The 144,179-nt window shown below is 40.8% G+C and overlaps 6 protein-coding genes and 1 long non-coding RNA gene across 17 annotated transcripts in view; 2 read left to right on the forward strand and 5 right to left on the reverse strand.

The window, feature by feature from the left end:
• Nucleotides 1-4,230: 4,230 nt before the first annotated feature.
• On the reverse strand, nt 4,231-88,651 carry pex5la (peroxisomal biogenesis factor 5-like a). 5 transcript variants are annotated; one of them, XM_086225332.1, is made up of 15 exons: nt 88,247-88,651; nt 52,421-52,525; nt 38,957-39,068; nt 33,875-34,084; nt 32,821-32,944; nt 32,408-32,501; nt 32,166-32,195; nt 29,812-29,907; nt 20,244-20,360; nt 18,612-18,755; nt 16,078-16,148; nt 13,466-13,684; nt 10,886-11,051; nt 7,893-8,050; nt 4,231-7,392 (listed from the first exon to the last, which is right to left on the reverse strand). In XM_086225332.1, exons 1-15 carry the CDS (start codon nt 88,265-88,267, stop codon nt 7,191-7,193), a joined length of 1,869 nt encoding a protein of 622 aa, XP_086081458.1. In that variant the 5' UTR covers nt 88,268-88,651; the 3' UTR covers nt 4,231-7,190. The 5 variants fall into 5 exon arrangements, with proteins under 5 accessions (XP_086081458.1, XP_086081459.1, XP_086081461.1 ...); XM_086225333.1 differs by lacking the exon at nt 88,247-88,651 and adding an exon at nt 57,116-57,152; XM_086225335.1 differs by lacking the exon at nt 88,247-88,651 and adding an exon at nt 57,022-57,130.
• On the forward strand, nt 14,567-44,736 carry LOC147249782 (uncharacterized). 3 transcript variants are annotated; one of them, XR_015119362.1, is made up of 4 exons: nt 14,567-14,649; nt 15,027-15,251; nt 15,716-15,790; nt 42,471-44,736. It is a non-coding gene; the product is annotated as an uncharacterized LOC147249782 (long non-coding RNA). The 3 variants fall into 3 exon arrangements; XR_015119361.1 differs by lacking the exon at nt 14,567-14,649 and adding an exon at nt 14,839-14,898; XR_015119360.1 differs by lacking the exon at nt 14,567-14,649 and having other exon boundaries at nt 14,907-15,251.
• A 24,814-nt stretch (nt 88,652-113,465) lies between the features above and the next one.
• On the reverse strand, nt 113,466-125,083 carry LOC147249783 (uncharacterized). 5 transcript variants are annotated; one of them, XR_015119358.1, is made up of 3 exons: nt 124,943-125,083; nt 121,825-124,378; nt 113,466-118,157 (listed from the first exon to the last, which is right to left on the reverse strand). XR_015119358.1 is itself a non-coding variant. In XM_086225330.1 (3 exons), exons 2-3 carry the CDS (start codon nt 124,367-124,369, stop codon nt 121,904-121,906), a joined length of 2,334 nt encoding a protein of 777 aa, XP_086081456.1. In that variant the 5' UTR covers nt 124,370-124,378; nt 124,943-125,083; the 3' UTR covers nt 119,431-121,903. The 5 variants fall into 5 exon arrangements, 2 of the variants coding, with proteins under 2 accessions (XP_086081456.1, XP_086081455.1); XM_086225330.1 differs by lacking the exon at nt 113,466-118,157 and having other exon boundaries at nt 119,431-122,640; nt 122,773-124,378; XR_015119359.1 differs by lacking the exon at nt 113,466-118,157 and adding an exon at nt 119,434-121,645 and having other exon boundaries at nt 121,794-124,378.
• Nucleotides 125,084-125,914: 831 nt separating this feature from the next.
• lrrc15 (leucine rich repeat containing 15) lies at nt 125,915-130,598 on the reverse strand. The gene is made up of 2 exons (XM_086225337.1): nt 130,360-130,598; nt 125,915-128,167 (listed from the first exon to the last, which is right to left on the reverse strand). The coding sequence occupies exon 2, from the start codon at nt 128,159-128,161 to the stop codon at nt 126,449-126,451; it is 1,713 nt and encodes a 570-aa protein (XP_086081463.1). The 5' UTR covers nt 128,162-128,167; nt 130,360-130,598; the 3' UTR covers nt 125,915-126,448.
• A 3,075-nt stretch (nt 130,599-133,673) lies between these two features.
• LOC147249785 (uncharacterized) lies at nt 133,674-136,361 on the reverse strand. Its single transcript, XM_086225331.1, has 2 exons — nt 136,156-136,361; nt 133,674-135,943 (listed from the first exon to the last, which is right to left on the reverse strand). The coding sequence occupies exons 1-2, from the start codon at nt 136,175-136,177 to the stop codon at nt 134,004-134,006; spliced, it is 1,962 nt and encodes a 653-aa protein (XP_086081457.1). The 5' UTR covers nt 136,178-136,361; the 3' UTR covers nt 133,674-134,003.
• Nucleotides 136,362-138,784: 2,423 nt separating this feature from the next.
• Nucleotides 138,785-142,802, reverse strand: uts2d (urotensin 2 domain containing). The gene is given in 6 exon segments (XM_086224235.1): nt 138,785-139,422; nt 139,895-139,985; nt 140,073-140,110; nt 140,189-140,356; nt 140,416-140,782; nt 142,769-142,802. Coding segments are annotated over 5 exon segments (423 nt in total). The 5' UTR covers nt 140,516-140,782; nt 142,769-142,802; the 3' UTR covers nt 138,785-139,396.
• A 1,178-nt stretch (nt 142,803-143,980) lies between these two features.
• Nucleotides 143,981-144,179, forward strand: part of ccdc50a (coiled-coil domain containing 50a) — a 17,136-nt gene continuing 16,937 nt past the window's right edge. Inside the window, exon 1 of the mRNA XM_086223745.1 lies at nt 143,981-144,179. This exon is cut by the window's right edge and continues 141 nt beyond it. The gene's annotated coding sequence lies outside the window, so the exon portion shown is untranslated.

The raw sequence follows: 144,179 nt of genomic DNA on the forward strand, positions 1-144,179 counted from the left end.
CCATTACAAACATTTATAAATGCTTTTTATATGAATAGAATTGTTATTGCAAGAATACAGTGTTGAATATGGATGTTACAAAACAATAAAATGCTTTTATATGAAAGTGTATAAACCCAAAATCCAAAATTTAGTAGCTTACCACGTGGGCGAACAAACAGCATGCATGCAAAACCTATGTTATTATTTCATCTTGCTCTTCATTCGAACAGTTTATATTTCAAAATATGGATTGTTCCACTCAACCCAATGTAGTTGTTTATTTAGTCATGTTATCGTTTCATGATGTGATATTTGTTTCTATTGTATAATTTGGTGGACTGTGTCTACATGTAGAGAGAAATAAGTGCTCTCTGTCTGTTTGACACTATGGCTGTCAAACATTAAATCAGTGAGTGTATGTCATGTGCTGCACCGTTAGCCTCCACCGTTGGCCTCCACTGTTAGCCTCGAATGTGATTGATTTGGCTGTTAAATGGTGGATAAACTGTCTTGGGTGTCACACACACACACACACACACACCCAGCACAATGACTCAGAATCTGATCCATTTGGTACGATAACATTTGGAAAGTTTTGAAGAGCCATGCTATTATGTTATTTATCTGCACGTAAGCTAGCAGAGGGCTAAACAAGAGGCAGCTAGCTCAGTTTTGAGAGCTTGTTTGACAAGCTTTTCAGACGAAGGGACATTCATCCATCGATTTCATCCATCAATTTTCTATACTGCTTATCCGTCAAGGGTCTAGGGGGGGCAGCTGGAGCCTATCCCAGCTGACATTGGGTGAGAGGCGGGGTTCACTCTGGACAGGATGCCAGTCTGTCACAGAGCCATCATGAGCAATTAGGGGTTCAGAATCTTGCTCAAGGATACTTTAAGATGGTTGCCAGGGGGAGTGAGGATCGAACCAGCGACCCTTTGGTTGCCAGACGGCCACTCTACCTCTGAGCCATGCCGCCCTTAAGGGAGATTCATTTATGTGTGAATAAGATTCAACACAGCTTTAACATTTGAATCACTAATGCTTGAAATGGATTGATATGATAAGGATAGAAAGCATTTGTTGACAGTATTAACTTTATTGGTTGGGGTTATGTTAAATGTGGTATCAATAACTTTGTAGAAGTCATAATTACAAAATTTCTACTAAATATCACGATGATTAGCTAGCCGTAGCAATGTGCTAGTATTCAAGCTCCAGTGAATGTGTGTGATGCTCATTTCTTTGTTCAAGCTTCGCACACTCGCTTGTTCTATGCAAGAAAAAGGTTTATGCGTCAGATATATACTGAATATTTACAGTATACATCAAATTTGTCAAGGTTGCAGACGTTAATAGTGCATTGTAGAAATATTGCAAGGAAACTTCAATGATATATTTCAAATTTATACATTAGTGGGAGTGAAAGAAAGCAAATCATGCATACAAATTAAAATAGCATTCAAAAAAATAATGAAGATCTAGCATGCGATCATCTCCAATCTGTTCCTCAGGAGCATGCGTAACAGTTCACCTGAGAGGGTAAAGTCGTATAGGTTCTACAAAAAGAAAATAGTCAATCCTATCCCACTGAAGTATGCAATTAAAATAAGTTTCTTTCTGTTTTTCTTCACCTTCTGTTTTTTTTTTCTTTAGAAAAATAAGTTCTTCATTTCCACCACGACTACAATATCTTGAATGCAAAAAAATGCAAAGGCCTACAACCTCATAAGAAAAAATTAGAGTTGTTTTTGTAAATCACAATAGAGACATCATGTTTTCAGATTTGATCTACAGTTCAACGTTGACACAGACGGTAGCTGGGAGGACAAAATACTGGCCTGAAGATGGATTGTGCATCTCGTAGGGAACTATTACAAGAAAGAGAATAGCTGATAGGGGCTTGATACACAAAATACTCCCAGTGTGCCATGAGCTGGCAGCGTGAGCACGCACACCAGAAAGGAGTGAGGGGGATGCCGTTGGAAATGATCACTCGGCTGAACCAGACGTGCAACTGCAGGCAAACGAGATGAATCTACGGCCGTGCTAAAGTCTCTGCCGGGCTACACTGGGGGCTTGGAGCTACAGGATAATAATGGAATGCTTATGAACGTTCTCATTTTACTGAGACAAGATCTTCTATTTTGTCTGCATGAATTCAAAATGAGATGACCAAAGATGCACACTTTCTTACAGCTACACTGCAGACGTCACTAGGATTCATCCTTAGAGGACCATGAACATCAGCAGCAAAATTTAATGAAAATCTTATTAGCAGTGGTTGCTTGTCACGCTATGATCTGAGTCAACCAAAAACACTGAAGTACAAATGTGTGAGAGATGGTCTGACATCTTGCAAAGTTACTCTTTATTTCCCCTTCATATTAAAATATAATTGATCTTTAAAGTCTCATGGGGAAAAAATAAAACACCTAAAGCCCAAGATACATAGAAACATTTGTGATGGGTTTGAAAAACATGTAGACAAAAAGTATTGCTGACTTAAGGGCATGGAAGCTTTACTCTGGACCCAGTTGGGGGAGAACTCCAAACGTTTTTTGAGACATAGCTTAAGAACAATAGGGGCCCATTGACACTGGTTATGTACTGTAGGGGGCCCATTGACACTTGTTATGTAGTGTAGGGGCCCATTGAGCCTGGTTATGTAGTGTCGGGGGCCCATTGACACTGGTTATGTACTGTAGGGGGCCCATTGACACTGGTTATGTACTGTAGGGGGCCCATTGACACTGGTTATGTAGTGTAGGGGCCCATTGAGCCTGGTTATGTAGTGTCGGGGGCCCATTGACACTGGTTATGTACTGCAGGGGCCCATTGACACTGGTTATGCACTGTAGGGGCCCATTGAGCCTGGTTATGTAGTGTAGGGGCCCATTGACACTGGTTATGTACTGCAGGGGCCCACTGACGACTGGTTATGTAATGTAGGGGCCCATTGACACTGGTTATGTAGTGTAGGGGCCCATTGACACTGGTTATGTAATGCAGGGGCCCACTGACACTGGTTATGTAGTGTAGGGGCCCACTGACGACTGGTTATGTAGTGTAGGGGCCCATTGACACTGGTTATGTAGTGTAGGGGCCCATTGACACTGGTTATGTACTGCAGGTTCCACTGACACTGGTTATGTAGTGTAGGGGCCCATTGACACTGGTTATGTACTGCAGGTTCCACTGACACTGGTTATGTAGTGTAGGGGCCCACTGACGACTGGTTATGTAGTGTAGGGGCCCATTGATGACTGGTTATGTACTGGTAGGGGCCCATTGATGACTGGTTATGTAGTATAGGGGTCCATTGACACTGGTTATGTACTGCAGGGGCCCACTGACACTGGTTATGTAGTGTAGGGGCCCATTGACACTGGTTATGTACTGCAGGGGCCCACTGACGACTGGTTATGTAGTGTAGGGGCCCATTGATGACTGGTTATGTAGTATAGGGGTCCATTGACACTGGTTATGTACTGCAGGGGCCCATTGATGACTGGTTATGTAGTATAGGGGTCCATTGACACTGGTTATGTACTGCAGGGGCCCACTGACGACTGGTTATGTAGTGTAGGGGCCCATTGATGACTGGTTATGTAGTATAGGGGTCCATTGACACTGGTTATGTACTGCAGGGGCCCATTGATGACTGGTTATGTAGTATAGGGGTCCATTGACACTGGTTATGTACTGCAGGGGCCCACTGACACTGGTTATGTAGTGTAGGGGCCCATTGACACTGGTTATGTACTGCAGGGGCCCACTGACGACTGGTTATGTAGTGTAGGGGCCCATTGACACTGGTTATGTACTGCAGGGGCCCACTGACACTGGTTATGTAGTGTAGGGGCCCATTAATGACTGGTTATGTACTGGTTGGGACCTCGGAACTTTGTGAATTGTGAAATCTACTTCAGTTAGCAGTGATTCTGGCATGGGAAACGGGAAGTAGCAGTCCAAGATGAGGGATCTTCTCTTATTCATTTTGTGGTCTTAGGTTGACTCGGATGGTGGCGTTAAAGTTCAAATCAAATTTACGTCATGTGATCAGATAGTCAGCAGGGTGGCACCCCTGAGTGTTGGCTTTATTATACGTGTAAACAAATATACAAAGCCAAATATTTTCGTGTGAATTCATTTAGTCATCCATCTGTGTTGACTTTGCTGTCATGCAGTCCGCTGCCACCCCCCCCCCCCCCCCCCCCCCCCGCAGCCATGAAGCAGATTGTTACTGGCATGCACATATGTGCTACGTCTCACTGGGCCCCTCAACCTCCTTGATCTATTAAACATCAGTGTTGGCTAAAGACACTCTGCCGACATGTTTTGTATGTATCGGCCCGCAGTAGCTACTCATCTGTTTCAGCCCTGAATGTTACTGGTTATACTGGTACCAGTGAAGTTCAATAAATAACATCTTAAAGTTCTCTTGCTGGACATGGTAGAGTTCTTATCAAAAGGTAGAAGTGCATCTAAGGTGAGTTTGAAAGAGGACAAGTGTCATAAATCAGAGAGCAGCACCGGTGTACAGACGTGAATTCAGAGGTTGCGACTGAGGCCAAAGACAGAGCTCCATTACGGGGTTGTAAAACATTGTTTGGATTGTATCGGGGGTGTATCAGTAATTTTTTCCCCCTTTAATTATCAGGTTAATCTCTTGAAAATAACTCTTGTTTTTGTTCTCCGCCAGTTTCCTAATGAAACACCGACACAAACCCTGACAACAGTGCTGGAAGATAAATGGCTCTGGTGTTGGTCTCTGGCTCCCCCTGATAGCATTCTTTAAAAGTACAGAAACACCACTTTCTTTAGGTCCTCTGAGGCAGACGGGGACAGACTGACAATTCAGGATGGCAACATAAAACATGACCTTTTGCATAGGATCTGAAAATAAAACCAGCTCTCTTCAACCCACCCAGGCTGCAGACACGCCTGTTAAAAAGCAAGGTGCTGAGCTATACGGCGCAGCAGATTATCTGTCATTATTACTTTTGCACCGCTAAGAACGCCATGTTCACTTCCCAGAGTGACTTTCAAAGTGGCGACAGTAACACGAAAGAGTCTGAAAGCTTATTGAAAGGAAAGGTTTCTGACATGGTGCCGAGGAATTGTTTGCAGCTGCACGAGAACGTCACGTTTTGTTTGTTTTTTAATGTTACGATGTGAATTTAAATTTGTGGATTGTACAGTAAAAAGGTTCAAGCTTCGGACGTGTGACACTCTTCCCAACCACACCTAGGAATTAAACAACAGAAATAAAATAGCAGCTTTAAAATCATTTTGTTGTTATTGGCAGAGAAGTTCCATAATTTTGACTCGCAAGAGCAAAAATCAAAATTTCACCTTATCTGACAATATAGTTTCTGTTGTGTCGTCTGGCTAGAATAACAAAGCTATTTGGTGCCCATAAAACTAAATTTCCACACGAAAGTAAAATGAATTAATTTCAGAATCAATTCATATTTAATCATAATCTGATGGACACTAAAGTTTAATTTTTTTTTTTTTTTGCAGAGACAAATCTAAGTGTGAATGCTTGAATTTGAAAAAAAAAATGCACTTGGGGGAAGTGTTTTTAAAAAAAAAAAAATCTTATTTGAAAAAGAGTTAATGTGCTTTATGGGAGACGGAAACACTGTTTCAAGACAACTGGGCATGGAGCAAAATGTAACTCTTAAAAATAAAGACGAATCAAAACTTGCAGTTGTGAGTGCCTGCAGAGATTTGATTCTGAACTGGGCTGTAATCTTTGAACGAGACGTCCAAAAAAGCAGTTAGCAATCGGAAAAAAAAAATTATCACATTTTCAGAATTTCAGCATCAATTTGACTCATCGCAACAGTTCTTGTGACAACTCCAAGTAGCGCCCCACCAGGGTGTTATGCACCAGTGTCCTGTGGTTTCCACTACGAACAGCAGAGGTCGCTGTTATCTGCATAAGTTCCACAGTGTCGCTTCAATTACGTGCTTGAGCCTCACTTCCTGTGACGTCGCGGTAAAGATTCAAATCACTGCATCAGGAAACATTTCAAGCCTTTTTTTCCCCCCTTGTGTTTCAGCTACACAACTTTACCTGTAAAATTATTTACACGCAGTTGGGAAAATGACACCATGATACTAAATCTAATTTAATTAAGGTGGATGTTGATGAGGGAGCAGGTTTTGTTTTGTTTTATGTTTTTTTTTTAAATGTATAACAGCTTTGGAAAGTTTTAGATTTCTGTAGCAAAGCTTTTTGTGTATAATTCTTCTACCAGTCAGTGTAAAGGGAAAAAAAGAGGAGAAGGTGTGAGCCAAGACCAAAGACGAAGAAAAAGAAATCAGAAATGAATGGCTCAGAAAGCTTTCAAGTTCAGAAGTCAGCAGTTATTTAAAGAAATTAAAACCAGTTTCAAAATGGCTTCGCGTTTTTGTGTTGCCATAAAAATTGTATAAATAAATAAATATTGTTTGCATGCATTTGAGTAAGGCTTTACAACCTGGCTTGCACATTCCACTTGGGTTGAGGAAGTTATCTGTATGTCTGAAGTGCAAAGGGAAAAAACTATGTTAATTTTGAACAAGAATCCGTTTTATGAAAATGCTTATTCATGCAGTACCATTATTCTCCATTGAAAGAGGATGGCAACAAGCAAGGAGCAGAGTTCCAGGTCATTCGTTGCAGTCTTTATCATAAATCCATCCCTTGACCATTGTTGGTTCTTTGAAAGTATTTTAATAATAAAATGTTATTTTTCCTCAAAAATCTCATCTCTCCTCTGCAAACAGCGTGTGAGTTTTCCTCTGTTACATTCTCCCAGTGTCTGTCTGTCTCTCCTGGTTCAGCTCGGTTCCACTGGATGAGTCAGTTTTTAATTGATGTGTTCTCTAAGGCATTGCTCATACAATCTTTGCCCGTCCTTGTGCTCCTCAGAGAAATCACAAATTGCAGTGCAAATCCATCACAAAGCAGTCGCTTCAAGCACTTGGAAGAACCTGTCCTCAGAACTGCTCCAAGGTACTTGGGCTCGCAAAAATACAACCACTTTGACAAGTGTAGTTAATTTGGACGTGATTAAAAAAAACAAACAAAAAAAAATCGCTCTGTTGTCTCTTACATTACATCCAATGCATTCTGGTGTGTGCACTTTGGACTTTTGGCTATTGGGTAGAAGGTGAAAGGGGGAGATGCTATTGCCACTACCTCCCATTCCTCATATGTCTAGGTTGAAGGCTCTCATGAGAAGATCCAGGTCGCCAATATTTGCAGCCTGGAAGAGTTCGGGCTGGTCCATCATGGATAAAGCTATCCTCAGAGCAGCCCAGATGTTTCCAGACATTACCTGGTGGGACTGTTGGCGACTGCGGCTTTTTCTCTGAAGGCTTAGGGCAGTCAGGAAGTTACTGGCCGCCTCTCTGGGGAAGCAACGACAAACGCAAACGTCACCTCGGGTACAGAATGCACAAACAGTTGGAGCTTCAACCCAGTGTGGTGTTCTAGTCACATACAAACAAGCTCCATAACTGTCGTTGTGAAATGTTTGCAAATGGTGGGTAACTAAGAGAATACAGATAAAACGTTTTTTTATGTGACCATATGTTTTGCACCAGGTAAACATTTCAGCAAGTGGAAAAGATTGCAGATGGTGGGTGTTTTGATGATTTTTTAGAAAATAGAATTGAGAGGTGTTCAGAGGGAAAAGGAGACTTTAATATAATTGGTTTGGACTCTTATTATCATGACTCTACAGTCTCTTCAGGCTGCAACTGCAGATTTGTTTTTCTATTACTTGTCACATACCACTTTTTAACTCTTTGTTACAGATGCTACCCGAAGCAGTTCTACTCCCATTGCAAAAAACAACAACAACAACAACCACAAAAAAAACACTCATGGGATCTTTCAGGTCACTTACCTGTGTGCTCCGAGGTTAATACAGCTGATGCCGAGGTTGTAACGGGACCTGATAAATCCTGGCTGCAGCTCTAGGGCTCGTGTGTAAGCTTCAACCGCCTCTTCGCTCCGGTCACCGTTTGCCAACGTGGCTCCCAGGCGGTTCCACAACAAGTAGTCCTGTATGGTGGCGTGGAATGGTTGATATATGAGCCAAGTCCTTCGGTTAGAACCATTTTTTTACTTCATTGTGGGGTGTGTTGTCAGATGCTGTCAGCCTCAATAATGTGGTTTGAATTAAAATGTTGACTTGGACATGTATGCACCTTTATCACACTATGATGTTCTCCCTGAGTTTTTGCCATTTGGGGCACACGCGGGCGTCAGACTGCTTTATTATGTGGCGTCCAGCTTCCAGAGAGTTGTTACTGCTCAATTTGTCCTTCTTGTGAATGTCCCGGGCAAGTGAAAAAAAAAATCTGTATGTGAAGACAGTTCAATGCAGAACAGGTAGACTGTGCCCCAATGGTTAGCTGTTAGCCACCGCTAAACACTAGTTATAAAAACTGAATCATGAGTGACGTAGCAAACTTCATCAGCAACTCAAACATCAATGCTGAGTTGTAGATTAAGTTATGTTTATTAGTTTTTCCCAATAATTCATATCTGGAGATGGTTAGCAAATGCCATTCAAACATAACATGCTAATGTTGCAATGCTTGTTCATATGTTAGCCACTAGCTCGAGCTAGAGTTCTAAATAGAATTTGTATGGGTGGGCAGTTTTGCCCTGTTGCATGTGAACAGGAATATGAATGGAATAATCTATAAGAATCTCATGTAAAAGCCTCAATCGAAGTCTTATTCAGACAAAGGTCAGTGTTTTGATCCTAAAGCCGGTGTCCACGAGCTGAATTATCTAGGTTGCTACACAGCACCTGGCCTGATTTCTGCAGGGACTCAGTGACAAGACTAAATTGTTCACTGTTATTATTTTTTTTTTTGTAATGCACAAATAACAACAAAGTCATTGTTGCATTGTGGAGCTCCTTGCTGTAAGGTAATCTAACAAGGGTAATTTAAGGAGAACTGAGTTGTATCACACAGGGTGTCCTTGTCGTTGTTTCCCTCCTGCAGGTAGATAGGCACATGCAGAGGTCATGGTCTGCTAGAGTACAGGGGTCTTTCATCTGTGGCTAAGCCTAGCAGTGGGATATAATTATCTCCCTTTGTGTTCGGAGCTATTTTTCCAGCAGGGGAGCAGATATTACCAAGTCAAATGTGGAAGGTTGGATTTAACAATGATGCTGGCCCGGGACAAGTGCTGGGAGGACAGAGACTGATTTGCATGAAGGAGGAGTAGGAAAAGTTTGTGCATGCTTTCCAGTTTATGCAATCAAGTCTGTTTAAATGTCTGTGCGACAGAACTTAACTTTTGCCGGATCACGAGTGACAGCATATGTGTGTCGTTCAGGAGTTCATGAGGCCCGATTTGGCAGCGTCTCCCTTCACATATTGCTGTGACAGTTTGATGTGCCTCACTGCATCAGTATGCATGAGCTCTCCCTTGATATTTGTGGCTCCATCTCACTATGGATGTGTACATGCTCGGGGGCTTCATGTCTACCGTACCTCTTTGCATGGGAAGATGTGGTGTGACGCTGTCGTTTAAAGTGTGTGCGGTATGCTGTGTTGTTGTGTTTCTCACAAAAGCTTCATTTCTCAGTAACAAGCCTCAGAATGTAGCCCGTACGCAGTATAATCCATGAAAATTGATTTGCTTATGTATTCACAAAAAGTTTATAAGTTCACCGTTTGTTACATGTTGTAAAAAAAAAATTATGGCTTTTACCAAAAATAGCATCTATAGAGTGGATTATGGTTAGTTTCAGCACTGAATTATGAATTGACAACTGCCACAGAATGCTATTTATACTACACACATCCCACAAGCGTGTGTGTGTGTGTGTGTGTTACAGCTTTGTTTGTATTTATTTATAAATGTCAATACCGTGCAAAATTTTAAAAGCACTTTAAATCATTCACACAAGCATTTTCTTCGACTATGATCCCAGTCTCCTAGTCCTATTCTAACCTATAAGCATTCATCAGCTAGGAAACATCAGCTTCCTTACTCCTACTGGGCGAAATGAGCAGTAACAATTTTGTAAAATACATCATCTGTGAATATCTGAATGAGTCTCTGATAAGCCGTAAATAGAGTTTCATGCCAGGCACAGTTTACATCAGTGGCATAATGCAACGCCAGCTGGAGCCAAACAGCTGTCAAACATGTTGACTCTGCTAGGAAACCAGAGCATCCCATGTGTTCGCCAACTTGCGTCAGTTTAGTGTGACTGGTTCGAAAATCTGTGCTACTCACACTTCTGCTCCCAAACACATGCTGGGTAGCAGCAGATCCAAAAAAGAAAGAAAGAAAGAAAGAAAGAAAGAAAGAAAGAAAGAAAGAAAACTCCAGATAATACACTTCTACATCTTATAGAATTTTTGTTGAGGGAAACATATTGACAGTATGTTGATGTTATTTATGTATGGTATTTACGAAGTCATCCCTTGGTTTGTGTGTCATTTTGAAGCTTTTAAGTTCTGCGTTTTAGCTGTGGCCACCTTTCCAAGTGGAGATTACTATTTTTGCATGAGAGAATGGAGCTGGACAGGAGTGATAGTTGGATTTGACAGGGACATAAATGATTGTATGTGTATTCCATTTGAAATGACGAAATCCTGCATTTTGCATTTTCTTACGTGTTACAGATTTTGATTTAAGCCTCAGACTGATTGAAGTACCATTCTGGACTCTAATGTTTATATATCTGGCTCCACCCACTAAGGCTTCAGTCAACCAATGAGATTACATCTGGCTCTGACAAATATTTGTGTCACTACAGCGCCACTCTGTCTAATCTGCATGTTGTGTGTGTGTGTGTGTGTGTGTGTGTGTGTGTGTGTGTGTGTGTGTGTGTGTGTGTGTGGGTGTGTGTGTGTGAGCTCCTACCTCGGGCCGCACTGACAGCGCCGTATTGAAGGCCTCCACTGCTTTGTTGAACTCGCTGCTGAGATTGTAGAGCACCCCAAGGCCAGTTTGCAAATCCGGGTCGATGCTGTCAGAGTTCTGCAAAACTGCTTCCAGGAAGAGCTCCTTGACCTCGGGTAGCAGGGAGCTGTGGACACACACACATTCAGATAAGGATTAGTGTGACTTGAGGCGGCGAGTGAGCGCTCTTAAGATTGCAGCGCTGGGATGTATGCTGATCCGCATGGCGGACAAGGAGACAGAACGCTATAAGAACCATCAAAGGAAAGAGGAATGCAGAGAGGGTTGCATAGAGTGGCCAACGGGGTTATATTTAAATGCATATCAAGGAATTTGTGAAGACAGAAATGTTAGCTAATATAAATATCTCTAATGTGAGCAGTAAGTATCTTCAGCTATGAAATCATCTTGAATCCCATAAAACTATGACCTCTGCCAAGGAGGTCATGTTTTTCGATGGCGTCGAATCACGAGACTGATTTTTCACTCAACTTGTTGGTGGAGTGTAAAACCTTCCAAAGAAGAATTCATTTAATTTTGGTAAATTTAATTTTGGTAAAGATGATACATAGTGTGCATAGTAACCTGTCATTTAATCTTACATGAACAAATGCAAATAAAAAGTGATGTTTGAACCAAAATTAGTTTGCAAAATCCAAAATATTATCAGGTTTCACCTCCCTCTCGCTGTACAGAGCAGCCACACACATTCACGGGGGGTCGGAGGGCTCATGACTCATTCTTTTACTCTTGATTACTGAGTGGTAGAAAACTCCAAAACCTAATGAGATAAATTTAGATAAATTCAGATTCCAACCAACAAACCGAAAACTCAAAGATATTCAATTTAGGGCAAACATGCAATCTTCAGATTTAAGACACCACAGAATGAAGACAATTAATGGATTTTGGAAATAGTAGCCAAAGAGCTACGCCTCTTTCCCCACTCATCCTTGCATTTGGCTACTGCAGTGTATTGAGTTTGTCTTTTTCTACTATGGCCAGTCATAACACAGGAAGAGGAGATGGAGGAGAAGAAGAGAGTGAGCTCAGTCACAGAGAATGGTTTTATAGTGAAGGAATGGAGGGGGCAGTAGAAAGAAAAAGGAAGGATGAATTATCGAGGGAACACCGTGTACCTGGATCTCTTCACATTGACAAGACGATTGAGGATTTGATTAAGTGCCCCCTTGGCCTTGGGAGTGGAATTAGGCTTTTTTCAATCTGATATATGTGGCGAACACCTCATTTCTGGGGCTTAAAATAGCACAGACACTCTGCTTCCCACAGCGATGAGAGCGGTTGGACACAGCTACATGTCTCCTGTCTGGACTGTGTAATTACACCACGATCACCAGTTTGACGGGGTAATAGCCATTTAAGTCAGACAACTAAGGGTGATGTGCAACAAGCAGCACGTCTCATATGTTTGCCTGCTGCTTGATGACACCGGGCCATTGGTAAAGATTTCAACTCTGCTGCAACATTTGAATGGGAGGCTAAAACTCCACGATGGCTTCTGAATTTCAATGAAACCACAGTAGATTATTGATGATTTTCTCCTTGATGTATTTGACAACAACACCGTAACCTTTTCTGACGGTAATTACCCCGGTGGACAGCCTGGATACGGATGTTTTGGATTTTACACTGATGACCCAAAGGGAAGTATTTGCCAGCAGCTCAAGGATAAAGTTAGCTGTCCATTAGTGGCTTCAATCCTCAGCTCACATGCCAGATGTTTGTTTTTTAAATCACAACTTGTAATGGATCTAATGATCAAAGATTTTCATTCAACTGATAGAAAAAAGAGTCTAAAATCAAATATATAGCAACAAAGAGTTCCTGTGCATTGCCCATTAACATTTGATAAGACTGATGAGAAGTCAGACATATCTTTCCACAATATTGCGCAAGGGGTTGTGCTTAAACAGCATCACTGTCATGAGAATAATGAGAAATCATGCAATTAATGTCCAGTTACCATCCATCCATCCATCGTCATCTTCCGCTTATTCCTACACATTAAGGGTCGTGGGGGGGCTGGGCTATCCCAGCATCAACAGGCAAGAGGTGGGGTACACCCTGGACAGGTCGCCAGTCCATCGCAGGGCCAACATAGAGAGACGAACAACCATTCACACTCACAGTCACACCTACGGTCAATTTAGAGTATCAATCAGCCTCGTCCCCTCTTGATGTCTTTGGACTGTGGGAGGAAGCCGGAGTACCCGGAGAGAACCCACACAGACAGGGGGAGAACATGCAAACTCCACACAGAAAGATCCTGTGCCCGAGCCGGGACTCGAACCCCAAACCTTCTTGCTGTGAGGCCACAGTGCTAACCACTGCACCACCGTGCAGCCCGTCCAGTTACCAAATAAATATAATATTATTCACATTGTGGGACAATATATTTAAAATAAAACCCATTTTGCTGATGTTATTTCCTTAGAAATACATATAGTATAACTAATACCAGGAAAACAATCAGTCAGGTCAGATGACTCCCATTGCTTCTCTCTGAATATTTCTGAGTACCTTTCATGTCTGCCCATGTTGAGAGCCTGAGACATCCTGCGTTGGGAGTTGGGGGATCCCATCAGGTGACCTTTACCCTTCAGAAGGTGCTTGTACTTTGGGTTGTGTCGCAGCCAGCGGAGCAGGGCCTCGCAGGCATCGTAACGCATACCAGTGTTGGTCAGGCTGACTGCCAAAGCCATGAGGGCCGGGAGGTTGTTGGGGTGGAGCTCCAAACACCTGGATGGAGACAGGTGGTGTAAGGCATTTACTTCAAAGAGAAATGTTGATTTGACAGACATTAATTGAGGCAGGCCAAAGCAAAGGAACATCAGGCAGAAGCTAATGATTTCTGCAGCTCTCCTGCCTGGTGTGTGTGGCTACGGGCGGATGTGCATGACGCCCATAAACACAGGTAGAGGATTTGCATTTGGTTTGCACTGCGGCAATAAACCCCCCCCCCCCCCCCCAAAAACACCCCCAGTGATTGTGCCAGAGAAACACATGGGTGCTAATGTTACATCACTGATTATGTATTGTGGACGACTGCCAGTAAGATGTACATCGGTCTTTGTAATTGAAAAGGGGAGAGCGCATCAGAGCTTCTTTGGATTAGTTAAGAGCAGAGGCCAAAACAAGATTTAGCTTTCATCAAGATAATTTGGAAGCCAGATTTGCTACAGTTGATGTGCCAACTTTCCTTAAAACCCTCATAATCTCAGTCAAACCAAATTATTTCAGTCCCACTCCAGTGTGCTGTAGGTGAAGCTTACATAAAGTTTCCCTCAGATAACCCAAATCCACTTACACTCACATGGGTTTCTTACAAAACCCAAATACGGAAAAAAAAAATTAATTAATCCACATTTCTAGTGTGTTTATAAGAACAGAGAATTTGAATCAATTTGAGTGAAAAAAAACAAACAAAACAAAAACCTGTACACCACAAAAATGTTCAAAAGACAGCATTAACCAAAGTGACCGTTTTAAATACCATGCATTCAGTTCATTGTAACAAAATAAAGAACCGAGTAAACAGAGTAACAGAATATGAAGTGTAGCAACACCAGGACTAATGCCAGGTAAACATCTAATCTCACTTCATACCAAAACACTCCAGGGACAGATGGAGCAATTACATAACAAACACGCTGCTCAATGAGAAATCTGAGTGCTGACTGGTATCCTGCAGTTTGTCTGTTGAGGTGAGACTCCAACAAAAACTGAAATTCATAGTAATGATTGTGACTTTTTTCTTTTAAATGTAAATGATTACAAAGCGAGCTACACTGTAGACTAGAATACATCGACTCTGTGCAAGTATTATCTTTTTGGGTGTCAAACTAAAGGACACTAAGAGAGAACATGGCTTGGTGGAGGGTGAACCAGCTGGAGAACAACCCGCACTGAGCGAGCCCTCACACCCCCTGTGTGGGACGCAAGTGCGCGGCCAGGTGCTGGAGCTAGCCCGAGCGACACTTCGACCACAAACTACACCTTCTCTGCTTATGTTACACTAAGACAGTTTAATTTTAAAAACTCCAAATCTGCTTCTTTGAAAATAAACCTCTCTTCGAGGTAGGTTCGGTTCTTCCTGAGGGGAGCAGACTCGGACCCTGATAGCCGGAGCCCAGCAGGTGACGGACAAGTACGGACGGACACCGCAGCTCTCGGTTTGACGAAGGTGAAACTGGTTTATCTTGGAAAAAGTGAGTGGGTTGTAAAATGTACCTGTGAGTGAAGCGGCTCAGCTGCAAAATACCTAGCGAGAAAACTACAAAGCTGAAGAAACACGTCCGAAACCAAGGTGAGGTCAGTTAGCCTGGTACCAGAGACTAGCTAGGTTAGCTAGGCTGGATGTTTGTAAGAGGGGCGTTTGGAATAAATTGGTTACATTTTTGTTTATTACACAAACTTTTCTAGTTTTGAGCGTCAAACTATGCAAAACATATCAAGTCATGTTCAGTTGGATTAATCAACTCTTGATGAGTGTGAGCGGTTGCATGCAAGCCAAATGTTCGCCACATCAGGATTATCACTATAAATGACATGGAATGTAGATTTGGGTTTAACTGGACTCTTATGGTATTTGAAGCTGTCTTGTCCTAGATTGTGCCGCATGCAGAAATATTATACACACATTCTTTCCAAATGCTACTAAAGGATTGTGTGAAAGCAGATATAAATTCATTTTGAAAATAAAATCAAAGCAAAATCCTGGAGACGGTTATGCAGATGTGACTCCCAATGAAGTCGCTGTTTGGTTTTCAGGACGGACCTGAGATCTCCAGAAGTACTGTACAACAGCAGTACTGTCACCGTTTCAACAGTTGAATCTACATTGAGGTGAGGATCTTTTCTGGATGAGAAAAGTTCATTTTCTTGGGTTCATCAACTACTGCATCAGCACCTGTTCATGACTTTTATCCATCAGGTTTTAGAATGATGAATTTTGTGAGTTTATCTTTGTGTCTGTTGCTAAATGTGATATGGTTCAAAAACTTCATTTCATTTGTTAACTTCATCTTTTAACATGGCATTTCCACAAGTTAAATATTGATGGAGTCCTCAAGCAGCTAACATGCATGAGAATTCATTTTGAGATATTATCAGACGCAGTTGTTTCTTCTTACCTCTGGAGGGAGACAATTGCTGCCTGCTCGTTCTCATTTTCAGCCTGGGTGGTCCCCAGCACTTGCCAAGCCTGCAGAGAAACAACAACCTGGTAACGCTAAACCTGGAATCAATAGCTGATGTTCTCCAGAGGCTAAAACAACCACAGATGCTCAGCATTACTTGCAAATACTTGGATGTAGCACATAGATGCCATTTTTTCAGAACGCAACAGAGCTACTGGAATGCAAATAACGTTGAAAATTTGAGATCCAACGCGGGCGCGTGCACGTTTTGTCCTCAGAAACAGTGTTATTCAGGACACTGGAAGAACTTCATTAATGAGCTTAGTTGTTTTGCAGAAGTAGCTGACATACTGCTTCATTTCTCTGAAGAAGTGCAGTGATAATTGAGGTTGCCCACTAAACCTTGAATGTGGCAGTGTGAGAGGCATGACAGTTTTACTTTGTACCCTTGGCAGGACAGTGTGGGTGTGTTACTTTTTATTTGTGCTCATTTAATGGTCTGCCTCCTCCAGAAGTCAAATCGCTGAACCTGTAAAGCAATTTAAAAGTGTGCATGAATAGGAACCGGCAGCTGGAGTCGGGTATTATAGATTCATGTTGCACTGATTCCAACACATCGTTTTCAAGACAAGGGAGCGACTAAGTGACAGTGAAGCTGCTTTTGCTGCTGCCCAATCGATTGGCGCTGAAAGCAAAATTGATTCATTAATCATATTTGAGATCTAGAGACCAAAAACATTGTGTTCAGGTGTGTATGCTGATTATTTAATAGCTATTGGACTTCTCCTTAAACGGTGTCAGACAGCTGTTCCAACACCTCGCCTCACTTCCTTCCATTTACTGGATGTGTTCAAATTGTTGTTTGCAATACAGTAATTTATTTTTGGCAGCCCACCACAGCATTATCACATATTGATATGTTGTTTTTTTTCCCTCGCTATTTGAAAAGGGAAAAAATATTATCTCATTGCAGAGCAGCGGCCGGCCCACTTGCTCACCATCTTTCATTTCTCACAAACATGCTGCCGTCTGTTAAGAGTATCAAAGAACTTGCGTCACCAAGAAGTGAAAGCTGGTTGATTGTAACATCTGTGAGCAGCATTCGCCGCTGCTTGGGTCTGAAAAACCTATCAGACAAGTGGGCAAATATTCGGTAATCCCTGTAAACAGATTCTGCATATAAATACAGAATCTGTCAGTGAGGGAGTAAATGTTGGGACAGGGAAGCCTCTGGTTTCAAGTAATCCGTGTAAATAGTCCACATGGAGGGTAAAGGAAACAGAATGCATTGGCTGGAATGCGGGGTCAGAAAAATGGCCATAGTCTGATGATTTAAAAAAGCCATTTTAAACTGTTAAAGTGGCTACTTTTGAAACAATCCAACCGTATTTTGTTGTCTGTCAGCCGCTCCGTGAAAACATCTCCAACAGCGATACGGGACAAGAAAGTCTTGAACAGAGCCCGGAGCATGGAGCCCAAAGAAGCCATTTTTAAATATACATCATCATCATTGTTTCTGTCATTTTTTTGGATGGTACTCTGTATTGTTTCCATTGAAGTAATCAGTCCAAAATGGCGGCATGGCTTCTTTACTCTTGGATAGGACGTTCTGCAAGCAGGTAGCATAAACAACAGATGGATCTGTGTTATAGGAAAGGTATTATAGAAAGGAAGCTTGTCTGTTCCCTGTGTACTTCTCAATTTTTCAGACTTTGAGATCTCCCTGTCTTTTATTGGAATAATTTCAGCATATTGTTCAACAAAGACAGATAATGATAAATAATCTATAATGTGAGATTATGAGATTACTCTTCTGTGTTTTGTCTCCGTTAAAGGCATACTTAATAACCTGTTCTAAAGCTAATCTCTGTACATGCTTCTTTGTCCCACTCTTTGAAATCAGGGGACAAATTATTTCTGAATGATTTGGAGGTCTTCACAGTGGCGCAATAAGCCACTAAGCGCCCTTGGAGGAATTTTGGAATCGTATTAGTTCCATACACCGAAGGATAATCCTCTCCTCAGAATAACTGGCACATTTCTGTATATTCCAGGGGATTCCGTAAGTACTTTGTGTGAAGGCTTTGCTCTTTCAGCCTGCAAAGAGGTCACTTCTTTTGAACCGGGGAGAATACAAATAGGAGAATAAACCTGCCGAATGAGCTTTTATTCAAGTCACTGAGCCAATGGATATTCTCATCAAAAGTATGAGCAAGTTGGGCATTGTTGTTACAGTAAAGAACTCTTAACAAGGAGAAAGTAAAAAAATCTGCCCAATCGCCATCGCTGGCCTGTGCGTGTTGGTGGCTTGATTAGCTTCACCCTGCCGTTGGTTGCTGAGGCTTTCCTTCGTTGTGGCTTCTTTGAGGTGTGTGTCACCCTGCTTCCTTTCGTGTTCGTTATTAACTTGCCTGATTCTGATAAGGTGTTGTTGGTGTGTGTGTGTGTGTGTGTGTGTGTGTGTGTGTGTGTGTGTGTGTGTGTGTGTGTGTGTGTGTGCACGCACACGCATCTGTAAATGAATTCACCTCTGAATCGTGAGGGTCCTGCAACACAGCCGCCTCCAGCAGAAGCACAGCATTTTGCAAGTCCCCCTCTCGAGACTTCTTTAGTCCCTCTTCAAATGCATTAGGCAAGTCCTTATAAGGATTATCTGTGTGGAAGTAGTAGCCCTGTCAGCAAAAAAAAAGAAAAAACCCAAAACAAAACAGGGACAGTGGTAATGTCAGTGTTTCTCCTCCATATTCGTATTCAAACCAGGACAACTGTCCTGTGCAGTTGTATATTTAAGCAAAGCTCCAGCAGCAGGAATCGATCTGTACTGCTTCACATCAAACCTGGACCCAGCTCCCCAGGGTTTGTCTGTTCTCTTTAAATGTTAAACTTTGCATTTTCAAACAGTGATTACCCTGGTGTGTGGATGCCCGCTTCAGAGCGGATAACTTTGAATCAGCTTTTTTGTAGCAAACTAGCTCTGCACTGGGATCAATCAGGAAGCCCAGAGGTCTGCTCCTGTATATAAGAAGGTCAGCTGATGTAGGAGGAACCTCCGCCGTCGACTTAAAGCAATGTTTTTGATCATTTATGGAGATACTACTCACATAGATTGGAAGCTTTGTAAATACCTTTACCAATATGTATTAGTTTGGGGGGGGGGTGTTATTTAAATATGAACATTGCGTACAGTTAGAGAGATTTCAATTTCTCAGCCCGCTGGCTGCTGTCAAGGCTCTGTGATTGCTGTGATGCTGACAGGGTGGAGTTTACTGCTGTTTGCCTCTACTTCACTTTCTGCCTTCGAGGCCGTGAATATTCACTTGGTGTGGATGGAGAAACGTATCAGTGTGGATTTTTGCAAACTCACTTGTACACTTGAATATTCTCCTCCTATTCTACTCTCGCTGGAAGTTTGATGAGAGGATCAATACCACACCATTTCTGTGCCTTAAATATGAAAGTCAAGCCAGGAGACGGTTCGATGAACATACTTGAAACTGCTAGATATCTCCAAGGTTAATCCTTAGATTATTAGTGCTAGATCTTTGAATGATAACATGGTATATCGCATCTCAATTTGTAGATGTGATGCTTCATTTTATAGCGAAAGATTTTATCTTATAGAAACACCCCAGTTGACAGGCAACAGTATAGCTGTGTATATACACTTGCATGGAATAAAAGAGTTGGATATATGTTTAAAAGTAAAGTGCAAGTTTCATCACAACACAGTATCATATTGATTCTTGGAACAACAGTGCAATAATTAGGTGTAGTCTTTTTTTTTCCTGTGAGCTCTACAAAATGACAATGAAATCATAAACATAAAAAGAGATGGACAACAAAATGTTCTTTTAAAACCTGACCAAAGCTGGCTGTTGAAAAAGTGAAACAAATGTGCTTGTAAATAATGAGTTGATATTTCAGATTTTGCATAGATTATGTTGGTTTGTTGTTCATCAGATTGATGCAGTATATTGATTTAGGTTGATGTGCATTACCAGTTTGAGAGGTGATGGCGGTTGATTTGAGCTTTGGTAAAGATGAGCATGTGGCCCACGAAAATATTCAGTTGTACAGGAAACACTTCAAAAACCGTAACTCTTGCATTCTAGTGTGCGGACGATGCCGGGTCTCTAACAATACCACTATGTAATAGTGACCTTCTCATGAGGCGAGACAGAGGAGGGAATCTGGGCTTGCTCGTTCTCCGTCAACCAGTTTCGTCTCGCGAGCTCTTCCCACTCGGCTTGCATCTTATCCCAGAACTCTGTATCCGACTAACAGACCACAGAGGGAATTGGGGGTGGGGGAGGGAGGGAGGGAGTGATATGGAGAGAGAGAGAGAGAGAGAGAGAGAGAGGGGGGAATAAATTACGGATTGCTGCACAGTAGACCAAAAGCTCTTGTAATTTCATCCAACAGTTGCAAATGTCATGTCTGTCTGGTTTAATGGCTGCTGGTAAATTATGGACTTTTCGATGACTCATCACATTTACAAGTTGAGGCAGACATTAGAGGCACATTCTGTACTGGAATGCAAAGAAATGGGTGTTGCATGCCCCCCCCCCCCCCCCCCGAAGAAAACCCCCCTGAACAAAACACGAGTAATTTGCTGTAATACTTGACCACAACTAAGTGTGTGTGCGTCCACTTTAATGCAGTCAGAGTTTGCATCGCTAATGTAAAGTAGGCCAGTGTAAAACAGGCATATATTTTCCAAATGATCTTGTAAGAAGTGCTCAAAAGTCTACTGTCAAGTCAAAATCCTTAATTACACCTGTGAATGTAGACTTCACATTTAGGTTGTCGAAAATGTCAGATTGGAGCTCGAAAGTCTCTATTAGCTTGACATTTGAACTGTCATTTGCTGGCATTTCAATTAGCTGGCTGAAAGCTGGAAGGTTATCTTGATGGAAAAGCTGTCAGTTGAATGTGTTTGAAGCAGCACCTGAAAGCTTTTCATTTTCATTTTTTGATCAAAAAAACCCCCCAAAAAGCAGCCTGTTTCTAAAGTCTGTTAAGCTTCTGTGAGCCATTTCCTTAGATAATAACCTTAAGATAATGGGATTTATTAAAATCCTTACAGTAAACAGCTAAAACGAAACTGCCCTTAAAAATGAAAACAAGATTCTTGTCTGACATTGGATGCGCCTCCATGATCTGTTGTTTTGGAGAGGAAATATTTCTATACAAGGAAAAACAAAACAAAATAAACAAACAAACAAACAAACAAAAACAAGGCACATGTTCAAATTCCACAACAAATCAATCAGTGTTGTACCCGCTACACCTTAGCACCTCAGTGACGCCGACTCTGAAGAAGCCTCTGCTGTTGCGTATCTCCCCAATTACAGTCACGCTCTTTGCATGAGTTCTTCATTTAATAACTTACAAACATTGAAGAACTTGTTCATTTGCACTTTACCACGAACCCATTGGTTGCATTAGATGCGAGTGAGGAGAACAATTATGTGCTTGAGTAATAATCAAGATGATAATCACGTTAATCCAGATCAGACCGGATGACTAATTTTGAAAAGATGAGGTCCAAAGGCAAATCTTGAAAATGTCACTTGATTATGAGTCAGCTAGAATTTATCGGTTATTTTTGTTTTGTTTTGTTTTTATTGTGTTGGTGTACGACATTCATTTTGGTATTTAAACTTGAACTAAAGAAAAGAAGCAGCCCATTCCCCCGATGGATGTTATTGAGAAGTATCGGCATCATTAAGCTGCATCAGTACAATTCCAACAAACACTCATCTGCGAGGCAAGATTAATAATTAAAAATAATAATAATAATAATGTGAAACCCACATTAAAATGAAATGTTTTAGTCTCTTGTTACATGCCTGTTTGTGTCCGTGAACTAGAACATTTTGATCAGACTTGTAAAAGAAGCACTAAAGACGATTTCCCTTCATATTTTTTCCATTTGAGAAACACCTCTCGAATAGAATTCTTGTGATGAGAGAGCAATGTGAGTCTACACATTTTTACCTCTTCACACTTTAATCAGTGCAATAAAAAAAACACCAACTTTGATTCAAGAAACATTCAAAACTCCTTCATGGTATTCAGAAAGCTGCATCAAAGGATTTATTTGGAATTACGAGACTATAAAAAAGAAAATTCAAAAAAAGAAAACTGCCTCCAGGGATCACTGCTGTTCCAAGTTGTCTTTGCACATCGATTAAAATTGAATAAGTGAATTTGTTTTTTGATGCTCAGTGTTACTTGATGCTACTGATAAACATACCCCAGTATTACGATGCCTCCGTTGCCTCATTTTTAAGATCTGAGAATGTAGCGTCAGAGTTTTGCCATGCGGCAAATGCAGGAGTAGCCAAATTGACAAAAATTGATTCCACAAAACAGGTCAAGAAGAAATGGTTCAGAACATCAACAAGTAGGTCACAAGGAGATCGCTAGTTTCCACAGTACGCAGCGCGGCGAGGCTTGCAGTAGCTGACAGCGGGGACAGAAGAAGCCTCGGGCAGTGGGAGGCTACAGACTGAGGCTGGGGGCATTGTTCGATATTCAAATCACGGAGTTGCTGATTCCCATGGGACAGAAATGATCACATGACCTCTAGGGGTGCAACGGTTCAGCAAGGCCAGCTTTCAGTTTGTTTTGTGTTTTTGTTTTAGATTTCTGCATGACTGAGAAGAAAAAATCCCCAGCAACTCTATTGCTTTTTACTGTCATATATGGTTGCCACTGTGTTTGTGCTGTTGTGTGTACACACACTCGAGGGGTACACACTGCCTATTATTTATGTTGTTTCCTGGTGGAATCAGAAAACTGCAGTTCACATGTGTATTGAACCTCAGCTTTTGTATCTAGTGGTTCAGTTTTGTGGCTTGGTATGATGTCCTTGATAACTTCTGGAAACACATCATGCACTTGCTATATTTGGGGGAAATTATTTCTTTGTCTGTCCTCGTGATATCTGTGTATCATGTTAAAAATCTATACATAGTCGGTCGCGCACAAAGCTTTTGATGAATGCTTGTGTTTCATGCTAACATTATTTATATCCTGACTATTTTAGCAGGTAGAGCAAACCAGGATGAATAATGCCAGTGGGGGCAGAACTTTCTCCTGTAGCCAGAAACTCCTCAATGGAAGACGGGCTTGTGTACAGTGTGTTTGTGGTAACATGTTTGACTGGATCATGGGGAGACAGCGAGAGAGAGATCTACTGTAAAAGAGTGTGTCTGTGTCAAAGGTCTTTCTCATCTCGACATCTCAGAGGCTTGTGATTGACGTAGAGGCCAAAGTGCGGCCTCTGACAGTGAGTGTTGCCAGATAACGACCAGCTGCTGACACTCAGCCAAGGCGCCTGAAGGTGATTCTTCACGGGGGGTTCTGTCAGGAAACGTTCCTAAAGCGGTGGTGGGAATGCAAACGCCACTGATGTCACTTTAGCAAGCAGAACACTAACAGGTTTAACCGCCAAAAAGTCTTGAGTTTTCAATCGAGAATTCACAGCAAGCACGTGGTCATTGATGATCTTTGTATGACTCCACAATTAACAATTGAGGATGAAGAAGAGGAGACGGGTCATTCACATGTTGGCACCAACAGATCGGTCCAGCTGATATCAGATTACTAAGTAAAGGAATTACAAGAGATAACATTGTTCATGGGTAGAGTGGCTGTCCAGCAACCGAAAGGTCGCTGGTTCGATTCTCACTTCCCCTGGTGACCATGTCCAAGTATCCTTGAGCGAGATACTGAACCGCTAATTGCTCCTGATGACCCTGCGACGGATTGGCGACCCGTTCAGGGTGAACCCCGCCTCTCGCCCAATGTCACCTGGGATGGACTCCAGCTCCCCCCCCCCCCCAACCCTTAATGGATGAGCAGTATAGAAATGGATGAATGTTGTTTATGATCAAATTACTGGTTACTGTATGTGGCTTGCTGCATCTCTACCCTCTACGCACCATCCCTTCTCTTAAGATAAACTCAAAATGTAACGAAATTGCTAATTTTTCGTAAATAAGATTCTTCCATCTCTGCACAGGTGTAATGTCAAAGTGAATTAAAGTAAGTTACTATTTATATCCAGAAGGTGGCAAGTAACAGCTGCATAATTGGCAGTCACATTATGAAGCGTAACACATTAAAAAAACATTTATTTACATGCCTTAGCCGAGATATGCAAGAGCCCTTTATCTACTGAATAAATCACGTAAATGATTCATAGTAAGGGATTTTTTTTAGTGACACTTCAACGATTTTCAGTTGCTATTTGTACGTGTGGTAAAACAGTGGCATTAGTTTGGTTTCATCAAAGCCAGGATTTGTCTGTGTTACTTGTCCGCCACCTAATTGCCTGATAGATGACAACTTATTATACATGACAGCAAATTACTTGCATAATTAAAATGGAGTAAAGATATGCTGTTTGTAAATTACAGTAATTGAATCTTTGTAGTCATATTTATATTTAACAATATGAAGGTCTTTTTTTTTTTTTTTTAGAAAAAAAAATGTCCACACAGGCATTGGCAGTTCAATTATGTGAAACAAGGCAAAGATACAGCGAGGTAATTTATATCCTAACCGTAGCTGGAGCGGACTCATAGGCGTGACTCTAATTTCAGCCACGGTGATGAAGTGTTATGTGTAATGGATTGAATCCAGTGTGCTTCCTGCTGCCAAACATGTCACTACTGCTCGGAAATGACCTGCAGGAGGGATGGGTTGATTCATCGGTTACCACATGAACACGTAAAGACAACACAGATGATCACACCTACGCAGGTGACTGGTGTGCTCTAGCTGGTACGCTGGTGCCACCTGCTTTGCATAAGTAGACATATTTAAATCTAAATGTGTTACAAAGTGTTTCCTAGTCAGCTGAAATGCGGTGAAATTTTCTGTGCACTACTTTTAAGGTAATTTGTAATGTGATTGGTCAGCTAAACGGGAACGGCGCTTTAAAAAAGTAGTGCTGCACTAGAGATCGTCTCACCTTAACACTCATTAAATGTTTCCTGGTTGGAGCATTGCTTTATTGTTCTACTTTATCATTAAACTTTGCCATCAGAATTGCCATACACTGCCACTTTATAAGTGTATATTCAGTAGTTTCCGTGTAAATTTACACTGCAACATGGAACTATCTCAAATTTCACCAAATTTTGCTTCTGCACAAATGCAGAAGGTATTTCACAAAGATTTATGGGCTATTAATTGGAAATATTAATTGATTTCTGTTATGAAACATCTGTAACAGGCTTTTGCACACGAATGACCAAATGTCGGTCTTTAAGCTTTGAAGTTAATTGGCACCATCATCACACATTATTAAACTTAAGTGATTCATTATTCTCTTAATTACTGCTAATTTTGTAATACTCCACATTTCTGTTATGAGTGTCTAACCTGCCATGTCCAAAAACTGGAAAAGCGAAGCTGCGCATGTTCAGTGCACGTCCATAAAAAAAGGAGAGAGGGTTCTTCTGTAATGCTGAAGAACAACTGCACATCTTCATCACCACCGTGGCACACCAAACGCCACACTTCTACCACAGGGTCTTCCTCAGCCTGCATTATCGTGTTATATTTTTGTGAATATTTAACTGACAGACGCTATAAAACAACAGTTGAAGAAGCATTTCGCACACACAGTAAGATGAGGCTGGCTGGTTTAGCTAAAAGTCTATCATGATAACATGTTTAAAAACTACCTATATTGATGATTGTTGGTAATTTTTTTTTTATCTGGTTATGAATACACACACAACTTTGTTACATTTCTGTTGGCCGGGTAGTTTTCCTGGACGTTTCTTATAAACCAGTGATCTACCGTACTGGTGAGTTGATTTGTCCCTTTTAACAACACTTTCCTTACCTTCCGCACTCACATTGCATAATATAAACCGTAGAGTGTGTCAAAGTGTCACAGAGCAGGAGAAAAGCCTGGCCTCATCTCTAGAGCAGGACTGGCCCTGGTCTTTTAATCTTAATGAGCCACCCACTGCTCTGCTGCCGTGTAGGGCAAGTCCTCGGCCAGTTAGATACAAAAATAGCATTCCTGATGGGAGTCCTGATAATGTCAGTCTTAGAAGAATAAAATACACTGACTGGACCAAGTGTCATGGCTACCGTTTTGTAGCCGATGTAATTACCTTCTATGTTCGTGGGATAACACAGAGCATTAATAGTAGTTCAGATGGATGCTGGGGTCCGTGGTGAGAACAATACCTGGCCAAAATATCAAGTAGGCAACATAATCATTTGTATTCCAGCAGGTTGAACTTTGATTAAGTCTCTGGCTCGCCAGTAACTGTTGATTTTGCTCTTAAAGCAAATTCATCTACATAAGCACACTTGGAGAGTGTTCAGAGTCAAGTTGATTCTCTGTAAGGTAACTGTAGAAGAGAGACTGTGACCACCAGCTACAATTCATTGTGCACAGTCATTCTTATGTTGGAAACTTTTCAGCTCCACTGAAAAAGTTTGGTGTGCCCTTAAGGCAAATAGCTGGAAGTTGTCGAGGTGAAAGCATTATTCATTTACTTTGCTCATTCTCATTTTCCCAGCAGGTCTTTGGCTTAAAACCACAAGCCTGCATCTCTAACCTCTGGGAAACTACTTTGCCTCTTTGCAGTGTTAGTCAAGACCAAGGCTGCCTCATACCAATATTCTGCAAAATAACAGTGGACCTTTTCTGTTGCTGTTTTAATCAAGCAGGGTGCCACACAGTCACCTTCATCTTGTCTTTATCGGCACCGTGGGACCCTTTTTTCTTTTTGCACCACTGCCAAAACACTGTTCCCTAAAGTTACAATTTATCCTGCAGCTGTTCAGCGCAATGGTTCATTATTTAATAAAAGTATGTCGTCAGCTCGTTGTAATTGACGGTGTCCTCATGTAACATGCCGAGTCACTTACCCTTACCCTTACTCAGAAAATATTTCTTTATCAGCCTATTTTTAAATTAATTCAAAGCCATCATTTGGGACACTGCCATTTTATTCTCCCTTTCCAAGGATTTTTTTTTTTGTAATGTGCAAAGGCATAAAACCTACATTTAGTGCCAGCTTCGTACCTAAAATGGATGATATTTGGGACAGTTATTCTTCATCAGCATCCCCTTGTGGATCCCTAATACATATATATTTTTTACATTTGGCTGCTTCATCTAATTGAATGAATTGGCAGAAAGGCTGCGTGCCGATTTAATGTTCTGTCTGCCATCCGAGCTGTCCTCCATACCTCCATATCTTTGTAAGTATGAGAGAGCATGCATATGCACAGCAGTGTAAATGGAAATTATCTGATTGTGGGCTTTGACATTGGCAGCTGAAGCCAAAATGGCTTACCACTTGCATCAGAGCACTTCTAGCACTCGATCGAAGCTGCAAGATACTGTTACCAATCGATGCTGCATGCTCGGATGCTTGTCCAGGAGCATCTCACAATCTCATCACTAATCTGCCCTCCGGCTGATGTGTTTACTCAAACTGTCCAGTTATTTTGGAGGATGGAACGTACGGCTTACACAAGATATGACATCATCACTTTTTTCGGGTGGGAAAAGGGATCCCCATGTGGGCCGCTCCACTCGGCCTCTGATGCACCTCTCACTTTCTCACAGTCTTCCTGTCCTTGCTCTATTATTCATTGACCATTACACATAGCTCAGCATGCAACAGTCCACTGTGGTTGTCAGTAAAGCTGAAGTAACTCAATAGTGCACAGCTACTGTTTTCTGGGAAGAGAGATTTCCATTAAGTGGTAGAGTGGGTCTGATGCAAGTAAAAACTCCAGAAACCCTGTTGTTGTTTTTTTTTGGTCAACCTTTTATAAAACACAACTTAAAGCCACGGAAGGGTGCAATTTGGCTGAAAGTCTCAATTCATTGAGTCCATCTTGAAAATTTATCAAATAGTGACATAAAGCCCTATGACAGTGACGAGGGAAAGATGATGACAGCGCTCTCAGCTTCAAAGTCCTGATAAGAGTTGGAAAATCAAATTGCTTTTATTCTGACTGCTTTATGATTCACTGCATTAGAAGGAATTCACATTTTAATTGAGAAACAAATTGAAATGAAGTGAAATATGTTTTCTGTGGGATGTGGAACACCATCTGTATGCTAGGATATCTCTACAGTACCGTAATATTTAATTGAGAATGGATATTCCATACTGCTGTAGAACACATTTTTTCACACACAATATTTTCACTCGCATATAATTTGCACATTCAGCACTTTATTTATCAGCAATCTATATTTTTGTACTGTGGTTAGAGGCAGAACTGCAGTTCCTTGTGCTTGTGCCTTGTGAAGTGACAATTAAATTGAATTGAATTGAATTTTGACACGCATTTGGCCTTTTGCAAAATATTGCAAAAGTTATAAATATTGTTATTTGAAGATTGCACTTGTGCCATATTCCTATTTGGAGAAACTGATGACGCTATTTTCAATTATTTTTGTCATCAGAGCAAACCCGACCACAATCCCCGATAGCGCCATGGTTCCATGGATGTTTCACTTTCAAACTTGCAGCACGTAGAAAAAGTCCTTTGATGAAACATCTAATTACTGTAACCATCCTGTGTGGTATTGGATCTGCGTGGTTGTAAATTACTGGCCTATTTACCTTCCTGTTGTTAGCAAGCTGGAAGTCCTGAATATATTTCTAGGTCAGACTCCCCCCTCCCCCCGTGAACTTGAGGGTGTGGATTTGGCCTGACCTGTTGAACTGTTGGCTGTCCCGACGGGGGGAAATACTTAACGAGAAGCATAATAGTGATCATTTGACAGAGTGATTAAAGAGGCTGAAATCAAATGGAAATCAGCTCTACGGGGCCTCGGGTAGATATTCACAGGGTAATTATCAGGCTTACACTGGCAATGATGTTAGAAATTAGGTATTTAGAGTTTCTGAATATTTGAAATGATATCAATACTCCTTTTTCCCACTATAAGCACCACCCGTACCACTCAAGGTGCTGTGTTTGGTTGTCAGTCACTCAACTCATTCACTCAACTTTTTTGCTTAATCTTTAATGTTAGTTAATTTATCATTTAGTTCTTTACAGTTAATGTCTGTGTTTGATGTCTTTCCTTTTAGTAAAAAGTAATCCTGTCCCATGGCACCAAAAATGGTATTTAGTATTGATTTTTTTCCAAAGTATTTCACTACAGTTAGAAATTGCAACAGTAGCAGCACTAGTGAAAACCATTTTCTTGGCTTGAAACCCACAGATAATACCTACAGTACCTGGCAGCTCTTTATTGAATGTATCTTCAGGCCCTCAAAGGACTTTTTAATTTCTTGCAGTTTAGGTCAAATCGCAAAATTGAATTGACTACTTAGTATTCAAGAAAAATGTCATTTACTTTATAAAGTAATAAAAAAAAAAACTTGATTCTTTTTAGCGATTTATTTTCAGAGGTGTTGCTGCTCTGTTCTGCTTTGCTGTGTACAATCTGATAACTGATAGAACTGCAGGCTGCAGCGACACAATTAAGAACAAACTGTCTTTTGTTGAAAAGGAGGATTTGCTTCGTCCATCCTTTCCATCCGAATATCACAAAAAGCCCTGGCAAAGACTAAAGATGCAATGAAAAAGTAAAGACTGTTTCTTTTAAATATGAAAAACACAACTCGATCTTTGTGTGAGGTCATTTGCGAAGACTGCAGTGCTGCTGACAGGTGACAGATGGACAGGTAGACTAAACTGCATGCCGCCTACCTCAACAGCAGCCTTGGCTCGCTCAAACTCCTCCTCCAGGGACTGATGTCTGGACAGGAGGGCGCTGCCCCACCGCTGATCCTTAGTTAAACGAGCCTGTCACACACACATTTTGTAATATATACGTATTTGCACAAACATAATCCATTAAAACATCCACACATCCACAGAGTACATGACATCGCACACATACGCCATCAGCCAGCGGGAGACGGGCGGGGAGAGAGTGCAGGGTCAGTCGTCTCTGCTTTCTCAGGGACGAGTAAATATCTCTACCTCAACAAAGCCTCTGACATGCTTAGGAGAGCCAGCAGAATCACTGGTGTCAGCATCTCACACTACCCCACCTCTGGATGCCATGCTACTCATAAGAGCTGCTCTCAATTTCAACACCCAACCCCCACCTATCCCTGTGCACCTGCACGTGTAATACTAACCCCTGAAATATGCTGATAACCTCACACTTAGAAACTTTATTAAGATTTGTCCTGCTGGTTAATTTCAACCAATGACACGTGGTAGTATGACCTAAAGAAAACCTCAAATAAGACAAGCCTCATATATGACATAACAGTTCACATACAGTACATAGCAATACTTGTATGTATCCCAAGGTTAGTGAAACCGTTACACTGGGAGTAATTGATGGTTCTGGGAGGAGAGGGCATCCCCCAGAGAGAAAGATATTAACCCATTAAAATTCTCATCACTACAGACCGCTGGTCTGCAAGATTATATATTTTTCATTTAGTCTTTATCAAGATTATAATGCTGGCCATGTTTTTTAAAAAAGAAATTTCTTGCAACAGTGTAATGCCAACCTGAGAAACTCACAGCAAAAATTGTTCTATAACAGTTAATTGTAACCCAAACCACAATCTGTCTCAAATGCTGGGCACTAACTAGGAGCAAACTGGGGTAATTTGGCCCCCCTGACTCGAGGCTGGTTGGAAATAATAATTCAGCTGATCTGGTTGTTTGAGCTGGTTACAGATCTGATCTGCTTACAGACTCACTTTGGATGCCCTGATCATGTCAGGCATATTTAATTCTTAGGGTTTCAAATCTGGATTATTGCCTCAGGTCAGTACTTTATGAGTGCAACACAATAGCCAATGAAAAGGCAGGCGTGGTGCAGCTGATGGTGTTGCTAAGCAACGATAAACAATGCAACCCATTAACCTTAGCTTGTATTGTAATTAGTCAAAATTCGCCACCAGTTCATGCTGAAGAATCCATAGTGACCGTTTCTACATCCTCACTTGGTCGTCTTTCTCTTTCCTCTTAATGGCTGTGTCAGAGGCAACTGGACTTGATGTTTTGCCTCTGATCCAAGGCGTTTCCTCACTAAGAACTGACAGAGCCTCTTAGATGAGAGGCAGAGTGGCTTCAAGAAAACTGAAACAAGTCCAGCAGACTTTGTCACAGCACCGGAGAGATACCATGACCTGGATGACTGGGAGCATTCACCTTCTTTCTGTGTCGTGTTTTGCTGCTGCCAAGCGTTGCTGCAGCAACTTGTTACACCCCCTCTGTTTTTCTTTTTTCTTTTTTATGAAATCACTTTCTTCATGAGATGACTTGAGGTGGTCCACTGCCCCTTCTAGCATAATCATCTATTTTATGTGAATCTCGTGAGTGGATGCGTGTCTGGGGGAAGAACTTTTTGCAGATTCTGGTGTGCCCAAGCAGTTTAACTCCAACCACATCATAAAACAAAAATACCTCTCAACACTGACTCATGTAATGGGTTGACAAAGGTCGTACAGGAAGTGCGGTTATGTGTCACATCAAGAGGGTCCGAACTAAACCTGTACGGTTGCTTGATAACTGCAACATAGGTAACTACATCCACTCTTAACTCCATGTGTCAGTGAGCTATGTAACTCTTGAGTTGAACAAATGTAGCGTCTGTCCCAAGTTCCCTCCATCTCGTGCAGCTATCTTTCATGCTAAATTCATTATTTATCACAGTGCTGAAAAGGTAATGTATGCCTATCTATCTGGGTGAGATCAACACTAATAGGCTAGGAGTAAGGCCTGCTGAATAATTCATCGGCTATTAATCTAATAATGCCGCCTGGAAACAAGAGCCCTTATGCAGACCTACACAGACATCAACTCAGTGGGAAAGCACTTGACATTTGGACCTTGTAGCACCACAAAAGGAACAATCTCAAGAGCAACATAATATCATGGATTCTCCTCAAAGTCGCCTTTTGGCTTCATTACAAGTACCTCTTTTTTTTTTTTTTTTTGGAAGTCAAATTTAATGACATGGTGTGATGCTGTTTTACCGGTGCAAATGTAGAAGTCTTTCAGTATTAATTGAAAGGATGCATAGGGAGGCTTACATGTCTTCCACTAATATACTGCCTGTTGAGCTGAAATGGAAGAATTGTAGGTGTTAGGACAAAAATGATGGGTAGACAATCACACAGCACAACTCAACAGTATCAATTATCATGACGCAAATTGAACGAATACATTCGTATGGTTAGAGTCAGAACATTTAAAATTTGTTAAGCTTTCTCTAAAGCGGGTTGATCTCAGCACGTGGAGTAACAATGATTGCTTTGAGCGCCGCGGCACTTACTTGAGATGCGAGAGCAGACTCTGGCTCCACTTTGGTATTGGCTTCCATGGAGTTCTTATTCAATGGCTCTAATTGGGTTTTACAGTCTATGGACCTAGTAGGAGAGAGGTGGGTTTAATACATTCATCGCTCTCAGTGTGACATCATGATTCAGATGAACTTTCACTATAAATCTATCAGAGGTGTTCAGTGAGTACAGGTAGTTTGGAGTGACTTGGAACAGAAGATTGGGCTTGTTGGTTTTACTGTATTTTGACACAAGTTAAACTTGACAGGACAGAAGACTCAGGATGTATTTGTGATCGTCAGAAATTGCTCTTCAAAATATGTTTGGCAAAGTCAGGTCTTCTCACTGTGTAGATCAGCAATGCGCAAATCTATGTTCTACTAATGTCGCTGACTCATATACTTGCCATAGAAATTCATTTGATGAATTTTTTGATGAACGCCGTCTTTCCAACTTCCATTTTCTGTTCCCGTTCCTCTCAGGGTTGAGGTTCAACTCTTCCCATTTATCTAGTGGTGAACCAATGGGAACTGGCGATAAGGAGAAATATCAGTAAAACCACAAAACAAACTAAATTGGCCATGAAAATTCATTTGTTTTTCATCAAATGACTCACATTAATATACCTATGAGATATGAGCTTCCCCGAGGAAACAATTTCAGCTTTTTTCAAAATAGGTTAAATTGAATTTTGCAGTGTCATTAAATAAACATAATAAGAATTAAGATTCTCATTACGCTTAAAACAACCCGCTTTGCAACCACAAATGGATTTTTTTTTTCAGATAGGACCAGGCAAATAAACAGATGATTAATGCAAAGTTTCCTAAAAACTAAAAACATCTGCAGACAATTCTTACTGGACAACTTTTACTTGAAGACTTTTGCCATTTCACTCTGTAAATAATAAAATCAGTCCTCTTACTCTCTTTTAATTTGCTCCCACAATAAACTGGCGTGATCTTTGAAGTCAGTCGCACAAGGGATGAGGAGAAGAGTTCATGTTACAGGTATGTAAATGCTATCATAGAGCAACTGGTACACCTGGAGTACACGCCTTGATCCTGTGTGTGTGTGTGTGTGTGTGTGTGTGTGTGTGTGTTTATGAGATAAATAAATCTTAAATTTTAAATTGGCTCCATAATTTCTTTAAAAAATGTCTTCAAGAATTTTTCTGAAAACAAAACTTCCCAAAGATGGCAATTGAGGTCAAAATATAGTGATTATTATTATGACAGGTTTTTTTACCGCTCTATTTAAAATGAAACTTACAGAAATTTGACAGCCAGAAATTAAACAGCCATGGAAGCTGATCAAATTAAACGTTTTGCATATTTTCTTTTGTTTTTAACTATCTGTATACAAACATCGCAGAAGCTGTCATTTCTACATTCCTTTTTTTTGTTTTTAAACATTAATTGTACTGTTTTTGTAAAAACAAAGAGTGTCAGTGACTCTACCTGAGTCGAGTGATGCCCTCTCCGGTGTTCGCATGGTTGGTCCTGTCTGTTCAACTTCCACCTGGATCAACTCCGTCTCATCTGTCTTCTTCCTGTGAGGATTATTCTTGTGTCCGTCGCTCCGGGACGACAGCGGGCTCTTCCTGTCCTTGCTGTTCTTCCTCTCACCGGGTTCACTGAGATCCAGCAGGTCCAGAGTCGAAGACAGAACTGCGGTTGGAGATGGTACTTTTTTTTAGCTCCCTTAACCTTTCATAGATTTATTTAGTGGTTTCCAGCCTGGGTGTTTTATGAACGTAATGCTCATTAAGGAAAGAGCTTGAGGGGAAATTAACATCAAAATGTGCTTTTGATTACAACAGTAAAATGAGTTCATTCGTAATAGTTAAATTATACAGTGCTTTAAAATCTTCTGGGGTATAACTAATCTGACAGGCTGCTGTTAAAAAAGCCTGAAGGAAGGAAACCATGCTCGAGTACTTGCATAAATACCACTCTGTGAAAACAATTAGTTGTTGGTCGGCTGTGCACTTTGACTATTAAACATTCATGTTTTGAGACACTTTTAGAAACTGTTCCAATAAGATAAAATGACTTTCTCTGAAGGTTTGATTTTGATCTACACATTTTCTGACACGGTGAGTTAAACTGTCAAGGATACTTAAGTTGATGACTAACCACAGTAGACATCTTAAAAAAAAAAAAAACTACCCCCCCCCCCCCCTCCCCCTTTCAATCTAAATATATGTCAGAACCTTGAGGTGCTCCAGTTTGGCCACCAGGCGTCATTGGTATAACTTAGTATAAACTAAAGAGGTTGGATTTCTTTAAAAAGCTGGAAAATTATGATTTTAAATTACTGAGAAATTAAGAACTGTTGGACCGTCAGTGTGTTGCTCCTCTGGAAAGGTCTTGTTGCTTCAAAATTCAATAAATTATCCATCTACCAGCCTATTTCTCTTGGAAATGATCAATTGTTTTTGGTTCGAGTTATCTAACTATGATAAGAGTGACCTCATCATCAATGCGTTGCCAGTATTTTAGGGCTTTATCACTCTCTGAAGAAAAATAGAGACTGCGGAAACTTGTTATCCCTCATCTCAGGGATCTGTTGCCCTGGTGAATTGTATGCGTTCAAATTTGGATCCTTGCTGTTAAAAGAGTTACTTTTATTTTAAGAGATCTGTTTATTTAAAGAACCTACAAATGTTCCCTGCTCATTTCCCAGGACTCTTTCCTCTGTGAAATACGTGCTCAAAGCCGCAGACACATGACTATGTAATTGGTGTGCCGCTGTTTCATGACAACCAACTGAGAGCATTTGTTGACTGAAATCTCTCTCTAATCAGAGAGCACTCACCCTCCGTGCCTTCTCCTCTTCAGTTGACAAGTAAATTAACAATTCAAGAGAAACATACTCATGGGGAAGGTTACCTGAAGAGAGTTTTTAAGTATAAAAAGGAAACAAAAGGCTCTGGTGAAAAGTGAGTGTGCTTGCCTGGATGAAACTCAAGAAGTCGTACATTGGTTTGCTTTAACTGGGTTCGAGTGTTGTGATTCAAAGTTGCTCAGGGGAGGCCGCTGGGCCGATTGTGAGCAAGTACATGAGACAGTAGTGCGTTTAGTCATGTGGGGTTCTCAGCTTTGTAATTTAAAGGAGAATTTATGGTGGTCAAACAGGGAACGGAATGGAAAACTTTAAGGGTCAAGAAACAACATTGGACCACTCGGATGAGCGTCCTGCCTGGCAGGACACACGTACAGTAACAACTGCTGTCATAGTAGTAGTGAGTTTCCGACTGATGCCCGATAGTTTTTCCTTTTTAAATAATTGTGTTTATATTGCTTTTAACATGCGTTTTATGTTATCACATCATCACATGGCAGTAGACCTGTAGCCTTCACAAATTTATTTGGATGATGTATTGTCCTGGAAATTATTGTGATAAATGATATTATTGTCATTTTACAAGCATTTAGGACACTTGCATCATAATAATAATACCAATGTATGGTAGAAGCAGGACCCAAAAGCAGAGTAAAAAAATCTGGCAAAGTTGAAGACCTTAAGATCTCTTTGTAGAGCTGTAAATGAAACCTATAGAACCACAGGAGAGACAGGTGAGAGACTCATAAAAAAAGTCGGGAAGTAGACGAAGACAGGAAGTAACACAATGCCAGACATGGAAGGGGAGTTAATTCCAAAATAAAACAGGAAGTGACTTCAACAGGGTTCAAGCAGACACAAAAAACAAACTAAGGAGGACACATAACAACAAAGATCATAACAGAGTCCACTAAGATACAAACTAAAAACCAAAACTAAATGTGCATAAGAAAAAAGTCAAGCAGTCCGGATGGGAACCTGATAGATGATATAATAGCATAATAATTAAAGTAATCCTTTTCTACCAGCGCATGCATTTGAACACAGTCGGTGATATATCGATGTCAGTAATATAATTGAGTTCATTTTTATTTATTGTATGATTAAAAACATACAATCTTTAATCATCATAACAGGCTTAACTATGAGTGTCATTTTTTTCAGTTTTTATATTTTTCCACACAACAAAGTAGGCACTTGGATGCCCAATACGCCGTCAGTTTATCCACTTCATGCACTTCTTTGAATCAGCTGCAGTGTTTTCAGGTTGATTTGTTCAATAAGGGAAGTTTCATCGTGTGTGCTGGCGGCCAGAGAGAAGCCACAGACCGTGTTCCCGGGGCGCCCCCCTGACAGATGGGAAGCTCAGAGCTGGGTCTGAGCTTCCAGACTGTCAGCTAACTGCTGCAGTAAAATCCCTGATTTTCTTAAGGAAGTTTTGACCAGTGCAATGACAAAAATGTTTAAGAACTTGTGCTGATTGGTTCACGATGAAGGAACTGATGTGTGCACTGTTTATTTTGCTATTGACTATTAAGCTGAAAGTCATAGGACATTTTTTATTTAGTTACACAATGTAATGGTATGTAATGAATTTAGCACAGGAGAGAGAACTTTTGAGTGTTTTGTAGGTCACAGCCATGTTGTCCTTTCAGTATTACAGTATTCATGTGACTGTTGAAGAAGCGTCTTTCTGCAAAATGCTGACAAAAGTGGGAAAAAAGAGTTTGAGTATGGAGGAGAGTGGATTTATGCAGTAAGAGGGTGTTGATGAAAAGCCCCTTGAATAAATGAGTTTCAGTTTTCATAGGAAATGATGGATATATAAACCACAGTGGGAAGAACTGTGTAGTGTTGCCTCAGTGATATTACTTCTCAAGTGGGCCAACGAGCTGATTACATCCCACCATAGCTTTAGACTTGTTTTCCTTTTCAAATTTTCGAACTTTAATTGGAAAATAAGTGGACGTTTATTTGATGAGGGTTTTTTTTCCAAACCTCATATACCCATGAAACCGATTCATAATTGATGAGTTTTTAAATTTTTCATCAACAGAGCGAAGTCTTCAATCCCAAAATAAGACAAAAGTAAAGCGGCAATGCAAGTGAGTGCAACAGGAAGTGGGTCTCATGTGGATTTGCATATTTGAGATGGTAATTAGAATTCATCCTTGATTTAATTTACTTGCTAACTCCTGTTCGCTGTTGTTCACTGCTGGAAACCTCATTCAATCCATCACGGCGGGAAAAGACTGACAAACAATCTCATCTCAAATCCTCTTCACCTGGATGTTTATGATCGTATGACGAAAGCAGAGCTGCAGGGCTTCATCGAAAATCCCGACGTCCTTATCTTTGCAATCAGATTTACCCTTTCTCTGGGGTTGCATCAAGAGGACTCATACATTTTCTCTACTGCACATTAACTAAACAGTGAATCAAGTTTTTGAATCCTCCTGCGGTATTGATATTACACCTACGTCACTGACAGCAAGAGCTACAGCACACATTTGGGAAACAGAAGGCTGAGTCTTCCCACAACATCTTGATAGTTTGCCCGGCTGAATCAGCTCAGCCCCGTGGACAGTTTGGACATGACACATGTCAACTTTACAATCTGGTCGGGCAAGTCATCATTGAAAAGATGATATAGCTCAGTGATCAAAACATTATCCAAGTAGAAACCACATGGCACGTAGCATCTGTTCGCCAGAGCATCCAATGTCACTTTGACCAAGTTGACTTGATCTTGTTTATTTAAAGAATTGCAAGGTTATAATGGAAATCTACAATCCACATGTGACCAAGGACGAACATTTCACACAGTCAAAGTGTCTCCTTGGACACATTTTTTTATTAAATGATGTACTTTAGATGTGCAGTTTGCTCTTGGAAAGTGCAGACAGACATGGATTGTTGGTTGCAAATGAGCTTTTAGTCCATCTGAGCACTCTTGTAAATGTAATAATGCTGTTGATGGCACAGCAGAGTAAAAAAAACAAAACAACATCCTTCTTCCTGGTATTGTTGCTGCTGTTTGAATAAAAACCCATTAAAGGAGAGCAGCATCCAAGTTGTCCCACAGCCTTCGTGTTGTACTGTTTATGTAGCCGTGGGAGTTTATGACCTTCATAGGCAAATGAGACCATTAGCTAGATGATTCGCTTTGTCTGTTTAATACTTCTAAAGATGCGGCGGCATGGTGGTGCAGTGGTTAGCACTGTCGCCTCACAGCCAGAAGGTTTCAGGTTTGAGCCCCGGCTGTGTGGAGTCTCCATGTTCTCCCTGTGCCTGCGTGGGTTCTCTCCTGGTACTCTGGCTTCCTCCCACAGTCCAAAGACATGCAAATGGGGACTTGGCTAATTGATACTTTAAACTGACTGTAGGTGTGACTGTGAGTGTGAATAAACCCTGCCTCTCGCCCGAAGGCTGCTGGGATAGGCTCAAGCCTCCCCATGACCCTTAACAGGATAAGCGGTAGAAAATGGATGGATGGACTTCCAAAGACCTGCGTTTGTATTGGCTCTTCATTTTTGGAAAACACTTCCACTTTTGGCCACAGTGGCTGTCGAAGTTAGTCGTCACTACGTTGAAGCCAGTGTCAAATGGCTTGTACCAAAAAATTATTTCTGCTGTAGCATTGGTGAGTCAGCTTCATGAGTTTGCATATTATCAATGGTCACATCAGCCTATACCTGCTGTGTTGGAGGTCACTGGGCGGGAAAGTCCATCACACTTGGTCTCACAGAGGAAATCGTCAATGGATGGGCTCAGAAGTGGGCGGCTCTCTTGTTGCTCACTCACCAGCTGCAAGGACAAACAAGGCTCAGACTCATAGCCAGCATATCCAACAATTTGATCAACAAGAGTCCCTGCACTGTTGACTGAAGGCTTTTGGTCATAAATTAGATTGCAAATCTGTGTGTTACAACGGAATATAATAATGTGTAATCTGTGATGCAAATATCCCAGGAAATTATGGAACTCTTTCAGGGTTAGATTTGCTGTTGATAGTAAAAGCTAATAGAAAAAGTACAGGAACATTATTCTGGATTGTATTCATAACCAGATTCAGTGTTCTATGATATGCATTTAATCTTGGGTCAGTGGTTGCTCTTTGACCTCCAATTCCTGATATTCTGGTGTGTGGATGTATTTCTGCATCAGTAAGTGACTGGTTGTTCCAAGAAGTAGCCGGTGTGTTATAGTTTTTGGAGCAGCTTTGCAAACGTCAACAGCCGAAATCTGGCCATGAGGTTGATGGAAAAATCCTCCTCATCATACTCTTACGTCGGAATGTTTACATGCATACACTGTAATTGGGGAAAAATCAATTTGAGGAGGGAAATTGGAGATTGCCCCTGCACTGTCATTACCTTGTTACTGTAGAACATGTTCACATGAAATGAAATGTCTCACCAACTACTTACAGGCAGCCAGAACAGTGTTGTGTTTTATATGGAGAAGATGCTCTGAATCCATGCACAGTTTGTTTTGTGTGTTTTAAATATAAAAGCTCAATAACTGAGAAGTCTATTTTTTTTCTCCGGTTGCGTACAAATCACTCACTATGTATTTTGTATGGCTAATTTCCTTTTTTTCTGCAATAGTTGAATTCTTATTGCAAACTTTGAGCAAAATACCTTGTCCAAAAAATGTGCTAACATTTGCACGAACCTCTGCCAATTCCAACAATCCCCAAATGCAATGTGTGTCATGCATTAGATGTGAGAATGAATAAATAAATAAATGTCAGTGATGCAGAGTGACAGTACAGTAGTTTGCCAAGCTAACTCTTGGCACGTTTGATTATGTCCCTCTCTCTGCTCGTCTTGTGGCAACTCTTCGTTTCTACACTGTAATCTACATCTAAAAAAACCTAATATAATACGACATAAAACACAAAAACCTTGAAAAATATGGATGTGCTTTCATTTTGAGAGTGTAGCCTTCATATGATAAAGCCATCAGATGGTGGAAGGTTGTTGTGGTGGATGTTGGTGAATAAAAGAACAAGGAGAAACTTAAATTAGAAACGTGGCACGAAAACAAGAGACAAAAAGCTCATAAATAGATCAGAGGCTGACAGCAGTTGCTTTGTAAAGAAGCTGAAAAGTAGACGTGTCTTGGCATGGCTCTCTAGATTTGTACCTTTAATATCTAATCTAAATGTTTTTTTTATTAATGCAGCTGGCCACTTACATGTTGACTTCACAGGTTACTTGGCGCACCTAGATACAAAAACAAAGGCTGTTGAATATTGTAAGAAGTCTTTCACATTTGAAGAGACTTTGGTATATAATTAAAGTCAACTGTACAGTCGTTCCTGGAGTTATTGAACTGTCCCGGGCGATGCTCAGTAATCAGTATGACAGCCTTATTGGTGCATACAGACCTCTTTACATTAATGCAAGAAGTATGTACCTGATCAGAATGATAAATGATGCAGGAGAAACAAATCATTAATAATTCAGCAGGGCTGACCTCAACACAAACAGGATATTTCAGGTCTATGATACAGTAATCCTCTACAGAAACTTTTAAACTAGCCAGGGAAGATGTGTACTCTGACTGAGGCCTGATCAATATATCGCAGAGCCTCAGACAATCTGGGGCTACAAACTTTCTCAGTTGGTCGCATAAGCACATGATTTGGTTGCACCCTTTTTTTTTAGCTACAGCATAGTAATAATCAGTTACCTTGCATGCCGATAAACAGTTGTCTTAATTTACATACCTCAGCTAAACATTGACAATGCTTAAAAAACGATGTTTTCTAAATATTTTGTTTGATGACCATTTGCACCCTTCAAATTGTATGATGGTTGTGACATATGAACCAATTTCCACTCGAAGCATTCTGGTCCGGCTGGCCAGTTTGCTGGAAATACGAGGTGAGTCTATTCTTGACAGACATCGTGTGAGACTGCACAGAGCAGTTGAGCCACACAGGAAGTCCCCACATTGGCATAGTGAATCCAGTCAATTTTCAAAATAAAACCCCGTGAACAAACTCCAAATTGCAAAAAAAGAGAAAAGGGCTCCCACATATGCTTACACACTCCATGTGCACATGATAGAAACACAGACCAAGAGACAACAACTGAATCAGCAGAATCTGAGCAATTTGACAAAGCCGGGCAAGCAAAATGTGCCATGGATGAAATGCAATACATTTACATATTCATATCTGTACAAAATTCTATTTTTTCTATTTTCAGTCCTGTGCAAAATCCACTGTTGGTAATTGATTTTTTTTTCTGCTCTAAGAAATCAGTATTGGTATCAGGCTCAAAAATCCTGTGTTGGTCAGGCCATTATACTAACACTCACTATCCTTCCATGACTGAAGTAGAAAACCTCTCAGAGGCAAGGGACTTTAATCCTGGTAGACTTCAACAATTCATACCGTACAATTCACATTTTTGATATGTTTGAATAAATTGTTTAAAACAACCAAATGTGTAAATAAGCCATACATATGATGCGTAAATAAAAGACCAATTAATAAACACTGTTAAAATATCTATAAATTGTAAGGTTTGTTTTTATTTTTAACTGGGAAGAAAAATCTCTCTCAAATATATGCAAAAATTAATATGTGCCATCTTTGCCATGTTTCCTACTGGGACTGACTTGAGACCAGCCTTTAGGCTATCCAGGAACAGCATCAACAAGTTGGTCCAGATGCTTCCTGGGCACTAAGCCCATGGATGGAGGCCTCTGTGTGTGTGTGTGTGTGTGTGTGTGTGTGTGTGTGTGTGTGTGTGTGTGTGTGTGTGTGTGTGTGTGTGTGTGTGTGTGTGTGTGTGTGTGCGCGTGTGTGTGTGCGCGTGTGTGTGTTGGGGGGGGGGGGTGTTACATCAGGATTCCTCCTGCAGGAGAAATATTGTCTTCTCAGAAAATGTCCATTGTGATGTTGCAGCACATTGATGACTTCTATATCTGCAGATCTGTGCATGAAGGTCTCCAATTCACCCTGGATCCTCTAGTTGGGTGTTTTTTTTTTAAGGTGATGGAAGATACCGTTCGCTGCAACGACACCATTCCTCCAGTCTGGCTATCTCATTTAATACACATTTAATAAAATTCTTGTTGCAGCTTGATTAATAGGCCAAGGTGAAGCCCACCACAACATGCATGAAGCAGAAACATTACTGAGAACACCTTTGGGATCATGGGAAAACGCTGGTGTGCTTTTGTTTCAAGGTCTTGGAGATCTGGCCTCTGTTTGAACCAATGGTGATTGATGGCTGTTGCAACCTACACAACCTTTGCGTGGCAGCAGGTGATATCCTGGAGGACAACTCAGAGGTTGCTGAGCATCATCATCACCTGCTTTCTGGGTGAACTTAACTGCTTCTGGACTGTAAATGTAGTCATTTTCACCAGATGAAAGAAGTATATCTGCTTTGACTGTGTTATACTGTAGCAATATAGAGAGAAATGTATAAATAAAGATGAGTACATGGATGGGCAGATATCTTTGTATGCTAATGTAGTGCTCCTGAAGCTCCCCCAGATACAAAAGTACACTTTATTTCAAGTACCACTGCAGATAAATGGGCAGACTAGCTTTTATACTTCTTTTTAAATTGTTCCATTTCTTTGTGGCCTATTTTGCAGTCACTGCCAGGCTAGAAATGGTAAATTCCCTTGTCAAAACAAATACATAAAGAGTGACACACTGCCAGACCCTCTCTGCTGGTTAAAACGGCACATTTTCATCGCCGCTGTCACCGAGTACTCACTCAGGGGGGGAAATGTTGGCTCTCTTTTAAACTGATTTAATTTAGAGAGAATGGTTCTAGATCTGCTGTATTTAAGTGCCATGAAATATCCTTTGTTGTTATGTGGAGCTAAATTAATACAATTTGCTTGACACTCCAATAACGTATTAATCATTATGGATGCAGACAAACCAAATTCTTCACAAGTACAGACAATGGTACATCAATACTCACCAGGATTGCTAATTTTCCCTGCTAGCAAGACAAAGCAAATTTTCAATTTGGCTCAATTTCCAGAAATCAACCACGGACGATATGGTTTACAAGTAAATTACTGCCTAAAAATTATAAGCAGTTGATTAGTTGTTATACTGAAAATTACATGATGCATTTATGAGTTCTTGTCTCTGTCATCACCACTTAAATGAAATGCATTCTGGGATACTTGACTGCTTCATATCTGGGCATTTAGCCTAGATTTAGCTAGATATGCGCTCTTGAATATGAACAGATCTTAAGCTCTGACTGCTGACACTCTCCATCCCAAAGAAAACAGACAAAGACGTTGATTGAACAATGATTCAGAAGCATCTGAAATCTCTTATTTACTTAATAATTCAAACTTTAAATTCAACCTTACAGCCAACACAGCAACCTTACTTGTCTGCTGCTTTCCTGAGTTCAACTGTGGAGTTACATAAACAAGATATGAACAGTAATCATTATCTCAATGCACCCACTCTCACACTGGCTGGCTTTTGGAGAATCAAGCAATTTGGTGTGTGTCTGTGTTAAATCAGACAACCAAAGTGAGTTAATTCACACCTGGAAGGGAGTATATCTTGCTCTGTTCCACATAGAAATAAATAAAGCTTTATCTGTCACCATAAGTGAAAACTCCCTTCACAGGGGCCTTTTGTACCACAGTTACAGTAAAAATTTCTCACTGAGGTCATCGTGTTTACGTTTTAATCAAGAAAACTGGGTCTAAATCTTAAAAAATAGATTTCTGCTGCGAGATGAGCGGGTTGCAACATACAATCACACTGTCACCAGCCACCACTGAGATTGAGATAAGGTGACAAATCCAATGGATGTGTCCCAAGCAATCACTGCTATTCTTCCTTATCTCACCTTCCAAACACCAAAATGCTAATCACCTTGCCTGTGATACACCAAATTTGTATGCCTGCCAGTGCAGCTGCAGAATAGCTTACATTCAATTCATTACTGATGCCCTGAAGCATTGCTAGTCCAGGTGCAGCTGGGCACCATTTGCCAACCAGTGTTTCATATTTTGGAGGTGAAAACCAGTTTGTGTTCTACAGAAAAGGGAAACCACGTTGCTGTCGTCAGCCTGTTGTGCTTGCGTACAATGTTGGCAGCAAGAAAACATGACATTTGCTATTGTTGCCCTCCAGGCTGTGTTCGCAAGCAGAATTTTAATAAAGGTGCTGGATGTTCAATTAGAAAGCAGGAAGTGGACTACACACTGTCTGCCAAGGTGCTGAATGAGGTATTCACAGCATGTCTAAATGGTTTGAGCCCTCACAATTATTTATGTAGTCGATCTCGCCTGAATTCTACTGGTATCAAAGTAGCAATTTATTCTTGTTTTTGCTTGACTGACTTTTCTCCTTCATTGTTTGCCATCCTACAGACCCTACTGTTTTATGTCTAAAAATAGCAATAATAATTGCTTAAAGCTGAAGTGCCTTTCCCCACAGTTCTTGGACAATTAATTATAAAGGAAAATATTAAAGTGGTAACGCTGCAAACCAGGCTAGCACATTCAATGAGGGTGGCAGTATATCGCAGATATTTGGTCATGACGCATTGTTATGACATAAACCATGACCTGATTCTTGCATCGTTTCAATGAATAAAATATGTATATAATCCTTATGATGTCGAACATGAATCATGTCATTCTGCATCATTAAATTCCCCATCTCCCTGCAGTTCTCTGAGAACTCGAAACAGATATTTGAAACAGTTCAGAATTTGTCTAAAATCTACTTTGGTAAAATCAGGTCAGCTTATGTAAGTATTAAGGCTTTAAACCATCTTAAATGCCATATTGCTGCTGTTAAAGCAGGCTAAGCCTCTAAAAGACCAAAAACAGAAGCTGAGATACAAATAGTATTAAGTCTAATAATGTGGATATTTGTATTTACCCATATTTGGACAAAAGAAAGAATTCACTACTTGGCAGTTACGAACGATGTCCAACGTAGATGAGTGAAATGAAGAAACGTCCTATGAAAGGTGAGGACAAACTAAAAAAAATGTTAATAAGCATCCATGCAGGAGTGAGGTCATTACTTTGTTTAGTGAGAGTTTGTGCTGCACTTGAAGATGCTGACCCAGCACAGGTAATTAGTGTTTGTGCTGTTCTGGTGTCAGAAAAAAGCTTTGGATCATGGGAAGTATCACAGTGTGAAGTAACCTGATTTCACCCTCTGCTGCTCCCTGTGCTCACATCCCCCCTCTAACTTTATTAAACTAACTGGCAGGATAAGAAATCATGGAGTGTTTTAAGGGTTTGATCAGCTGAATGATTTATGGTTTGTGGTGTTAAGTGTAATTCAGTTTGATGGTGGGTTAAGCTGTTGTTGACTCAGTCTGAATTGTTAGTTTTATTAAGGATGCAGATGCATCACAATGTCGTAAAACCTGAATATGAATCACCGAACCGCAAACACTCAAAGGAAGAAATTAGTCATTCTGAATACTCTCTGCTTTAATTTAGGTGTAATCATATCCTTGCTAGACCATGCCTGATTTAATACATCACATAAAACACAAGTGGGAATGATTGAGCTGAAAGCTCAGTGATGCCAGGGAGGGGGAACCACACCTCTCTAAAACACTATCATTTTTATCTCTGCACCGTGGACGTGAAATGTTCTGATATTAACCCGACTGAGCCATTACTCTGAATAAGATCGTAGTTGTTACACAGTTTAAAATGTTTGCAATGTTGTTGTTCTTTTAATGTGCACATCAAATGCAAGCCGATGCAAAATGGTTTCTATTTCGTGATCATTTTAAGGTGGTTTTGCGTGGCTTTATCTGTAAATCAGTAATCGGATCCGAACTGAAAAAATGTGCCTCATTGCATCTCAAGCTTTATTTAATTTATTTCCATTATAAATCAATAATTCTTGGTCAGTTGACACCCACAACGATGAGCTTCAAGCTACTTCTCAAGGATGCCATGTTTCTGTTAACATTACATTAGCTCTCGCATGTCCCCCCAGGTACTACCTCAGGCATGTTATAAAGTATATAAATATTACATCTGTTTGAAACAAAAGAAGGCTATTATGTCACAGAGAGACTGCGTGTAAATGTCAATCTATAGTATGATGGATTATCTCTACATTCTGAATGAAAAAACACTCATCCTGAATTAAAGAAATCAAATGTAGCTTCCTCTTGATCCAGCTGAGCTGAATAAATATGGTTTATAAACTCAGCTGAGACATGGGGACCTTAAGACTGGAGGGCAAACTCTCTTAACAATGTAAATAATATTCATAAATTCACATCCTGGCAGTGGCTGTGTGGATGATAACCACTGAAACATCTGTCAGTGAATAACAATTTTTGTGATGCTTGCTAAGGACCTACGGGGGACATCTGAGACTTCCTGCCCACATTAAACCACCGTGCATTTGAACCCCTCCTGTAGTCCGTGTGAAAATCCCCTGAAATGATGAATGACCTTGTATTATTCCTCTGTTGTCTTTTTTTCTGAATAGAATAAAATGTGTCTTGCTGTCTGAAACGTTTCCCTGCAGAGTGGCGCTTTTCAGTGAATGATGGACTGCGGGTCAGCGCTGTCAGAGGAGCTGCATGTGGACATTTGCAGCTGAAGGAACCCATTCTAGTCATTTAATAGTCTTGTGTTGTTTTTTTTTAAAGGATAATGACTGATGTTGACGGATTCATGGCTTGAGTAAGAGTCTTGCTGAATCATGTGCTGGAAGTTGGCAGTGTTAGCATATTCGCAGAAATTACAACATTCTGTTTAGTTGTGATACAAAAACATTATCTGTGATGAACTGCAACCAGCTTGGCCCTTAATTGCCTCACTGAGGGTTATAAAAAACAGGATCTCTGGTAAAAAAAAAAAAGAAAAAAAAGAAAAAAAATGGTTTTAGCAACCTTAAAAAAGTCAAAGTGATGCATCTCTTAAGAGTATTAAGTCGTTTATCATGCTGCAGTGGCACATTAGCGGTAGAGCACCATCATCCTGTGAAAGTGTTAGCGTGCGGGGGGGCACACGGTTATCTGACATCTTACCTGCTGGCAATTCTACCTTCACTGCTCTTAATATCTATATTAACATGGTAAGTACTTGTCACACACTCAATTGCGGCATTCAGTTTTATTGGTGGTGCTTTGTTTACCCTTCGGTAACGATGACCTCACATTACGGTTATTTATCAGTCCTTGACACGCTTTAGGTACGCATAATTAACCACTTATCAAGGCCCTTTATTGTAAAGCGGGGAATACAAATCCCTTAAATAACACCTTGCCACCATGAACACGTTTGTAAATGATTACAGCACATTAGTTAACTGCTAAATAATGTTAGCTAAGCTTTATTGATGCTTAACAAAGCAGTTAACTAAATGTTAAGTAACTTTTTAAAAAATGTACCCTTGTTGTAAAGTCTTAGGGCACAATCAGCCATCACTGATGGCAGTTGATATTCTTAAGATAACCCTTTTTTAGAAACAGATATGTATCTGCTTATGTACCTCTCCAACACTCATGTGGAATTTTCACTTACTCAAAGTTCTGTTTTTGCCAAACAGGCTGAGCAGCTCCAAACATTCCCTTTGTGTTTCCTGGTCCCCGGAATACCTGGAAACTCTTCAGATTGACGGACCGAGCAATGACCTCCATTAACTTTTGGTTACATTTAGTAATGATCACAGTGTGGGTCTGATCTGTATTTTGAGCCTGTTTAAAGCTCACATTTCAGTGTCAGTTTGGAGCAGAATCTCTCCTGCAGCTGTGAGCATCAAGGTTGTGGCTGTACATCACTGCTGGCCACCTCCCTATGGAGGACACTGATATCTGCGCCCAATGCTAACTGACCATCATAGATGTTCCTCAAAGCACTTCCTCTGATTGCCATGTTGGCCAATTTCAAAAATTGGTTTTAAACCATGAGACCTTTTCTCTCTTTAATCATCTATTAAATGGGGAAAGTCAATCCTCTGTTTTCTAAGGATATTAAAGAGGTGTTTTTACCTCCTTTGCTCCCCTCTTGTAATACCTTTTCGTCCCTCTATTCAAAGCACCTTGGTAATTTGTTTACACGTGCTATACAGAGTAATCAGAAAAATTATGTGGGGGGAAAACTTCAGCTAATTGTGCCACTTGGGCTTGACTCCAAGAGATCCCTTAGATGTTTGTGTCAAGGGAACGGTGAACCGGTTAAACCTTTCAGAGCCTTGAAGGCGGAGAGGCTGAGGTGAGGACAGGAGGGAGGAGGAGAAGATGGAAAACACTACATAAAGACAACCGCATGTAAGAAAAATCAAAGCTTATAAACGTTGTTAGATGAAACCTGGAGGCTAGGCAAGGGATGGTTGTCTTGGAGGATAATTACAGCCGAGATCCTCAAGGATGTTACAGTCACATGCTTATGCACAGATTTGGGGTTTTTTTAGCTGAGAAATTTTGCGTGCAATGTTTTTGTTTTGTTAACTATATAATGTAGTTTTTTGTTGTTGTTGTTGTTTATTGGGGGGGGGGTGTTAAGGCGTCTCGGTAACCCAGTAAGTTGTTTACTCATTAAGGTTCTGTTGAAGCTGTTATTGTGGGTGGTAATGAAGTGTTCCATGTGATCCCTCAGGCCCTCTTACTGGAGTTCAGCTGGTTTAGCGTGTGATGACTTATCATAATGTCTTTACATTATTCACCCTACAGCTGGAAGGCTTGGCGGGAAAAAAACGTGCAGTAGACGGAGATTTTGCACCTACAAATTTCAGAAATATAACAAAACCAACCGAGGAGCCCATCGTCGCTTGTTGCTTTATGCTTTTCATTTGGTTTGACTCGTCTCTTTGGTTTCGGTTTAGTTTGGTTAAATAGTAGTTGGTAGAACTATTTTTATCCGCCGTACCAGAAAATCTATTTCACAAAGGTTCTGTCATCCAGTTTCATGACAGTTATGATTTTGTTTTCATTGTAAATTTGTTCTGCGCATTTGTTTTTTCTTAAGCAAATTTAATCCTTTAAGTTTGGCATCTCTGGTTTGGTAATATTGTATTTTCTCACAACAGGAGTTCCCCCAATGGCAGGAAGTAATTTGCAGAATGTTGGTTTAACCTTGCTGTCTCGTGGCGTGCTATTTTACTGCACGCTAACGCTTCCTGGGAGGTTTTTTTTTTTTTTTCCCCTGTCGGTGAAGATGGGCTGAGACCCCTGACTCTGTAAAACCCAGAGAGATACACTATGTGATATTGAGCATTACAAATAGACTTAAGTTGACTTGACATGTGGCATGAGGAGCCGCAGCCTGTCACTTGGCCTCTGTCACTCGCTAAGTGACATCAAGATGGGACATGATGCATCTCAGACTGGAGCCTGAGCTGCTGGAGAAGTCCACTATTATAAGCTGCGTTTGGCCGCATTGAAAACAAAAACACTGAATTCAGTTAATTTGATTTTTGAGTGTATTTGAGATTTAGCGTTTAGACTTATAAAAAAAAAAAAATCTAGAAATTAGAATTCTTTACATAACAAATCTGAGAATAAATACACATGACCTAACTGTTTATCTGTATAAAATATTTACTGTCTGCTTTTAGCAAAGCATTACTTCGTGTGCGCACTCTCACTGAACCAGTTACTTGTCACCCTCAAAATCTTTGTTTTAGGTTTGCTACCTCTGCTTCCCCTGTTGTGCTGATTCAGAGCTCTCCCTTGACAGTGATGTATTAGATGCTTTTATGGGAGAGCGACCAGCAGGGAAAGGTACAAGATTTCTGCTGCTTTATTGTTTTTAATAAAACCCTTTTTCATACTGCCAAAATGGATTGCGATCAGCTTGAAAACAAGATTTTTCTTCATGTTAGGAACACAAAATGTTCAAGATACAAAGTAGAGCCGCTCAAATAATTGATTTTCTCTCCTCTTGTATTCTTTGTTGAGTAAACCTAAGGACACCTGATGCACGGGATACTGTAGAAGAGTCTTATTTTCGAAAAACTGATCAGGAACTATAAACTATGGATCTGAGAAGTTTTGATACTGTTCCACATGAGCCAACATGTACTCTGATTGAGAAGCTAAAAACTGCCTGTATAAAAGAAATAATGTCGGTTGATAATTGTAACCATTTTTTTTTTGTATTTTAAAGTGTATTTGTACCCCATATATATTTGCCTGTTGTATTATTGTGTATTCAGTGAGAAGTAATGGGCTGTTTGCTTACAAGTTGGCTGTGCTCTTGAGTAGCTGTTGTCAGTTTAGTGGTTTGTGATCTAAATAATTTTTGGGCTTTAACATATTTTGAATGTCATCAATTCAATGTTCTTATCTTGGTAGCTGTCATATGTGAACCAGCTTAAATTGCTGAATGTCTGTTACTCATGAGGCTTATAAAAGTTATAAAATGTCTTGACTGACTCGGAGCAGTTTATCTCTTCTCGACAGGTTTTCTAATTTTCTATTTTGAAGAGTAACATTTGTCGCCGCTGCTGCCGCTTTTACTCAGCTCCTTATGTCACATCTTCTGTTTGAAGGTCTCGGGAACTCAAAGTTTTGATACAGTTTTTTGAAATTTGCTGAAATAGTCAAACTTACTGTGGGTTCAGTAACAATTGATCAGATTTTGGAATTGGTCTTGATCTGGTGATGTCATATCGCCTTGGTGGAGGCATGAGCTTTCTGACTGATCAAGAGTTTGTTCATACAAACAAGATCCGTATTGCTAGGCCAGAAGGACATTTATTATGAAAAGTCTCAATGAAATGATGATGCAAAACCTCAGTTAACTGGACAATTGTTCACTCGTCTTATCCTGTTTCAAGTGCAAGCAGTGTAAACTGGAAACATGACTTATTTGCATTCATGACATGTTTCGCTTTATATTCATGCTTCTGTACTACTTATCAATCCAGGGTGTGGGACTTTTTGAGGGTCTCAGATCTGTATTTTTGATGGTTAATGACCTGATTCCTGCATAACTTGAGTTTATACTCCACATTTAAGACCAAACATTCCTGTTTAAGATGTACAAACAATTGGGGAATTAATCAGTTATGTCAAAAGTTGTTCGCTGACGTTTTCCCTAACTTGTTGAAAAACTTTTGCTTTATCCTTTTTATAAAGCAATTCAAATTAAAAGAATCAGTATTGACGCAGTGGCAGAAAGTGAACTATATATCTTATTTTAAAATAGACATATCCTATCTGGTTTATGTGCACTCTGCGGATCCCAACTGTCAGCAAAAATCCCGAACAGTATTTTAATCCCCTCCACTTGAGTGGAAGCATTATCTTGGCTGTGACAGCTTATCAAATGACACATTGCGTTTGGAAATCAAACAAATATAAAGCATGCTACAGGTTATTGAAACAGACAATAATACAGTGCAAGAGGACGTACACTCAGCAGCAGCAGCAGCACACACACTCACACACACACTCACACACACACTCACACACAATACAAAAGCAATCAAGCACGGAGAGACAAAAACTCTTTGCACTTTTTCCACCCTGCGAAAAATTAATAAGCAAAAAAGAAGTGAAAAGCTCAGCAGTGGGTTCTGTTGTTTGCTGCAGTATTTTACACGCATGAAGCTCAGTCAATAGCTCAGTGTAGCGCTGTGTTGGGTATAGCGTTGTTGGAAATGCATTCATACTTTGTGCGATTAGCTGCTTATGAGGTGTAAAAAGTTCATGAGGAAGTTTTTTGAGTCGATTGGGAATGTGAGGTGAAATGCGTGTTGACCCTCTGGCTAATCCCTCCTGGTATGTAGTAAAAGCTAAATAAATGTTAACTAGAAGTGCACTGTATCTCTCTGAGGCTAATTTAAAAAGATAAAAAAAAAAATTAACATGTACAATTGCAGCAATTTCAGTCTCATAATTGACTAGAGACTTGATGCTACCTGACCTGCATAATGATTTAATAGATCATCACATCCTTTTTCATCAGTTTTTGTGTAAATACACCAATGTAGTAGAAAGGTTTTATACCCCATAGAGCAGCTGGAAATGACATTGCTTCGACTTGAGGCTTAAAGTTAGGAGTTAGTAGAGTGGAGGTCAGTTGGAGGGCACTCAAAACTCTGCTATTGCTTCAGTATGACCAATACAGGAGGACGCTCCGCTTGGAGGCGAGGGGGAGGGATAGGGGGGCGGGGGGGTTTCTGAAATGGTTCTGCCCACCTTGGTAGTCACTGTGAGGAGGGGCTTCCCTTCTGATGACGCCTTACTGGGTATCTCCTTCAGGACCATGGCAACAGTCTTATCTGCAGCCCTAGAGTCTTTCCCCTACAACAGTGAAATCAACAATGACTTGCGTCAGGACAGTTGGACAACTCAGAGCTTTGCCCTCATCCAGGGCAACTTACAGAAAAGACTTTACCTTATGATGATGGAAATACTACAGTATGTGGGGCTGTCTGCGGTAACAGAACATCAACATCCACAAGACTATGGCAATGAGAAGACGATCACTGCACAATGTAGAGGGTTGACTGTAGACAGTGATGATCATCCACAGCAGTAAGTACTGTGATGACATACAGAGATCATTCATTAAACCCCACAATTCCATAAGAATTGCACAATAGTATTAGGCAGGTGAAGGCGCATGTCTACGGAGCAGCTTAACAAATGTAGGTCTCTCTGTGGTGATTTTTGAGATACACGATGCAGTCCTGGGTTATGACAACTGGGTTACTACCAGTAGGTAGTAGATGTAAATGTGATGCCAGCTGCCCTCCGTGTTCTGTCACACCGGCCTGATCTGTGAGGCTTTACACCAAAGGAGACCGGTGACAGTAACAGAGGACAAAGAGCTAATTGGAGCAGCACCAGTCTTTCCCTGTGTGGTGCAAAAAGTCCCTGCTAATATTATGGGAGTAAGTTGTCGCTCGGTCTTGAGTCTCTAATCATGCCTTGCAGGCATCGAGCGCTGCCTGACACTAGCGTTTCCTATTTGTAATTTAGTAATGATGGAAGACTTTCCAGCACTGCAACACTTGAGGCTCTCGGCAAAGAATACTTAAACCAACATCTGCTAGATTTTTTTAAACAGTTTCAACATCCTTTTGACACAGATTTTTGATTAACAGACTGGTTCTGGTTACCATTTAATTCCTTTGCAATACATGAGCTGACAGTGCAGCTTGCTAGTGTGGTGCTTGGAGCTAGAACAGGTTCCTTAGCACAAAACTGGAGCGGGAAGTAGATCCTTGCCGACTGCGAGTCACTTAGTGTAAATCATGCTGTTACCAACACATCGTTGGTAACAGTAATGAGAACCACCATAAACTTGAAGGATGTCCCTGTAGATCCAAAAGTGGGTTGTTTTTTTGTTTTTTTACTGGTGTTGAGATGTGTTTCCTTCCATCTCTGTCCCAGTATTATTGTAAGTCAGTCATCAAACACAGGAGTGTAATCAGGTCAGCTGGCCCTGGCCCAAGGGATTCCCCTAAGTGCCCTGGTGGTACTTGGTCAATATTCTCAAAATCAAGGGATTAGCAGTATTCTGTATTTTACAGTACCACTTGGTATCAGCTGCTGAAACTAGAAACCTTCTGCACAACTAGTTTCTTTTGGAATGAAACCCTGGATGAAATGAAAAACTGTGAGAACTTGCAAAAAAAAAAAAAAATATATATATATATACACACACACACTGTATAAATTATTCAATTATTATTACAGTTTCAGCTCCCTTTGTGACAGACATTGATGAATACATAGATATTCATGATGTGTTGCTCCAAAACTTCCTATGTCACACTTCATCTTCATTGGGTTTATTTGCGAGTTCTTGCATTTATTTCCTGAACAAATGACTCAATACAAAGATCTCTTGTGACCTTAACTCCATAACAAATCAACCTCACGACACACCCAATGTCCCAGCCTTCACCCACCACCTATAACCTCTTATGGGAGCTTGTCAGTGTCGGGCTTGTCTGACAAGTGTCAAGGCCACATTGCATAACAGCAGAAAATGATTATGTAAGAGGTCAAATTGATTTTTTGCCTGCTTTTCACCTCGACATTATGAGAGAGGCTGAACTGTGGTGACCTCAGACTTTCATTCTCTTCATATTCTTCCCATAGCCAGAAGTCAATATGTTATCGTATTTATCACAGTAATTCACACAGATATCATGAAATTACCGTTGTCACAGAAGACGACACATCTAATCCCACAAAAGAGTTCATAGTCATCCAATTACTTTTTCTGAGAGGAGCAAAACTTCTGTTCATCACACGAAGCGAAGCTGCCTGTGCAGAGTCGACATGAAACAAACAGAGAGGCTTTCAGCTGGATCTTATTTCCACTTGCCAGAAAAGTGACTGAAGCATTTCCTCCACATATATCCTCAACTGAACATGTCACAAAATGTATCTGCTTGGAGAATTCCCTTGAAAGGCGAATTCTCTTTTTTAAGTCCCGAATAGCCATCTGTGCCCACCCCAGCTTTGTATCGCTGTACGACACCTGCCGTTAAGACACCGCGAGTAGCGATGCACAGATATTTGTTTGAAGGTGTTTTTGTCTAAAAGGGGAATGACACACCAATACTTTGTATTAGCTGTCTTGTACATGCAAACCCAAGACTAAACATATCATTACATAAATCTCTACTACTTCATTAAAAGTCCAACTCCTAACTGAAGCATCCGAGGAAAGATTTGTGGAATATTCTGGAGGATCAGAAAAAACAGTGATGCACGGCAGATGCGATTGCATTATGTAAACCCTTTAATCAAATCAGTTGAGTGTGTTGGCGTTGTAAAATAAATAAATGATGCAGTTTGTCTCAAGGCTTCGAAGATCCATCTTTTTTTCACATTTATTGGAAAGTGTGTTTAGCAAAGGGTATTCTCACAAGAATAGAGGATTCAAAACACTTCATACTCATAAAAATTCAGGACGATTCAGTAATCCTGGCTTTAACATGGAGCACAGCATTAGTCCAAGGCACGCCAGGAAGTCAAACTCTCAGCCAGCCAGCGCACTTCACCTGCCGACCCAGAATCAGCTGTTGTCACCTCCATTATTGCTGGCTCTGTTTTGTCCCTTATAAGGGTCTTTGCTGCTGCTGCTCTCTCACAACACAAGTATACTTAATGCAACTGCAGTTAAATTTGTTCAAAGTGATAGATTTGTATTTTTCCTTGTTTGACGTACGCTTAGGTTCAGGCTTTCCCTCCATGACTAAACTTCCAAACACAGACCATATTTTAAGCTCTTGAAGTGATAACAGAATCTTGGCAGGCCTCTGTTCTGCGCTGTCCCAGCAAATGGAGTAAACTGACCCAGGTTGCAACAGCTCTTGACCCATATTTAACAAGGTATCTGCTTCCTGCCAGTTATTATGTGGGACAGATTAAAATACATACACCCAGCTGTTTCCATAGGATACAGCATGTTCAACATGGAGGTAATAATGGTTTTAGTCTAGGCATGTTTTCATTCCAGTGTCTATCGCTCCTACCTGAAGCAGGATATTTATTTTTCTCACAATTATCATCCATACAAAGGTAATTTATCTCAAACAACTGAGGCATTCTGGCTGTGACTAATGATGAGTAAGATACATTTTAATGCAGACCTGCTTTATTGTAACATCTCCTGCAGCTTTCTCTGTGCAGTCATCAAATATCGATACCTAATTTCACGTGTCATTGCCTCCATACAGGTATATTACGTTTTCCATTCATTAGCAGTCAAATACTGCAAGTTGCTGGACAGTCATGATTTAATACTATGTATATATGTATGAATTTATAGTTCATATTGCAATATGTTAGGAGACCTCAGTACTAAAGTGTGAAAGACCACACCTTTTGTAGGGTTGGCAACATATGTCACCAGGTAAGGCATAGAGGGTAGTAGATTTTGATCTGAGTTTTTAAAGGAAGTGGACTTAACAGCTGTGAGATCACTCTGTGGTTTGTGACCCACATTTTGAAGCTTTGTGGTTGCCTGCAGTGGAACCGGAGAGGAGGGAAGGTTGGATTGGTAGCTGTGGTAGTGACTTGTCAATCAAGAAGTAGCCACGCCCCAAAGCTACCCTGGTTTGGTATGCATCCATCTGTCCCTTCCATCCATTTTCAATACCCCTTATCTGTTAAGGGTTGCGGGGGTGGGGCTGGAGCCTGTCCCAGCTGACATTGGGCAAGAGGTGGGCTTCACCCTTGACTGGTTGCAAGTCTGTCACAGGACCATCAGGCGCTATTCGGGGTTCAGTATCTTGCTCAAGGATACATCGACATGGTCACTGGGGAAGAGAGGATTGAACCAGCCGCCCCTCAGTTCCTGACGGACACTCTACCGCTGAGCCCCCCCTCTTTTTCCTTTGAAAAACAAAAGAAAAACAAAACAAAAATCCCCTCCAAGTCTGGATATCATCATTTTATTTCTATAAAAATAGTGGAACTACCCCGCAGTAGCACATCTTTCATGAAAAGCTGACAGCGTTATCGCCCTATTCTTCACAGTTCATGTAAAAAAACAGTGTTCATGAGGGAACACGCCGCTCAAAATCAGAGCACCTTTCAGTGGATCTGCTGTGAAGTGTTGAACAGGTGACATTTAAGTCCTGCATTATATAAAGGAGCAGACTTCCATTTAGAGCCGGGTGGGAAAATATCTGTGTATTGGTGGGAAAAATGGTGTCATAAACATGTGTGTGTGTGTGTGTGTGTGTGTGGGGGGGGGGGGGGTGATTTTACTGTTATACATAAGTTTAGAACTAAGATAGGATGCTGAATAAGGGTGTGAAATCATTTCTCACCCAGAATGGTGTCCAGTATTTTAACAGCTGGCTGTGATCAGTGCATTGTGGTTTTGCATCTCTCGGCTCTCCTGGCAGATCTCGAGACTCTCACCTTTTGCATCATTTGTTCTTGGCGCTGTGGAGAGGTCACGAACAATGGCTGGGATCCCTCTGCGCAGATGGAAAATTGATCACAGCACGGGAAGTGAGTTCTCTATGAAAATATGCCACAGACTGCTGGCTACAGCCAGCGTACAGTGACAGTTAATGAGTGGACCGGTGCAACTGTCTGGCGGCGACTCAGAGAACTTGTGTAAATAAATCATGATGAAGTGGATTCTCTGTGCAGCAGGCAAATGTTCAGACTTCTAAGCAGAACTTTGTACAAGTCAGTGAAGGTGCACTCCAGCATCCAGTAAATTACTAAGATTGGGTGTTAGAGCCCATAATTTCTGATCTTTAGTGGCCTGTTCAGTTCTGGTGCAATATGCTGCAACCTGAACGAGTGGCTCCTCATCTCCCATTACTATTGGCCTTCATGACTTACACAGGGGACGTGTGTCATGTGATTTATTGTCATGAAATGTCTGTCTTTGGTCTTTACTTTTTATCAAAACGTTTGTTTTCAGCCCCATCTACACAGTACAACTACTGTATGAAGCTTACACACAGATTTGGCTTCAGCGAGCACTTTTTCAGTCATTGATTTGATCAATTTTCTGTATTTCCTTAGAAATCAATATAATATTAATGATGATAATCAGTAATATAATGCATTTTTACACCACCGATAATGTCCCAACAAGCAAAAGTGATAATTCATGTTAGCATATTTGCTGCCTTTGATGGCTTGAAATAGTATTAATAGACAATAATATGAATATATGTAGCTTATTATGTGGCTCATCAGGGTTCTTTTCTCTTTGATATTTTCTATCGTTTGTATTGATTGTTTTCAGCGTCTGAAATTGTCAAAACTATTTGTGTTGCCTTCTTTACCATGACTCTCTGAGAGAAGAGGTCACGTATCTTGACGGGACTGTCGGGGTGAAATAAAGGATGAATAAATAAAATAAAGAATGGACACTTTGAAAGCAAGAGAAAAATATCCAGAGCAAGATACATTCAGGCACTTTAGGATTATGCGTGCGCACGCACACGCACGCACGCACGCACGCACACACACACACACACACACACACACACACACACTGGTACTGTGGCAAATTGCATCATATTAAAGCCAGTAACTGACTCCAACAGGGCTCATACTTGGTGTAAGCCAGGCTAATTCCAAGTAAATGTTACTGTAGGTCTTTAATTTGATTGTTGTCATTTCCGCTGAAACTGCTCATGAGGAGATTTTTTTTGCGCCAGTGTGACATTTCCTGCCACTGTTTATTGGCTTTCACAAGCTTTATGGGGATTGCTTCTTATAATAAATGGGAAAGCCTGGCAGCACGCATAATATGTCAGAAAAAACGACCCCCTCATCTGGTCTTGAATAATAATTTGAAGAATTTCCTGTGTGTGGAGCTGCTCATACATCAATGTCACAAACCGCTGGCCTATACTGTAATGGGCTCTGAAGGAGGGTGATGACAAGGACGACATATTTCTTTGTGGATGATGTCCCACACCACCTATCGGATCTACTATTTCACCACGCTGCTGATTTACATTCCAGCATGAATAACTGCCCTCTACACGAAGTCTACACCTTGTCTCGTACATTTATTACCCGCTCAGTTTGCCAGAATGGAGGATAAAGAATTAAAAGTGTGACATTAAGTCATAATAGGCCTAACAAACAAGTCTAAGCCTGAAACATGAGCTAACTTTCGCAGCCTGAAGGGGGCATTCTTGAGAACACATACCTTTATCACACCAACCCTTTGTGCTCACGGTCAGCTTACCTTAATTTAGTGTACTTATAATTATAACCTGGAAACACACCATGCTGGGTTTATTTCCCATCTCTAATCAGTTTCCTTCGTCGCTTCATAACAAAAGTGCAATTCAGGCCGCTGAACTAATTACAGGAATTGGAGGCTGCAGCATATTTGTCAGGGTTTTAATTTTCTCTTGCGTGCATATACCGTCATTTAATGCACTGAATGACTAAATAAAGAGAATGCAAGATGAAGTTAAAGTTAGGAAATTATTGTTGAAACTTTGGCCATATTTGTCAAACTTCCTGGAAGCATGATTGCGTCGTATTTTATTTTAACAGGAAATGATGGTATATTTCTCAACAGTGACCGCCCACCTTCAGGGAGTTAAAATTTGTTTCCTCGACTGATGTTTCAACAAATTCTTTATAAGAAAAAAAAGCTTTTACAGAAGAAACCAAGCAGTGAGCAGAATGCAAAATGCTTGATTGGGAACATAAAGATAGCAGGAAAGGTGAAGGTACATAATAATCTTAAGAGTAAGCAACAACTGACCTCATGAGACAATGTAAAACACTTTGTGACCTTTTCGTTGCTGCTAACTACCTTGTAACAGATGTTAACGAATATATAAAATATCAAAACAGATACTGACAGAAATTGAGATTTCTTTCTGTAGCCACATCCCTCTGAAACGATTGCGAGGACTCCTGAAACACAAAATACCTGAGGTAACGAGTTCAGTAAACATTTCCATGGCGAGGGTGTGCTCCACGGATGTTCTGGGTTTAGTGGTGTATAACACCAGTCACAAATAGGGAAAAAAAAGCGATGCTTTAAAATGTCCACAAACCGCAAAACATTTTACACCTAAAATCATATGGCTGCTGTGCTGTGAAGGATGAGTCAGTGAGATGAGACAAGCAGGGCCGCACTGCAACAGCGTTACCTTGTGTGTAATGTACTTCTGCCCCTGTAGGGGTTCTGCTTGGACAGCAGCATTTATCTGGTGATCGGTATAAAACGGTTTGCCCGTCAGAAATGTCTCTCATAGTACAGTAATAGACAACTTTATGTGGATTTAAGCTTTAGTGATGCTTTAAATCCCTCCGTCAACAAAAGAGGTTTCAGGCGATTTGCTGAGTAGCAACCCTGAAGCTGCATTACTGCATCTGCAGTATTTAACTACAGGAGGGCACGTCCAGACCTCTGCTGTGAGTCACAGTCACAGCAGCTATGGTTTTAGATTTGGCTTCACCTTATTGAAAAGTCACAGAGGACAGACAATTAGGAACTAATGGAAAATAAATACATTATGTTTCTATAATATATACACAAGTATAATCAACCCTTTATAACTTAGAGCTGAAGCAATGGTGTTTATCATTAGATTCACACCCCCCCAATTTATTAACCAGGGCCTAATTAACTGCCCTTTCATCAAACACACAGGCTCCTACTGTCCACTATAAGGTTTTCATACAAGGAAATAATGATTTCGCCAATTTCCTGTTAACCTAATTTTGGCAAAGGAAAATTGAATTTGATTATGGAGGGGCTGGCTATGGCTAAGCTTTTATAAAAAGGAAGTGACACTCTGCAAAAGGCAGAGGGCCGTGATGTCTTATATTTGGGTTAGATCACGAAAAACTGTCCCTAAAGTTCGGCTGCCGCTTCCTGGGACAGCTGAGCAAATGAGGCTTAAATAGAAAAAGCAGAGAGACTATTACGGCCCAAACATCCAAGATCTCCGGAGTTCACACCATTAAGAATCATCGGAGGAGCCATTGCAGTGATCGGTGCAGGGCTGCTCGAACACGATCTGCTGCTGCCGAACTGTTTACACACACAAAGCAGGAAGAGGAAGGGGGCTGACTATTTACCTTCCTCGTTACCGGTTACCAGCTTCTTACAGCATGGTCACTCGTGTGGCTTTCAGATGTAATGTGAAAAAAAAGATTCAAGTAATTAATTTGTGCTTTGTCAGGTTTTACAAATACAAAGTAACACTTTAAAGCTCTAAATGTCAGTTTGGTGACATTTGCTACCGTCGATGTAATCAATGACCAAAACAATTGCGTTTTGTGCCTTTGTTTTCACAGCTGATCTATTTTCTTTTCTCCAGGCCTTTAAAATGACAGAATATACATGGAAGCTGCTCTGTTTGTGCTGCGGGCGGACAAACAGGGCCGGTGGGGCTGGTTGGAACCCCACTGAGCACCACTAATGGAACATGTTGCACGTCTCCAGCACATTTGTGGCCTTAGAGTAATCAGATTACTTTTTTGATGTAACTATTTACACAAAGCAGTTGTCTGGCAAATGGATTAATCTATTATGTAGTGACATTTTCACACAAGTAATGCATTAGTTGCATAATGTTAAGAGTAGCATGAAACCCGTGACACTAAATCAGTCACATGTTCTGTTAGCTGGTCGTAAACATCAGGGCTCACTTCTAAAAACATTTTTTTTCCATGGCGTCATAACACGTCAGTAGCTGGACAGGGTCGCCTCACGTTGGACCACATCTTGTGCACAGAGCCAAACCACTAGAGTCTATTTTTACTGGGGCTGAACACTTGAGATTGCAGCCCATTTCTAGGATAGAGGACTCCCCAACGAGTGAGGCATGTCACTAATGAGGTGAGCCTGCAGCTCCTTTCACATGTTTTTTTCTGTTTCTACCTCTGGACATCAGATAAAACACGATTTATATATAAATGAACTATCAATGATAGACTTATTTTCTTTTGATTCTGTTTTATTTCTGAATTTTTTTGACAAATCATAACAGACTTGATTAGTGTAATCAAAAAGGAACGACATTCATAAATTATGTTGTTGTTTTTATTACTTTTATATCACTTTTCTTTTTCCTTCAGAATTTCTACTCTGCCAGGAAAATCAATAACATGCGTTTTATGAAAGAAATTAATGATTCTATCATATTTTGTCTGTCAGCACCGTCTGAATGCCGAGCCGCTGTAGTAAAGATGACAAATGAATGCAATATTCAAAGAATCGCTTTCTGATTTTGAGACTCCATTAGTCATAAGCACCACCACAGTTTGTGTTCAATAGTCACTCAATCAATCACTCCTCATTGTTAATCGTCATACGCTGATTACTCCATCACTCAAAAGCTTTCAACATTTTTATCCAGTTTGGCAGATTTATAGATCTTTGATAAATGCTTAGACTCAGAATGTTGTTGACACATAACTCAAGATTCTAGGATCGTAGGCTTCTAAGAGTTATCGCTATCAGTTAAGATTGTCATTTCTGTCCTTGGCTCTGCACGGGTCACTCTGAGGTCAGAGTCGTGCGTATAAGAGGACTTGTTCTGCTCTCAACTGCATTTTCTTGGTGTATGTGGCTGGAGCAGGAGGCCCTTAAAGTATCAGATGGCTACTCATGTACACTTACAAACCAGAGTTTTGTGACTATGAAATAGTTTAGTCTTTTGTGTTTATCAAAACTGTATGAAATGTGGATAAAACACCGTACCTGACTAATATGTCATCTGATAATTACTGCACGCCTCACTCTGGAGATTAAACCCTGACTACTTGACCCTTGACCGACGGGACCTGATGGAAAATGAGACGCTCAGGTCGGCGTGGGACTCCAGGCGGGTCAGACGTTACAAATTGTCTGTTTAGTCTCAGTTACTAATGTTTCTGACGTAGTTTGTAGCATTTAAGTCAGGCAGTAGTGGATATCTGAGTACAGGATGTGGACGGTGCAGCAGCTGCTGTGCAGGTGAGGTCAGGGGGATTTTGTAATTTGCGTTCCTCATTTCTTGACTGCTGATGTCACACAGGTCTGTAGGACAACACATGGGACGTGAAGCGAGCAGAGAAAGACAATATGAGATTGAGCAATCATTCACATTCTCATTAAGTGCACTGTGTCTTTGTATTTGGTGGCCATATGAAAGGATAACAGCCAGTCATCAGTCTCTCTCTCCCTCTCTCTCTCTCTCTCTCTCTCTCGCTTGCTCACTCACACACACACACACACACACACACACACTAATACTCTGACTGTGTTTGTATGACTTTGCACTCCTGCTCCAGACAGTAGGATAAACAAAATCTCATAGTTCTTGGAAATAAACGTGATACTGTAAAGAATGAGATACATTTAATGTTGTCTTTTATCAGACAATTTTCTAATGATTTCATTGTTGAACAGTACTAATAGAAACAAGAAAAGGAAATTCAGGAATTACAGAGTTTGATGTCAGATTGGGTGATATGATTGAAATTAGTATCATTTCTAATTATGGATTCTCACAAAATCCAAATGAAAAAGAATAAAGCTGTTGTCCAATGCAATGGCAACAGAATACTTGATTTTGAATATTCATAATATATCACTAGGAGCGACAGACTGACTGATTGGCCAAGTCCTTGGATTATATTGATGTCACATTTAGAATTAAGCATCTGATGAACGAAAATATCTGCACTGCTCAGTTTATTGTTTTTTTTTTAATCAATGTTAGCTCATACGTTTTTGTTTTCTCAGGAAGAGGGAAATGTCTCTCTAAATTTAGATGAATGCTGTTAATGAAATAAAAGTTCTCATTTATTTAGACAACGACATTCGTGTTAAATAATTTATGTTCAGGCATTTTGTGTCCCATCCGTTGTTACGATTCAGTTGTCGTATTTTCCCACATAGAATGACCATGCTGCCACTGAATATTGACTGATCACTAATCAACAGCCTCATCAACATAACGTGACTCCTCCGCCACTCGTCACGATGCTGCTGCGCTCATGTTTCAGCTGCACATCAATAGAGTTGGATTCATCACGCCAGCGCTCTTCGCCCATAGTTTTATTATTTTGCTGTGCGTTGACATCACACTTCATCCCTTTTTTTAATAGGAAAAACTGTATACTAGTCATAACATTGAACTCTACTGTTCAGTTTTGACCTTTCAAACTCCAAGTGACCAAACAATATCCAGTCGAGGTCCATGTATTTGTTGTGTCGGCTATTTAAAATTCAGTTTGCTTCGCTGTTCGACGAAAACTGAGCACAAGCTGCAGGACAATAATGTTTTGTTGAAAAGCTTCATAGGTGCTTTCAATGCAGCCTGTAAAGGTTCAAGTTTCCAAGGTACAATCCCCCGGTGTATTCTGATGCTAGGTCAAAGGTCAGATGATCACGAGGTCACTGCAAGATGATGAGGTCTCAAACCCAAGTGACATCAGGCTAAACAGAGATGCACCTAATTGAAAAAAACAAAACAAGACAAACAAAAAAAACAGCTGGCTGTTGGAGGACAACATGATACTCCTGTAAACCTTACAACCTGGGAGGGAGTGATGTGTATGTAATCCCCCTGGAAACTGCAGGCTCACACTGAAACATGAACATGAAACACAGGCTGCCTCTCATAAAACATTTATACTGGATCACAGAACATGTAAAAAGCATGTCAGTTTCAACGTAGGCTCCAGAAAGACATGACTCTTGGGGCAACTGGCATCCTACACCAAAGGATGTATGTTTTTACTCATCAATATGGATGCACGCTGGATCCTCTACCCCTCGGCTGGGAGAAACGTCTCACAAAGTGTCAACATCCCTGCAAAAAGTGGCCCGTGGTGTTAATTACAGGCATCTTTTGGCCCTTCCCAATAGGCTTACTCGCTTGTGTTTTGTGTGGATGTGTGTGTGTGTGCTTGTTTTTTGGCAGATGTGCATTTTATTAATGAGAATTTAATTTGGCAAGAAAAACAAGGATTTTGCTGAGGTTTCTAGTCTGCTTGGATGAGCACCCTGAGTAGCGGATAATGCATTTCTCATTATAACCGCATATATTAACATTCCATTTTTCATTGTTGTGTAACTCCGGCATCTATTATAAAGAACATACACAGATTTCGCAATCCTGTGTAGAAAATAGTGGTTGAAGCACAGGCTTTTACATCGCCACATAAAGTGTTCACACGCCATCCACTGAATGTAATGAATATAAAGATGTACAGCACTTTTTCTGCGCTTGTTATGCATCCTTCACATAAAAATTATGACAGATGTTTTTGGGATTACATGGAGGCGAGCAGAAGCTCAATCCTACATCTTAAAACATGCGCACTGATGCGAGAATGTTGTAATCGGCTACTTTGAGCCTTACTGGGAAAAAAAGGAAAGCTTAGTATATGTTCATATATTTGAAAGGCAATAATGAATACCCTCCTCATTAATTATGTATTCTGTCACCTGCATGTGACCCAATAATCATGATGTTGTTTTCGTTTGTTCTTTTAAAGACCCGACCTGTTTGCCACGATATACCATTTATCACTTATGGACAAGATAAAGGTATTTATAACCAATTCAGCTGTCAGCCAAATGTGCATTGTATCACCAGTCTCACCCGTCAGTGTATTTAATTTTTTGCTGTTTTGTTACTAATTGTACCGCTTGCACAAGTGTCATGATATTCATATTTCCAATCCTTGCTGCATTCTGTTGTGTTTACCTCTCGCTCTCTCAGAAGGCTCTAGTTTCCTCTGTTTCCCTAAAGCTGTGTATATATGAACCCTCTGGAGACGGGTCCTCTGTTAGGTACCATGGCACCCAATAATAGGCTTTGTTTTGACTTCCACTCTTCTTTGCAGGAGCAGATTGGTTCTTTCCTCGGACTCTCACATATCTCCCGACGGAGAAGTGAGATTGAATTGTAAAGCTTTCTACTGAAGCCCACCCAAAGCTCCCAGCACTCATCATCCTGTTGTAGGAGACTGATGATGGTCATTGGATTGGACAAATGGATTGTTTTATGGTCATTCTGATCCCAAGAGCAGCATGCAGCCATGATCACACTGTCAGCATACAAATAAATTGTTCACCCAGTAGGGCTAAAGACACATCTAATCCTGAATTTGCAAATATCTGGTTGTGACTGGAAGTTAACAATTGTCTGTACTATGAGTTTTCATCTTCGTGTCCTGCAACCAAAAGGTGTTTTTCAATAATGGTAAAGGACACATGAGAAGCAATCCAATATTTGTCTAAGAGGAAGAAAGTGCTACTTTCGAGCAGCAATACTGAGCATGTAATGAGAGGAATATTTTGTTATATCAGATGACAAAAAAAACCTCTGCAATTTCTGAACACATTCTTAGCTTCTTTGAACATCTCCTACACTCCTAGGAGACTTGCAGTCCTTTCATTCAACTCCGATCAACCCTCCAGAAATCCTCGCAGGCATGACACAAACCACTGTACAACATGGGGCGACTACTTGTACAGTTTTACTGTATGTATCCTGGTCAACAAAGCTTATTTATCCTCTTTTTTCTTGCCGTTGCCATCTGTTCCCATCGGGCCTCATTCATGGAATGTTCTCGTGCAAAAAGTTGCTCTTGCACACTTGAAGGCTTTTTTTTAGCCATCAATTTAATCTTGCAGACAGGAAGCAAAGCCCGATGGCTATTTGTAACTCCTTTCTCCTGACATCTGTTGTTCACCGCTTTTAACCGTCAATCACAGCTTGCAAAGACTTTCATTTTGAGAGGTGCACAGCAGAAGTCAGGAGCAAGGAGTAACAAATATACATCATGCTTTGTTCCCTGTAGTCTGTAAGACTAAATTGAGGGCGTACTGGAAGAACATTTCATGCCAGTAGAGCTGCAGCCCCAAGAAGGATGTAAACGAATATTTGATGTTAACGAAGTGCCCTTCAAAAGTGTTTGATTCCAGATGGAGAATCCAGCCTGACAGTAACAACTATAGTATACAAAAAGAACAAAGAAGATCCACTGTCAATGCTTTGTTAATACCTGCTGCCGGATTTTAGCAGTAGGACAGACATAGAGTTCATGTTTAGAGCCACAAACAAAGTATTTACAATACTCTGCTGTACTTTACTCTCTTGAATGCTCTGGAGTCCAGAGAAATAGTAAAGTACAAAGTAGTAGTACAAAGCCTCCTATGGTAAAGTTCCCCACAAAAGGAGTAAAAACCAGATCAGTTTTTTCATCCCGTATATCGACACTGGTGAAAAAATCTATATGTTGTACAAGCTCCATGTTATTATATTGACATTATATACATTTCCCAGAAGTCCAAATGACCTGGCGTGATGTGTAAGTGAGGCAGGGTTCCTGTTACACTCTCTTCTTAAACATTCTTTGTACCGCAGCTTCAAACCTGCACTCAAACACACACACACGCACGCACGCACGCACGCGCACACACACAAACACGCGCACACACACAAACACACACACACACACACAAGGATCTGGGAGTTACTGAAGGAAGTGGTGAATAACTAGCGATTCAGCAAGTCCTCATGTGGATTTGCTCCTTGGTCCACTAATGATTTGCAGAGTCAGCGTGTTTTATTTTAAAACAACATGCCTGCCCTAAATGCATCAGAGAGCAGGTGCAATGTTTTCATGCTTAATGTCACTTAACGCAGGACTTGTTTATGGCACATATTTTGGATCTAAAAGATGATATATTGATCACAGGAAGCTTTGTGGAGCATTTCTACTCAGAGTCAACCAGCCAGCAGTCTTACTGTACATGGCTGACAGTATGCTGTTGTTTTTATTTTTACATGTGAGAAATGCAGCATAATGTGAATTTTATTATAGAAATAGAAATTACTTCAGCTTCACATTAAACTACCATTTGCCCAAGTTAATGTCATGGTTTGTATTTGTTTGAATGGGAAATCTAAGGTCCCGTTGGTCAAGAATGAAAAAAAACAAAGGAATCTATCAGATTTGATAGTGAGGACCCTGAAGGACAAACACTTGAATTCAGCGTGATGTTTAGACCCCTCTTGTTTGAATGTCTTCACCAGTACATCACCTCTTCCATTGCAAATGTAGCTGCTTGACCCCACCACCCATTCATGGACCCAATCCCATCATGTCACCCCCCCAACCCCCCCATCCCCAATTCCCAGAAAGACTTGCAGGGGTCCTGTCAGCGCTGAACTCGGGGTTGTTATTGCTCTCACAACAGCAGAGGCACCAGTTAGAGGCAGATGAAATGAAGCTGACATTCCTGTCTTGTAAGAGTCTTTGCTGCTGAAAGGCTGCTGCACATTTCTCTCCATAATTACAGGCTTCAATGTAAAAGCTTTTTTTTTCTCACTTGAATGGCTGGACAAGTGGGTCAGATACCTCCGACTGATGTCAGCTGCTACATGTACTTACACAAATGATTTTATTAGCAACAACAAAAGCTAGGATTTTCATATTTGATTTCGATTTAAGTGCATGAGTCAGCCTTCTCATAAGCAATATTTTTTTTTATTACAGGTTCCCAGAAGTTGTATATGCAAGTAGGGTTTTATATATATATATATATATATATATATATATATATATATATATATATATATATATATATATATATATATATAAATATACATTATGTATACATTTCCAGAAATGAAGTACAACCCGGGGGCAGCACAGTGGTGCAGTGGTCAGCACTGTGGCCTCACAGCAAGAAGGTTCCGGGTTCGAGTCCCGGCTCGGGCACGGGATCTTTCTGTGTCTAGTCTCCATGTTCTCCCTGTGCCTGTGTGGGTTCTCTCTGGTACTCCAGCTTCCTCCCACAGTCCAAAGACATTAAGAGAGGACGAGGCTGATTGATACTCTAAATTGACCGTAGGTGTGACTGTGAGTGTGAATGGTTGTCTGTCTCTATGTGTTGGTCCTGAGATGGACTGGTGACCTGTCCAGGGTGAACCCCACCTCTCACCTGTAGCCGCAGGGATAGGCTCCAGCCCCCCCCCCCCCCCCCCCCGCGACCCCTAACAGGAATAAGCGGACGAAAATGGATGGATGGATGGAAATACAACCCTTGGATAGAGCAATGTTCAAAATTTCCAAAGCTTTTTACCAAAGGGATATTTTTTTTAATCACTCCATGAATCAGAAAATACTTGTAAAAGCCATTAAAATCTATTTTTACCTTTTCTTTTTTCAAAAAAGGAATCCTTATAAACAAGTCTATGAATGATACATCAACAAACCCTTCTGTAAAAACCTTCAGAATATGGATAGGAGTTAACCTGCTGAACTGGAAAATTTGGCGCCATCACTCATACAGGAAGTAACTAAGAGAAACCCACAATGCATACGGATCCAAAACAATGCAATTATTATCCATTTGTTCCTATTTTCTTCCTGATAAATAAAATATGAGTTTCAGGAATATCATTATATTTACCTGTCAATCAATCTTCATTTTTTTATGTGTATGTGTGGAGATACGTTAATTAGCTAGCTAGCAAAAACTATATTCATCTTGAGAACTCTGTGACAGCTGCGGATTATGATCAAGGCATGTGATGCACAGGATGCTTGAACAGAGCAAGCACGTCCCCCTCTCTCTCTCTCTCTCTCTCTCTCTCTCTCTCTCTCTCTCTCTCTCTTTCTGACATGCTCGGGATACGCCCACTCTCCAGTGTTCCAATCAAATTCCTCCCAGTATTACTTCCAACCTTTCTGTCCCGTGTTGCTCGGAAATATGTCACCATACAACAGTCAGACAGAAATGCTGTCTCAGCTGGACTTGAAGAGCTTAGTGGGGCTGGCCAGGGAGGCAAAAGAGAGCAGGATTGAAGGACAGAACAGAGAGATGGAGGCTGGACGGAAACATTCACCCTCAAGCTGAACTCTCCCTCTACTTTGATAGCTCCTCATATCCTGGAAGCACAAGAGCCCCCTCAAGCCTCCTGTGGCCAATTCTGTCTTTCCCCATTACCTGCCCATTAAGAAAAAACTGGAGACAAAGGACATTGAGCCCCTCTTACAGAGGCAGTCCAAGTCATTACTTACACTATTGCTGTGCTGCTGCTTGGCCTGCAGCTGCTAATGATGAGGGATGGCAGTGAAAGGAGGAGGATCCCTTCTGTGCATTGAGCAGGAGGGTACAGTAACCTGATTACTAGCGGCTGCTTGGAAAAAATGGCATTACATTCTCGCTTTTGTCTCTCACTTCCAGCCTCCTACTGTCCTAGATCGGAGAGGCTGCACCGTCTCTCCTCTCCAGATGAGTTTTATCTGTGTGCTTCGTAAGCAGCTGTACTGCTCCCTGCTACTGGCCAGCTGTCTGCATCTGGTTGCTTTGATTGCAAAATATGGCTTTCAGGCTCTTCATTCAGTCCATCATGGTGTGTTTTTGATTTAATCATCCTCTTACACTAAAGGATGCAGACCCAGCTTCTTTTCAATTACATGATGATTACGTTAACTGCAAGTTTGCCAGTGGGAATTACAGCTGAGAAATGGACAGCACCGACCAAAGAAAACGCACACCAGAGCATATTACACAACTTCAAAGCTGAGAGCCATTCAAAAGGCAACCTTTTTTAATGAGTTGACTTAAACCAGAAAATAGCCTGTTTTTTTATGTTGGAAACATACCTGCAATTCGATCCAGGAATTAATCATTTGTCTGAACTGTCTCAAGTGTCTGTAGGACCGAAATAGACTCAGCGATAAGTATGACGGGAGAAAGAGAGATGGAGTGTTGTGGGCAGTTTGTAGTCATAGGAAAAGCTTCAGGTTTTTTTTATAAACAGATGATACCACAGATGATTATCAGTTCCATGTGTGCTGACTTGGATTTTATCAAACACCGGAGATCTTTTCCAGAACTCCTGCAATGAACCAAAATGATAATAAAAGGCAAACATTAGCTTATTTAAGTCATTTTACTGCTGTAAGCAATTACATGTCATCCTTGTTGACTTAAATGTCCCTGTGGTGGTACCTTTACTCGGCCACAGCATACACACGCACATGCACGTGCGTGCGCGCGCGCACACACACACACACACACACACACACACACACACACACACACACAAAGTAATCAGGTTGCCCAGACACAGGCCCATGAGGCCATTATTACCTTGAGTGACTTTGCCCAATTAAAGCCTTTGACAACAGCGGCAGCAGGGACAGAGAATAGTCAGAGAGGAAGAGGAGGAGGAGGAGGAGGGGGGTCATTATGTGTCACGTCAGACCAGAATAAACTTGAGCGTACTAAGCGTGACCAACTCCTTCTTCTCGAACATTTTCTATCACAGTGCTGAAACATAATCTTCCATGATGCATTGTTTTTGTTCTAGTGGGATGAGTGTCTAGCTGACAGACATCCAGAAATAAACATGTGAGATTGCGTACTACGAAAGTCTGGATTTGATCCACGAGTTGGAAGAAAAGACAGGGAACCCAATGAATAAAGGGCAGGAGTCCAGCTTTTAGTGTTGCACTGGCTAATTGTATCATGGTACATTCCTAGGTCAAGTGTAGGTCTCCTGAAATGATGTTCCACTTGCCCACCCTGAATTAATACAGTGTCGCACTGCATCCCCTAAAGCCTTGACACCCAACCCCACCTCCCTCGTGTCACCCTCTTGTTCAACAGTCCTTCACTGTAATGGATCGAGGTCCTGCTGCGCAAACAAGATAGGCTGCCAGTAATGGCTTATTGTTGGAGGATCCTCACCCATGCTGAGAGAGGAAATGAATGCCCCGAAGATGCATCCATTTACATATCATAAAAAAGACTCGGGATGATGACAGCTTTAGTAAAGCAATTGGTCCTTAATGGAAGCTTGGCTCCACCATGACGTGCATTTAGTTCCCCGGCCGAGGAGGTTATGCGATCGTGCCATTTGTGCATTTGTCAGACTTTTAGCAGGATTATGCAAAAACGATCTGATTTTAATATAACACGGTGAAAGGGGTTAGCACGACCAAGGAAGAAACTGTTAACTGTCTTTGCTCCCCGGTCCTTTTATCAGGATTAAGTTAAAAATTAATTGCTCGTGAAGAATCATCGCAGTAAGACTTCTTACCCGTCAAATGAAGTGACGAAACTTGACCTTTCCATCAAGCTGGTAGAATCATTTATGTACAGCAAATTTAATCACAGTTAAAATCTGCATGCGGCTTTGCATCTACCCTCGCTTCTCAGTTGCATAAATTATGAAGCTGTGATTGCTCCTTAATGTTCCCTGAATCAAAGTAATTATACTACCCTGTCTGATTAGTTAGTTGGTTAGTTGTCTTCCCTTATTAGAAAGCATGATGTCCTGAGCAGGGATCTCCATTCTTCTTTTTTTTAATTCGGCAAATTCTTAAAAAAACAAAAAACAAAACAGCATTTGCAAAAGGAAGAAATGTACTTAACTGCAAAAATAAAGTAGGAGTTTGTTCCACAAAGGCATTTGATCTAGCAATTATCTGGATCAGCGCCTATTTGGGCTGATACTGTGGGAAAACTGAGCCATGAAGCTTCTTGGACTTCCAGCGTGTAAATGGGTCCAAGTGATTAAGCAAACATTTAAAAAAGCTACTGGGTAAGCAGACTGCCAGACCTCTCTATCTTTCTTCTTTGCATTTTTTTTCTTGCTCTGTAACAAACATGCCTGTCACACACACACACACACACACACACACACACACACACACACACACACTATGTAATAGTACATATATGTCTAATTTCCAGCAAAGAGAAAAATAAGCTAAGGTAATATGGTTTCTAGTTTGAAGAGCAACATCAGTCATATGCTCTGTCAGTGACTGGGAACAAGAACCACTTAATTTCCATTCTTGAGCTCAGTTTCTGAGTGGAACAATTCTGCTGTCTATCAGTCTGGAAAGTTTTAGAAGTTATAATTATGGAACTTTAAAGAAGAAGCCAAAGCCTGAAATGTAATGCAAACTTAATGTAAAGGCACTATCGAGGGCCCAATCACCCAAGTGAGGCCCAATCACGCACTTGGCAAACCATTTGCGGTCGCTGATTGTTAAAAGCATTTACTGGACATGTTCAGGGAGTTCAGTCAATATCAGTTATTCAGCTGAGTAAAGTACATGATCCCCCATCCTCCCCAAGTAGAACTTTCTAGGTACCATATGAAGGATGTGAATGCACCCCCCACCACCACCTTTCTGACAAAATGATAACCTTTTGTAGCTGCACCCTTGTTTTTATTTGTACTAGCCGATGGATTTTTTTGTTTTGTATTAGCTGTCCAAACATTATTTCTCTATCAGTCGTTCCCTGTTTTTTTGTTTTGTTTTGTTTTGTCCGTGATTTCAGAACCATCAGTTTCACAGTCAGACACACTTTTGTACTCATTAATCTACATGCAGTCTACATCTTCTACTCTACAATGTAAACCGGCTTTACAGCTTGTTTCTCTGGTGGACACAATGAACTGAATTCATTTGGGAACTTTCTTTGGCTGACGCTGCACCTACAAGCCGTGTAAAGTCATTTTCATTTTGATGAAGCATACACTCAGCTGTCTAATGGCTCTATTGTGATAGTCGTATTGTAATAAATCTATCAAACCATGTATAACCCAGAGAGGAGCCTGACTATAATGATAAGTGCCAGCTGTTATGGATGGTTCTCTTTTGTGGAAATGCTTTACAATAGGCAGGACTTCCATCCCTTTCACTATGTGTCTGTGGGTATGAATGTGTTTGAGGGTGTGGCGGTGCACAGATTAATGTTAGTGCACCTGTGTGTGTGTGTGTGTGTGTGTGAGGAGGTGTGACAGAGACAAAGACACGCCCACAGGCAGCTCATTACCCTTGCTATTGTTAGCAGGAGGCCATTTAACTCAACACAGCTATACATCACTGACAAATCTGCTGGGGACAAAAAAAAATCATTATATTTTGTCTTTTAGGAGATGTTGTCAAAGCTTGAAAGTGATGTGTCACGCTCCCGTCTCTGTGCCTCTCTTTCACATTTCCCATGTCTTGAATTGTGCAATAATCCCTCTTGTAATTTGGCAGTGAATCAAGCTGAATGATGGGTCAGTGTGGCCTAACGCCATTAATTGCGAGAAACGGAGGCATCAAAAACTTGTGCCAGTTCTTTTATCTTTGGCTGGGTTTTCTTCCTGAGCTGTTTATCAGAAAAAGACGAATATCCTGATACGACTTTTAGCACTAAGCCAAACATTACGAAAACAGATTTCTGGGAGACCGTGGCTATTCATGCAGAGCAGCTGTGCAAGGTGAGATACTGATGGCAGCTTTACTGCCTGTTATGTCTAATTCTCTGGACTCTGGCTCACTAGATTTTATTTGCTGTCATCCTGGCAGCTTTTAAAGCAGATTTAGAAAGTGTTCCTTTTTGCCGTTCCCTAGAGACCTTTCTCTTTGACACTTTCTACTTTTAGAAATAAGCAGCAGCCAGTCACACCAGCAAGGAGAGATAGCACTACTTTCATTCATCATCGAACAATGAATTAGCACATGACAGCCCATTAGCATCACATGTAATTAAGCTAATCTATCGCAATGTTTATCTCATCTATTTTGACTTGCTAAAGCACATCCTTCCACTTCGAATACTCGGATACAGCGAAAAAACATGGCAGGAGATGCATCGTTATCTTTACACTGATAACTTTCCTGGATAAATGCATGGATTCCGTGTACAAGCTTTAATTATTAAGTGGCTGCTTGAATGATATTGCAGTGAGAAGCATGTTTCCAGAATGGAAACTGATAGCCACTGAGGACACAGCAGGAATTCCTCTGTATATCATCCACAAGTTTGGAGTGACGGCTGGCTTCACGCCCAATAATCGATCATGTGATCTCATATTTCACTACAGGGTCCATGTGAAGCACCAGTTTAGGCTCCATTTTTAAAAAAAAAACCAAAGCAGCCCTTTTTTAGATTCGCCATTCTGTTCTTGGTGCTATTTTATGTCCCCTTAACCTGCCTTGATTTTGCTTTGCACTTTAATACGTCAAGAAAACTGACTGGAAACGTCGTATGGCCAAACAATCAGTCTAAGAACTGCCGTCATGAATATGGATGAAATTAAGCATGATGATTTTCTCATTCCAGGTCACTCAAGTAGGCAGAAGCGGTTCTTTCTAATGAGGGACAGAGGCTGTTGTAGCTTTCCTCATGTAAATGTCAGACTTTTACCGCAAACTCGCCCAGCTGAGGGAGCCATCAGAGGGTGATTTCTCCACTGGTCACCTAGAATGGGTTGATGGTGTGTGTGTGTGTGTGTGTGTGTGTGTGTGTGTGTGTGTGTGTGATGGGTGTGGGAGCTCTTCATACATGATTAGATGTGGGCAGCAGTGCTGATTATACAAGGAGCTGTGAGGCACTCGCAATCACGTCATCCAGCTTATTTTATTACCATCTCATTGCCTTTGCCAGACTGGAGAGTTTCCATCGCTGCTGTGTCTGGCTGCCTTTTGAAAACTTTCATTTGCAAATGAATGTAGATATGAAGACATTTTAATAATAATGAACCTGCTGTGAAATGGCAACCATCTCTGATAGTGTCAGTATGTGATTTTTTTTTTCTCTTACAGTCCCTGTTATTGAGTTGAAGCTCAGAGCCATAAAAGAAACTGCCAATAGCGCAGTAGAAATACCACGCATTATGTCGCTCTTCAAAGAATGAGCACTTCCTCTGTTGTGCAGAACAGACTGATTAGCATTTACATAAAAAGATAATGCTATATGACAATGAGGAGGGTTGATGGAGCTGGAACCTGCTGCTCTGTTTACTTATAATATGCATGACGTTCTGGATTCCTCTGAGTTCCTAATGAGCACTTACAATAAACTGCAAATTCACTACAGTCTGTCATGCAGTTGATGAGCAACGTGAGTTTATTAGAGGGTTGTGTAGTCGTGTTCTTGAAAAAAATGTTGAAAAATAACTTCCCATAAGATTTTCTAATATCGCTGGGATTTGGACTGTTGGTCGGACAAAACAAGTCTTCAACAGCGACATTTTACAGACAAAGGGATTTCCCGCATACTGTTCTTTTACTCAAGTGCAGTTTATGGACCCATTTCCGATACATTTTACATAATTATTTGCGATGTTTCATAATGTTAGCGATAGTGAGTTTCCTTTCCCTTACCTTCCCGAAACAGTAAATTGAAACCAAACTCCAGTGTTTGACTTGTGCAAAGTGAATTACTTTTGGAGGCGTCACATCGGTGTGTGTCATCCCAAGGGCACAAACTAGAAATGTACGTTTCAGTATCATTTTATCAAATTAAGTGTCCACTTTTTTTTAAAAACTTAAATCTAAAAGAACAGTTGCTAAAGCTACGCTGTCTGTTTTCTAAAAATAGATCCGACTCAATCATCTTTGCTACCATTTTCCAAAGTTAGAATGGCAAATCAGTATGACCCGCAGTTTGTCTTGTGTCAGATCTGCGTGCCATCCTCAACAACTACACTTTTCTTCCCTCTTTGTCTTCATTTCTCTCCGCACCGCTGGCCAAGGTGGTGACTGACCTTTTCTCTGGCAGCCTTGTCTGACCACCCTGGGGTATATGACGGCTGCAGGAGAGGCTTTAATTGACGCGATAGCATTCTTGAGGTTGCAGGAGGTGAGGGAGAGAAATGCTGAAGGTTGAAAATACCTCTTTGTGACTTTAGTTCAGAAATGTGATCGGAGAAAGACTTTCTTTATTTTTTAACCTAGCGACACCAGTGCATGTTGACGCAATTTTCTATTGTAGAATAAGGTTACAGGTTAATTCATATTTCTGTGTGAAATGACTTGGCTTTAAAGTTGGTGTTGTTGTATGGTTATTTTAAGGAGCTCATTTTGAATTTCCAGAGCACGACCGTGTTTCTTTACTTGACTGCACCCAATTGAGCCAAAGTCGTTTTCCTGACCTTTTCATTGGCCTCGATAGATTTTTTTTCCTCCAAAGTCAAGCTGGAAACATAACAACACTAATCCGGACTGCTGGAGTACTTGAAGTACCACGAACATGCAACTCTTATCTCAACAGCTCACTTGTACATTGGAACAAGATAATTTTTTAGGGAGTAAACTTTGAATGAACTTCACGGAAGTAATTTTCAATTCCTTAATTCATACCAAAAAAAATTCTTTCAATTCATAATCAAAAATGCTCCTGTTATACAGACGATGGACTTGAGATGAGTCATAAAGGAGTTTCCAGCCGATTAGAACTAGAAGTGTGTAAACTGAAGTGGACGATTCATTATTTTGACCGGAAGTTTATTTTAATCCAACCCGTCTCTACGACTTCCTCGAAGTGCGGTTTAGGATGAGTTTCAATTTCCTGGCCGTGCCTCACTTACATGAATGCGGTACTATTGCACCGCAGGACGCTGTTGATGACAGCCTGAGAACCTGAGAGACCCAAAGGTGCACAGTTTGACATTATTTACAGATGTATATTTATTTCTGGAACTGCACAGACCAGTTGTACATACTCTTACATGAAGACCTCATTCGGATTAAGCTTTCTAATAAAGTTTATGAATTATTCTGCACAAAACACACACACACACACACACACACACACACACACACACACAGATAAAAGAGTGGAGGAGCCTAAAATAGCAACAAACACTGATATCTATATATTTGAGTGAGATGTCCACAAATCGTCATCTTCTTACAGTAATCGCCCAAGTCATTTTTTCAAGTTTTTCAGAAAGCAGAAAACTGGTGACAAAACATCAAAAGGTGTTGTTTTAGGCACAAAAAAAAAACAAAGGTCAAAAAAATGACTTAAGCAATTATTTTAAGAAGGTGATGATATGCAGCAGCCCCCAAATGTCACGCAGACTTCTTTCCTGGGACACAGAGACACTTCCACTCTCTGTCAGTGATGGATCACACTCATAGGATGAGTCAGAACACGCAAAAGTTAGTTTTGCCGCCTGACTGTTTTTACATCTTTGAAAAAGCATCAGGCTCATTCCGCTTTGGGAAGTGTGTGTAGTGTTTTTCCTAAATAAAACAAAACAAAAAATCTGCACCTTTTTAGATGATTTTACTTCAAGGACCGCTCTCATCCCTACATTAGTGGAATGTAGAATCTTGAAGTAGACTACTTAACAATGAGCTTTGACAGAATGTCTCAGTTTAGGCTTTTACGATTAAGTATCAGCATATCAAACAGCAGCTTGGACTCCCCCAAAACACAGCAGTAGACATGATATTAATAGTACTGTATGAAAGCAGATAAGAACATAGGCAGAACTGTAGAGACAGCCCAGGAATACAGGCAAAAGACATAAATATACCCAAAGTCATGTCAAGTAATGTCCTTGAACACAACCGTTACTATTTACTCAAGGAAAACTAATTGATGTTTTTAGTTTTTAAGTTTAAACTTGATTTGTCAGGTGTTTAATTCACAAAAAAACATCACATGTGTAAAGAATCACCGGCATGATGTCATTAATTAAGTCCTTCATTTTGATGCCTTGACTCTGGCGTCTTGATATGTAAAATTCCATGATATTGGGTTTCCTCCTGAATGCTCATGCAGTACAGTATGTGGCCATGATGAGCATTTCATGCATTCTTGCACAATTTACTGAAAATATACCTTCAGCACTAGAGCTGAATGCACTTAATGTCACTGTGAATGAAACAGAGTAACAGATAACCCACACATGTGTTTGATGGTTGAGTTACTGGTGTTTCCGTCGACAGATTTTCTATTTAGGTTTATGTTGCATCCAGCTAATTCATCACATTTGTCAGGCAGGACAAATCCATACTGTTGCTATCACAAATGTGTCAAAAGCTGTGCAAGAAATCATGTTTTAATTTTATTCTGGCTATATGGATGTGCTAAATTGATTTCTCTTGTCACCCAGCAGTATTGTTTAGTCTTCACATGCATGCCAGGAAGTCATTGGAGCACGACCTTTGACCCCTTCACTGACACGCTGCTGCACAGCCTCTGTCATGTGAAGAAATATGAATCACACATCTATGTCCAGCCTAATTATCTACACTTGCATGAACATGCCGGCATGCTGGTGGGCATACGGATGCACACACGCGCTGAATAGCATGCAAGTATGGCATGTCTATCAGGAAATCCAAACACACGCTTTGAATGTGTACACACACACACACACACACACACACACACACACACACACGGTCAGATTGTGATGTGTGTTGCTGCTCCAGGTTAAGGTTCATAAACCTGACTACATTTAGATTTCTCAGCTGGTCTAACCTTGAACTCTGCATACATTCCATCTGGAGCCAGATCCTCCCTGCACTCCTGCCGGGGAAATTCATTACCTGCTCACGAAACGCATCCAGAAATCACAAAGCAGAGATGCAAAGCATAGACTTAGAATGCTCTCTGTACACACAGGAACATTTTCAGTCTGACTCGGTCGTGTGCGGGCTTTTTCTTTTATTTTACATTGAGGCCAAAGGACTACCCGTGAAAAACAGGCCAACTTGCTGCTGAGCAATGGTCAAAGTAAAATATCTCCCTTTAATTCAGTGCTTTTAACAACTTTTTAATGACTTGTTCTTATTGGACATCCAGGGAAATCCAAATATAACCACTTTATCAGTCAGACTTGTGAGCTGAGCGACTTGTTGCAACTGGGGGGAATTTTGGGGGGGGGGGGGGGGGGGTCTGTATTTTCGGCTCCATTAATACTTCACAATAACGCCAACATTTTCTCTCCCACTTCCATCAAGAGAGCTTTGGGGATGCAAATTACTGGTCCAAGCTCTTGTAATTCATTTCAGGGAAATTAGAGCATCACCAGTTCATGTTTTGCTATTTTGAATAAATAGGACTGTGAGTGTTGAAACTGTCATCGGCAGTCAAGAGAGGGTCCTTGCTACTAGCTGCAAAAAACATGGAGACCTTTTTTTTTTTCTTTGTTTTTTTTTCTTTTCTGTTTTTGGACAAGCCTTCTTCTGCAATTATATGACAGCTCAGAACACCAGCTGCGAGAGAAAGAGCTACCGTGTCGACTGAGGGTGAAGACCGAGTCGATCAGGTTCAAATCTGGAGGCAGGATGTCGCGAGTCTGCAAATCAAAAGATGACGATCTCGCTTGAGGCATGAAAACAGATTCTCTCAGCAAAGTAGAGATGATTATGATGAGCTGGGAAACGAGAAGATGAGTGTTTCCTGTGCTCTCCTGGATGTACCTGGCTGTGAGTGTGTTAATCTGCTCTCACCGTAGATTTTTTACTACATTTTCTAGAAGCCGGAATAGGGATTAATGTGCACGTGTGTCAGGTTTTCTTAAATGTGTAAGATTAACTCGGAATGATGTCAATCTCTGAGTGAATGAATTTTGTAACTGTTTAGAGTTTCTAATCCCAACCTCTAATAACATCTTTGTTTGGAACTTCATTTATAGAACAAGGGGAACTTAAAATTGCTTAAAAGCAATACGTCATAGTGCTTCTGTGTGGTTTGTGGGCTCTCAACACAAAGTACAGCTGAGGCTGATGGGATTACATATTGGACAAAATGAAAATCTGATGGAGATGAAGAGTACAAAAATATACAGATTCATCAGGATTCTTCCTCTGGCTGTTAATGCCTAACCCAAATCTGAGAGCAATCCATTCATGGCCCGTTGAGATCACTCCGGAGAAGAGTGGAGGACGGTCACTATCATCCCTCAAACCACATGAAAATATGTTTGCTCTGCCTTCTTAAATGTGAGGATTTACTCTTTAATACCTCCCCCAAGGAGGTAATCACCAATGTGCGTTGATTTGGATCAAATTGTAAATCCAGGATCCTAAAGATATTTCTTGGCCGTTGGCGGGACACAAGCAGTATTTTCACGGACTTCTCTTTCGACAAATTTCAGCAGTCAGGAAGAAAATCAATGAATGGATTGTGACGGTACTACTGTATGTATAGAGTCTGTATCTGTGCAGCCTCCTTGGCGGAGGTACGCACCCTCTGAGGGCTTTCTAGTTCATCATTGTGCTTAAATATTCATGGCGCATCATGTTAGTTCAGGCAGTTCAGTTCAGGTCTTCCTGTATCAGCTGACGATCAGCTGTTCCACACAAGGACTCAATTAACTCTCTCTATGTATGCAACCAGCTGATTCTTCTCCATGCGCAAAATGGCAAATGTCACTCTTATGAAGCTGCTTCGCTCACTGGCATTCTTCGGATGCCGTCTTGCGTCCCACCTTCATCTCCTCCTTTTTGTGCAGAGCAACACTGTGCTGATCCTTCATAATATTTGAATTCTGTGTGAAGGAGCTGCTGGGTATTTACAGTGTACCCCTATGGGTTTTTTTTGCCTCGCATGTCTCTTGGATGTAGTTATCAACAAAATTATGTTGATGTGAATCAGGCAAGCCATCCACTGTAATCCCTCATGGTGCCAATAAAGTACAACAAACGATTTTCGGATTAACCTTCCCGTGTTCACACACACTGTTAAATCTCACACTGGATGACGCGTTTATGATAAAATGCCGAATAAAAACATGCGCACACCTACTCACACCAAGGAGCAGAAATCTACTCATCCACCTTTATTCAACACTGCCTTTCCATGATTCACCATCTAATACAGCGCCTTTTCCTGCGCAAGCATCAGGTTTCCAGGGTGACATTTGTCTTCCCTTAGAAACAGTAGCAAACAATAGAGTATTCTACTCAGCCTTGGTTACCTCACCTGCCTTGAACCCTTAACTTTTAATAATTAGCCAGTTCCCCATATGGACTTCAGAACACACCTTTTGCATGTATGTGGTGCAGACTGAAATCATGTAAATCCTAAGTAAACGGACACAGGAGGCGCGGCCTTGACTTATTACATCACTGGTACATTTCCCCCGTGAACAGTAGGTGAAAATGCCGCTCACATCTGCCATAGTCAAATGCACGTTTGTTTATCAACGGCCCCGTCCCTGATAGCTCATATCTCCCTGAAGGACCAAACACATGCTCGCTCAACTACAGCAGTGAGACGCAGCGTTTCTGGAGCAAATTAATTCCCAGTTGGAGAATGACTATTATGAATGAGTCGGCGAGAGAGATGGATGGGCTACCCATTCTTCTGCACAACCCTCTGCTCTTAGTAACAAAGATGCCTTGGCTTGTCCTACTTTTGCAAGAGTGAGAGAGAAAAAAATGTGGCTTTGTACAGTAGCTCAGGGGACTCCGTGTGGGGCTGGAGGGCTGCTGTGTTAACAGACTTGGAGCTGTTAGAAACCCAGAGGAAATCCACCAACAGAGACGATGATGTGCAGCTGAGAAGCTGTGAATTTCAGGTTCCTCTCACTGATTCGATGACACCCCTGTGTTGACATTTTAGGCCCTTTTTAAGCGTTCTAAGGTGCAGGGCAGTTGGTGGATGTGGCTTTGATGGCGATATGCGTTCGAGGCGTCTTCAGCCTCATCTTGGTATCTAGAGGGGGCAAACCACAGCCCATGGTGCAAAGAGGCACCATTAGACACTCAATTGTTCGTAGTTGTGTTTGGGGAGTGAGATCAGTCAAACCAATCAGTGCCCCATGTCATTCCCTTTACAGCCCAGGCTGCACATACTGCTGCATACAGCACATACTGCTGATTCCTTGACGAACACTGGTCACATTTGTTTCTGTCAGCATGTATCGTTATATCAAGGTACGTAGCTGAAGACCACAACAGTACTACAATGTGGTGCAGGTTCCTGATCCCTAAAATATCAAATATCAGCAGAGGCAGAAAGAGAGTTTGAAAAACGTTCACAAATTATGATTTAACAGGTTTCATGGGACGGTTTAAATTCATATATAAAAGATGGTTTCTCCATGGTTTAAAAAAAAAAATCTGTTAATGTCAAATGAAGAGGGGCCTGTGGATTCTCTACACCCTCTACAGGGAGTGTGACATTTTCTCCTTGATAGAATGATGATTTATCTTGTCGGTTCAAAAGGTTTATTTCTAATATGAGGAGACCAAGATTTTGTCTGGAAATATTTTACAGGAAATGAAAAATGCCTTCCGGTGTGGCCTCTTGTAGGCTTATCGGTAAATACTGCTAAATTAATTTTTGTGTTTATATCAAAATATAATTTCTTCTATTCATCAAGCCAAAATTACTAGAAGTGCAGACTTAGTTGCTATGTTGGTTTTACTTTTAATACCTCAAAAAATATTTGAAATCTCCCATCGAGACAGATTAAGTGATTAAAGTACATACATATTGTTACACACATGAACAAATGTGTCTATAATAGCAGTTTACAGCTGTTTCATGGGATTGTTAATTGGATTTATGACAAGAAAATGACCCGTTTAATGGTCAGATGATTGAATTATCCGACAATGGCCTTTCACACACATTGGTATGATATAAACCTTTTTTTTTTAATGAACATTACCCAAAAAAACAGCAATTTAGAAACCCGGCATGGATGAAGGCTGCAAACTGAGGGTTGAAGTAAATTCTGTGTTGAGGGAAATCGTTGTCCACTCTGGACCTTGAACACTCCGTCGAAAAATTGTCTGATCTCACAGTTTAAACGAAAGACAATACCAATTCCTGTATCTGCTCCAATCCACACCAGAATTTAATTGGATCTTCCTCGGATTGAGCCTCTCCAGGTTTGTGAAATCCGGCCAGGTATTTTTTTTGTAATCCTCCGAGTCAGACGGACGAGCGGCAGTGAGAACGCTGAGCCATTCAGTCGCAATGAAAACATTCTTCCCGTACATTTCTGCAGCTCTGCTTTTTGAGATGTACAGCACAGGAATTTTCAAAAAACACATTATTTCATTTCAACTATTTTTTCAGGGTTAAATCAACATATTTATGGATTAACAGTGAAATGAGTGACACAAGCGCTCTCTCTCTCTCTCTCTCTCTCTCTCTCTCTCTCTTTCTCTTTCTCTGTCTCTATCTCTCTCTTTCATACAGTATGCAGCCCCCAAACCACATTCCAATGGTCTGTTCTGGGGAAGAAAAGCAACCCTTCATCAGCTTATAGGGGAACTGCTGCTGATGTATGCGCTCGTATCCCTCTTAGTCCCCCTCTAGTCTGCTTTACAAGCTCCACAAGCTGCTCAGCATCTCAACAGAGCCTTAACTAGCCAACCAGGGAGAAGAAGAGATTCTCATAATGACCCAACACCCCCCTCCCCACACACACACACAGATATGCACACACATGCACAAATGTTACTACCTGTGTTTCCATAAAATTTCAAGACTAGAATAGATTTGCTGCAAAAAAAGAGGGAAAATGCGAATCGCAGACATTTCCATCAAGTGGTCAGAAGTGAATAAACCTTGTAGTGTGTATTTCCGTCAGAAGATGGCGGTATGAGTGACTCCATGATGGTTGTAAAAGACGTCAAACTGGAAACAGACCCTCAAACACAACATTTCAGCCCCTTTGTTTTAATCAAAAGCTGTTTACTGGCAACCCCCCCCCAAAAACAAAAAACAAAAAACAGAGTGGTCTTGGGTGATGCCCTACAATTGGATAGATTGGAACTGTTCGTGGTACCTGCTTGGACATGAGATGAGAGCAGAGTTTGGAAACATCTGTGAAACAGCTGGTAACTCACACCACTTACAGATTTGCTGCATCAGAGTTGATTTAAATGAGTTGTTTCCATCTCCCATTTTGTGCATTTACAGTTTTTCAAAAAAGGCAAAAAAACATTTAAATCGTTTTTTTTACAAAAAAAAAGTTTGCCGGTTTCCATACATGCAAAATGCGCATTTTATTCCCTTTATGGAAACATGGCTACCGTCTTTGGGGGACCCTCACGGATGTTAATTCATCAATCTGTATTCCTAGCACCTTGTCCTCACCATCACGTCTGAACGGCTACCCCAAACTGAACCTGGATAACAAGTCTTAAATAACCATCATGCAGGATCCATCATTGTGGGCTCCTGTGTTTCAGACCCCACAACAAGTTGACACACACCTTGGTGGATACAGTGCAGACAACGGAGAGAGACAGACAGACAGACAGACAGACAGGCCACTGGGTCTTTTACCCTCTTGTCTGACTTGTTCATGGGTTTGGACAGAAACAATCAACGATGAGAGTCTGTAATTCCACTGATGAGGATTTGTAGTACAATTAACCAAACAATTGCTCAGTAATTCCTATTTCAATGTTGGTTAAAGACAAAGAAAGAGCACAAATTGTTTTGCCCATCAACAAAATCACGATGCAACTGACATTTCACTGTTTTCAATCAAAGACATATTTTTCTTCCTTCTTTCCATGGCAGGGTTCCAGTCTGATTTCACACTTACTTGCTCCAACGTACGATCAGACACCCCCTTTTTTTCCCCCATTCCCGTGTAGGTGAAGACATTTAGGCCCCTGCCCAGCCACCATCTCAAACACGGAGAGTCTGTGGAGCTTTCATTCCACTCGGGTACCACCTGATTTCACTCATTATCCTGGCTCCTGAACTCGGAAGGCCTGTTAAATCGCTTTTAATCAAGACCACGCTTCATTAAATCAAGAAGACTTTAAGCAGTCTCTGAAGAAAAGGCTTCTGAGACCCCTTTGTCATGCTTGAAGGTGACCATCACCTCTGGAGGAGGAGTCTTGATGACAGCCTGAGGTGCGTTGTATGTCTAAAACCCCACATCAAGTGTTCAGGAATGAGGAGCCACTCCAATTCATCCACATCTGTTTTTAATGATTCGTTTCTTTAAGGCTTTCATCACAAACACTACTTAATCTTGGAATATTTGAAGTAAATTGGACTTTTAACATGTTACTTTGTCTTTTTACATGAACAAACTTGTACTGTATCAGTCTTAATCTGTACACGAGGTCCGATTAAGAGGTTAAACTCCAGCCACTTTGTTCCTTCCTGTACATTTTTCGATGCCTTTTTGCAGCAACTGTCAGAATTAGAAAAACAAACAAACCAAAAAACACAACTAATTCTGGGAATATCCCCTCCGCTTAAAAAGAAAATTGAAGCAGACAAAGATGAGTGTACTTCATCTACTTCTGATCAGCAACATCATCCATCTAAGATTTTCCCCGAGGGACTCAGGGTATGGTAATCAAATTATGTAATCATGTTGTGCTTAACAGAGCAAATATCCAAAGGCCTAGAAGCATCTCTCCCATTAATATTACTCTCACTGTAGATACGAAGAAGGAAAATCACCGTCCTGCTATTTGATATGTCGCAATGTTAAGAGAAGGTGTCATCAAAACAACAACACTCTGAATATCTCTCCTGGCTTTTCTTTAGAGATAAATAAGCAGTGATGGTGATTCAGACTCCTAAATTACATCTTTACAGAAAGAACAATGACGCATACCTCCACATCTCGGAATAGTTCATGTCCAAAATTTGATCGGGAATCCTTCGCTCACAAAACACAACGCTTTTATTTGCATGAGCTGTGATAGTTTTAAAACTAAAAAAAAACAAAAACAAATTAAACGATGGGAGGGAGCGATGTTTTCTTGAAAATTGTGAAGAGGAAGATTTGAAGTCATTCATAATCAAGTACCTTGTGGATAATTCGGCCACATTCGCTTGCAGGTGCAGATGTAGTGAGTTATGGAGAAATTTCAGGGTGAATGATGCTTTTTGAAAAATCTTATCTCACCCCCCCAGCCAACTGCTTCTGAAGTGTCGGTGAGCTGACAAATCTTACTGACTGACAGTCATGTGATAAAGAAAGACTTACAAGTGCATCTTCTTTGAGGTCGGGACTCTGATAGCTCTGATTACCAGCAACCAACCGAAGCTGCAACGCGCTTACATCAACAAAGTACAGCAGGAGAGCTTCAGCTTTTCCTGAAGAATCAGTTCAGATGTCAGGAATATGTAAGAAAAAAAACATATCAGTGGAATGTACTACCAAAGCAACATAGATGGATTAAACATCTTCAGACTCCTCAAGAAAGTTCCAGGGTTCTTAAAGCACCTAAAGTGCATCAAGATTTAAAGTTATAGTGCATATATTTTCCGTATAAATTGACGTCCTCTACTTCCAAATCCGTCTCGGCTTATCGTTCACTGCACTTCAAATTATGTTGAGAAATAAATTGGCATTTTGTCTGTGCGACCCCCCCACCCCCACCCCCCAAAAACACAAACATACTGTATAAAAGGTCCACAGAGACTGCATAAATACTACTTCCATCTGTGTTGTTGTGATTCCTCTCAGTTCCAAAAGTTACACACTGCAGCTTTAAAAAAATGAAATCAAGTATTCCTGAGGATTTATATTGAAAATCTTACAACGAAACACATGAATGCACTGGCATGATAGAACAACACTAAACCTTCCCGAGGAATCGATAATATTCATACTTGACTGGTTGTACTCACACGCAGGTAGCTGTTGTTACACACACACACACACATACACTCACACACACACACACACACAAACTTGACTCCAAGGACAAAGTGTTGTCAAGGTAAATGCATCCGTCACACACCTGCTACGCACCATGGTAAAAGCCCCATAACTGACAGATAGATAGTCTGCTTTGCATTGACTGGCATAATAACTCCACGTGATGGCACAGGGTGAGGAGCAGTGTCCCGTTTCAGGCTGGACCCGGACGAGGCACGGTAATGACTGCATGCATGTGACGAGAAACACATGAAGTGTCAGGCCATTGAAACACGGGATGGAACATGGAAGAGTGTGATTAAGGAGAACACACGTTTGCAACTGATTATACGTCCCATCACTCAGGCTCCCCATCGACCCTGCGTGGAGAGTCAGACAAGCACCCGCCGACTGTCTTTTTCCATGCATTTTCAATGAAAGCTGCCGCTTGAGTAATACATCATGAAATATTCAATTTTTGTCTTTAATGCTGCTGAATACAGACTCGGAGTGGCCTTTTATTACATAATCACCTGTCTGGGAGCTGAAGTATCTTTGTCAAGCAGCTATATAAATCTCAAACCTGCTTCTGAAACAGAGAAGATGCTATCATCAGCCAAGGAGGGTGGATGATGATGCTCTACATCAACCATGCTGTGTTGGATGTTGTGCTGGGGAACAGTTTCATAGTTACTGTGCTTTTTTTGTAGCTATTGCTATATTTTGAGTATTTGTGTGTGTGTGTGTGTGTGCGTGCGTGCGTGTTTGTACACCGGTCTGTACCTGTGATGTAACACTGTGTCTAGCCGCTTCTACTGTAATTTGCGATGTAATAATTGACGTCAGATGGCATGACGTCACAGCATGCATGTTCAGAAACTAATGATGTGTTGTGGGCCCGTTTAAACCCCTCAGGCTGGCCCCCCGTTTACCTTTGACATGCACCTGCAGCAGCGCTCCAGCTGTCTGTCAGTGTTATGTTAATACGCTCTCAATGAAAACGCGTTGCTTCCTCTGCTTGGGGAACTAAGACGCTCATTTGATTCTTTACACCTTAATCTTTGCAAAATGCTGGTCTGAAAATCTCTACTTGCCTCGGACTGAGCGCAATCGTTGTGTTACTGTTCCCCAGCATCAACCAAAACAGTTGTTTATTGCAAATAAAGCAAGGAAGAGTCTACCTTCTTACCTGTAAATGCCCCTGGTACATATTGAGCGTCGCGGATCTCTCCGTTAGTGGATCTTCAGACTTGTTCCAGACTCAAAGTGTTGATGTGAGAAGCTGCAGCGGAGTTTGTGCTCCGGAGGTCCGGAGGAGCTGTCCTCTCCTCAGGTGCTGAAGCTGCGCCGGGACACGCACACTTTTCACCACGCAGATTCCTCCCACTAGGCTCAAGTACCGTGTTCTGCTTCTGAAAGGCAGACTTTCAGTCCCTACAGGAAACAAATCTCCGTGTTTCAAGTCTTCATCCTGCTCGCTTTGCCGTTGTCCTCGTCCTGCCTTCACATTGCTCCTCTCTCCTCCTCCTCTCTCGACTGCTTGAAATGTTCCGACGCCCCTCGGGGTTCACTCTCTTATAGTGCGCTCCTCCACTACTCCCTCCATCCCGGCCCTCTGGTGCCTCCTCCGGTGCTGACGTGCTCCACAAGGAGGCACAACACAACATTCCCTTCTCAATGTTAAAAAAAACCCCAAACAAACAAAACGTGCCGTTTTATCCAGTTTGGAGGGTGATCGACTGAATTTTCTGGATAAATTACGCAAATGTGTGGACAGAAATATTCATTAGAATATCACAGTTCAGTCACATGACAACCATCCAGCCATTGTGATACCTTGAAATTGTTTTTGACATGGACGCAGGAAAAGAAAACAACATGTATCTGCTACCGATATCTCACATTCTGATACATTCTTAACACAGAAATCAATATTATATGATCATTGAATTGATTATGAATAAGTCAAGGACACAAGTTCAGACACCTGACCTCTTCATATAGAACCTGTTACTTCACTTTGTTAACTTATTCAGCTTCCATTTTTTCCTGTTTAAAAGAACATCGACAACTTCTACCTAAAATAAGGCTCAAGCGTTGATTTTGACAAAACTGCAGATCGGGCCAGACAAAAGTGCACCATTTTGAAAAATAAAAACATCCACGCAGCTTTTTTAAATTAATTTTTTTGTTTTTGTTTTTAATTGTGATGTTATTTCCATTATCAACCCATTAACATGTTTATGGTATGATTATGGGGGGGGGGGATCTTTATCAAACAGATGGTTTCTTAACGCTGTAGATGATGTGTAGGCATCAGCACAAAGTTTGATTAAAATGATTAAAAGTGGCCATATTGTAATAAAAAAAAATATACATTTATATATATAACTTTCATTTGCATGTGATTATTCGCCCGTGCTACAATGGTGCACATTACAGTGTGTGATACTGCACGAGATGAACAAATTCTCTGCTGTTCCCAGTCGTCCAATTAGTGCAAGAAACAATTATATAACCAAAAACTCTGCAAGTCATACAGTTTTCATGCAGATTACATATGAAAACTAGAACAGAAATTAGTCCACTTTTGTAGAATGCTGCCCACATTAGTCCTGTTTCATTTTTACATTGTGAATATTTCATTGTGTGAAAAGAAAAAAAAAAGAATAAACCAGTTAGCTGGGTTGCATGGCTTAAAATATGATTATTTTACACAACAGGAGATTAGAGTCACAGATTAGGTGAGGAAACGAAGTTGCAGTTTTACAATAAAACTCCTGTCATTTCACTCAAAACAGTCAGATGATGACCCAAAGAGAAAGTGAAGGCTACTTTTTCTTTATTTTTTCTTCTTTTTTTTTGGGGGGGGGGTGCATGTTTGGGACCTCCATAATCAACTGATGACGTATTTATTGAATCAGATAATAATACTGCCTCATAATACCAGATTTGAAACATGCAGCCTTGAAATGTTGGAGATATTTCTCTGTAGATAGAGTTAATTTTGTCAGGTTTATTTTTTAGATTTAATCTTAGTCCCATGTTACGAGTGTGACTTGTTTTAGTCAAAGGAAACTGTAATCATTTAGTTCATTTAGTCCAGTGTTAGTTCATGAAAATCAAACTTGTTGTTATGCAGTGAGCCTTAATGTGTCCTCTGCTTCCCCGGCAGGTGGTTTTGACTTAGTTTTAGTATTTGGCTAAAATTTGTATTCATTCTAATCCCATTTTAATAAGCTGTTGTTGATTTTAGTGGGGTTTTAGTCAGCTGAATCTGCGAAAGTGTAGCCGACTGACATTTCTAATCTGGTTGTGGTTAACACTGACAGTAGCAAGATATTGGGTTAAAATGTTGATAACTGGGTCTGGTAGGGTCCATCTTTTTCTCCCAGTCCAAACAAATCCAAGTCACATAGAGAGACAATTCAGCATTGCCGGCTGCTGTATATGAGAAGGTATGTTTTCCCTGTGGGTGATCGGTGATCCATCATGCTTTTTTTGCAATCTTTGTGACACAAACCCAGTAAACCCAGCCAGACATTCTCATTAATTACAGGAACTATTTACATGGACCTTGATGGAGGTATGTGCTGTAAATACACAGCTGATCCTGTTAGCCGCATCTGAGTACGAAGTGTTAAAAGTTCATATGTACTGATGTGAATTGCACCACCATCTGGAACGCTACATTTACAGACTGATCTCAACCAAACCAGATGCTCTGCCAACAAAACAAAAGGTGTGAATTAAAGCTGCACTTGGCATCTTCGCACCCCCGATGCCTCCTGACCAGCTGTTAGGAAATATGAGTTTCATTTCCCAAAAATCCACTTATGTGACATGAATGAAGAAGTTCTCTCACGGAAGTTAATTGTTTAATGCAACCTCCTTATTGGTCTCTAGTCCTTTGGTGAAAACAACCCCCCCCCCCCCCCCCGCAAAAAAAATCCAATGTCAGTTAACACACTGTCATTGATTATTGCGGTGTCCCCTAAAGTGTGGACTACAGCCCCCTGGTGCATCATGAAAGAACTGCAGGTCATTTGCAAAAAATTACATGAGAGGTTTTTAAGTTTCAGTTTGTAACTTGGTTTTGAAATTGGTATTCATATTTTGTGTTTCAGAAAGTAATCAATACTATTAAACAAGTGTCTTAAACAAAGACAGATTCACTTCTGTTGTGAGACGAAACATGAAAAATGTTCATCCAAGCCTTGAGAATTGTTTGACTAAAGGTTTTGGTTTCAAACTAGGCCTCGCTTTTTTCTTTTTTGTTGTTGTTGTTGTTGTTGTTGTATTTTGCTACTGCTGGTGCGTTGAATCTCCTGTGAAACAACCCAAACATGAAGAATTCTGCATCCACTTTGTTTTCATGTTCTTCATTCCTTAGTAAATCAAAACAAATTTCATGCCTCTAGGCATAAAAATCAGCAGCCTTATGATGTGTGTATGATTGACCAGAAAAACATGGACCACTATTTGCCATGCTTGAATAATGAATTCTCATTTTTCATTTTCCCTCTCACATGTTTTATCAATGAATAACGATTACACACTCATGCTCATGCGATGTGAGATGACAGATGTGTGTGTTTGAGGGTGAGCCCTAGCCTCTGAATCTATTTTTAGATTTAATCGAACTGTGGTTCTTTTTTTTTTTCCTTAGCAGTGGATAAATCTCCTTATTTTGACAAACACGAAGAGACCATAATTCGTGTTAACACGAGAGAGAGGACTCCTCTGTACGAGACTTACTTATTTGTAATTCTATCGCTGTATATTTCCTGGCATTTGTTAGAGGGGTTATGTAAAAACTAGGAACGTTTAGAACCCAGACCTGAGGAACCCATATCATGTAGATAAGGAGTAGTAGTGCTATAAGGTGGCAACAGGAAATGATACTTTTTGTTGTTGTTGTTGTTGTTTTTAATTGTACAGTATACTACTCCCAGTGGGTCAACCAAATCCATCTCAGATGAGATCAGAAACACCTGAAAACTTTTCCAAACTTCACTCATTTGATGAGATTCCTGTCCCGAAAACACCCCCAAGCTGCGTTTAAGTCATCGTCATCGTAGCACCTCCACCTAGTGGTCACAGGAAGTAAACCTGCTGTTGTAAACACATGATCTACTTCAACATTGCAAAGTGTTATCTTCAGGTGACGTACAGCAACATAATGTATAGTAAGTGTGTGTGTGTGTGTGTGTGTGTGTGTGTTCTCTAGTGCCCCCTAGTGGGTGCAGGAGAGAATATTTGCACAACACTGAATGCATGAGTCTGCTCGTTCATGGAACCTCTCCTCCTACAGAACAGTCACGCACTCAGCGTGTGTGTGTGTGTGTGTGAGAGAGAGAGAGAGAGATATGGGCCACTCATCACTGTTTGCGGCTTTAATTAGGGTCTCAGCACAAAAGTGCCCGGGGATGAAAGTTGGCGGTCCTGGTGGAGGCGTGCGCTCTGTGTCTTTATAAAGTCATGAAGAAATTAATCGAGTTACCTCTATTGCGAGAGTTATTTTGAGCTCAGAGGCAGGTCAGAGTTTGAAAGCGACTGTAGGAGTTCGAGTGAAGAGGCAAATGTAGCAGCAGCAGCAGCAGCAGCAGCACGCTGTTGTCACTTTTAACCTTTTCATTGTTAAGCTTTCCCACATTTGATTTCAGAAGACCACTTGTCAACTTATATTAAATGTCAGTAAACCTGTGAACGTGATGGCGTGTTCCTCAGAGGGTGACGACTACATCGGCGCGTGTGAATTGTTTTTACACAAACGACACTTGAGATTCAATGAATAACTTTGATGAGAGAGTCACGCTTAAAGAGGCTCTCGTAGCGCCACTTCAGTTGAGAATTTATGATAATCATGATACATTTATGATAATTAAAAACACTTGTCGTGATCAGCAGCAGCGACGCTCTCCGTCAACTTATCGTACTTGTCAATGGCATGAATTTCTGAAAAGGATTCTCAATCTTAAATTGAATGAATATTTTAAAAAGATACATCTTTGAAAGATATTGCCTTCAGAGCGTTGCAAATGAATTAGTGGCTGAATATTATTAATGAATATAAAAACTATTATGAGGACAAAAATAGATGCTGATAGCACATTTGGAAAGGCCATTATAAGCAGACGTAGGCCAAATATGCACCTGATAAATTGCGTGATTAAAAATTGAAATTTCCATCTCATATAATGTGTCATCTGGCAGCTAAAAGGTATATCAAATGTTGACAAGTTGAGCAAGAAAGTTACAACCTGTTTCTCTGACATATATAGCTGTAATATGTAAGAAAATGCGATACAAAGTAATAAATATAATGCAGTATAGCTTGATCTGAATTCATGAAATCAAACTCCTGTTACTATCTTCCCTCACAAATGACTCCCTCAAACACACAAACACACACACACAAACACACACACACACACACACACACACACACACACACACACACACACACACACACACACACACAATGTCAGTGACATAGCAGCAGTGAGTCAACATGCATCAGAACCTCAATACATGATTGAATGGAAATTGCCATCTTGCGTCAATGTTTTTCCGTCGGTCTGGGTTTTCTCTTTGTTTATGTGCTGCTGAGTTGTGACCATCAAGCTCTGTTTGCTTTGGAGCGCTCCGGCCTTCAGTCGGCCGTCTAAGCCATCTCCCGTAGTTTGTTTGTTTGTCTGTGGAAACAGATCTATGAGAACACATCATTTTGGTTGTTTGCTTTGTTTTCTTTTTTGAAAGATTTGTTCACCTCAATTTTTATGAATTTTAATGAATCTGTTGATAAAAATGGCGAAAGGAACACTCTCACTTTAGCTCATGTTCGTCTCAAGGTAGTTGAAAAAGATAGAAACAGGAGATGGAAACGACTTTTCCAAAGAACTTCTCATAAATCGAACATTTAATTCACATCATGATGATGTATTTTATTCAAAAGAAGGAGCTGTAAGCATAAATCATGGACCAACCGCGGACATTAGAGTACTGTCACAAAATCTCCCTGCTAGCAGGTTTTCTTCCACAAATCAATGCATAGTTTTCAGGGTTTGTACCTATGTCACTCAGTTTTTTTTTGAGTATTGAAGTATTGAGTATTGCACTATTTTTGAGCCAGTTTTCAACTCCCACTTCTTCTCCTGTATTACAACAGTAAAAAAATGTTGCTTACAACACAAATTTCCGCAACTCTAGACTTTGCATAGCCTATTTTATTCGCTCCAAACTAGTAGAACCCGGATTTCTGCTTTTTTTGGCCTCAAATCCACGAGACAATGCGATGAAAACGCAACTTCTGACATGTCCGCGGGAGAGTTATAGAAGTGAATATGAACAAAGCGCCACATGGATGGAACTTCTGATCCGTCAGGTGTCCCTTTTTCCTTTTCATTTTACTCTAATTATTCAGCGTAAAGTTAAGAAAAAAGGGATTGATTTTTTGGACTTTGCAGATAGTTTAACCAGCACACACCTCATCTGCTGTTTGGAAGACATTAGCACAGAGCCGATAGAACACAGAACTGAGCGAGAGATGACAGAAAGTTAACAGAGCAAACAAATGATGTCAAATGACCCAAAGTGGTGGACATGTTTTATTTCACGGTCCAGCAAACCTGACTTTGCTCTGTCTTGGCTTTAAGGAATATTCTGACTTACTGAACTGACCTAAGTTTCATATGTTGTTAAAGAGAATGTATATTTACATAACCTCAATATGCATATTTTTTGGATAGTCTGAGGTTTGACTTGTACAAATTCCCACATACTGTTCTTTAAAGTTTTTACCCTCAATCAGGGGTGTTTTCTTTCTCTGCAGTGAACCAGTTAGAACCTGATTGAAGTCCTTGGTTAACCAGCGTGTATCGCAGGATTTATCAGCATGCTCTGGCCTCGTCCTCTCCTGATTCGGGTCTGCAGCCTGCGATCTCACCGAGAATGAGAATCAAGCAAAGCTAATGCTGTAGCTTTATTGGGCGGGTTCAGATTTGTCTCATTGTAGTAGGGACGTCTACTTCCTGAGGAACTCATTTAGAAGAAAAGAAACATTTTCAAACCAGCAAGGAGGGTGTTGATCACAAGTAATGAGCTTAATAACAGATTTCCTTGTCACGGTAATTGATGTTATTTTTAGGGCCCCACCTATATGGGATTTTTGATTTTTTAGGCTGCTACTGATTGTAGAGCGGAAAGAAATCACCAATTTACAATACGTGAAAGTGACTGAGTGAATTTTTGTGCTGGACTGAAAAATAAACCCTTTCTATGTTGACCGTGCACCAATTTTGTACTGATACAACAGGAAGAACAATCCATTTGTTACAGACTTTTAACAAAGTTATTGACCCGTAACACAAAGGTGACCTTTCTTTGAGTAGACAAGCAGAGAAAACCATGTATGTGTTGTAACCTAGAGTTTCCAGCGCTGAGTGCTCCATGCCAGCATGTGGAAATCATCCTCAGTTTGCCGCAATCTTCGTCATATTGTGAGGTCTTTGCTGAGGTCTTACAGACAATTCACAGGATAGCCGTCTCTTTACAATATGTCAGCATCGCCCTGACAACTCGCCCAAACATCATCCCTATAATTGTGTCCTGATAATACTGCCGTCCTCATCCCCTGTAATGTCGGGCAGATGTCACAACGGCTGAATCTTTAATGCCTTGATGACATGTCCACAAAGGAAGAAACCTCTTTAAATATGTAGCCTATCTAGTTATGCTGCCTTCTTCATTACTGCGGTTATCTGTGCACAGCATGGGATTCATAATTTATGTTTCTCAAATATTCCCTCAGATGTGTTGAAGCGTACACAGAAATTCCATTCATCTCCAATGCAAACACACACTTGTATGGCAGCTGTGCAGATTAACCAAACTAGTAAAATTTATATGCAGAAGTATTTATATTTATTGGTAAATGCAGGATTTTTTTTATGATGAATACAAAAGTAGATCAAGGGGGTCTGTGGTGCTTTGATATCACTACCCGCTGATTATTGGAGTGTTTAGAATGCAAATAAAGCTGCCTGGTTTTTACCGCATTCGCTTGTTTGGTGGCCGATAAAAGCAGGTTGCATTCACAGACCCGCTGAGCAGCGAGCGTCTTCAAACAATGTTGACCCCTCAGCAGCTCTCCTTTTATCTCGGCGCTTTACTATTTGTGCTAAGGTCAATTACTGCACCAATAAAGATATTTATATTTCATTAAGGATCATCTTCTGCTAATTCCAAAGGTGAGCATTATTCCTCATGGCAGTAAAGCACAATCAGACCATGTTGCACTGGTGCTTTTGACTTCAAGGGTATATAAATCGTCCTGAGTGTTTTAAACTGTGAATGAAAACACCCTTTTATTGCATTTCTAGATAAGACCAACGTCTATGAGGTTATGCTGTTACTGTCCATTATTCCTAAAGCTTCTATATTTGAGATTTAAATCATTGTAGGAGTGGAGTAAAGGCAAGCGTGAATGTGTGTGTGTGTGCTCGTGTGCGTGTGTGTGCCATTGGAGCTTATCTCTTTCGTGTGTTGATAGCCAGTCCAGCTTTACGTGTTAGTTCATGTGAGTCCCTCCCTCCGATAGCAGGATGGCAGAGTGCTCTTGAAACAAACATTCAAACCACAAAACAAGCAAGCGAATAATTCCCTCACATGCTTGACGTGGTACCAAGTCCTGGATCTGGGAAAGCGGGTGGCAGTGTTGTAGTGGGTGTGTGTATATATATATATATATATATATACTGTATGTATATATGTGTGTATATATATATATATATATATATATATATATATATATATATATATATATATATATATATACTGTATGTATATATGTGTATATATATGTGTGTGTATATATATATATATATATACTGTATGTATATATGTATATATACTGTGTATATACACACATATACATACACATATATATATACATATATATACTGTATGTATATATATACTGTATGTGTATATATATATGTGTATATATATACTGTATGTATGTACTGTATATATATGTATATATATATGTATATATATACTGTATGTATGTACTGTATATATATGTATATATACATATATATGTATATATATATGTATATATACTGTATATATATATATATATATATATATATGTATATATACTGTATATATGTGTGTGTGTATGTGTGTATATGCCATATTGAAAAGCCTACATTGTCATATCTTGATATCTGCCTTAATATAGAAAATCTCTTGAGATGTTGTCAGTGTTCCTAATATTGGTCCTGCATGGTAATAGGAAGTGTGATGCAATCTCTTGAAACTGTTTTTTTTAAACTTGTCAGAAATTATTTTGTGAGTGATTTACTAAAAGATTTTTTTTAGCACTGATTAAGACAACAAATCAGTGCATTGCAATTTCTGATATAAAAAAAATTATACAGGCGGCACGGTGGTGCAGTGGTCAGCACTGTGGCCTCACAGCAAGAAGGTTCCGGGTTCGAGTCCCGGCTCCAGCACAGGATCTTTCTGTGTGAGTCTCCATGTTCTCCCTGTTCCTGTGTGGGTTCTCTCTGGTTCTCCAGCTTCCTCCCACAGTCCAAAGACATCAAGAGAGGACGAGGCTGATTGATACTCTAAATTGACCGTAGGTGTGACTGTGAGTGTGAATGGTTGTCTGTCTCTATGTGTTGGTCCTGAGATGGACTGATGACCTGTCCAGGCTGCTGGGATAGGCTCCAGCCCCCCACGACCCTTAAAAGGATAAACAGTAGAAAATGGATGGATGGATGGAGGGAAAAAAATTATAAAATGAGATGCTACTGGATATGTATCAACAGTGGAAAGCAGATTATAGCAGTGGATGGAAAAACATTGTGAATTCTCCAGTTTAATAACATGTTTAATGTGTTTTTTCTTAATTTAATGAAAGTTTCTAATGCATCCCTTCAAATGAACTGCTTGCTACTTGCCACCTATCATATAAAATGTTAGTATTTGAACGTAATTATGATAAAATAACTGACAAAAATCTGCTGCTGTAGTTTTTTTGTACCATGCAATTGTGATGCAGGAGCGACACACTGACATTTCCCCACCTCTACAGAACCTCACCAGACATTAACTGCGGTGTTGACGCAAGTACCTTAAAAAGAACATCTGCTTATCACTTGTGTTGCTGGAGATTAGTAGGATTTCGCACAAAAAGTTGAGTTTTCTGATAAAATATAATTCCAATATTTCATTCATTCGTTCCAACAGACCAGAGCTTGGCTACTGAGTTTGATCAATTAATTCAGGCAGCAAAAACATTCATCAGGCAGTGGAGTGGAATTCACCTAAGCTTCATGTAAGATTAGTTCATTGTGTTCTTGTTTACATCCTTTGAAATGAGCATGAAAATATTGTCGTTTGAACTTCTTGATGAATTCGTGTTCCAGCACATTTGACCATCGAATACGATTTCTTTTTATCTTTATTTCTCTTTTCTTTTCCCAACTCTTTTGATCATAATTTACCAGTAAAAGAAAAGAAAGAAAAGAAAAGAAACAAGTTGCCATGGCATTTTTTTTTTGGGGGGGTGTTGCCGTTTCAAACAGGTTGTTGCTGGTTTTTAAACAAGCTTTGCTGTCCATACCAATGAGCACGGATGAGGGTGAGTCATCCCCGTATCTGATGGCTCCCCGTCCTTCCCTCTCCTTCCTCCATCACTTAGTTGATGAACAGAAACCCAACATTTTCGGAGATGAGATGAGAGACAGATGGAGGGAGTGCGTAGCTTGAGGGTGGGTAATTTTTACGGCAGGTTGATAACTACCTGAGTTTCACGCCAATGTTAATTAGACATCCTGTTAGCCTCAGGACTCCCAAGCACTGCTGTGTTCCAGTATGAGTGGCGTCCCCCTGGGGCGTGCATCTGATAGCAACCTGTTAGTTTTAAGGGAGGTATTGATAGAATTAACAGTTGAACTGACAAACAATAAAGATAAAGAGTTAATTTTGTTGTGATGTTATAAAACGTGATGAAATTGACTTTATGGAAGGAGAATCCAGCCTTTTAGTGTGACAGTGTCCTTGATTGCTTGATAGAAGCCTCATGAATCTTGTAAGAATGTCGAGATTAGAACAGGATGATAAATTTCATCGGCAGACACCTGTGCTAAACTTCGAGAGAGACTCGCCAGAAGCTCGCTAAAGTCTAATTAGCTTGCAAGCTAAGTCCGAGAATCGCCTGGGTTTCAGATTTGGAGGCAGGCCTCCTGAGATGTTGCCTGCAGCCTCTTTGTCTGTTGCTGCATCTGCTGGTTAAGTTAACAGCTCCAGGGTTCATTTGCTTCTGCTCATTAAGGCTCGCTTTCATGTCTACATGTGTTAAATACACATGTATGTTTAATAAGGCCGCAGTGGTGTTAGAAGGCGCCTACAGAACTTTGTAATTCTGCTCAAGACTCGGCAAAAGTGACTGATGCCACTATAGTGACAGTCAGACTCGCTCCAGCAGCGTCATCCCAATACTCAAGACCCCGGATCCAACCATGAAAGACAAAATTATTCAGTGTTCAATAAAATATTTCACAGTCAGCTGATGTGACATATTCCCAGCAAGTTACCGTGTGGTTACAGCCGTATTCTACTTGTGTAATTTGAAATTCATTTAAGGTCACATTATACAACTTTAAATACACAGTAAATGGATGTAAAGTTACATTCCACTGTAAATTATTGCTGCATCCAGCGGCCGGTCGTCAACGACGAAATCACAGATTAAATTAGCGTGTGAAATATTGTTAATTTGGCAGTTAAGCCATGTATAATAACATCCAAAAGACCACTTTTTTAAACTGTTCAGCACCGACGCATCTAACAGATTCTGACTTGGCTATGAGACCGCACCTCAAGCGAACAGTTTCCGTACGCGTATTCTATTCTCGAAGCACGGTCCTGAGTTTATACGAGCAAAGGGCTCATGCCTCGTTTCTGCCTGCTCATTTGGCACTTCGCCCTCCAACTTTGACTGTTTGCCCACTGATGTGTTACTTCATTTAGGTACTGTCAGGCCTGGACTCAGTTTGTTTTTGGCGCCCTAAAAAGTTGTCATTCACCTCCTGTGAGAATATTAATACTGCAGTATTATATAAGCCAACATTTTCTCTTTTGAGCTGAAATTTAAATCTGAACAAAAGACAAATAGCGTTTGAGCCAAATGTGACACGGATATTCTCAACTTTAACCTGCAGGACAAAAACTGATTACATTTGCTTCCCAAAGGATTAGACATCAGTGTTTTTTCCTCCCTGTTCTGTAAATCCCATCAGAGTTGGCTGATTTCCCGGTGTGTGTTTTGACCGCTATTCAAGCTGACACAGACACGGGGTGATAATCTCTCTGTGCTTCCTGTCACTGTTGACAGCCAGTAACACTTTTGTGACCTCTCACCACGAAAAAAATCCCACAATGAGATAATTAGATGGATAGACTTGCAGTGTAGTGATACACACACAGACACAATACACCCAGACACACAACGTTCCCTGCAAACCTCCAAGTTTTAGTTTTTATTTACAGCAGTGACCTGAAGTACTATGTTTTTAGGTTGTCCTCTTGTCCTGATCTACAGTCTCAGGAACATCTCCTGGGAATTTCAGTAAATCTGGCACAAACGACAATTCGGTTCAAGGATAAAGAGCATTGAGGTCACTTTTACCTCCCAAAATATGCCGCTTGATCACATCTCAAGAATCGATACTCAGATTATGACAGAATCTCATGATGTGATGATATTCCACTTAGATTACTGGCCACCAAACGATATACCTTTACCTGAAATCCTTCAAAGTCTTCGCTTCGTTTACTGTGTGATAAGATTTGGTCCTAAACCGCAGCTTGACTGGTAGGTGAAGGCATATACGTTCATGATACTGTAATTCTAGTCATGCCTTTGCTCTGGAGAAAGTCGTAGGCACAAGGCATCACGTTTCAAGGTTTTCATTCCACCTTGAGGGAATTTCTTCAGATTTGGCCCAAATGTCCACTGGGACTCAAGGATGCACTGAAAAGCTCACTTCCCCTCATATAAATGCAATATACTGTTTCAGGAGCCTCTTGAAGGAAAACAAAAGTATTTTTCCAAACATCCAATGGGACTCCAAATTTGTGGTGGTCAAAGGCCAACTATCTCACAGAGGCTTAAAACCCTGACACAGGATTTGTAGTTTTTCAAAGTTTTCCTCAAATTAAAGGATTTTATGTCACTTTGTTTTCTCTGGGCTCTCTCCTTTTGATAAAGTCAACCAACCAACAAACAAATGATCACAAATCCTAAAATACAAACAAGACTATTTCTCAAATAATCTATATCTAAAAGCATGATTGCGTTTGTGCTAAACGTATGCTTATAGCACAAATGTTCTTGGCCAGAAAATTTCATCCGCCATCTTTTTAATCCATCGTTCCAGGGTTTTGGAGATATTACACATGAAATATGTTTGATTTCACTATTGAAGCTCACAACATCAGAACTACACACCCAATTAATTCTGCTCTGATCCAATAATGATCAAATCTTCATAAAGACTGATCAAACATTTTCGGGTAAATGATTATATTCGATCGAAAAGCACCACATTTTCGAGAAATATTCCGCTCTTTATCAAACCGATCAAAGCAGGTCAAGGTCGGAAAGAGGGTTTTGTTGTTACCTAAACATGTAACTTTCTCAGAGTCACTTTTTCCACTGCGGTGAACAGCACCCATCTATCCCTCTCGTTTGTACAACATCCTACTGTCTCACACCTTATATCTCACACAGTGTCACCTTGTCAGAGGACACGCATGCTCGGAGGAGCACTGAGATGAAGAAGTCGCATACAAAAATGTTTTACACACAAATCAAATCACAAGCGGATGGAAATTAGTTTTCCGCTAAATCTGGTACAAACATCTTTTTATTCCCTGTGAATAATTATTGTTAAATAGCACACTGTCCTTTGCTCACTAATCGTTTTTTTGATGTTTTGTTTTGTTTATTTTTTATAAAATTTGTGCTCAGCAGTTTGGACGTAATCAAGTTGGTCGTTTCCCAATCTATACTTTACTCCCTCAACCCAAGTGAAATGACTAAAAGGTGTTTTGTTAGATTATCCTATCAGGACATTTTTAGTGAATCACAAATGTTTACTGTTTTCTTTTCCAGTAACACTGTAAAACTTGTTCTGAAGCTAAAAAAAAAAAAAAAAACCTGTCTAAATGAATAAATAAATGAAATGAATGAATATAAAATAGATGGATGATGCAAAAAAAGTTGACGCCTAAAAGATTTCAGTATATGTGTTTTTTTTTGGTTTTTCACCTTGGATTTTGTAATATAACAGAAGTGCCACACATCATGTCAGAAGACAAAACTAAATTAACGCAACGCGCAAATAAGACCTGTCCGTGTGACAGATAGGAGATGTACCTCTCTGATGACTTCAGAGCACGGCCGCACCTTCCTTACAAAACATATTCCAGGAGGAAAAACTGACAACATGAGCAGAATGACTGCAAAGGTTGGGGGATTCTGCCAGATTATAGCTGATAAATTAAACGAGGTGGCAGATGACGAAGCACGAGCCCGGCGATGCGGTAATTCTTTCTCTGTTTACCTGTTTCTTTCTCTCTGATCCCACTGTTGTCACCAGCGTGATGCATGAGCTGTAGGAGAAACAGAGGGTAAATATATCTGTTGTTCCTGCTGCTTTGAGGAAACACACGGGGTGTTGGGGATGGATTTTGTTTCCAGCTGTTTTCATATGCATCTCTACTTCACATACACACATTCCTTAGGCCAACAGCATTTTTTTTTTACAGGTATGATTTATAATAAACACCAAGTAGGTCACTCATCTAATAGGAAAAAAAGGTTGAATACATTGCTCAAGATGCACAAACTTTAATTAGCGCTGTCTCTTGGAAAACTTCCAATGTTTAAATTTAGCGTGCTTATTTTTAAATGGCACGACGTGCTGTCTGTACACCAGCTGACTCAGCATTGCTGATTTATATGCTGCCTAAGTCGAGAGCATCCTATTCCATTACTGCACAGTCAGAAAATGAAACTTTATTATTCAGCCTTCCATGAGTAAACACATGTGGAAACATGCTGATTAGCTGAAACACCAAATTCATCACTGACTGATTACTGCTGACCTTTAAACTTGACATTATATTGATGTGTGGTACAAAGAGATTGGCCTTTTGCGTCATGCAAGGAAGTGAGGTTTTAGGAGATTGTGTGCAGGTCTCGGTTAAATTATTGAAGTTAATCCATTCAATGAGCAAGATGAATTGTTGGAAGTGAAACTGTACTTGCAGTTTTGCAAATTACATTCGAATTCACTGAACCTTGATTGATTTGTGCTGCTTCTTTGACTTTAAATTACGTAACAGCTGCAGGAAAAAGTAGCGCAGGAAAAGTGGTTGCAAAAATACTACAGGAGAAGAATTCTTGAACATACGTTTTAATCTATATTTTGTACCTTTTTGAAATGTAGACACGGAGGTGAATTAGCGTACGCTTGATTTGTTTCGCAAAATTGTCCTTGTAGTGGTTTCACTTGTATACTTTATATTGTATGAGGAGTGTGATGTCTGGCTTTAAACCAGCAGTATGCCTCAGCAGGCTGGTACAAGACAAAAACAGGCTATACTGGTTTTATGCCCCCTAATAAATTTTTCAAACAGCAGCACACTGAGACAAACATTGCCGCTGACTGAACAAGGTGGATGAAGTTTTCATAATGCAGGTCATGAGTCAATGCTGAGTTCATTCAGCAGAGTACAACTCCACACAGATGAGAGGATTTCACTGTCCTGCATACAATAACTTAGAAAAGTTTCTCATGCAAAATGTTGGTGAGAAGATGATCATAAAAACCCTGTTGTATTCTTTTGCCAGAAACTAGGATGTTACTATTGGATAAATTGCAATGTCTGAGGTGAAGTATCGAGTCTAGTATTGTATTATTATTATTATTATTATGAGAGATTAGACTGTCTTTTCATTTGCGATGCACTACACATCATGTAATGCAGTAAAAATGACCACAACCCACACAATACATCGATATGTGACAGAACGTAATTTCGAGGAGTTTGACATTTGTAATGTAAATACAGCATTTGTCCACAAACCAGCAAGTCAGGAACTACATGGAGAAAATTAAAACAAATCAGTAAATGGAGGAGATTGGACTGAATGACAGTTTCTCATAATCCCACAGCAAAAGAATGCATCACTGCATTATTCATTGTCCTGCATTGACTTCTTCCTCGTCATTAAAACAAATAGAACGGCTGTAAATCCATTCAGTTGTTGTTATGGTGATCATGCTCCTTGCAAGTTTTTAAACTCAGCAACTTTCCTGCTGAAAATAACTGACTTGATCATTTCTTTACTGGCCCATCGCTGTACTGTTCTAATGAAGGGTTTGATCTGAACCAGCTCAGCACTCGCAGCTGCGATCAATACAGTTATTGTCAATATATTAGAAGACCGTTTTGGTCTCTCTACCCGCTCTCATTTTGTTTCAAGAGCTTCCTTTATGATGGGGTATTTTGTGCTTATTGGGAGCCCCACATAAGTAAGATGTGTGGAGTCCCGCAAGGGTGAAACCAGGGACCACTGTTTCTAAAGTTTATATACTCCCATTGATGAATATAAAATTGAAGTCCAAGTTTTTGGTACTAAGGAAAATATTTAGTAAAAAAACAAAAAACAAAACCTGCCTCGCCCTCTAGAATCTCAAAATGATCACAAAGATCCAACTTATTTTAATACCACAACATGATCTTGAGGAACATGTTCAAGAATTTTTCTCGAGCAGTCCGCACCGCTGGACTCCTCAAAGGTCCAATCACACTGTCCGAAATACTTGTCTGACCTCAGTGAACCATGGAGAATGCTCCTGTCAGCTGGTTCAGGATCACTGCCAGGTCCCACAGCTTGGACTAAAAAATTTTGGCTGCTCTGCTCCACATTTGGAACAAAATAAAGAGAATTTGTGAAAATGGCCTGGCTTTCTGAGCATACTCAAAATTTGATGTTTTGTCTCCTTCTTGCTGTGTCTTTCTTGATAATTTTTAGTGTTTTATTGTTTTTTTCATTCTTACTTTTTGATTTTATTTATTTCTGTGAGGCACTTTACATTGCCCCATGCAGCAAATGCGCTATAGAACTATATTTGCTTCACTTTACTTTGATTCCACCAAGCGACTTTTCTCAAAATAGAGCCATGCTTTCTTTTCTGTGTGGTTGTGAGCTGGTAACATAAAATATACAATTCCATGCATACTGAATATAAATAGGCTTCTCCGTTGGTGTACAACTGAAAAGAATTGAGTAGACCTCTGACTTTGCATCATAAACGTACTCACTTTGTGGAAATTCTGGCTGGTTAGTGACCTTGGAGTCACACACCTGAAGGGCCCCATGGAGTTTGCAAGTTTCCTCCGCATTTTCCTCACTCCTGAGAATAAATGGAAGCCATCCAAAATGCTGAAAACTTTGTCAATTTATGAAGTGGTTGGTGGAAGTTGTAAGTGCCTTTATCAGGGAACACAGAGCAACTGAAATGCCAACAACAGCATGGCTCCTTTTGCAGGAACTGAGGGCAGCCTATCACGGGTATGGACTCAGTGGTTGACGTGCAGGGGGGTAGTGGACATTGACACGTTTCAAAAATTCATTTGTAATTTTGATGCAATCAGACTGTTTGTTGTCCCTGCATTTTAAGTTCTCCTTTTCTAGCAACTAAAGTGGTATTCCTCATCCTCCTGTCAGTCCCCTGCTGGCTCAAAGCAACAGCTGAGTGCCAGCAGATGTCTGCAGATTTTAATAAACCTTTTTGATAATTAATTTGACTCGATGGTGGAATTATAAAAACCACTATTGAAATGAAATGTGGAAGACTTCAAATTATTTTCCGCGTATTGCAACAACAACATAAATTGTTCTCGTTGCTCAATTTAGCTAGTAGAACTAAGGCACCGTGTGGCTAAATTGGTACGTGTGAATGAACACTCTTCAGCTAAAGATGAAATGAAATAAATTTAGTGTCTTTGTCCAATTTTTGAGATGTTTGTATACCATCTTTCTCGGTTTGTTGATAAGAGTTTTTTGTTGTGAGCATTTATTCTGTTTTTACTTGTGTCTGAATCTCTCAGTCCATCATCAGTTTTATTTATAGTCATCTTTCCCTTTATTCCTTAGTTTTCTTATGATGAACGATCGCGTTATTCTGCTGGAAGACTTTGCATGATCCCGTCTATCGATTTGAACAAGCGCTTTGTCTTGAAGAATACAAACACTGTATTTTGATTGAGGAGGAGGAGGTTTATGACCTCAGTCTGAAAAACAAACATCAAATGAAATGTGGCAGGTTCAGGTGAACTGAGATGTGAGATTGTTATGAAATGTTTGAAAGAGCTGAGAAAAAAAAAAAAGACGTCCCCGTGGTGGACCGCTGAGTCATGATCCCTCTTGACAAAACAACATCAAACATCCATCTTTTTCTCTTTTTTTCATTTTGGTTCCCAACTGTCCTGCGCAGGGATGCAGGAGGACTAAAGCCTTTATGCAAGCCGAACTTCCTCCTTGACAGGTCGCTGGCTGAATGGCCAGCAAAGCCAGGAACAATTTAATGTCAATCATGGTCACAAATCAGTCATATGTTGAAGTTCAGGTGAATTTATTTGCTGCTGTTGTTCTTCTGCAGCTTGGCAAGGAACATGGGTCATTTTATAGTAAACAGACTGCAACATACATAACAACTCAGCCCGGTTAATTCACACTCCTCAATTCCCATAGTAACTGTAGCCAAGTGTATTTTTACCCAGAGTGAGGGCTGTGGATTTTCTCCCATGTCTTTCCAGTAGAACAGCTTTAGACTAGTACAGTATAGACATGAGAAATAAGAGACAGAACTGGGAAAGAAAAAAAACCTGGCTCTGTCCTTTAAATTGTCCTTTTCTACCAGGATTCCTTGTGGTTTCACCTCGTCTCTGGAAAAAGAAAACAAATCGGGAATACCTGGACAACAGTTTGGAAAACAAAGATATTTTATATGAACAAAACCTAGTCCTCCTCGAATTGTTAAAGGTACGGATGGAGTGTATCTGGAAAAAATTAGCAGAGATTGGGGTGTGGACCCTATTGTAAGAAACAAGGAAATACGAAAGGGTCAATTTATGGTTCGTCACTCATTCATGAGCGCAGGCTTTTGAAGGAGATTGAAAGAATGAGATTGCTGACTCAACAGATCAAAATGAGTTTCTCTGAAGGATGGTTGGTCTGTAGCCCTGCACCTTTACTCTACTACAGCACCTTCATTTTCCTGAGTGGCGTGAGAGAGAGAGAGAAAGAGAGTGAGAAGTGTAAAGGTGCAACCCTCTGGTTTAGCCGTTGCTCCTTTACACCACACTAAAGCATTATCATCTTTTGAGGAACAAAGCGCAAAATTAGCTTTCTCATCTGCTCACTAATCCTCCCCATTTTGTCACAGGCTGTAGGCTACTCCACTGTTCCCATTCTGGCTGGAAAAACGGTTGTAAGAGCCGCACATTCAAACACTTTATCCACTTCTGAATTTACAGACAGCTAACCAGTTGTTGTGCCCCCTACTCCTTTATAGTGGCTGCATTCTTCGGAGCATCCAGCAAGGCTGTATTGGAATTTGATCCATTTGGGTTGATAACATTTGTGAAGTCTATAAGAGCTGCACAATTAAATTATTCATCCACATTTAATACAGCAGAGGTCTAACTGGAAATGGTAAGCACTGTAGAGCAATAAGCATCTTCCTGGCTTTATGGGAATGTTGCAACAGAGACTAAAAAAAAGCCATCTGATGTGAAATGCAGAGATGTGGCTGATTGGTTAGCTGTGGTTAGAGAACAGTATGCGGGCAGACGTGTGTCTATTTATATGAAAATATGACACACAATAGCTTAAGTGCACATTTCTCCGTGGAATAGCTCCCCTTTTTCATTGGAAAAGCTCTTCTTGTGGAGCAATTCTCAAGGTGAGAACAGCTTTCCGCAATCAAAAGCTTCTACAAAAGTTAATTGATTTTTTTTGTTTTGATCTTGAAGGCACTGAATGGCTTAACCAGTGAGTTAGTCTTCACTCTCACTTATCAGTCCTGCGTGATATGGGTGCAATAAAGTAGGCACATAAATCAACAGATAACGTAGAATTCTCAAAAGAGGAAGTCAGCTGGAGGGTTATGTGCGTCCCTACAAGGAAGTCATCCTGGCGGTCACTTCCATTGCATCTTTATCATTGTTACTTATCATGGAAGTATATTGTTTCCTAGCATTCTGTCGTCTTTATATTTGAAGGCCACATTTACATTTATATTGTCACTTAATGCTCACAGTAGCCCGTTGCGGGGTGAACTCTGGGATCAGCCTGACACAGCAGACCAGCCGACGCGTGTACAGAGTCTCGTCCAGGGTCAAATGAATGCCAGTGTGAAGAGAATCTCAAGAACAGACTGTTTGTTTTCAAAGACACAGTGAGGTATTGCATGTTTTATTAGTATTTGACATGTGCTTACATAATTTATTGACATATGTGACAACAGACTGAGAAACAACAGTGGAGCTTTTGTCTTGTGTGAAACGATGAAGCTTGTTATTGCCGTTGTTGTCCGAAGTTTACATCTCCGTTGTGAAGGCTGCACACTGGGCCTCAAATCACCTGCTGTGGCATCTCACCCAGCAGGATCCCTTCACAATTGATTGAGCGCTACTGCAAACTACACAACCAACACACAGGCTGTCTTCATCATTGTGTGCCATTTTTAGTGTGTGAGTGGTGATGAAACAACATCTTTCCTTGATTTTTTTTTTTTTTTTGTGTTCCTAACTTATATTTGTGGGAAAAGAGACAACAGCTTACATGTAGTTGATTTACATGTCCTTATTTATGGTGATAGTTCACGTCCTCTGTGCTGCGTGACAGCGCAGGACTGCTCGGTGGTGAAATGCATCATTTCTGGGAGACGGGAGTGGAGGTGATTTCAAGCGGAGGCGACACTTTCCCAATGAGCCTGTTGTGATCGAGGCTGCTGCGACACCTTCGGCTACCTCCGCAATAACAGCTTTAATTTAAACCTTACATGACCTCTGTTCAAGTTGGAGCACCATATCAGGATTAATTTCCAGTGACACGTGGAAACTCAGATCTTGTGACCATTTACGCTGGCCATGTGCGCGCAGGTGTGAACGGGAGGCAGATGGTCTAGTTCTGGGTTTGCCGCCAAAAATACTGAAAAGAAACACAAGAGATTTCAGTGCTAAAGGCAGGATAGATCTAAAGCTAAATGCCAAAACCAAAATTACAAACCTATGTTGACATTAAACACAATAACGGCACTGAATCTTTTCGTGTAGCAAAACTATCAAAGAGTCAAATGTCTTTAAGTTGCAGGTGAGAACAGGAATCCTTCCTCTTTCCTTCCTTGCGCTTGAGACGGAAGATTCAAGAACATGCAGGGAGATGACGGGTCGTAGGAATTATGTGATTTAGGTCGAGAGTGAGTCAGACTTTCTCCAGTATTGGCCTTATTCTGATGAGTTAAGATAAACTGTATTTACTCAAATTGTTGTTCCAAATCCAGAGCTGTTTTGGTGATGATGACACAGGATGGAACGGCTGTTTGATCCATATAGGTTAGTTCCTTTTGTTTCTAAAGCTTGGAAAAAAAACAACAGGATGTTTTATTTGTTCAGTAAATGTAATTTCTGATCTTAGTTTGGTGTTTGGTCCCCCCCCCCCAAAAAAAAAAAATCAATAATGGTGGCATGTAAGCCTTTTATAGGCTGGGGATAATAATTATGTTATATCACAATCACTATACCAGCATTTGAGCTGTGCTGCGAGGATTATCCATCAACGGAGGCAATGGCAACGAGAGTCCACAAACAAAAAAGGATAAAACCTCAAAAGGCACACATTCAGACTGTTTAGCAGAAGATGACAACAGTGACATCCTTCACTTCAGGAGCTGCTTGTTGTGTTTTGGTATCATAAGAGCCAGCAGACGTGTGTTATGGATCTGGTATGTAACTTGCTTCATGAAATCAAACTAGGCGGTGCTGTGAATCAAAATTCTGTAACTGCAGTCCCTCTTTCCCACCTTAAATGTTTTTGGAAACATAATTCAGTGTACTGCTTCACTGCAAAATGGGACTGTGTGTTTCCAGGCCACCATGTTGGACTGTCATTTCAAAACCAAAAACCACCCAACAACAAGAACTTCATCAAGACTGAGTCGTTGTGATCAACGCCAACAGATTAACGCCGACCAGGGGTGCTGTGCTCTCATCCCCATTCACATTTATACTGCCGGCCCTGTGTGTGTGTGTGTGTGTGTGTGTGTGTGTGTGTGTGAGAGAGAGAGAGAGAGAGGGAGAGAGAGTGTTGTCGAGTTGTGTCGCAGGTCTCATTGGCTGTCTCATAAGGTTTCAGTCTAATTTGACAGAATGGTGATTTTTTTTTCTAAAAATATCCAGCTTTTAGTTTAAACATGAAGCAGGGAAGGTGGGGGTCGAGAGAGAGAGACTCACTTAAAAAACCCTCCTTATATAATTTTGTCCTTGTTCTTGCATTTCAAAGCGTATGTACAGTACTGCGTCTATGTACTTGTTTTTGTATACGTTCTGATGGTTTGTGCTTTAAGAGCCTTGATGAATGGAACAATACTTGTTACATGTTTGCCTTGTGTTTGTGTCCAGCCGTCAGTCATTTCTGAACATATCAATATATCAACACTGATTATCTGTATATCTGTTTTCTGGAAACTGGCTACAGGAGTTGATGAGAATTGCTCTGATTTGATGGTTTTCAGCAACTGCTCATTTCTATTTATGGAGTGTGATTTAAAGTTCCCGTAGTAATCAATATTTTAGTGAACCAAATGATCATGACTTGAGTCTGATGTTTGTCTCAGCTGTACAGTGCTTGGCTTGGTAGAGAGCTGACATACATACAGAGATGCTAAATAGTATGCTACTGTTTTTTTTTTTCCTGGGTCCAATAGCAATACTGCATATTAATCATCAAATAGACTTCTAACTGATATGTGTACTTTTACAATTATCATGTCCTAGATCATAGAAATACATATACACAATTGCAGGTCTTGCAACTTCATTATAAAGGACGATGATGATTATTGCAACAGCGGCCGTGTTTGCTGCCTCACTCCAGTCAGATGGTGCTGGGGGATGGACTGATGCCAAAGAAGTTTAATTGAAAAAAAAGTTTCTGAATATTTTAGTAAAGTTGAACAGTGACCACACTTAGAACTGATCAGCCTTATTAGGAATCTTATTTGTAACTACATTTACACAAGAACCTGTAAACAAGCTTCAGCGCTTTGTTCTTTTTCGTTTAGGTGATAGAATTGGACCGTGCAGAGGTACATGTCGACGCTCCCTTTAATGCTTAAAGCTACAAATGTTGCCGCTCACTCTTCCTCAGCGACTCCGTGGCGTCTCTGGGCGTGCGTCGAGAGATTAGTGACTCACTCGGCATGTTTTGCATGAACATATCTTTTCTTCTGAAACCCGATCTTATTCCGGCTCACGCTCTTAACTCTCCCTGCAGCTTTTCGCTTTGATAGCAGTGCAATGAAACCGCGTAACAAACCACGCAAATGAATAAAAAGATCCAATACTGCAATCAAACTTTCACTGCACAACATAAACGTTTACCAGCCTCTCCTGCAGTTTAATGTTGTAGCTCTCCTCTTTTATCTCAACTCACTGATATTATTATTGCTGTAAACGAGTAATTGTAGCACCGACAGGAATGATTCTGTCAGCTACTTTAGAATGTAGACAATGGGGACATATCTATAGGTCACATTGAGACCTGCAGTATACTTAATTTTATGCTAATTAAACCCAAACCTTTGCTCAGTTTTTTTGACCCCTGGTGCAGTCCTGTGTGAGGAAGAGAACAGAAGAGAAAGAATTGCTCTAATTGCAAATGGCCAATTAGGAGCCAAACGCTTCTCCCATGAATCTTGATGTTGAGTGGTAAAGTGTTCTCTGGTGTCCTGCACGTTGGCTAATGCCGCATCATCAACTGGGGGCGGGCTCACGGCGAAGGTGAAACATCTCATTAGATCAATGACATCATTATTCCAGGTGTGTTTTATTCCAATATCATTCAAAAGCTCCCCAAATATCTGAGAGTTTTCCGTAATATCCTGACATAAATTGCCCTCTGAGTGATCAAACGGATACGTGCGGGTGAATGTGAGAGTTTAAATTTTAATGCAACATCTCAACAATGATTCCTGTAATATTTGCAACACCCTGGTGTAGATGAATGAGAGCTCTGCCTGCCTGGGCCACCAGGAAGAGTAATTCTTTACTAAAATTAAACATGGAAAAGAGGACACGGTAAAAATAGACCTTTTTTTAAGCAGAGCTATTTCTGTACCATTCCTTCATACAAATCCTGACAAGTCATTATTTGAGGCCATTATTTCTTCTTGTTTTGGCAGTTTGGGCTTTGGCATGATTCACATTCATTCAAAATTCAGTTTCTACATTATGTACAGGGACAGTGGTTGTGCGCTTAATTGTAGTTACGAAAACTGACCTCATTGTAAAGATTAAAGCTAATTTTACATTCTATAAGATGTGGCTTCCAATGACACCTTCGGCTTTTCCTGTTCCTTTCATGCCTTTATGTGCCTGTTTGCATATAAATTATATATTTATATGTATATTAGGGTGTATCAAATTTGAATGGGAAATTTTAATTTCATAGTATCAATTTGGCTGGCATTGCATTTTGTTCCAATTAACATAAAAAATGATTTTTGCAAAGTTTTGAGGAAATCCATTGAGATTTAGGGGTGCCACCTAACACACAAACTTTTGTGAAATTTCGAAAAATGTGCAATTTTGAGTCTAATTGCCAAAAAGGTGACCTGAAAATGTTGAGTTCAGTGAACTTGTATACAGTACTGCTGTTCTATAGGGATATCAAAGTAAAATTAGTTTGTTTGCCCTTTGGGCAACTTGGGCATTTCTCAGAATTCAACTTTCAAGATTTTTCATTTATTTGTCCTATAGACAAAATGAATGGCAGTCATTGGGACATGTTCACGTAGCCTTACCCTGAGTTTTGTGCAGCAGTGATGGATTTCGGACAGACACATATAAAGTTTAAACTCTTTATTATTAAACACAAGGGGCAATACTGTCTGACATACTGAAAGGAACAAACCCCCCCTAGTGGCTAACTCACGAGCAACTCACAGGGCCTAAGAATAAGAGCTAACATTAACTTAAATTCAATCCTAATTGCTCAGGCTGTGCCAGAGTCCACTCCATTCAGCAACATCACCAGGGAGAGAAAGAGGAAATGCAACTTGAACTCTGAACCTCACCAGTCTCCCCACCTGCCACCCAAGAGTAACCCTCGTATTCACATCCAGAGACAGAAATGCTGGATCAATGTGCAGCTGATGCATCCCAAACCAGCAATCTGTATTGGTGAGGTCGGCCAAGCTGGTGGTTGGCAAGAGGGTGGGGAACTTTGGCTTGCCAAAGCCAGTGCCAAAGCGCTGCTGGGGGACGTGTGAAGAACGTAACCTCTGGTGAGCGTGATGACTCCACCTTCAGGTCTGCGAAAACCTGGTTCAGGAGGACCTCACCAATGTGGTGCCGGCACCCAGACCAAGCAGTGGTCGGCCCAGTGAGAGCTGTATGGCAATGCAGGCTGCTGTGAGATGGCCAGTGTTTGATGCAGTTGAGATATATATATGTGTGTAGAGAGAGAGAGAGAGAGTTGGAACACTTCTCGGAAATTTAAGAGGATTTAATACAATTAAGAAAGCACAGCACTGAAGACACAGTAATAATTATAGCAAAGCAATTAAGGCACATTTTGAGAAGCAGGTATGAATTAGCCTGGATTTATCCTTACTTCAAGCGGACGACAAAGGGGCAGGTGAAAAGGTGTGCAGGATGAACGAGAGTGACCGACTAAAACTACTGAATGGAGGCTGACCAAGTTTAACGGAGCCAGGCGGAGTTTGGCAGTGGGAGAGGAGTTGAGGCCTGAATAGATGCAGCGCTGATCTTTGTTATCGCAACAGCACAAAAACCAACATAACCAGCTTACGTTCTCAGGTGGAATGCTCCCACTGATGTACGATACCTCTCCAACAAACAGGTGGGAGGACGGCCTCCAAAGCCTCCGCCTCATTGACCGTGGCTCCCTTCTTCGATGAAGAAGGGAAGCGCGTTGAATCACTACCGTCTGGTCTCAGGCTGCTGGCTGTCTCGACAAAGCTGCTCTTCCCAGGCACAAGGTGGCTTCTCTCCACTGGCCAGGATGGGCACTCAAGGCTCATGTGAGGTCAATAGTATAGCAACCGTGAGCCACAATCGATGATGAATTATAAAAATATAAAATAAAGAATTTAGACGCTATGCAGAACGATGCCTTCACGAACTTAGATGAAAGAGAGGCAAAAAAACTTTGCTAAAGGGAAAGTTGTTGCAAGGAAAGACAACAAGTTCCATGTAAAGTTAAAGAACAAAGAAACAAAAATTCGTGGAATAGAAAAGGGGGAGAGACGGACCAGCCGCTGGAGGAGCTCGCGCAACAAGGCAGAAGCAAGAAGCGCGGAAGAGAGGGCCCAAGCAAAGGAAGGTGTCACGACTATTATAATAAACTGGTCTGCCTCGGAGGAGTGACCTTTGACCTGTGTGGGGTTGTTGGCCAATCAGCACACTTTTCCATCTCCAATACTTCTCAGATATCAATGTATTAAACTGGTTGAACAGATCGCAATCCTCACCAAGAGAGTAAGATTGCTCAGAGTTATGACAATGACAGTGAAGAGGCAAGGAAAGCTTGACAAATACAGACAGTGAAACATTCTAAACACGGTTATACGTGTGGTGTGGGTGTGTGTGAGTACATGTGTACTACTGTGTGAGTGTATTTGGGTGCGAGTGTGTGTGTGTGTGTGTGTGTGTGTGTGTGTGTGTGTGTGTGTGTGTGAGAACGAAGTGAGGAATTCTGTGACACACTTCAGTTACAAGGTGACATCACTTAATACACAGAGTCCAGGTTTCCTCCATGGACGTTGATAAATTCCTACTCTTGTACTTCATTTAGCAGTGACACAGACGTCTTCTATCACATAAACATTCCTATTGACTTAAACAGTTGGAATATTGGAATGTTTAAGCACATGTGCACTCAGAGAGAGATAACAGTCTTATGATCAGGCAATGCTTCTTCCATCTGGTGGTCCTGAGTTTTCCCGCCAGACGAATGTTTATGGCATCCTGCGGGGGTGGAAGTTACAGAGAGGTGAGAACCCCCTTTGGCTAACCCTCCTGACTGGAATTATGAGTTCCTGGGTCAGGGTGAACAGGAGACGATGACTGGTAGACTGGTACACATCTTGAAAACGGGGAAGCAAATGTTCTTGTTGATGTAAGAGGTGAATTATCATTGGAAAGGGCAAGAGGGGAGTCTTCTGCTCTTCTTCCAGAATTACGTGTTCTGGGGGGGTTACTCCAGAACAGAATGAGGAATGTGAGGGAGGAAAAGGAGGGCGAGTACACTACACGTTACTGAAGCAACCTGAGGACTTCAGCAGCCTCACACGTGAGTTTCTAAACACATTGCACACGGAGGCTGAGGACAGTTTCCCAGATTTGTTTCTAAAAAAGGATGAAAACAAACCCGGAGTTCAAATCCAATCCATGTCAGAGCAGCTGCTCAAGCTCATGACCTTACCATTAGTGCATACTCGTAAATATACTTGAATGACATATTCATAGTTCAACTAATTTCTACAATCTTCTACAATTTCAGCGTCTTCATCAGAGTTAGTTTCTGCTTCGATCGTGTTGATGAGCAAAGGTTGCTGGACAAGCCTGCAGGTGATTGTTGATATCTGTGGTTTTCACACAGCTACAGCGGTGATAACCCCTGACCATATAACTGCTCCATTAATCGTATCTGGACTGACTACTTCATGGTTTCTCATGCAGCATTGGTTTGTTACTGCAAAACACTTACCAGGGATTGTGCATTCATCCTTCTAAATTAGAATATTCAGAATATTTGGGCTGTGCTGTGTCCACTGCTCCGCCATGACAAGTATCAGTACCTGACAGGTTCCATTTTTAGCCGCGAGAGAGAAGGTGTGATGGTGACCCGAGCCCCACGTCACTGCAGCCTGCCTGGAGGGGTGCAGCTGGTAGGCAGAGATTGGACTCAGCTGGCACTGCTGGAGACTCCTCGGGTGGGAGGTGAGGCTGAGGAATGGAGGCGTTAGACACCAGAGCCAGGAAGGCTGAGTTTTCAAGCACCAGAGGCCGGCGCTGCCCCTCGGCTGTGTCTGTGTGATACTCCGTTTACACACGTGAACTTTACTGTAGATGTTCCTCTGTATTTAGGAGGACCGTGATGCCTCTAAACAATAAAATAACATATGATGTGATTCTTTACAGGCTTATGATAGATTCAATATTCAATTTGAGGTGAAAGAAGTGAAGGTTGATAAACAAAAGAACCAAAGAAACTGACAAAAGACTAAAACCCAGAAGTCATCTTTGAAGGGAAATTAGATGTACCGGAAAATCTTAATGAAAGTTGTTGTTTCTTTTAAGTTTGAAATATTTGTATAACTATTCAGTGTGCTGATGATGGACACACAAAAAAAGAGGAAAACCTTTCAACTGAGAGCAAAATACCAGAAGGTGGTTTAAAGAGCTGCAGGGGAGTGTGCGACACACAAACCATACTTATGTTAATATGCACGAATGAAAACCTTTTGTTTTTGTTTTTGATTTAGACATTCATGCCACAATGCCTGACACCTTTATCTGACCAATAAACTTTACACATTAGCCACAGGTAAGAGGCAGAAGTCCTCCGCTATGTACCTGTTGTGATCATATGCACAGCAAGAAGAAGACATTCTAGAGAAGGAAAAAAAACATCAGAATCTATTTTTCTTTTCATGTTAAGATGTGCGTGTGTGTGTGTGTGTGTGTGTGTATTTTCACATCAACAGGTAGCAGAAGAAGGTTTCTGGGGGAAACCTGGAAGCTGGTGGGCAGCTGTAATGATTGAATCCATGCGCCAAGGGAGGATGTCGGTCTGCATGTCAGATAAGACTAGTTTTACAACACTGGGAAGAATAATAGTGCGGTGTATTTATTTGGCAAAAATTTAATCAGTTTTAAAAATGATAGAAAACAGACATTTTTGGCAGTGTGTGGTTGAGGAGAGGCTTTGTTACAAGTTTTTGTTTGTTTGTTGCTCTTTAAAATGTGTTTTTTTAAGCCCCGTATGTATATTTGGAGCTTCTATTTTACTTTGATCACTTTAATTTTGACAGCTACAAACTGAGGGTCTTCTACTAAGAGATGTTTTACCTTTAATTTCTTTTCTGCAGGTACTCCCAGGCAAATATTTTCTTCAAAAAGTGTGAATATGAGGAAAAATAGATTAGCAGTTACAAAATTAGGAAAAAAAGTACATCTCAACATTGACTTTTGCAACTTTTACCTTTGATTTCTGTTCTGTAACCTTAAGTTTTACCTCATCTTGTTGTCATAATGTGGCAGGGAATGATGATGGAGTGCTCAACACTCCGTCAGCCACATCTCCATCGTATGTTTCACATATTCTATTCTATTAATAGGCCTCTGTTGGTCATTAACCTCTGGTAATCAGCTGTACAATCCGGCCAAAAATCAGCCTGCTTATGGCAAACTATTTTCCAGTTGAAATGCCTTCGTTTAGCTATAATGGGCTCCTCCTCACTTATGGCCTCTTATGTTCCTCAGCACATTGCCTTTTTCACACACAATTACCTCCTCGGCTCCATTTCAGGCTCATTAGCAGGACTTGCCCAAAAGCAGAAGGCTTCAAGGGATATGACAAGTTCTTCTGCACTTACAAAAGGGTCGTTTGGCTGAAAACTGTAGAGCTGTAAAACCATTGGATTTTCAGGATGAGAAGTTAAATCACCTGGTTTTCTTGTGGCTGACCTGGATCGCTGCGGAAAGATAAACACAAGTTTAAAGTTATTGCATCATCATTTACTTTCTTGCATCTGGCCACAGGTGTATTAAACATTTGAAATGAAGGTTCATTCACATTTATTGAACATAATCAGAGTTTAGGCGACGACAAACTCAGAGGAACAATTCCCGCAACAACCTACTCATCAACCTCTACAGCCTTCACACAGAGGTCATCGGACTCCCTCGTCAGCGACAGTCGTTCATAATACTGAGCGCTCGCCTGTCATCGAGATAACAGGTCAAATCCTTCTAGTCTGAAAACCTCAGCTGATACTGAACATGTATGAATATCGTGAACAAAGTACGAAAGAAATATAACGGATTTTACATGAAGCACAATTAATTATGAGAAGAAAATAGAAAAATGTAAATCAGAGGTAATATTACTACAAGATACAATAAGGTAACAAGACAAACTTAACATGGCCTAGTGAAAAGTCAAGCACTGACACAAAACGTCCTCAGCGTGTCCTAATGACCCACAACCAAAAAGTCTTTCTGTGAATACTTATATTGTGACCAAATCACTCCAAAAATATTGAATGTCAAAAGATGTCTTGTCATTCAATACCAAATTTCAAAACCTCCAAGTTCTGATTTATTTATTTATGTTGCAAAACTGGTTTGCGTAGGGAAATGTGCTGAAACTTAAAATGAAAGTTGAAAGAGAAAAAGAGAATGAAATAAGCATTTGAGTAAACTGGATCGTATTTTTGTGTCATGAAACATTTTGAGCCGTGAAAAATAGCAAAGGAGATCAAAACTTAATTGGAGATTTGTAAGGTTATGCGTGATGTCATTTTCATTTTCTTAAAATGGATTTTAATTGGTACTTGGAAAAAAAGAAGTATCATTGAGGAACTGGAATCAAAGTCAAGATATTGGTAAAGATGCCTATGTTGAAAATTGCGGAATGATAATCAGCGCCAGTGGCAATTAGAGTTGGTGGATTGTGAAGCATCTCCTGGGATTGGGACAGTGGTGGTGGATTAAAGCCAGCCTAGCAGTCAGTGCCCACTCAAAAATGAAGGTACGAGACAAAAACAGTTTTATAGTAACACTTCTACACACTTCTAAAAAACACTCAAAGGTACATGTATTTCCTGAGAAGTTCAATATTGTTCTTCAAGAGGCCAGAAAGTGAAATCATTCACACAGTGGACTGAAGGGTGCACAATGGTCCCTCAAAGAGTATCACCTCCCCCCCCCCCCAAGCAGACCTTTTTAAACTTGTCCCATAATGCAGTGTGATTCCTCTTCATATCCTGAACTGTTTGAGCTGCCAAGAAGCTCCGCAAAGAGTATTTCAGTGTTTAGATGGATGATTTCAACTGCCTTTTCATTTTTTATTTAAATTCTTTTTAAATTGGCTCTTTGAGGCACCGATCACAAAGTCCCCAAACTGCACCTGCTTTGTCTGTAATCACAAAGAACAGAGTAGTCTGAAATACACAAGCTTCTCAAAACTGGATAAATAATAAAGATATAAGGCTGCTCGTTCCATGAAGAGACAAGAATAGATTTGTGATGCAACATCGCAGGAGAAGACTTAACAAAAGCTCGCTATGCTTTACACTTAGCTGCAATTTAGAGTGAGATGAAATATTTAACAACACAACTCTTTGGCTTTCTCAACTTCTTGCATTTGGGTCATGTGAAACATGTTGGTCTCATCAGTGCCAGGCAGCCTCCGCTCAGATGAGGCTTGTGATTATTTCGTTAAGAAACTGACTTTAGCGATCATATTTAATTTAGCGTTACATCCTATCCAACCTGATGAAGCAGTGTGTTTATCATTCCTCCATTACAGTATCAGAACGCCCCCTTTTGATTGAATTCGGTCCCTATATTTTTCACATACATGCAGAAACTCTCATGTGTGCACACAGACTGGGTTAATGAATCTGGCCTACTGTTCCGTTCTAATGCTGCTCTCTAATAAAAAGCCTAATTAATGTATTTAACCTTTAGCTGTCAGACATACAACCCCACCAACCACAAATCCCATGCTCCTGCTTTTCAACTCTGCCACTTTATGAATTTATGAACTGTCTGATTCATTTGTTTTGCTGTTAATATCCCTTCACCTTGAGGAAAAAGGGCAATAATTTCTTATTTTAATGGTCATCCTGAACATAAATAAAAGAAAGTAAGAAAGAAAGTAGTGTTGGTGGAACAAGCTTTCATATTTTATTCGCCCTCCAGGAATGTCATCTCAATTGTAGACACATGTTAACTAACTCTTGACTGTTAAGTAAAGTTGCAGAGAAAATCCTCAGCGTGAGACAGAGAGTGAGGTTTGGCAGAGCTCTAGTTCTCCCTGCTGGCCAAATGCTGCACTGTAGATATGATGAGAGAAATACATTTCTAGCAGCAACAAAAAATAAGCTTTTTACAATGCATTGTGATTATTAAAACAATGTAAACCTTAAAAACACACACATATACACACACACACACACACACACACAAAATCGTATTCTCTGGGACAAAAAGAGAATATTTGGATGTTTGGATCAAAGGGGAAGTACAGCAGTAAATTGTTTTTTTTTGTAATTTTCAGAATTTAAAACTTGTTTTGGTATTTCACAACAGTCAAACGTTGAACCTGTTAAAATCTGATGCTGTTGACTGATTTTGCGCTCATTAATCAATCCTGGACATAATGCTAATAATATGGCCACTCAAAAAACTTCAGATGAATGTTTTTTGTTTAACATTTGCTGGATTTTCTTTGGAAACACATATTTGCTAGCAAATGTATCCATTTTTATTGGTGAAAATGTGGGTTTACAGCTTTTTTCTGCAGCAACGATATTTGAAAAAATATATCAATGCAGGTTTAAGAATAGGCACTTGCATAGCTCACAATATACAACTATATATTTCCCACTCATTTTCATTCCTCTGTTAGTAGCTGTTAAATTGTGTTCACACCAAACGCGACGTGAATTTTTCGCATGTTGTTTACATGTAAAGTCTATGTAGAGAGGCAAATAGATGCGAATCCATGTGTATACTCGCCAGGCAGCGTGAATGACGCTCGTAATGCAACGCAAATGGCACGAATTTCGCGACGCGAATTTCGCGTCTATAAGTAAGTTGAAAATATTCAACTTGAGCGACAAATTCATGTGATGTTGTGTCGAGAGACCCATCAGCGTTAAAATTCCCCTGGAGTCAGTGGTGTCAATGGTCCTAGCGCCTGTAGTTGGTGTAAAACCGTGATATCCTGGCACCGATCCTTGCCAACAGGTCATCGAACTGGGTCCTCGTCAGCCTGAAGTACCGCTGGAAACAGCCATGGTCCTGGTGCAGTTCCCGGAGCAGTGAAATTCACCCGGCTGTGTGCGCCTCCGGATTATGCCATGGATCCAGATACAGTGGAAAACCGAACGCTGCCATATTTGGGACTTCCACAATAGGTACTAGCCAGCAATGGTTATAACGTCAGCCATGGCTGATGATGGAAAGAAATGGCGGAAATAAATTCTCCTCGCAGGGGAAAGAGTTTGCGTGAATGACTGGAATAAAAACAAATGATCCAGCGGTCAAATTCACGCAAATAAATTGACGCAAAATTTGTGTCATGTTTGGTGTGAACTCACCTAACACAAAAATCTTGCCGAATGGACTTACACATTCCAGTCTTGGTGATCGAACCTGTGAACTGTTTCGTAACCAGCCCAGATGTTTAAGGCCCCTTGGTCTCCACTTCTCATAGAGGCCTCAGGGTTATTTCTCTTTTGTATGAGAAGCGGGTGAGTCTGATCCCTTGGTGCATCCACTCCTTGCGCTGGAGCAGTCGGTACAGAGTCAGGGTGAACCTGGCCAGCACCAGCGTGCAGGTGACCTCCACCAGCAGCAGCAAGGTGTAGATCATCAGCTGAGATTTGCACTGCTGAGGCTTTTCTCTGTCATCATGCATGAAGGAGGGCAAAAAGCCCTCAGCGGTTGGTTCCACTGGACAGGTGAAGATCACTGGTTTGGTAGTCCAGAGGGTGGTGGTTGTGGGCGAAGTCGTAGTTGTGGGTGTAGTTGGTTTTACAGTGGTGGGAGGTAAAGTTGACAGAGTGGTTGCAGGTGCCATGGACATAGATGTAGAAGGTATGGTTGTTGGCAGAGAAGCGGTGGTTGTTGCAACTGGTGTGGGGGAGAGGGTGGTAGTTGTAGTTGGCCGTGTGGTGGTTGGTGTTGTGGTAGTTAGTTCTGTGGTTGGTAGAGCAGTGGTGGTTATGATTGTTGTTGTCTGTATAGTAGTGGGTATGGTTTTAGTGGTAGGAACAGTTGAAGGAATTGTAGAAGTTATAGTTGTTGTAGGTGTGGTTGTTGTGGGTGTAGTAGTAGGTGGGGTTGTTGTAGGTATGGTTGTTGTCGGTGTAGTAGTAGGTAGGGTTGTTGTAGGTATGGTTGTTGTGGGTGTAGTTGTGGGTGAGGTTGTAGGTGTAGTGGTAGGTATGGTTGTTGTTGGTGTAGTTGTAGGTATGGTTGTTGTTGGTGTAGTTGTAGGTGAAGTAGTAGGTATGGTTGTTGTTGTAGGTGTAGTGGTAGGTATGGTTGTTGTTGTTGTTGTAGGTGTAGTAGTAGGTATGGTTGTTGTGGGTGTAGTTGTGGGTAAGGTTGTTGTTGTTGGTGTAGTTGTAGGTATGGTTGTTGTTGTAGGTGTAGTTGTAGGTATGGTTGTTGTTGTAGGTGTAGTGGTAGGTATGGTTGGTGTAGTAGTAGGTATGGTTGTTGTGGGTGTAGTTGTGGGTAAGGTTGTTGTTGTTGGTGTAGTTGTAGGTATGGTTGTTGTTGGTGTAGTTGTAGGTATGGTTGTTGTTGGTATGGCTGTGGTGGAAAGGCAAATAAATTGATCCTCTATCAATGATGTAATCTCTTGACCTCTCAGTTCTTCTGGATTCTTACAGATAACCGGATATTTTGACAGCAGTTTTGAGTTCGCCTTTATCCAGAGGTGGAGATTTAGCAGATTACAGTCACAGTTCCAGGGGTTGCCATCAAGGTAAACGGCTTGGAGTTTTGTTAAAGGCTCAAAGATATCCCCGGGAAGAGTCTGGAGGCTGTTATACGATAGCTTGAGCTTAGTCAGGGATGCTATCTTTTTAAATACATCTGAACCCAGCGACTTTATCTTGTTGTACTGGAGGTTCAGTTCTGTGAGTTTGTTGAGGTCTTCAAAGTAGTCTGTCGACAAAGTAGTGAAGTGATTTTCAGACAAATCTAACTTCTTCAATGTTGTCAGAGGGCTGAATATTCCTGTTGGAAGCGCGCTGAGATGGTTTTGACTAAGACTTAAATCAGTCAATTTACTTATTCCTCCAAAAAGCACTGGTGGTAGACTTGTTAGGTTGTTGTTGTGTAGCGTCAGTGTCTTCAATTTGGGGAAGCCAACAAAATAATCTGAAGGTAAACTAATCAGGGCATTACTGTCCAAAGTCAGTTTTGTCAGTTTGGCTCGATGTGGAAATAAATTTGGTGATAATTCTGTTATTTTGTTCCCCTGCAGGCCAATTTCCCTCAAGTTTGGTAAAATTCGAAAAAGCTCCTCAGGAACGGTGGTCAGCTGGTTCTCATAAAGCCTCAGAGTTTGCAGTTTGTTTAGATCTGAGAACCAGTCGACTGAGACAGCTGAGAGATTGTTTTTACCCAAATTGAGAACCAAGAGGTTGTCGAGACCATCAAAAGTGCCATCTTCTATGGATTCGATCTTGTTGTTTTGCAAATGGATCTCTCTTATGTTTTTAGGACCTTCAAATAAGCCTTTCTCCAGATTATGGATCTTGTTGGCCTTCAGTGTAATTTTCTCCAGTTTGTTGAGATCTTTAAAAATTTCTAATGGGATTGAGGTTAACAGTGTGCCAGAGATTTCAATTTCTACGAGATTAACCAGACCTTCAAAAGCTTCTGGATCAATACTTTCGGTCTCAGTGTTCATGAACTCCAACGTTTGTATCTGGGTGCTGTTAAAAAAGGCTGCACTTGGGATTGTTTTGATTTTGCTGTTCATAAAGAAAACTTTTGTCACATTTCCTTTCAGGTTTGATGGGATAGCGGTTGTAGAGGCTCCAAATAGTTCCTTGTTCTCTGACTCGCAGTCAGCATCCTTGCCACATGGATCATTGAGGGTCAGTGGGGGGATAAAGAGAGAAAGTATGAAGAGAATGATTTCTCCTCTCCCCATGTTTATTCACTTTGAAAAGAAATGAAAATGCAATAGATTAGTTTCTAAATTAAGTCCATTAGATATTAATCATAATATGTCTCATAATAAATCAACAAAAAGTGTTTAGATTATCATCCATCCATTTTTTTCCCGCTTATCCTGTTAAGGGTTGCGGGGGGGCTGGAGCCTATCCCAGCGGCTTTTGGGCGAGAGGTGGGGTTCACCCTGGACAGGTCATCAGTCCATCACAGGGCCAACACATAGAGACAGACAACCATTCACAGTCACAGTCACACCTACAGTCAATTTAGAGTATCAATCAGCCTCGTCCCCTCTTGATGTCTTTGGACTGTGGGAGGAAGCTGGAGTACCAGAGAGAACCCACACAGGAACAGGGAGAACATGCAGACTCCAGACAGAAAGATCCTGTGATGGAGCCGGGGCTCAAACCCGGAACTTTCTTGCTGTGAGGTGACAGTGCTGACCACTGCACCACCGTGCCGCTTGTTTAGATTATCTTTTAAATTTAATGCTAGCATTAAATCCATGTATTATTTGTACAATTAGATGCCAAAAAAAACCTTTGCCTACCTGATAGTTTTCTGTTCCATAATTAAGCGGAGGTTTTGTTGCTGCCATGGGGAAACGCAAACAAGGGTGGTCTCATTAGCAATCATCTATATCAATGTTGGCCAGCAGGCTTGCAGCGTGCTGCCACCCACCAGAGGCGTGTTGTAACCCACTTCTGCTGCTTGAGATAAGAGTTGGACCTTTAATGGGTCAGGAAGTTACTGCACTGCTCCACAACATGGCTTCAAGTTAAAACGTATATATTTTGTCTCAGTTTTTATTATTAGTAACATTAGAACAGCATCAATCAATCCTTGATATTATATGAAATAAACAGCATCAAATGAATTAAATGTCGTATTTAAGCGTGGAGGATGAAAATGTTTTCACCATGTACACAGTGAGTAAGCAGCAGTTGTAAAACTATAGGCCTGTATCAGCAAAAATGAAAGAAAACAAAGCAAATTGTTTGAGATCAGTGATTTTATGTGTTAACTTCCTAGAATATAGTTACTGACTTTTTCAAACATGATTTGGAGGGTTTTTTTTCCGAGTTGACAGTCTTCCACATTATTTTTACCAAGAGGGAAGACAACAGCAGCAAGATAACTTTACAGTTCATAGCTGACGCAGCCTCAGAGGTGTTAAGTTCAAGCTGAGCTTCCTTCCCATGTTGAGGACTTTTCAGAAAGACTTGGCGTATCACAGTTGTAAATGTGGCGCAACGTCATGACTCAGTGATCACACTTGGTCCTGCAAAAACCGACCTTGTAAACACAGAACTTGTAAAATTTTTGCACTCCTGGTTTTTTTTTTGCTCCCATTTCTTTTCTTTTCAATTTACAACAATATTTAATGTTCTGTTGGGAACATCCACTCAACTTGCGTTTTTAATAAAGATTCAAATCCATTTTTTTTGTAAACTATAATTTTTTTGTCAGAGGGAAAGTGATTTGCAAATTTGAGTAAATTATATAGACCATGTTAGATTGCTCTCACTAAAAGTAGTGCATTTATTCAATGTATTATAACATTTTCCATTGTAAATGTGGAAACAATCAGATAAACAGTTACAGTGGAGTCCAAATAAAGAAAGCAAAATGTATTGTTAGCACAAAATGTCACCATCAAACGGAATTTAATGATACTGGAAAATAAAACATAAATGAATGAATGTATGTTGCAGAACTGTTGAACAAAATTAATGACTGTCTCCAAAAGAAGCACATGCTTCAGTGCATTTGTGTTTACATTCAGCAAAAAACTTGTTTCCTTTTACAGCACACTTGAAGAAGAACACTGCCTCGTAAATATGATCATTAAACATGAAAAGCTAATGATTAAAAAAGCAAATTGGTTTACTTGCATGTTCTAACTGATGAATGGAGCTGTAAATGTTCTCTCTGATGCCTTTAAGGTTGTACAATCACTTCTAAGCTCCACATTTTCCAAGTAAACCGCAGTAATCAGTGAGGAGTTTCCCTTGGCTTCAAAAGTTCATGGGTTGCTGATGTTGTGTGGTCCTGTCTACAGCACAGAGTTCTTATTCCTCCCTCCTATATTTCCCCTTCCTCTCTTGTTCTTTCTCCAGCACATGCAGCTGATGATGGCGGTGCTGATGATGACAGTGGCGACCACTGCAATGACAATAAGTATGATGGACATATCACCTGTAACTTTTCCCTCCTCTCCCTGTCCACTGCTGGTGACCCCGTCATGCTCCGAGGAGGGTGTAGTCTTCAATGCGGGAGAGGAAGTGCTTCGTCTGGCTGGAGGGGTATTGGGCTTTCTCCTCTTCTCAGTTGAGGTCAACACAGGCTGCTCAGTAGAACTCAGAGGTAAAAAGTTCTCATCAGTCAGCAGAGCAATCTCCTCACCAGTCAGACCAAAGGGAGTTTCACACACCACAAGGCTTTGGTTTGTCTTGGATAGGTTCTGTCTCAGCCAGTTCCTAAGTGGTAGAATATCCTTATCACACTTCCAGGGATTCTGCTGAAGAAGTATCTCTTTTGCCACGGAGAGGGCATCTAAACTTTCCTGTGGTAGGTTAGAAAGCGAGTTGTTGTGCAGGTCTATCTCACCCAGTTGGTTAAGGCCTTGGAGGAATCCAACAGGGAGAGACTTGATGAAATTGTGTTCCAAGGAAATGTTTACCAGGCTGGGGAGACCTTGGAATGTCCCAGCTTGCAGAGTTGTGAGCTGATTGGTGTGAAGCGATACTTCTCCCAGCTTCTCCAGCCCTCTGAAGGCCCCTGTTGATACGTAGCTAATCTGGTTGCGACTGAGGACCAGGAGACGCAGTTGGGTCAAGTTCCTGAAGGTGTCATCTTCCACATGACTTAACCTGTTGTCATACAGCCACAAGTCCTGCAAGGCCATTGGTCCAAACACCCCTGGACCAAGATTCTGCAGCTGGTTTTCATACAAGGAGATCTGGGAAAGGAGGGGCAGGTTTAGGAAGATCCCTTGTGGAAGAGATGTGAGCCTGTTGTTGGAGAGGAACAGCTTTTGCAGCTTTGGAGTCTTGGAGAACAGGTCATGGTTGAGATCAGTGATGAGATTGTCTTGTAGAGATAATTCCTCCAGATTTCCAAGGTTATCCAAAAGTCCACTGGGGATTTCCCACAGTTTATTTTTGTTTAACCGCAATATTTTCAGTTTTGAAAGCCCTTTGAACGTGTCCCTAGATAATTGACTAATACTGTTTCCCGCAAGCACAAGATATTGCAGCTCAGTAAGGGGATGGAAAGTTTCCACAGGTACAGAAGTGAATAGATTCTTTGTGAGATCAAGCATTTTCAGATCTGTCAAAGTAGTGAACCAGTTTGGACGGAGCACGAGGAGCTTGTTATTCTTCAGATTCAGATTCTCAAGCTTCTGAAGATTTTGGAATAAAGCCTCTGGTAAATCCTGAAGTTCTGTTCCAGTAAACCCTAAGGAGCCTATGTTCAAGGTAGAATCAAATGTGCCAGGACGCACCTCCCTCAGAACAGTGTCTTTAATCACAAAGATGACAAGAGCGTTAGAGAAACTACTCAGGTCTTCTGGTTTCAAAGAGTAGATACTGCAGTTGGAGAAGTAGAGGGCACTGGTTGGTGATGGTATAACTGTGGGGAAGTTTGAGAGGTCTTTGCAAAGGATTGTGGTTTCTTGGCATTTACACCCATCCGGACACCCCCAAACAGCAACGCTGAGGAAATTGAGAAATAGGAGCAGGAGAAGGGTCAGCGGCAGGTCCATTATTTCCTTAAAAAAAGAAGAAACACCCATGTTAAACTCAAAAGTGATTGAGTATCACAACTTCAATCGCAGGGATTTGTGAAAATATCATGCTCATTATGTAGTAAATCCTTTTTTTGTAACTTTCAATTTCCCATATCAAAGTCAATCAACAAGTCATCAGAAGTATTTGTACTGTTTTATTTTTTTTATATACAACCTGTGATGTAAATAAGTGATTTCTGACTTGGAGCCAGTATGTTTTAAAGATTTGCTACAAACGTTGTTAGTGTGTGTGATTGCATACTGAACCTAGTTGTATTACCTAAAGTCTAGTGTTCTTGGAGGTCGTCCTACATTCATGACTACAGCTCAGGTTTTGTTGGCCTCTACTGCTTTAATTTGCTTTTTGTAAGTCTGCAAATGTTTTTGAAGTGCAAAACTAAATCACTGTGGAACCTCTTTAAGTCAAGCTTTCATTCTAAGGGTTACTGAGGGGTGACCCATTTCCAAGCCAGGAAAAGAAGAACTGTGGTTATTTATCTGTCGTCCCTGCACAAACACCCACAAAGGAGATTGTGGGACATTAAATCGCCATTATACTAAATGCCACTTTAATTATTAACAGTGCGTGTTGTAGACTCAGCGTTTTGGTTTTAACCATAAAAGAAGAAAATCCAGTTTTGTACTTTTCTGCCTGCGGCATGGAGTGTTGCCTGTTAGCATTGCCAACAGGACCAACGAAGTATCCAGGGATTGTGTTCTACAGCAATTCAGCAGTTGTTTGAAAAGTTGTATTTCTCAGCAGTGACTCCCAAAAGTGCTGAGTATGTGTTCACTTGATATGAACATCTTGTTTAGTCTGCTTCCAAAAGCCACGTTATTCCCGTGTTTTGTCTACATCTCAATAATACGACAGACTTTCCAGAACATCTTCAAGTCTGAGAATGTGCTCAGCGTGTGCTATGGCACGGGAGATGTCAACGACAAAGCTGTGCCAACATAATGACCTACTTCTCCTTAGAAATCCATTTAAAGTTCTGCGACTTAAGGTTGGCAAGCATGAGCGGTTTCTCTGTGGCTGAGGCGCATTTAGAGTGCTGAACGAGTCCGGTGAAGGAAATAACCTTCTAAAGAAGAATTCGATGAGCTCAGTCTCAGAGGTAACAGATTTCTGTCTTGGCCCTTATTTCATCTTTCAAAACGCACCGCAGTGCATCACAGCTACTTCCTTTTTTATATATTTCATGCTCATGCCAGCATTCATCTGCAGGAGTGCTGAGACTTTGTTGTGACACAATCTTTATGAGTGTACTTTTAAAAACACATCATGCCATTCTTCGTTCTCAGCCATGCTCACGCTCCAGTTCCCACAAATTACGACGGTTATAACTTCTCACTCTTGCAAGATGTTTATCATGCATTTGGTTTCATATCAACTTCCTTTTTCTTCAGTGTGATCCATGTGCAATGACAGATGTCACATTACCATTGGAGATGAAGACCCTTTCCACTAAGGAAGAAAGGCTTCGTGGCTCTCAGACTTACGTAGCATCTCTCCTGATTTAATTCCCAACAAGTATGAATTTAGTCATATTCCTCTTTGACAAAAAACACACATCAAAACTCCATTTCCTCTCTGGTTTATATTATAGCATCCCAGTCCAACAAAAACCACTGTCTGCTCTAGACTGGGACAGTCTGGAATGGTCTGCAGCACAATGTAATGGCTAAAGCATTTCCAGTTCACCATTAATTGCTTTGCTTTTTTTTCCCCCGTGCCTTACCATAGCTGAAGAATCAGCACTTTGTCTGTCATGAAATAAAAAAGAAGTTGTGAATGAACGGCTTAAGTTGTGCCAGAGAGCAGAAACTCGAGTCCGAAGATTTAATTCACAGTTTATATGAGGATGAGGTTTTAGCTGCCAGCCTGACATGCTGTCCATTTATCTGATATAAAGCACATTTCTAAACAGAAGACAGTTCATTTATCAAATCTATGTACTGAAACCTCCGCAGTTTTCGACATGAAGACCAATGTTGCCTCGCAAAATCAAAAACTGATTTATTTTCAGTTTTTAATGCCAGTAACCAAAGGTTTGTTGTAATAATGATTTTATTCCTTATTTATGACAAATGCTCTTCCTGAGATGTTCTCTCCAATCCCCTCTTGATAAGTGTGATACTGGTAAAAAGCTATGAGCAAGGACAGGACTTACCGTCAGTGGTGCCTGATGATGAATGAACTCAGACAGGGACTTGGTCAGGTTCTCTCTTTTGTACGTCCTTCCTTCCTCCGCAGTTTCACAAATCCTCTAATGAAAGTTTCCAGGACTCTCACACATCACATTTTCCTGATCTTTGTCACCACTCGATTTTCCCTCATCAGCTCATGAACACTGCAGGTCGTTCGCTGAGTGAGGCTTTGGTGTCACTGACTGCTCATTCTCATGCCCCCCCCCCCCCTTGTTTCTTTCACACTCACATTTTTGCAAAATGTGGTGCTGGTGGGGGGATTGGGTAAGTGGAAGCCCCACCTTCTGGTGTTATGCTGTGCCTGATGCCGGTTTGTGTTCATGTGTGTAACTGCACATGCATGTAAGAGGCTTGCGTGATCTTATGTGAACCATATGTTTTCAAAAATTATGTTTCCTTTTTTCATCCAGCGAAAAGGAATTGTAGTTGTGCTGCACTTGAGGAGATCAGATTACAAGAAGGATGAGAGTTTGGTTTGGTTAAAGACAATAGCTTGGTTTTGTGTGTGTGTGTGTGTGTGTGTGTGTTTCCTGTTTGTTTGTGATTTGTGATACATTCCTGTTTGGGAGGGAGTAGAAAGTGTCAAGTATGTCAGGCGAGACTTCACTGCTATGTTTATAAGCTAATGTTTGGGTGATGTGGCGATCACAAATCCATTGTTAAGGGGATTACAGATTCCCAAATGATTTTACAAAAAGCTTTTCTTTTCTTTTTTTTTTTTTACACCTTTGGAACATTTGATCCACTAAGCAGCAAAAAAAATTAAATGGCTCAACTTGAAATAAAATTCTGACTGCGGCTGAACAATGTAGTGCTTCTTCTTGTGCACTTTAGAGAATATACAATATAACAAGTCATGTCATCAAAACTCAGGTAGATCTGAAAATCTATTTTTAGGAAATATTTTTTGCTTTTTTTCCTGAAGAAACCTTGGCCTCCGCAGTAAAACAGTACAGGAACCAGCTGCCCTGTTGTTCTGCTACTTAAAACATTCCTGCCTGGTTGTAAGTGCATCCATCTGTTCCGTCAACCTAAACAAACTCCGTCTTTACCACAGAGAACAGATAGCGAGGGTGGAGTTACAGCCACGTACAGACCGTTAACGCTGCACACGAAACTCAAACAGTAAACGTGCTTCTCTGATGCTCCAGTAAAGACACCATTAGATGTATAGACCACTGAAAAATGATCATTTTTCTACCGAAAGTATTTGTAAATGGCCGTCAAGACAGCTTAAATAGGACCGATAAAATCAAAGCTGGCGATCAACCTGTTCTGTGAATAAATGGAGAAGTTGACAGAGACAGAGGGTAATTTTAGAGTTGTTGGGTTTTTCAAATTAAAGGTTGGAATCAAGTATCGTGTTGCCTCATCTACACTTGCTACATAGAGTCTCACTCATAAACTGAGCATACCTCACTATTGTTTAGTGCGCAAGTGTTATTTGCTCTTTTGCCCTCTGATTTTAAGTTTCCCCCCAAATTTCTTGAAAAATGTAATTTTCATGTCTTGAGCTCACACACATTTTCAAAACTTAAATAAGACTAATCTTCCCTGAACGTAGCCAGAACCCATCTCCTGTTTTTATGCCCATTTTGAAGAATTGCATTGGAAAAGGGGGTAGCCAACACCGACTTTCTGGTGACTTTCTGGTTTCCCCATAAACACGCAGCAACATGGCTGGTAGCATCAACAAGACATCCTCAAGGAACGATGAGGAGAACAAAACAATCCTCAGTCTCATCCATGAGATTTATGCATAATAATGCGTATGTTGCCAGGGCGACTACTTGTTTAGTTTTCAATTCGTATCTTCTACTTCTTCCATGTTTTATCACAAACCATATGAGCGAGCTTTGCCATGCTATCCTCTGACATGACTAGCCTAATTTATCCACCCCCACCACTTGATGGACACACACCTAATTTGCCCCCCCCCCCCCATTTTTTACAAACTTTCAAAAGATTTGTTTAACAAAGAGATGGAAACCAGACTCATATTATAGACCCAGTTTTTTAATTTGCCCCTAATTAACCGCGGCTCCGTTCCATTAAAGTGGGCCAAGACTCTAGCATTGTTCACCCGAGTTCTGTGGTTTGGCTGTGGCACTAAATACAACGGGGCCATAATCAACCGAATCTGTCACACCTGCGTTTACTCTGCTGTGAAAAAGGCCTAATAAGGTAGTGATGGTGCAAGACTGAACCACTTGTTTGTGCCTTGTTTCATAATATGTAAAGAGATGCTGTCACATTCTTAAGTTGTAAGTGTCGTATGGGGGTTGCTTAGTTAAAATAATGTGTTAAATTAAAAGTTAAAATCGTTAATGCCAGCGTAACTATTCATAAGTGGGTGCAGAAGGACCGTAAGAAGGACTTACAGCTGTAAGTTTTTACTATGATCTGAATTAAAAATATGGAAAATACCTCTGACTCTTGACTTGTAGACGAACATAACAATGTTGGAAGAATCATTAATCATCAACCAATAAACTTTTCCTCACTCAATTGTGGATAAACTGATTTTTTTTATTCTTTCCATTTTTCCACTGTGGTCAAACATTCCTTGTGACCCCCACTGTAAAATTTTCTCCCTCCCCACTCACATGTCCTCCTTCTGTGGTGTGTGTGTTTGTGTGTGTGTGTGTGTGTGTGTGTGTGTGTGTGTGTGTGTGTGTGTGTGTTAGAGAGAGAGCATGCGTGCATGCGAATACGAAGGTTTATACCCGCTGTTGAGAGAACTCAGCCTACTGGAAAGGCCTAATCACCGGTTGTCATAGCAATGAACTTGGGTGCTGCTCAGTATTTCATCCTCTTTTGTTTGCTGTTTGTTTTAAAGTCCAATCACTTCTCATGGAATTCATGGCATCCGCTGTCATTCTGGAAAAGCTTTAAAAGCTTTTAAGCTGCTGTGGTTGAATGTTTTTGATTGTTTTACTATCAGAGAACGTTGTTGAATTGTCATTAGTGTAATACAACTTCACGAAAAAGATTGTTGTAATAGTGTAAACTCAGACCAGTAGAAAAAGCAAATGGTGTATATTGTTTTGAATTTCTCCTATTGGAGCCTTTTAAAATATGCGGAGGGCTGTTTTGTAAAACCTTGTGCAATGTCAGATAAGTTTGAGCTTCCTGTTATTAACTTTTAGTCTTCCTGTACAGGAGAGTCCCTTTGGGAAAGAATCCACTTCCAAGAAGGAGCAGATGCAGATAAGAGCAGACAAATGTTTCAGAGCGAGTTCTTTCAAATGTATTTGCAACAATACAGGCAGACATATGTGGATTGCTGTAAATATTCCTACACCAAATTTATATTTTTTGGAACAGTTTATTGATGGAAACTTAATCTTAATGAACAACAGACCACATCAATGTACATGTAAATAAAGAGAGAGAAAAAAGTCAGCCTTTTTTGAATATTTACAATGGTCCGATTCTTATAACATCTGGATTATTATGATTATATTTTAGACAACTGGTTTAGACGACCGGTTCATATTTTTATTTACTTATTTATTATTAACTTATTCCAAGTTTCTGTCCTAAGCAACAACAGGAAACCCATCTCAGTACAATGGAATGAATTCAGAGGAAAAGGAAAAGTTTATCATGCTCTCATGTGCTCCAGACCTGATAACATGTTGGGTCGTTCTAAAATTAATGCAAACTCCGTCTTCAGCTCTTCTGTAATCTTGTTGAAACGATACATGCCATACATGGTGGCAAGAATAAGGAACAAACCTGTGGCCACGAGCAGGATGTGAATGAACATGTGGAACCCAGTCATGGCCGCTTGTGAAGGCAGAAACCACACGTACACCCAGCCCTTATAACGGTTGTGGTGAACAAACTCGGGCCGCTCTTCCAAAACCAATTTATCATAGAAAGGACGTGACAGGTGGGAAGCAGAGGAAGTCGTGGTTGGGAAAAGAGACTTTTCACTTGGTCTGGTTAGTGCGTAGAGGAGTGTCCATGGTGTTGTATTTTGGGAAGCTGGTTTTGTTGGAAGCATGATTGTTGGGGTGCTGGTTGGTTGGGTTCTTGGAGTGCTTGCTGTTGTGAATGGTTGAGTTGATCCAAGTTCCTCGTCTTGTCTTGTTGGATACATTTTTTGGACTTTTGTAAGGTTGCAAAAATCGATGTCCCCATCACGTAGAGAAGCAAGAGGCTGGTCCTTTAGGTGTGCTGGACTGGAACATTTGACATCTTCTTTGTCAGCAATCAGGTGCTCATGATGTCTTATCCATCTTGCTATACCTCTGAAACTACATGTACAGTCCCAGGGGTTACCACTCAGAATAAGAGACTGCAAAACAGTGTTTGACAAAAAAGTATCTTCTGGAAGTGTTGTGAGATGATTATTCATCAAACTAAGTGTCGAAAGCTGCCCGAGGTCCTGAAAGATGTTTCCTTGCAGGTTCTGCAGCTTGTTGTCATTGAGATACAAACTGTTTAGATTGCTTAGTCCTGAGAAGAGACGCGGATCCAGTCGATGGAGGTCGTTGGATTTCAGCGAGAGTTTCTGAAGGTTGGGAAGACAACAGAACAGATCAGAAGGCAAATCCCTCAGCTTGTAATTTAAATGGAAGTTAAGTCTCAGCAACCCAGACATGTTCGCAAACAAGTTTCCAGGAACGGTGGTGAGATTTGTATGAAACAGGTATAATTCTCTGAGGTCGGGCATATGTCCCATCAGCTGGTCTGGCAGAGATAACAGGGGGTTGTTGTAAAGGGTCAGCTTGCTAAGCTTAGGCATGTTGTAAAAGCTTTTTTCAGGGATGTATTGGAGTTCGTTGGAAGACAGAGTGAGAATCATCAATTTCCTCAGCTTCCAGAACACCTGAGGGGAAAGACTGGAAATCTTGTTGTAATTGAGTCTTAAGTCCTTGAGGTTTCCAAGTCCATCAAAGATCCCAGGATCAAGCTCCTCCAACTCATTGTTGTAGATTACCAACTGGTTAAGTTTGGTCAAGGAGTGAAAGATAGTAGGTGGAAGCTTTGTAAGGAGGTTCATGCCAAGGTTCAGAGCGTTGAGGTTAGTCAGTTCACTGAAAACCACTGAAGCAGCACTTGTCAGTTTATTGAAGCTCAGGTTTAAGTCCTTCAACTTAGAAAGTCCTTCAAACATATCCGCAGTCAGGGTCTCGAGCTGGTTTCTGTCTAAATGGAGCTGCTCCAGATCAGTGAGAGGACTAAACACTCGAGGGGGAATGACAGAGAGATTGTTGAACGATAACTTGATGGAGATGAGCTGCGGCGCCGCGTAGAAAGCCTTGGGATGGATGGTGTGAAGATGGCTGCGGGTGAGACTGAAGCGCAACATTAGCGTCATGTTGGCCAGGCTGTACTCATTTATCACGTTCATGTTCGTGATGTTGAGCATCAGCATGAACGTGTTAATCGGCATCGGCTTCGGTATGTCTCTGATGTCGCCGGTACAGATGATGCCACCTCTTTTGCTGCACAGGCAGCTGCTAGGGCAGGGAATACTGTAGGTACTGTAGGTGGCGTGCAGTAGCGTGAGGAGGAATGTCATCCACAACTTGCCTGCAAAATTTTTATAAAAAAAGAGAGAGATATATTTCAACTTGTGTACATGTGAACCACAGACTGTCACATTTTCTTATGCTCTTTCATGAATCTGAAATTCAGTTCGTGGTATTTTCCCACAGAAAGAAAGATTAAGAAGTCAAAGAAATAATTTATGTCAAACATTTAAATAGCCTGTGGCTAAAATGATACAATGATATTCCACCCACCTCTCAAGTAAGAATCCATCATTGTTGCTTTGAGTTAATGACCATGCTGTTGTGTTCTGTACTGTTCTCGGAGCTGCCTTCCTATCCTTTGCCTTTGCCTTTATCCACCATCGCGTCCGCCCAGAAGCCATCCGTCACATATCTTGAGTGGCACGTCTTCACTGCCCATCTCCTTGTTTGTGTTTTATTTGTTGTGTGTGTGTGTGTGTGTGTGTGTGTGTGTGTGTGTGTGTGTGTGTGTGTGTGTATAGCATCTCTTCTGCTCTCTGCGTTTGCATTATGTAATATTTTTCAGAGTTTATTTTGGGATTATATGAGCTGGGTGCGTACATTAAAAGCCTTGTGCGTTAGTAAAAGTGATGGAAAGTTTGACAGCATTAATAGACAGTGAGCGTGACACTGCTTGCTGGTTCATATCCTGAGGACTTATCTTGACAGGAGGGTTTGTCTCTGTGGTGTTTCTGGTTTTATAAGGACGTGAAACAGATACTGTACGTCAGTGTGGATGGATGGTTTATCACTGAGGCCTGTAATGGGACAGAGGAAAATGTTCCTAACTCAGCAGCTGATTTAGTCGAGACAAAATAAGAAAAATTATGTTTTTATTCGCTCTCATAAAGATTTGACAAACTCGGATTTCTTTAATAGGTCATATGATGAGTGTGTATGTTTCATTAGTGTTTGTGTTTCCCTGGCTCACCTCCGTCAGTCTCAGCTGAACCGAGTTCCAGGCAGTGACAGTGTGTCTGCTTACAAAAAGTTACACCCACATTCCAGCAGCTTTACAGGCTTCCATCATAACTGAGTCATTATTATTGTTAAGCATGAGAAGGCCTAAAAACTGCAATAATTGTTTTTTGGCGGGCGGGGGGGGGGGGGGCGACCTCTTCTTCGGGGCAGCATCTTACTCCACCCATGCAAGGCAAGGCAAGGCAAGGCAATTTTATTTGTATAGCCCGTTTTCACAAACAGTTTGTCTCAAAGGGCTTGTAGCCCTGTAACAGCTGAAAATGTGACACTAACAATAATTATTACAACTGATCTTCCTTTATGCTCCAATTTCAGTTGATAACTGATAAGTTTTATTTATTATTATCTGACATTTTTCTACTTGTAGTATCAACCACAATTTGCTGGCACCACTTGATAGGGAAATAAAAATGGTTGTAAGTGCAGTATTAAATTGCATTGTAAATACTTCGTAAACTACCTATAAACAGTTGTATCACCTAATTTCCCATACATCGGTGTGATGTCACTATTTGGCAAGATGAAGGTATTCAGGTTATAGTAGTACTGGTACTTTTCTACTATTGGATTTTTAAGTGGCGGAAAGCAAGAACTGCTGGTCTATTATGCTAGATGGATAAAAATGCAGTAGTATAACATACAATCATCTTGCTAAACAGTGAAACTGCATTGATGTTTTGGAAATGAGGTTATAAGTCATTTATAACTGTTATTTAATGGTTTATGAAGTGTTTACAATGCAATTAATATTGCACTTACAACCATTTATTAATCCTTAGTAAGGGGAGACTTATTTTGAAGTGGTACCAGTTTTCCTTTAAGCGAGGAAGTGAGGGGCTGCAATCTTAAAGTTAACCACTAGATGGTACTAGATCCTACACACTGGTCCTTTAATTTGGAGAAACATTTCCCATCTCATGTTAATCAAATTATACTTGAGGTTCATTTCCATCTTGTCAGCTAACGTCACAGATGAGCAAGTGAGTAAGAAATATTATAGGAAATAAATTTGCGATGACTTGTTAAAATACACAGAAGGTATAACAGTGGCACATGTTTTGCAGTGGCTGACTGTGTAATCTTCTTCACGTACTGCAGACTTCAGGTGTATCACATTCATAACAAAACAAGCACTAAAAATAAATCCTGCTCGGTGGAGTTAACGGGAGGGTACTCGGCGACCTCAGCCAAACTCAATGTGAGAACATGCCTTTTATTTATTTCTTTTTGCTATCTTAAAGGGATCTGCTCCAGACTTTTTTAGAGGTTCTTACTCAGCCTCATTGTTTTTGCATGATCCTGCTGAGAGCCAAAGAGCGGGGAAAACATAACCTCCAGATATTTTTGTGTTCAGGCGCATGAATAGTATCCTTACAGCAAAGGACTCACTGACTCAAAGGAATCACAAAGTCATCACAATCGCCCAGGCTGCTGTTTGAGACTGTGAATGCTGATTCACATCACATTCGGTCTGGTTTCCCTGGAACCACAATAGCTCACCATGGCCTGTGTGATTCAGGTCTTTTCACTAACAACTCTCCTATTATTTAGACTAAGCCTGTGACTCAGCGTTGTCACCAGTTAAATGAACTTCATTGTACATGAATTAACCTTTCACTGCAGATGTGCGCTCCGTGCTGTGTCCCCCGATGACACTTGTTTCCACTGTTTAAAAAGACATCCATTTCATATAAATCGCCTAAAAGTAGACAATGCAGTGCTCCTTGTCCTGTTTTCGATTCGAGTTGTGCGGAATTGTCTTCTCTTTCAAACGTTAAAAATAAGTCTATTTGAGTTCATTAATGTCCCTGTTTTTAAAAAAAAAAACAAAAGCAAAAAACAAACCAAAACACTTCAAGTAAAGGTCCCCGTTATGATTTTATTCATGTTGTAAAATGAAGAACAGTGCATTTGTAACAGCATTGATAGATAGTAATGTGTCTCAGCAGTGGTACAAAAAAAGTTCTTCTCCATTCGACCACAAGAGGGTGACAAACAAGCGTTAGCCAAATAAAATCCCTTGAGAGATCATATATATGAAGTTTTCTAAATCAGAAATATGTTCTTAGAGACTGTAGGTTTTTTTCAGCCCTCAATTTAGACTTGAAGACAGGAAGCAAAGCCTGGGGGCTTCTAACATATGTTGTGCCCCTCCTTTGCAAGCCTGAGGTGCACAATACATGTCAGTATCTGGGTGTTACTTCTACTGATTAGGCTTTGATTCCTGTCTGTAAGACTAAATTTAGGGCTAAAATAAAATCTATTTAGTGTATAAGAACATGCAGTTATCATCATGAAGTATTTCTAGTGATGTACCACATCTATCCTTTCATGAAAGAACCTCAGAGCAGTGGAAATCAATTTATTGATGAATTTACAACTCTATTGCTGGGATAAATACAGCCATTAAATAACTAGTGTTGTGGTTCTTAAGGCTATGTCGGGCTTCGCAGCAAGATTTCACAGTGGTCGTCGTCCCCCTGCTTCCATCTCACACACAGTACTTCCAGAAACAAGCTGCAGACAAAGACAGATTGTAGTTGTTCTCTTTGTTAGCTTAAAGCAGTACACTGATACTGTCTAGTTTGCAGAACACCTACACTTCAAATCGTCCAGTCATATATTTTTCTAATTTCTAGTTAAATTAGAGTATCTGATCACTCTTAATTTGTGACAGAATCACAAGTAGCATCTCGGTGAGATAAAGGGCTGGTTTTTAGTCAATGTGATATTTTTTGAGCCAAATTACATACAATGTATTTTATTGATGGATGATTTTTTTTTTTGTATTACAAAGAAAAAAAAACAGCCTGTTGAGCATTTTTTTGCTAGTGATAAGTGATGCATCTTCCAAAAAGAGTATATCAGGCTGCTTCCTGAGATGCTGCTTGTAAGAGATTCCATTTTGGAAAGAGATAATTTTATTAGAAATTTGATAAGGGGAGATTTGATGTTGCCCAGTGTATAAATCGTGAGATAATCAACTTACGTTCGCCCCTCTTCCTTGTTATGGGTTTGCCTTGTGCCAAATTTGCTGTAACCTCCTTCTCCAGCTCCAAGTCTTCCCTCAGAGCCTCTAACTTCGAGGAGAGATCAGATCAGATCAGTGATTTCTATCAGTACACCACAACCAACTGGATTCAAGGTGAATTCATATGTCACCTTACCTCCTCTAATTCTGCTAATTTATTGGCCAGCTCAAGACCTGCAAGTAGAAACATACAATTAATATCCAAGCAAGATTGTACTTGATTAATTGACTTGTGTCCATAATTCTTTTCACCTAGAGGTTCACTCTTTTCAACAGGAACTAAGCTCTTGTGTAGTAGCAGTGATAGAATCTTGCTCTGGACATCTGCGTCTTCTTTAGTATTAAAGACACGGTTACCTGCACGTGCAAAAAAAAAGAAAAAAAAAGAAGAATGATCCATGCAGTCTCATAGCATCATCGCTCAAGGTTGCAATTTTAAATGTAAAACAACTAATGAACAAGAAGATAGATCCTCTCACCAGAGTTATATATGTTCCCTCCTTCCACGTTCATCACCCCCTGCAGCAGTAACAACCCCAGCAGTCCCACGCAGCAGTTGACAGCTGTGACCCTGTCCATGGCACTCAGTGTCTGGTCCTGAACGCAGCACTAGGAGCCCTCCTTCAAGCAAAGTGAGAAATCAACTGCCCCAGAGCCATCCGGTCAATATATTTATGCCTTCAGGGACTTGGAGGCGTGGCCAATCAGCTTCTTGCGTACTTGATCAATAGCTAGTCATCGCAGGTTTCGTCAATGCTCCACGTTGTCATTGGGACTGAAATATGGGGATCTGACGTTGTTGGCGAAGAGTCAGTCGGACACAAAGAGAGGAGACCATCAATCAGCCTGGTGGTTAGGAGAGATCTGAATTGGATGAATTTGGCACCTGCAAGTCTTTTTCTTTTACATTAATTATTTCTTTCATTAAAAAAAGAAACTACATAGCTGAGTAAATTGATTCAGTCGCTAAGTGCATCATAGCCGCAGATGAACTCCTCAGTCTTGGCTGCAGCTTTGATTGAGGCGGTAGGAACATCTATCACAGCGGCCGAGCCAACAACACCAACACCTCCCGAGTCACCATTTTGTGCATCAAGGAAATCACATCTCATATCTCTGCTAGAGGAGCGAACATCGTGAGGTGGTAGGGAAATGAGCTGGCTGGCACCCACTGAATTTGGCTTGTCAGGGCGATCTAAAAGCTTCGCCTGTAGATATGACTTAAGAGCCTGTTGACGTCTGGCGTCGCAGATCCAAGTACCTTTCACAAATCCATCAATTTAGCCACTCAGCTGTTGAATGAAGAGCAGCCTGGTGACTCAACCCAAAGACTGGCAGAGGGTAAAGTTACATTGAGGGTGCAAGGACAAATATGAGGTTTAAACTTCACTTTTTTATTGTTATCATTAATATTTCTTCGCTATTAGTTTAGGAATTTGCCTCAGCAACACCCCACAAGAAACAACATTTTCGTAACATCTTACCATTTTCTACCACTTATCCTGTTAAGAGTCACGGGGGCCTGGAGCCTATCCCAGCGGCTACGGGCGAGAGGCGGGGTTCACCCACACACATACATGGGGGCCAACACATATAGACAGACAACCATTCACACTCACAGTCACACCTACAGTCAATTTAGAGTATCAATCAGCCTCGTCCTCTCTTGATGTCTTTGGACTGTGGGAGGAAGCTGGAGTACCAGAGAGAACCCACACAGGAACAGGGAGAACATGGAGACTCCACACAGAAAGATCCTGTGCCCGAGCCAGGGCTCAAACCCGGAACCTTCTTGCTGTGAGGCGACAGCGCTGACCACTGCACCACCATGCCGCCTCATTTTCATAACATAAGATCCTTCAAATTTATTATTTTCTAATTTTTTTTGTACTAGTACACCAGTGGGAAATCTTGTGTTACAAAAGTATTGTCGTCCTGACACTGTGATACACACAAACACATCACTTGGCATTGCCACCCATTGGTGTAAATGCTAAAATAATAAATTCACAGGGTCTCAAGCAGTCTTGCTCCCTGCTAAAGCCAATACATAAACTGAATGTAAGACTTTTAAAAAAAGGTGAATATCTAACTGTAAAATGATATTGTGCGCAACTTTAATTCAGCTTTGTAAAGTTTTACCGGACCAATCAGGATCTGTGAGCAAAATTTTATCAAAAATACAGAAAAACTAGGAACAATTAGTAAAGAAATCAAAAAATAGATTCTGTAGAAAACATATGTATATGTTTATGTTGGGAGGCGTGGCTCAGAGGTAGAGTGGCCATCTAGCAACCGAAGGGTCACTGGTTTGATCCTCCCCCCGGTGACCTTGTCAAAGTGTCCTTGAGCAAGATACTGAACCCATAATTGCTCCTGATGAGTAGTTTGGCACCTTGCATGGCAGCCTTCACCATCAGTGTGTGTAAATTAGATGACATTGTAAAACACTACCACTAAAATCTAATTATAAATAAATTATATATAAATTGAGTCCATTCACCATGTCTCTTCATTTTTCAGTAAAACAGCTGTTTTGACTTTTGGTTATATATGCTCCAAGCTCCAACTCTAGTCTTGAACCCGTCTGAGTTGTTATTGATGAAGGAAATTTGTGAGCATGCGGTCATCAATTGACCAAATCCCGGCAGCTCTAATGAAAAGGGTCAGGGTCAGGCTGACCTCGCAGTGAATAATGAGTCAGATTAACACTGTCGGGGAGGGAATCCCAATAATCTACATGATTATCTTGCACACAGCTCATTCATGCCTGTTGATGGTTTGTTGCAGTACATCAAAATTAACAGATGTGACACAAACATGCACACAAACCTTTGTTCTATCGTTGTCAGGGCCTTCATTGACATAATACATTCCTCAAAACTTTATTTTGTGCAGCTAAATGCCTGACCCTAATCCTAAACAGAACCTATTCTGAACCAGAACCCAATCCTAACCACAACCAGAAACTAACCCTAACTGGAACCTAATCCTAACCCCTGCCCTAAAACTAAATCTTACTCATCAAGTGGGCATCAGATGGGCCTTTGAAGACGAGAGAACTGGCCAAAATACCCTCGCTTTCCCAAAAACGTCCTCACCCTGTAAGAAAAAACGTATTCAGTTCTCAGCACACACACACGCAGGCCTGCAGGTAAGATGGTGGACACTAGAGGGAGCAATAACATTAGCATGTGGTCAGAATATCTGCCGCTGTCATATCACGTGACACGCGTGTGTAAGTGTGTAAACAAGAGAGCTCGTGGAAGCGGTCAGAAAAAGCCACTTGTGACATGCTGTCACTTGAAGATCTCCTAAAACGCGTACGTGCGAGCTTGCGCGTGTGTGTTTGGCTCCCATACACCCCCGTCTAAAACATCATAATCCGCGTAATTTCAGGCGGGATAGGTTTAGATTCAGGGAGGTGTGTTTCCCCCCGATATGTGGTGCCTTGACGGCGCATCTGCAGCTGAACTCGAGGAGAGAGGTGCGTCAAGCCAATCGAATGCAGCTGAGCTAATACCGGAAACAGTGCAATCCTACTTTCAAAATAAAACCCACTTCTAACGACTTGCATTCAAGACAAGGGCGCCCTTTGGGGTGAGCGTTTCCCTGCTGACACTTACCCTCAGAATATTTGAACATATATGCTTCATGGGGTCCATCATTGTGTTTTCATGACGCCGGAAACCTCTAGTGTGTGTGTGTGTGTGTGTGTGAGTGAGTGAGTGAGTGAGAGAGAGAGAGAGAGCATGCTTATTTTTCAGACTGTATAACAAATGTTTATCACATATTAAATATCATGTTCTTGTATGCATCCTGGATTCTCTTCTCCTGATGACCATAGTGCAAATAAGATGTTTATATTTGTTTGTTATCAATTTAAATGGATCCGATTAACCATCCACCAAACATAATTTTATTAGTATAAAAGCACTACAGTACGAGAGGAGGCAGTTACAAGCCAGATGCCCTCCTGCTAACGTGGCATATTACAGGCTTTTATTTTGACATGTGAAACCAGACAGCGTGTTGTAGTTCTGTCTGGATGGCAGGTCGTTTGTCGAGGGAGGGATGCTCGGAGAAAATCTGACACGTTAGCTTGAGCAGCTGCCATCGAGTGTGTGTGTATGTGTGTGTGTGAGAGAGACAGGGAGAGAGAGGGGGGTAGAGAGAGAGGGTGGTTCCTGAAACCTATCAAAAGGGCCGTCCAGCACCTGAACCATCATTCGGGTTTATGAGC

This window comes from Aulostomus chinensis, chromosome 14 (assembly GCF_037954235.1).
Source record: "Aulostomus chinensis isolate RoL2024-O1b breed Wild chromosome 14, RoL_Achi_v1.0, whole genome shotgun sequence".
Classification (NCBI taxonomy): Eukaryota; Metazoa; Chordata; class Actinopteri; order Syngnathiformes; family Aulostomidae; genus Aulostomus; species Aulostomus chinensis.

Coding starts and splice junctions, on each gene's coding strand:
- pex5la (XM_086225332.1), bottom strand. CDS start 88,267: ATGTACCAGGGGCATTTACAG. Junction 32,196..32,407: donor AGTCTGCTCTCGCATCTCAA/GTAAGTGCCGCG, acceptor CTTCCATTTCAG/CTCAACAGGCAGTATATTAG. Junction 7,393..7,892: donor ATTAACCTCGGAGCACACAG/GTAAGTGACCTG, acceptor TTGCTTCCCCAG/AGAGGCGGCCAGTAACTTCC.
- LOC147249783 (XM_086225329.1), bottom strand. CDS start 124,369: ATGGGGAGAGGAGAAATCATTCTCTTCATACTTTCTCTCTTTATCCCC.
- lrrc15 (XM_086225337.1), bottom strand. CDS start 128,161: ATGGACCTGCCGCTGACCCTTCTCCTGCTCCTATTTCTCAATTTCCTC.
- LOC147249785 (XM_086225331.1), bottom strand. CDS start 136,177: ATGATGGATTCTTACTTGAGAG. Junction 135,944..136,155: donor GATGGATTCTTACTTGAGAG/GTGGGTGGAATA, acceptor AAAATTTTGCAG/GCAAGTTGTGGATGACATTC.